Source organism: Archocentrus centrarchus, chromosome 11 (genome assembly GCF_007364275.1).
Source record: "Archocentrus centrarchus isolate MPI-CPG fArcCen1 chromosome 11, fArcCen1, whole genome shotgun sequence".
Classification (NCBI taxonomy): Eukaryota; Metazoa; Chordata; class Actinopteri; order Cichliformes; family Cichlidae; genus Archocentrus; species Archocentrus centrarchus.
Genome location: NC_044356.1, coordinates 15,261,852 through 15,406,030, shown reverse-complemented (window position 1 = coordinate 15,406,030; position 144,179 = coordinate 15,261,852). Strand labels below are relative to the sequence as shown.

General features: G+C 40.3%; 4 protein-coding genes and 6 non-coding genes across 13 annotated transcripts in view; 6 read left to right on the top strand and 4 right to left on the bottom strand.

Annotated features, from left to right (window-relative positions):
* The first annotated feature begins 35,969 nt into the window (after nt 1-35,969).
* Nucleotides 35,970-36,041, top strand: trnah-gug (transfer RNA histidin (anticodon GUG)). Its single transcript has one exon. It is a non-coding gene; the product is annotated as a tRNA-His (tRNA).
* Nucleotides 36,042-36,645: 604 nt separating this feature from the next.
* Nucleotides 36,646-36,717, top strand: trnah-gug (transfer RNA histidin (anticodon GUG)). The gene has a single exon. It is a non-coding gene; the product is annotated as a tRNA-His (tRNA).
* A 348-nt stretch (nt 36,718-37,065) lies between these two features.
* Nucleotides 37,066-37,137, top strand: trnah-gug (transfer RNA histidin (anticodon GUG)). The gene has a single exon. It is a non-coding gene; the product is annotated as a tRNA-His (tRNA).
* A 974-nt stretch (nt 37,138-38,111) lies between these two features.
* clptm1l (CLPTM1 like) lies at nt 38,112-48,438 on the top strand. The gene is made up of 18 exons (XM_030741057.1): nt 38,112-38,367; nt 39,372-39,592; nt 39,741-39,835; nt 40,087-40,276; nt 40,461-40,654; nt 41,680-41,758; nt 42,000-42,117; nt 42,684-42,778; nt 43,006-43,090; nt 43,668-43,771; nt 43,988-44,053; nt 45,176-45,226; nt 45,309-45,391; nt 45,488-45,522; nt 45,614-45,669; nt 45,822-45,866; nt 46,078-46,193; nt 46,528-48,438. The coding sequence occupies exons 2-18, from the start codon at nt 39,428-39,430 to the stop codon at nt 46,604-46,606; spliced, it is 1,656 nt and encodes a 551-aa protein (XP_030596917.1). The 5' UTR covers nt 38,112-38,367; nt 39,372-39,427; the 3' UTR covers nt 46,607-48,438.
* A 6,491-nt stretch (nt 48,439-54,929) lies between these two features.
* Nucleotides 54,930-57,115, top strand: rplp1 (ribosomal protein lateral stalk subunit P1). The gene is made up of 4 exons (XM_030741138.1): nt 54,930-55,150; nt 56,009-56,083; nt 56,651-56,765; nt 56,983-57,115. Exons 1-4 carry the CDS (start codon nt 55,079-55,081, stop codon nt 57,063-57,065), a joined length of 345 nt encoding a protein of 114 aa, XP_030596998.1. The 5' UTR covers nt 54,930-55,078; the 3' UTR covers nt 57,066-57,115.
* An 834-nt stretch (nt 57,116-57,949) lies between these two features.
* Nucleotides 57,950-58,022, top strand: trnav-cac (transfer RNA valine (anticodon CAC)). The gene has a single exon. It is a non-coding gene; the product is annotated as a tRNA-Val (tRNA).
* Nucleotides 58,023-59,172: 1,150 nt separating this feature from the next.
* On the bottom strand, nt 59,173-114,305 carry LOC115788192 (focal adhesion kinase 1-like). Of its 4 annotated transcripts, none has more exons than XM_030741134.1 (36): nt 114,074-114,305; nt 107,224-107,250; nt 98,546-98,790; nt 97,480-97,649; nt 96,046-96,133; nt 95,740-95,819; nt 95,295-95,357; nt 91,087-91,141; nt 86,544-86,684; nt 86,176-86,253; nt 85,936-86,043; nt 85,633-85,750; nt 84,145-84,175; nt 82,726-82,790; nt 79,678-79,695; nt 76,764-76,820; nt 75,814-75,834; nt 74,246-74,343; nt 73,987-74,071; nt 73,786-73,886; nt 73,498-73,613; nt 72,737-72,837; nt 72,251-72,340; nt 71,892-72,096; nt 71,352-71,463; nt 71,140-71,214; nt 69,399-69,512; nt 68,496-68,591; nt 65,157-65,219; nt 64,412-64,460; nt 63,926-64,029; nt 63,448-63,456; nt 62,456-62,611; nt 62,218-62,298; nt 61,032-61,117; nt 59,173-60,906 (listed from the first exon to the last, which is right to left on the bottom strand). In XM_030741134.1, the coding sequence occupies exons 1-36, from the start codon at nt 114,090-114,092 to the stop codon at nt 60,780-60,782; spliced, it is 3,252 nt and encodes a 1,083-aa protein (XP_030596994.1). In that variant the 5' UTR covers nt 114,093-114,305; the 3' UTR covers nt 59,173-60,779. The 4 variants fall into 4 exon arrangements, with proteins under 4 accessions (XP_030596994.1, XP_030596995.1, XP_030596996.1 ...); XM_030741135.1 differs by lacking the exon at nt 114,074-114,305 and adding an exon at nt 113,468-113,487; XM_030741136.1 differs by lacking the exons at nt 79,678-79,695; nt 82,726-82,790; nt 84,145-84,175; ... (10 more) ...; nt 107,224-107,250; nt 114,074-114,305 and adding an exon at nt 76,922-77,087.
* A 15,164-nt stretch (nt 114,306-129,469) lies between these two features.
* On the bottom strand, nt 129,470-129,541 carry trnah-gug (transfer RNA histidin (anticodon GUG)). The gene has a single exon. It is a non-coding gene; the product is annotated as a tRNA-His (tRNA).
* Nucleotides 129,542-130,460: 919 nt separating this feature from the next.
* On the bottom strand, nt 130,461-130,532 carry trnah-gug (transfer RNA histidin (anticodon GUG)). The gene has a single exon. It is a non-coding gene; the product is annotated as a tRNA-His (tRNA).
* A 5,651-nt stretch (nt 130,533-136,183) lies between these two features.
* Nucleotides 136,184-144,179, bottom strand: part of LOC115788247 (kelch-like protein 10) — a 12,188-nt gene continuing 4,192 nt past the window's right edge. Inside the window, 5 exon segments of the mRNA XM_030741207.1 lie at nt 136,184-136,392; nt 136,395-136,542; nt 137,225-137,374; nt 138,652-139,269; nt 140,421-140,901. Of these exon segments, the coding sequence (XP_030597067.1) occupies nt 136,184-136,392; nt 136,395-136,542; nt 137,225-137,374; nt 138,652-139,269; nt 140,421-140,901 (1,606 nt within the window).

Here is a 144,179-nt window from a genome sequence, read left to right as displayed (position 1 = left end):
GCTAGTAATGGGTTGAACCCCCCTTTGCCTTCAGAACTGCTTTAATTCTTCATGGCACAGATTCAGCAAGGTGCTGGAAATGTTCTTCAGAGGTTTCGGTCCATATCGACAAGATAGCATCACACAGTTGCTTCAGATTTGTCAGCTACATATCCCAAAGGTGCTCTATTGATGAGATCTTGTGACTGTGGAAGCCATTAGAGCACAGTAAGCTCGTCATGTTTAAGAAACTTGTTTGCGATGATTTGAGCTTTGTGACTGCAGGAAGCATCCATCAGAAGATGGGTACACTGTGCTAATAGAGGCACAGACATGGTCAGCAACAATACCCAGGTAGGCTGTGGTGGTTAAATGATGCTCAGTTGGTACTAAGGGGCCCAAACTGTGCCAAGGAAATGTCTTCCACACCATTACAACATCACCAGCAGCAGCTTGAACTGCCGACATAAGACAGGATGGTTCCATGGTTTCATGTTGGTTATGTCACATTCAGACCCCACCTTCTGAAAGTTTTCTTGGCTGACAGGAGTGGCACTCGGTGTGATATTCTGCTGCTGTAGCCCATCTGCTTCAAGGGTCAACATGTTTTGCAGTCACAGATGCTCTTCTGCAGACTTCGGTTGTAACAAGTGGTTATTTTAGTTACTGTTGTCTTCCTATTACCTCGAAGCAATCTGGACATTCTCAGTAAGATACTTCCCCCTTTTTTGGACCATCATCTGTAAACCCTAGAGATGGTTGTGTGGGGAAAATGCTAGTAGATCAGTAATTTCTGAAATTATAAGACTTGCCTTATAATTTCAACCATGCCAAAGTCACTTAAATCCCCTTTCTTCCTGGTTCTGATCGCCAGTTTGAACTTCAGCAGGTTCTGTCATGTGATTGGCTGCTGAATGAGCAGTTGACCAGCTGTACACAATGATGTGACCACTGAGTGTAAATGTTGCAGTACATAAAAAAAATGGCCAACCTGATGAAAAAGAGACTCTAAACAGTATTATTGAAAAGTGATAACAAGTGATTGACAATAACACAGCTGGATTTTATTCCATAGTTAATTTTCTAATGACACACCTGCCCATAGACTCCCTTTTTGTGCTTAAGTTTTGTAAAGAAGTCAGCTGGAGCAGGAAACAAAATCCCACCCGAGAGCCTCTGCTGGTGATGTCATCCTCGCTCACCCTTTCTATCTCCTGTCTCTCTATGACTGCTCCTGCATTATTCTGTGAACATTTTTGGCAGGGCCCGCTTGATATTACATTTAGAATGACATCAATCAGGGGGGAAAAAATGAAGTCAAGCCTCATAACTCAGAAGATGAAACCAGTGATTTACTGGCAGTTTTTCTAAAGAAATGTTTTTTGTATTTTATTCTTGTTTAATTATAATTGTTGTTACATCACATGAGTGAGGTTGTTGGAGTTATAGTATAAATTCCATTCTGTTTATTATAAATTATCATATCTTCTGTTTGTATATTTTCTATAAGTTGTTTTATGTGCATATGATACTGTTGTTTTTATGTTTGAAATGGGAACACGTGGTGGTATTTCTTACAAAGGAAGTTGTAGTTACCTGCAGGCTGCTCTCAGCCTGCAGAGAACACATATAGGATACGTGTCTCGTATACGCCATGTTACATGCGCACATGTCACAGTATGCTTACGACCATATATGGTAAGGAAAAAGCCAAGAATGTTGTTTATTACATGCTGTAAACTGCGTTTGGTGTAACCCACGTGATCTTATTGTGAAAATCCGAATAAAAGCGCTGCACAGGAAGCGGTCCTTCGGGACAGATAACTTCCGCTCAGCTGAGAGCTGAGTTCAAGGAACGGATCTCTCCTCCTTGCGCAAGTTCAAAAGAGTTGTGTGTTTGTTCTCTGAGTTTTTAAAATGATCTGAACCTATCAGAGGTACTCACTGCATTTGAGCTTACTGTGTTTGTAACAAGGCCTCCTAGCAATATCACATATTTGGCTGGTTATCACTGACTTCCAAAATAATATGATTGCTTTGAGACGCTCACATCCACCCACCAACGATATAGGGTCATTTGCGGTACCTCGACAAGAGGCCAATTGACAGTGAAGTGTAAACACAGCTCATTTAAAGCATGTGAACAAACAGCCAGGGCTGTCACTTGTCTGGTGAGGGCAGTTTCTAGCTGGTGCAGTACTTATATATTCCCTTTGTGTGTGCCTGATTTGGTAACCAAGTACAGATGATCATTATTTCTTGGTGTTAACTGAGTTTGAGTCATAGTTCAAGCTCTCAGCACTCTTATCTCCCTCTCTGACACGCACTTCACTGAGACTGGGTGAAGTGCGTTCCATGACACAGCGAGGACGACAGCAAATTCACACAAACTCTGCATATCTGATTGGGCGTCCTTTGACAGCAGCCTCTTCAAAGGCGGGGAAGTGATTTGGTGACCAGACAGGCAACACTTTAAATCCCCACAAGCAGAATACACTGTGTGAGTAGTGACTGAGAGGTAATTCACTTTCCTGAAGTGCTCTTCAGCAAAGCACTTCATGGCATAATAAATAAATAAATAATCCAGAGAAGCTCACAGTAGACTGCGGTTACATGCATGTTATCTGAAAGCGTGAGCAAATGTAACTGATAGGTGCGTGAATCTGAAGCACGGGTTCGCACCCTGTGAGAACGGCAGCAGCTCATGATAACAGCACCTCACAATTTTATGAATTGCACAAGAGTTCATGCCTACTGTTGGCTATAGTAACAATGGGTTTTAGTCTTATGGGGTGTCTGTTTTTGCAATAACGATACGTTACAGTGGATGAATAGACAGAGGTAATGAGTGTGTGAAAGAAGGAGGGAGAAAACTGCCAAAGGAAAAAGAGAATGCATGTATGTGTGTCAAAAAGAGAGAGAGAGAGCAAAAAAAAAAAAAGTCTACTTCTCTTGAGCCTTTGGTTGCATTGTATTTGCCAATCTCTGCCTATTTGTGTGTGTGTGTGTGTGTGTGTGTGTGTGTGTGTGTGTGTGTGTGTGTGTGTGTGTGTGTGTGTGTGTGTGTGAGTGTGTAAAGTAAGATATGGCAACAGTGCCATCTAGTGTGTGTGCCGATGTTACTTACTAATGCAAAGTAGCGTCCGCTGTGTTCAGTGGTGGAGAAACACAGAATCACATGTGATAAACATCATGAGCTGGATTCAGACCCTGTGTGCGTGTTATTTTACAGACTTTGTGCCCGCATCTAAGTGAAGAAAGCATTCATTTCAATGTGCTATGCAGATGAATCTGCAAATACTTGAAACCTGCTTAAGATGGGTAATCCATCACAGCGACATTTAATCAGCCCCATTTTTTTTTTTTTTTAACCAAAGTTACATTATCATTGCATGGTACTGCAGCAGTGAGCAGAGCCTAGACTGTATGAAAAGGATGGCCATAGGTAGGCACTATGAGATCACCCATTTGTTGGTGAGCTCTTGTTTTGAAGTTGTGTCCTGAGGCTTTTTAAGACTTGCCATTCACAAAGTAGCCATATACTGAAGCATGCTGCTTTATCCGCTTGTAAGACCTGTAAAGGAGTGATTGAGGTCATATGCAGTCTATTTAGCAAAAACTTAATGCATCAGCTTTCTTGATGCATTAAAGGCTGGTTAAATATCACAATTTGTCTTAAAGGATCCTTTTTTTTTTATTAAATTCTTATTTTGTGATTTTCCTAGCAACTTATGGTGAATCACTAAATTTGATTGATCCGTGGATCATCCATATACAGTACATCCATTTTTTTTCCCCATTTATCCAGTTCAGAGACTATCCCAACATGGGGCAAGAGGTGGGACATCCATGAAAGAGTGAAAGTACTTGGAAAGATGTATCAGGCTGTTTGCCTCAGCACAGTTACTTTAAAAAATACACACCAAAGTGTCTCGCCTTCACTTTTGAGCATATTGATGAATAGTGGTATATAGTGCCCAAATTGCAAGCATTCAAAAGTAATGGGATTATTAAATATTTCTTGTGCAGCTGTGTGCCCAGAGTTGAGAGTTGTCATTTAGAGTGTGATTGAGTTATTTGTTAATATGGGGAGTAAAGAGGTGAACATGCCTGTGAAAAACATAATAGGGTCAAAAAACAGCATAAATGCATTAGAGAGATATGAAAGGCAGATGGTTTGTCAAAATCAGTAGTTGAGTTCATTCCAAGAAAGCATGCGTGTGCTGGCAAATAAGCTGGTTCCTGTGGATGAGCGGAAAATCATTTGCATGGTGAGGAAAAAGCTTTTAAGTCAGGAATGTTCTCCAGGATGTAAGCGTACAAATTTCCAGACTTCACAGCCATAACTTCAGACGATCATCACAAGATCCAAAAAGACTCAAAAACACAAACCAGTTTTCAGTCAACAAAAAAAAAAAAAAAAAAAAAACAGTAGAGTTTTGAAGAAAGTTCTGTGGACTAATAAATAAAAGTCAGTCTTTGGGATCGAAGAAAAAAAGAAAAGGAAGAAAGAAAAAGAAAATGTTCATGACCCAAAATACAGCCTCATCTGTCAAGTGCGGTGGTGTTATGACTTGAGCATTTATGGTCACCAATGGTGCAAATATGGGCTCAGATTCAGGAAAAAAGGCATCAAAGAGGTGGAATATCCAAAACTAGCAAACTAGCAGTCCACTTACTAGAGGCCAGGCTAAAGGCAGAAGGAGGTGAGTGCGCAGTGAAGGCCTATGAGAGTGTCACCAGGTACTAAAAAAGCACTTCAAGCATCAGTGTCATGATTTGCACTCCATAATAAATACAGTAGTTATGGTAACTAATATTTTGACAGTTGTGAGAAATCCTCATTAAAATGCTTATGATCAGCACCTGTTTTATCTGACCAGTGGTCCTGGTATTCCTTTCACCATTAGGCATTCATATGATTATGAATTCTGACGCATCAACTTAGGCCATCTAATGATGCTAAGTATTAATGTGATCCTGGTGTTCTGTCGTTCCTAAGCTTCATATCGGTGATGACTGTTTTTTTATAACATGAAGACACAGCAACGGCACTAAAAAAAGACAAAAGTGGTCACTGACACACTGGAGTTTATAATTGCACTGATCAAGAAACAGTATATCATATAGATCAGCCACCTAGACTACATACTCAGATCTGTTTTGACACCAGTGATCAGAGCATTTCTATTTACTATTATTAAAAGCACACAAAAAATACTGCCTTTTGAGAAGCTGGAGCCAGAGGAATACCTGCCATTTTTAGGTGTAAAATTACCTGAATAACTGACCACTTTGACAATATAAGCATGTGTAAAGAATGAAGCGGTAAGATGAATGAGCAAGAAAAATTAAACTAAAATAGGGAGCAGGGTTGAGCAGGGATAAATAGGCTTTACAAGTGAGAATGCTGAGATTTTGAACATGAATGTAGCAACAAATACCTATTTGCTATGTAAAAGCATAGTGGACAACAGTGTCCTTAAGGAAGAATGTTAGTCACCCACGTTAAAACACAGGTATTCGACCAAGGTACAATACACACACACACACACACACACACATATCCATCCATTGATTTTCTTCCACTTATCTGGGGCCAGGTCATGGGGGCAGACGCCTACTGTAAGCAGAGAAGCCCAGGCCTACCTCTCCTCAGCCACCTCCGCCAGCTCATCCAGAGGATCCCAAGGTATTCCTAGGCCAGTCGAGAGATATAATCTCTCCAGCATGTCCTGGGGTCTCCCTCCTCCCAGTAGGACATGCCCAGAACACCTCACCCAAGAGACACCCAGGAGGCCTGCTAGTCAGATGCCCAAACCACCTCAACAACCTGGAGAAGAAGCAGCTCTACTCTGAGCCCTTCCCAAATGGCGGCACTTCTCAAGGTATTTGCCAGGGTGCTGGAAAGGAGGGTCTGTCTATTACTGAAACGTCAGACTCAAGACGAACAATGCATTTTCATATATATATATATATATATATATATATACATACATGTACATGTATATATATATATATATATATATATATATACATACATATACATACATGTATATATATATATATATATATATATATATATATATATATATATATATATATATATAGGTAGGTGGTGTGGCAACAGCACCAATGGATGTGTTGTACTTTCAATTTACCAGTCAATACGCTCCACCCCTCACCCTGAAACGAGATTCCTAAGGTTTGCTCAGCTCAGACTGAAAGATAGGAGCTCCAGCAAGTAGAGACGCATTTGGTGCTTCCTGGGCGTCTTCCTTTGGAGATTTTCCAGGCATGCAGTGCTAGAATGTGACCACAGAGTAGACTCAGAACTCAATGGAGGGAATGTATTGTGTATCTCAGATAGCCTGGGAGCCCACTGAATTCCCCAAGGGGAAGTGGAAGAGGAAGTGGAAAACACTGCTGGGGAGAAGAACATCCAAAATCACTCCTTGGCCTCCTACAACCACAACTTGAATCCATATTGGATGGATGGATGGATGGATGGATGGAGAAGCTACATCCATGTCACTTCCCTGAAACTGAGTTTAAAAAAAAAAAAAAAAAAAAAACTTCCCTCTGATTGCTGATGCATTTATGTATTTAAAAATGTATCTGCTGATTATTCTTTCCAGTGTCCATTGCTACTTAGAGACAGTATTTAATTAGTCTGGTTGAAGCGTACCCTCCTTTAAAAAAACAACCGTTGACCCCAAGCCTTGTTTTCCCAATGAATGAGCATTTTCGAAGGTTTACTGTGACTCTGGGAGCTGCCCAGTTTAGTCATGCTCTTTTAGCAGCTGAGCAACTGGAGCGCTTGAAGGTCGAGTGCTTGGCCCAGAGGCACTTTAGTAGCAGCTGTGAGGGCAAAGAGTGTTGCTCGTTCACATTCTCCACAAATTTTACAAACAAGTCCAAATGTTTAAGCCACTATGGATTTCTCTTTCCTGTTTATCAGGCTTCCAAAGCCTAGCAAATAAATTTTACTCCTGAAGGTCTTAAATCTGCATTTAATTACTACTAGGGGTAATAATTCTCTCTTTCCCTCATGTAAATTCAGAGAATTTAAATGTGTAATGTACTTAAATCATGCTGAAAAAAATGAAGCAAAAAGTGGAAGTAATGTAGTGATATGATTTGATCTAAAATAGACAAAATATAAGAACTGCTTGTAAAACAAGATGGTTTCTTACATCAATATAGCTTAAGTAGGTAAGCATCCTGTAAAACTGAACGTGTTTGGAGGCGTGTCATCATCAGTCTTTTCCAGATTATTAAACTTCATATTGTATGGTTTGTTTATCATTACCTGAGTATCTAGCCGTCTATTTTTTTTCAGTGATTGTTTCAGGATGTTTGGCATCATTTTTCAACTATGACATCAGGAAATGTCACAGGCTTCGACCTGCATTTTCAATAAATTCAAACGCTCACTTTAGAATTTCTAAAAGGGTCTCTGGTCTGGAAGATAATCCCAGAAATGTTATTAGCTTCCAATACCAGGGTAACACTTTAATAGTGAAATTAAGGATTTTAGTTCATTTTACAATAAAGTAAGGTTAGGTTTGCACTAAGCAAATATTCAAGTGACACCTACTTTTTCTAATCTGTTTCTTATACTATAATAGCTAATTATACAGTCCTGTCAAAGAGTATAACACTAAATATCAACAACTACAACACTTTTGTATTTAGATTTCAAGATTTTGGAAACGTGTCTTAAACACAAATTTACAAGCTCTGTGCATCTCAAGCCATTTTTACACACGTGCTGGAGCCCTGAACCTTTTTAAATATTACATGATGGAGCAGCATTTGCAAATGCAGATGTGCTCCAAGGTCAAACACTCAACGATCATTAGGGCACTGGCTCTTTAGGACCAGCTACCTTCTAAAAAAGTCTGTGTGATGTCCAATAGCACACGTGAGAATAAGGACAAGTACATTTGCAGTAAATTAACAGTGAGGGAGTGCGAGTCTTGTGTGCTGCCTTCTACATGTTCTATCCAGTTTTCTCTCCTAAGGACACAGTAATACTGTACAAGCATCAAGGCTGGTCTGCGAGCTCAGTACATAGTAAGAAAGTCTTTGGCTTTAGCGTTGCTTAATATGGTGGAATGAACTGAATTCTCAGCATTTTTCCCCATTTGCAGAAAACATTTTAAAGCCATTTTTACTGTATTATAAGCCTCAATGCAGAGGCATAATTCTCAAAATGAAAGTACTGAACCATTGCAGGTCACTTGTTGACCTCATATATTTGCAAGTAAACTCACTTACCAATTTGACCATGTTTTTATATTTGTTATTTACTTGATTGCAAGACCAACTTATCCTACTGGGGTTGCATTTTGAAGAGTGTGGCTAAAACAAAATTCAATACATTAATTAATGGAATGCAAAAAAAAAAAGTTATCTTAATGATTAGACAGGATATTGATATTATTAAACTAGTCTTTTGACAACTTTCCTTCATTTCTTTGACTGTTGCAGTTGTTTGCAATTGATCATCTGATGCCAACGCCATCTTTTAATGTGAGCAAGCAAAAACTGTTGTGTGATTTTGTGGTACCAGTTGGACTTAAATTCACAGAACCCATATGGTCCCCACTACTTCTTTTACCCTGGTCTTAGCAGAATCTTAACTGCTTAGTGTAATTTGATTTCTGTTTTCAAAAGCCTCAAAAAAAAGAAGGGTTGTTCTAATTTGCTGATTTCTAAGCTACAGTATGTGTTTACTTGTTAACTCGCAGAATACATGAAATCTAACACTGCCAAAGTGGCTATAAAGTGCCAGACCGTGCAATGGACTATATCCAGTGATGCTTGCATTAATTATCTCCCTTCAAACATTAGTGAGAGGCCAAGATGTATCTTAAGCACATTCATCAATTAAAGAGTACAAAAATATCATCTACTGGTGTTTAAAAATGTCTTTTCAAGATATTGTAAGAAAAGGAAATAAAAATCTGAAAGATGTACACAGAGTTCACACAGGATTACGGCTGCCGGTGTCACTGGTGTGTTTGCTTAGTGGGATTGTGGTTTTTAGGTTTAGAGAAGCCAAATTACAAAAAGATATCCTAGTTATTTTGCACTTCTTAGGACAGACCCCAGCTCAGACTCTTGCATTGAGATCTTTTTCAATGCCTTCACTTACAAAAAATGGTGTTTCGGGTACTGCTGTTATTGGTGTTTTTGAAATATCAACTTATAAATATGCTGATAGCTTTTTCTCTTCAAAATGGATTTAAATTTTCTGCTGTGTGTGTGTGTGTGTGTGTGTGTGTGCGTGTGCATGCGTGCGCGTGTACGTGTTTACGTGTGTGTGTGTGTGTGTGTGTGTGTGTGTGTGTGTGTGTGTGTGCGTGTGTGTGTGTTTCTGAGATGAGAACAGGGTCATCAGCAGTGCTTATGTTTGCCATCCTCCTCCCCACAGACACACAAACACACACATGCTGACTCTCACACACAAACCCATTTTGTCTGCATGGCCTTTTCCCTTCACAACACTGGTTCCCACCAGCAACGTGCCCTGGGCTGATAAACTTTATCAACCGACACACACCTGAGCTTGTAGACAAACACACATCCACACAGATCCACACAGGCATGTTTCTTGCTTTGCTCTCTTGACAAGGCAGACACCTGCTACAACTGTGTGTGGGCATATGCTCAAGTGTGTGTGTGTGTGTGCGCATTAGTGTGGAAACCGTATAAATGATATTAGTGGGCCCGAGGTGACAACAATACACTCCTGGCTTGAGTACACGACACACATCATTGCACATTCACAAACACAAAATCGCGCACACTTAAGAAGCACACAAAAGCTTGAACACACAAATATGGGGAGCACACCTAAAAATAAGAACCCACACGGAGGGAACTCGAATAACATTTGCACACCTCTTTAGAGCTTGTCATTATCACTGCTTTTCCAGAGTGCAAATATGAATTTGTGTGACTGCCTCTGTGTGTGCGTCTGTGCCTGGCTGTTCTTCACTGTGTGTACATACGCGTATGTTCATGTGTATGCGAGTGTGTGAGAACCCATTTGTATGTGGGTTGTGCTACGGCTGTACAGCAGACCTCAGTACTGCTCTTGGGTTAACTTCTATCATCTTTGATCAACCATTTCCTGATCTAAACTAAATTTTATAGCTTTAAAGGGGACTTATTATGCTTTTCTTTGTTTTCCAGTATACTCTTAAAATGCTGAACATCCGTATTTAAGGTGACTAAAGTTTCAAATAACAAGGCTGGCGTATGTTCAAGTGAGATTGATCTAAATGTTCTGTTTCAGACAGCTTTTCTGCTCTTGGCTCTGTGTGATGTCATTTCATGCTCATCTCAGGCATGTAGCTCCAACTGCAGGCACAGAAGCCCCACCCACTGTTCAAAACTTCTGTTTCCCTTCATAGTAAAATGGATATAATTCATTTCAGATTTTTTTCATAAATTTATTAAAAATGAAAGACTGAAATATCCAATTTGCATACCTATTCAGAGCCCTTGCTTACCTTTGGCAGTAACGACAGCCTCATGTTTTCTTGGGAATGATCCTGCAAGCTTGGCACACCTTTCTTTTGGAAGTTTCCCCATTCTTTTTGGCAGAATCATTCGAGCTCAACCAGGTTGTGTGTAGAGTATTGGCTCAAAGCCTTTTTTTTTAGGTATTTCCAGAGATTTTGGGGGGCGGGGGGGTCAGTTCGGACTGTTCGGTCCATGCTTTTGTGTTGCTGATTTGTTTAAATGTTAACCTCCATCCTAGCCAGAGATGGTGAGCAGTCAGGAAAAGGTTTTCACTGAGGATTGTGCTATATTTTTCTGTCTCCTTTGTTCTCTCTGCCTTTGCTTTTCTGCCAACCTCTGTCGCGGAAAGAAATCATCACAGCATGAGCTGCCACCGCCATGTTTGACTGTAGGGATGATATTTATGAGGTGATGCTTCATGAAGCGCCTGGTTTCCTCCACGCATGCTGTTATTATTTGTTTCATCAAAAGAGGAATTTTGCTCCTCATGGTCCAATTTATTAAGTTGTCTTTTAGGCAACTCCCATTTAGCTGTTATGTGACCTTTGGCTTCCATAGAACCACTCTACCAACACCACCACCCTCCGTACTCCAGGTGCAGATCTGCCATGTCTCTTTTCTCCCTTTTGCACTCTTTCTCTCCCTCTATTTTGGGTGTGTGTGAGAATTAGCTCTGCCTCCCTCCTTCTAGAGTAGCCACGACTTTGTCGGGCTCCACCTGGTGCACCTGTGTCACATAAAACAGATTGCTTCCAGACTCAGTACAGTTACATTGCTCAGGCCACTTTGAAACCAGTTATATTGAAATTCACTTCATATATTTACTTTGCCTGTCCTCCTCTGTCATAGGAAACTCACCTGACTTTGAAAATCCTTGCCCACCTTCTGGAGTGAAACACACCTGCTGAAAAAAAAGAAATTAATCTGTGTCAGAGACTGAGGGGATCTGGAAAACTTGAATAACCTTAAGAAAGGCAAACTGAGGAGAGTTCAGTTGTTGACTTGATTCTTTGAAAGTAATTTTTGCAAAATTTTGTCTTATTGTGCTTACCTGAAGTTCTCTAATTGAACCCGTCCAACTTTTCTGAGCATGTCCTGTCAATGAGTCTTTTGGGCCTAGCAATAACATCAGCCAGATCCAGAAAAACTGTTTCTATTTGGGAATGGTGAAGGTTAGCACACTCCAGGGCACTTTAAGTGGTGAATTGTTGCCCAGATACATTAGTAAGTGCCCAGGACTATGCTTGAGACAATAATGTATCTGAATTCTACAGAAACAGAAATGTCTAGGCTTGCTTTCCTGGCAACCTTGAGAGCTTACATAGACCGATGTGTTCTTTTGTTAATAATGTCAAATGAAATAGGTTAGGTACTCTAATCAAGCTACTGAAGAGTCACAAAGAACATAACTCAAATTGTAAGAGGCATAACAAAATGTCTGAAAATGTCTTATGCAGGGTTAAACTGGGCGTCTCAGTCCAGTTAGAATTAGTAAAATCTTTAACCTATTTTTGTCAGTGTTAAGATTTGTGTGCAGATTGCTGGGGAACAAAATTAATTAATTCCACTTTAACATGAGCCTAAAAGTGTGGAAAACTACAAGGGGTCTGAAAACTCTACTGATGTAATGTACATACAATGTGCTATCTGCATCTCCATGACTCAAAGGCACACAACTCTGCTGGATGATCCATCTGTCAACCTACCACTGTGTGCGCACGCAGGAGGAAGTCTGAACATGCGGGTTTGAAAATAGCTCAAAGTTTGAAAAGAAATATCTTTAGGACTTCTATTAATATGCCACATTTAAAAAAGGAGGAGTTTTTTTTTTCTAAAATATATTAAAGCAGCACATTTATAGCTTTTAATGTTCTAAAAGTTTGTTTTAGTTTAGCAGTAAAAGAGGAGGAAACGTGGAGACAAGGTGAAGCTTTTTGTGCTTTCTGAGTCACAGTGCTCATGAAGATTGTTGACTTCAAACTTGTCAAGGGTTGTGTTTTTCTATAGCGTCACTAAGAAAAATGACAAATCATTTTCCTGCAATTGTAAGTGGAACAAATTATGTTTAAAAGAAAATCATCCGCTGATTCTTCGCATCTCTTTTGTCAGTCAGAAACGTTCCAGTCACTCTGGGTTTGTCACTCTGTCAACCTCTCTGTCAGTCACTCTGTCAATGTCAACTAGCCAGCTAGCTCTGCATGAAGGGAAAACCAACATCAATCAAGCTCTGTCAGCAGCGGGAGCCATTACTTTAGAGGGATTATGATATGGGAGATCGTGGGTCTGTGGGCTAACAGACCAAGTGACAAATAAATGTTGAACTTTGGAAAAGTGCCTCCATTAACAGCTCATGCAGCTCATCTAACTGTGCAAATATTTGCAGTCATAAAGCCTGTTGTTTCTGAATCTAAAGTACTCGCACGCAACGAGAATATTAGGAACCTTGAAGGGTTTTTTTTTTTCTGTACACACACACACACACACAGACAGGGTTGTGGCCTTCAGAAAAGCATTAAAGCAGTGTGCGTGTGCATTATGGATTCAAATGTAAAAGAATTTTAAAATCAAGTAGGGATCACCAAGAGTACCCCATTTATTCAGTATGGATGGTTTATTTAAAATCATCTCAGGGGCCCTCATAATACCAGTTTGCAGCACACTCATACACATGTATGCACAAATACACATACATATGCATGTAATAACCTTCCTTTTCACACACAGACACACGTACCTCTTCCTCTACCTTCCCTCACCTCTTCTTGCTCTTCGTGGTACCACAGTGACCCTGACTGGTGGAAAAATAGAAGTGCAGTTCTACGACATCGCTGGCATATAGTGTGTGTGTGCATGTGTGCGTGTAGGCACCTGTGTGTGTGTGTGTGTGTGCGTGTGTGCGTGCGTGTGTGTGTGTGTGTGTGTGTGTGTGTGTGTGTGTGTGTGTGTGTGTGTGTGTGTGTGTGTGTGTGTGCACTGTAATTACTAGAGAAGATAAATCTTGTTAATGAAACAGACGGAAAGAAGAGCACTCTGGAGAGGAGAGAGCAAGAAGAGGAGCGATGAGGGGAGAAAGAGGAAAGAGGAGAGGCAGACAACATGAAAGCAAAAAAGAGAGGAAGAGAAAAAAGGGTGTAAAGAAGAGGATGAAAGAGGAAGATATACGAAATGAAGGAAGAAAGGGAGACAGGTCTGAGGGGGAATAAAGTTAGAGGAAAAAGTTGACTCTTACGTTTTGTTTCATTGCATCATATATCAGTATTGAGGGAGTGACGCAGAGGAACGGAGTAGGAAGACGGGAATGGCAGGTTGGGAGAAAGATTGAGAGAGAATGAGCGCAGACACAAAGAGCAGGAGGAGGAGGAGACAGATGAAGAAAGAAAAACACAACCTGAAGAAGTCACATTTTCTTAAAAATGTGTGTGTGTGTGTGTGTGTGTGTGTGTGTGTGTGTGTGTGTGTGTGTGTGTGTGTGTGTGTGTGTGTGTGTGTGTGTGTGTGTGTGTGTGTGTGTGTGTGTGTGTGTGTGCCAAGTTTAAAGTGCTGAAGTGTAGCCGGTCATGCATATTAACAGAATGTGTTAGGCATCTATTGAAAGGACACTGAGAGAGTGTACAAAGCCTTTCCAGATGCATGAGGTATAACAACCTGTGAGGAGCAGACACGTGGATGTGCAAGTGTTTTGGCGTTTGGAGAATAAAGGGGGTATGAGGAGACAAAAATGTAAGGTATAAAATCTGAAATAGGAGAAACATTGACTTCTTGGTGTGAAAGCATGAGGAAAACTAGCAGGTCAGGCTAGGACAGACTAAGACATAAAAGCAGCCTTGGAGTTTGAAAAAGAGCACCTTGATTCACTTGCTCACACATCCTTGTGTCTGAGTGGTTGCAGTGGGTAGAATGCAATATAATCCATTAGTGCAGTGAATTCAGTAATGACATTATTAATTATACTTATAATTATGTAGTTATGTGTGTTTTGTTATGGTCTCTCTCTGCTCCCCTTTTTGCTCTTCTCTTTATCCTTGTCCCTAACTGATGATGGCAGTTGGCTGCCCCTCCCTAAGCCTGTTTCTGCTGGAGGACTCTTCCTGTCTAAGGGAATTTTTTTCTTCCCGCTGTCACCAAGTGCTTGCTCATAGGAGATCATCCAGTTGTTGGTGTTTTCTCTCCAGTACGAGAGAGTTTTTACCTTGCAATATAAAGCACCTTGAGGTTGCTGTTGTCAGTTGAAGTCAACTGATCTGAATTTTGTTACATATCATTCACATGCATGATCGGCAGAAAAAAAAAAAAAAGCGGAAAGATATGGACAGTGTTTTCAGTTTTAGTGCACAAAAGGGCAAGAGTGTGTGGGTAAAGTGCAAAACTTCATCCAGCCCAGAAACAACCGCTGCTAACACGACATCAGTACTTGCAAGTGTCTGCAAAGACAACACAAAGCTAACAGAGTGATGTTAAAGTTGAGTGTGTGCCATCCCCAGACAAACAGCATTGTAGCATTGTAGCTTCCAATTTTCCCCCATACCTGTCTCAGCAGCAGAATGTGGCCACATTATTTTTCTGTGAAGTGCTGTTTGGTCACTTTTCAGCTTTGTTGTTGGTTTTAAGGTTGATGAGGTTTTGTCTCAGTGTGTTTATATTGTAAACCTGTAATTATGTGGCCCTGCACTTAAAGCAAAAGTAATGTAACAAGAAATGATCTGCAAAGTAACGCTTTTTAAGTAACAACCTGAACACTGGTGAGTTGTAACCATACCTTAATTTCACCTCACAATCTATAGGGCGGCACAGTGGTATAGTGATTAGCATCCATGTAGATGCTGAAAATGACAGCCTTAACACTGCATTTAATCTATTATTAGACTCAATTGGCTTCTCTCAAAATGTAAATGAGCCCACCCACCACTTTAATCACATTCTGCATCTTGTTTTGACATATGGAATAAAAACTGAAGATTTAACAGTATTCTCTGAAAACCCCCCTCATGTGTGATTATTTCTTAACATTTACATTAATGGATTACACAGCAGTGGGGAATAAAATTTTATTACAGTAGAAGTCTTTCTGAAAGTGCTGTAACTAAGTTTAAGGATATAATTCCTCCATTATTATTCTCCTCATTGGCATGTGCTTACACAGTGCAGAGCAGCTACCTAAACTCTACTCCCACAGAGGTCAATTATCTTGTCAATAGTTTTACATCCTCACTGCGTACAACTTTGGATACTGTGGCTGAAAAAGAATATCTCAAATCAGAAGTGCTTGACTCCCTGATATAAATGCACAGCTTAAAGCAGATAGCTGGAGAGGAAATGGCATCTCACTAATTTAGATCTTCATTTAGCCTGGAAACAGAGTTTGTTGCTCTATTTCAAAAAAAAAAAAAAAAAGGCCCTCTGTAAAGCTAAGATCTTACTAGTCATCACTGATTGAAGAAAATAAGAACAACCCCAGGTTTCTTTTGAGCACTGTAGCCAGGCTGACAAGAAGTCTGAGCTCTGTTGAGTTGAGTATTCCTTTCACTTTAACTAGTAGCGACTTCATGAATTTCTTTACAAATAAAATTTTAGCCATTAGAGAAAAAATTATTCATAATCATCTCAAAATCATCTTCATGTTCAGCTACTTTGAATACTACTGACAATTATTTTGAGTCTTTCTCTCCAATTGATCTTTCTAAGTTACCTTCAATACTTACTTCCTCCAAACCATCAACATGTCTATTAGATCTCATTCCTAATAGACTGCTCAAAGAAGTCCTTCCATTAATTGACGCTTCAATTTTAAATGTGATAAATCTACCTTTATTAGTTGTCTGTGTACCACAGGCCTTTAAGGTGGCTGTAATTAAACCAATACTTAAAAAGCCATCACTTGACCCAGATGTCTTAGCTAATTATAGGCCAATCTCCAACTTTCCTTTCATCTAAAAAAATTCTTGATAGAGTAAAACAGCTAACTGATTATCTGCAAAGGAATGGTTTAGTTGAAGAGTTTCAGTCAGGATTCATAACTCATCACAGTACAGAAACAGCATTAGTGAATGTTACAAAATATCTTCTTATGGCCTCTGACAGTGGATTCATCTCTGCCCTTGTCCTGCTAGACCTCAGTGCAGCATTCAGTACTGTTGAATATTCCATAGATATTAAAGGTACTGCGCTGCAGTGGTTTGAATCGTATTTATCTAATATGCTCCAGTTTGTTCATGTAAATGGGGAGTCTTCTTCTCACACTAAGGTTAATTATGGAGTTCCACAGGGTTCTGTGCTAGGCCCAGTTCTATTTATACTATAAATGCTTCCCTTAGGAAGTATTATTAGAAAGCATAGTATACAAGCTAATTCATGTATTCATTACTTCTACGCTGGACTATTGTCAGGTTGTCCTAAAAGTACTGACAGTGACTAGAAAGAGAGAGCATATTTTTCCCATATTTGCTTCTCTTCATTAGTTTTCTGTTAAAGCCAGAATTGAATTTAAAATTTTTCTTCTCACATTCAAGGCCTTGAATAATCAGCCCCCATCTCAATTAAAGACTTCATAGTACCATATCACCCCAGTGGAGCTCTTCGCTCTCAGTCTGCTGGCTTACTTGTGGTTCCTAAGATACTTAAAAGCAGAATGGGAGGCAGAGCCTTCAACTTTCAGGCCCCTTTTCTGTGGAACCAGTTCCCAATTTAGATATTTTTAAGATTAAGCTTAGGACTTACTTTTTTGATCAAGCTTATAGTTTTGATTGGATCAGGTGACCCTGAACCAGCCCTTAGTTATGCTGCAATAGGCCTAGGCTGCTGGTGGGTTCCCATAATGCACTGAGCTTTTATTCTCCTTTCACTCCGTTTATACTGTACACCACTCTGCATTTAATCATTAGTTATTATTAATCTGTGGCTCTCTTCCACAGCATGCCTTTTGTCCTGTCTCCCTCTCCTCATGTCATACCAATCATGGCAGATGACTGCCTCTCCCTGAGCCTGGTTCTGCTTCCTGTTTTCCTTCCCACTGTCACCAAGTGCTTGTTCACAGTGGGTGCACCTTGAGGCGACAGTTTGTTGTGATTTGGTGCTATATAAATAAAACTAAATTGAATTGAATTGAATTGAATTGAATTGAATTGAATTGAATTGAATTGAATTGAATTGAATTGAATTGAATTGAATTGAATTGAATTGAATTGAATTGAATTGAATTGAACTCAACTGTCACCTCACAGCAAGAGGGTTCTAGATTTGACTACATGTCTGACTGGAGCCATTCAGTGCTGAGTTTGCATGTTCTTTCTGTCCCTGTGTGGGTTCTCTTCCTCCTACAATCCAGAGACATGCATATTAGATTAAGTGGTGATTCTAATCTGATGACCTGCCCAGAGTGTTCACCACCTTTCATCACCCTTTGACAGCAGGGATAGGCTCCAGTGGTGAAGAAAATGGATGGCTGGCATATATACATGTAATTTGAATTTAACATGCAAAAGACACTTCTATCATGCAATCCCACCAAAAACTGTAACAACTGTTTTGTTTTATGTACATTAACATTTGTTACTTATATGTTTGAAATAAAGATTTGATACAGATACAGATTCAGATTCAGAACTGCAACAACTGATGTGTACACAAGAGAGTGACGAGAGGGACTTCTTATTACCTATTAGTGGGATGAATTTGTAGGGAAGCCAAGGCAGACAGGTCCACTAAGAAGCAAACAAAGGCTCATGTTGTCCACATCTACGTGTCTGATAGGCAGCCAACTGTGACATTAATTCCTGTTGGTACAGCCTTACAAGCAAAGTTCACCTTTTAAGATTGAAAGTACGCTCTCACTCTCTCTCTCTCTCTCTCTCTCTCTACACACACACACACACACACACACACACACACACACACACACACACACACACACACACACACACACACACACACACACACACACACACACACACAGGCACTGATAGCATGCCCATGTACATCCATACCCTAAGAATACCAACTAGCCATAAGTAAATATACTTATATTGGATTAACTGCTCAGATACATTGGCTTTTCTATTTGTGGGCTTAACAGCAGCATTATGTAATAACAAAAAAATGAATCAATCCATTTTTGCAACTGCAGATAAGTTGATAATGCTTAGATACAAATACAGTACATGACTAACTCCAAATGCATCTCCTATCTACCATCTTAAGATAAGAACATATTGTCTTTTACTGCTAATCTTCTCTATTACGAGGATACAATACAGACCAGTGGTGAATGTAAACCACAAAACACTCAATAACTAATCAAGATTCGCATCAAATCAGTGCATGTATCTGACTATTTTGGGGACACAACAGAATGAGCAGAGAGGGGGAAAAAAAAGAGCTACAGTACCAGACCTGGGCACGCAACAAATCTCTGCTGGTCTGCTGCATGCGGCTGAGTGTGTGCAGGGGCAGCATGGTGTGCAGAAAAGCGTTCAGATAAAAATGTGCATTACGTTTTTGCCATCAAGTAAGCTCAGCCATGGAGACAGCAGAGGTAGAAAAGGGGGTGTTTGGCCTCTCTTACCATTATTTGAAGACGAGGATGCTCCATTCTCCAAGGAAAGGTGTTGTACAATCACATTAAGTGATTTCCCACTGGACCTGTTCTTCCACTTCAGAGGGCTCCACTGATATTTCAAATTGTCATTCCAATTCTCTCATGTCTCTCATGTCATGTAATTCTATCAGTGTGCTTATAGGCCTCCAAAGTGTTGATTTTCAGATGAAACTAGGTGAAGTAAGAAATAAAGTCTAGAAATCCACCACAGCTGATATTTACAGTCACTGTAATGTAATCTAACTACTGTCAGTATAACTTTCTGTTGCCAATTTTATGAGATGCCATCGCTCAAAGAACTTGGGAAAAAAATAAAATACTTGGTGGTGGACAGGTTCCCATACTGAAAAACAGCACAAAATAGAAACTAAGCTAACAAATATTGCATAGTCTTTCACCTAAAACTAGATGACTTGTGGTGTCTGATGCTGAACAGAATGAGAGAAACAAAAAATGCTCTCTGCAGTCCTGTGAAAAGCTAAGTACACCCCATGACTCAGCAGCTTTTACAACCATCTTTAGTAGCAATAGTTTAATCATTTGAAGTACTTATTTTTCTGTATGACTTTTTTAATCTCTCACATCATTGTGGGGGCATTTTGGCCCACTCTTCTTTACAATATTGCTTCAGTTCATTGAGGTTTACAGGCATTTGTTTATGCACAGGTCTCTTAAGATCAGGTTGAGGTCTGGATTGGGCCATTTCATCAACTTGATTCTTTTCTTTTTCAGCCATTCTGTTGAAGATTTGCTGCTAAGCTTGGGATTATTGTGCTGTTGCATGGCCCAATTTGGCCCAAGCTTTAGCTGTCAGAGAGATGTCCTCACATTTTACTCTAGAACATTTTGGTATACAAAGGAGTTCGCGGTCAACTCAATGACTGCAAGGTGCCCAAGTCCTGTGACTGGAAAACAAGCCCAAAATTATCACCTCTCCACCATTGTGGCTGACAGTTGCTATGAGGTGTTTATGCTGATATGCTGTGTTTGGTATTTGCCAAATGTGGTGCTGTCCATTATAGACAAACACCTTCACTTTTTGGTCTTGTCTGTCCAAACATCGTTCCATAAGCCTTGTAATTTGTTCAGATGCACATTGCAATTGGCAGCCCTTCCGAACAAGTCATGCTTATTCAGTCTTTTTCTAATTGTACTGTCATTAACTTTAACATTTAACATGCTAACTGAGGCTGTGATGTAGCTCATGGGTTTGCTGCAGTTTCTCTGAGCATTGCATAGTCTTGGGGTGAATTTGCTGGGACTTCCAAGATACCTGACCAGCAAACTGCCAAAACTTCAGATTTTAAGCAGTAAGTGTATGTATGGAGTTTTACACTGCACATCACAGAGCTCAGTGAAAATTTGCTTTTTCCGCTCACTGTGTGTGGATAATATTACTAATAATCAGTAATATCTCACAAAAGGCTTCAGAACTGGAACTTAGTATACAGCTGACCCATGCTAAAATGGTTCACACAGTCAAAACCTGCCATTATAGCATCATCATGTGGTCAGTTACAATGCCAAGCCAAAAAAAAAGTAAATGCTGTGAGGCTTTCATGCACTCTCACAAGCTTTTTAGACACATACTTTTCAATTGCTCTGCAGGTGATGATGGCCGCATTCATTGTCCCAGTCACTATTGACAGTCAGCCAGCATGCACCAAAGCAAGACCACCACTAAAAGTGATGCAACCATCATGAATATTTCCCTCTTAGCAAACTTTTTTTGGTACATCTTTCATGCAGGCTAGTGCAGTTCCAAATGCTTCACAGATGGCTGACAAAACAATGAACAGGCAGAACTAATGTAAAATTTTGAATTAAATCAAAAAGGCAACAAATCTAAAACACATTTAAAATACCACATATAACAAAACCCAACAGAATAAAGTCCACTATATAAATGCATAAATAATTAAAGTAATTCTCAACTCAATAAATCAAATTTCTTTAAAAAGACAATAATATAAAACAAAATTAAAATATAAAAAATGATCATAAAGCACTGCAAGTAATGCCTATAAAGCATACTTAATCAAAACTCAGACTGAAGAGTTAGAGGCAAGTCAGTCTATTTTTTTTAATGTTCTCTATTCATGGTTTCACAGTCACTATTTACTGCTAAGTCTCATTACTTTCTAAGTGGTGCCAACATTGGGCGATCTAACTAGGCTCCCATTTTTCACCAGTTTGACACTTACTGACAGCAACAAGTATAATATGACAATAAATTTTATATAACAAAGAAATTGGTTTCCATTAGCTGATGTTGTCCGTGAGATTTTCATTGAGTTTAAAGCTTAAAGGTAAATGGATTAGCTTGCCAGTAAGCAGTAATTGCTGAAAGGCACAAAATGGAGCGGTATCCTGACTTAATGTAACTTGTTTGATGCACCCTGAAGTGGATTACATGATTCAAGACAGCCAATTAGGCTATAAAAGTCATGAAACCGGTTGTCATTAAACAGTTCCACCAGCTATACTTTGACGACTATTTCCATAGTCCTTTTTTCATGACTGTCTAGGCTTTGCTGATTACCTGAGATCTGCTCCAGATGAATAGTCTTCAACTGTATGAACATATCCACCGGCCAAATTATCTGGCCCAGCAGAGCTACAGTAGCTGCTGAAAAAAAAAGACAATCAAGGCTGCAACTTTGTAGTCATTTTATAAAGTTTTTACCAATATTTTAACCATACAATGTTTTTAGGTAACAAAAGGTCAAAGTCTGCTGTTATAGGAACAATCACAAAAGAAGGATTTGTAACTTGATTTATCCAACTTGTTCAAGCAGAAGCATACAAAATTGGCAAGTCTGTCATCTAGGCATGTATGGGTTGACTGACCGCATGTACACCCTTAGAAAAGTACTCGCAGGTGTGTGTGTGTGTGTGTGTGTGTGTGTGTGTGTGTGTGTGTGTGTGTGTGTGTGTGTGTGTGTGTGTGTGTGTGTGTGCGCGCGCATGCACCTTGGTAAAATTGAACTGTCATGGCCAGAATGGGCACTTTGATCATTTTATGTTCAGAGAAGAGGAGAGCAGAAGACTGTAGACAAGGTGAGTTGGAAAGAAAAGGAAAGGAGATATGAGAGGAGAGAGGAGTGAGGAGTGAGGAGAGAGGAGAGGAAACAGGAAATAAAGGGTAGGGTAGATGAGATAAATAGATGAGCAAAAAAAGGAAAGGAAAGGAAATGAAATGAAGGGAAACGGAACTGAGAAACAAGGTGGACAAAATGAGGAAAAGAGGATCGGACAAAAGGAAAGGAAAGGAAAGGAAAGGAAAGGAAAGGAAAGGAAAGGAAAGGCAGATCAGAGCAAACCAAAAAAGAGGGAAAGGGAGTAAAATGGACGGAAACAAACAGGCATTCAAATGAAGGAAGAATGAAAGGAGGAAAAAAGAAAAGAAAATACAACAAAAGAAAAAAAGCCAAGTGAAGACAAGGGAGGGAAGAAAGAAACGGAGATGAGCATGAGGAGGGTCGACAGTAAAAGGAGATGCTGATAGAAAGAAGTGATAAGGGATGAAAGCCTTCTTTCACTGGGTGATGAGGATGTACTCACATCACACGCTAGTTACCCAGGATTCATAGCGTGAGATGAGTTCCCAGCATCCCTTTCATCTCTTCAACACCCAGTAGTGGTCTATCAGAAAGGAGCCTGGGGAGACACTCAGCCACAGACAGTTACATGTGGACACACCAAAAACACAAACGTGTGCACACTCACACACTAAGAGATGATCGAATAAAGACACACTTGAGCACATGTCCTTTGCTTCTTCGTTCTACGCGCACACAAGGAAACACTTTAGTCACACACACTTAAACATTTTCCCCAGAATCCTGCAGCTAAATGAAACTGCTGGTGACTATGCTCATACTGACACACACACACACACACAAACGCACACACACATACACACACACAAAGTACATGCAAACAGGCACTACAAAGTGGTCGGCTGTCTCACCGTATCCGTGGTGATCACAGAAGCCACTCATTGGCATGGTGTTTGATCTCTCGGTTGGCATGGAAGTCTGAAAAGTATGTCAGAGTTGTACAAGAGCAGAACAGGAATGCTAAATTGTGAGTGATTTTTAAGAGTTCCAGGACTTGCAGTTTCCCTAATGGCCACTTGAGGCTGACTCTAAAAAGTCATTCAATCTCCATTGAGTCCCATGTTAAAATGCTCAACATTATGCACATTTTTACATGGCCATGCTACTGTACAGCTTGGTCTTTTCTTATCAATACCTACATCTTAAAACTAAGCAGCCTCTGGCAGTCATACACAAAAGGGCACGAATAACGTCTTTTCTCTGGTAAATTTCAAAGAAATACATAAATATGGATTTTCTCATCTTTCTGAAAAGTCTTTGGGGACTAAATGGCATTAGATGCCACTGGAAAAGCTAAAAAATTAAATGGAGTGGTTCTTAAATAGCACTTTTCTACAGAAGCACTCAGAGCACTTTATACAACATGCCTCATTCACACCCATTCAAAGAAGTGTTGTGGGCAGCAGGGATGACACCAGAACTGTTATTTACCTTTCCATACCAAAATTCTGAAAATGCAATGGTACTTTTGTTTGATGGTTTGTTAAGAACTACTATCAGATTAGATACTTATTGGCAGTAGCATTGGTACCAACAGTGCTGTCTTTACATCCTCCAATTGACACACAACTTCACACAAAAATGCTCTGTTTCATAATATTACACTATGATGTATTTTAGATATCATTAGCATCATAGCACAATAGATTTAGAGACATGATACATGACTGTAATTTGATTAATTGATTTGTGTCATGTGGCTTCATAGATTGATATACCTGGGTATCATCTGCATAATGAAAATGCATGCAGTGTTTTCTAAAAATATTGACTGAGGGAAGCCAAGACTTCCACATTGCTGGGAACTCTAATGACTTTAATGAGCAAATTGGAATCTATCAGATAGACATGATTCAAACCAGCGCAGCACAGTTTCTTTCATACCAACGGTGTATTCTAGCCTCTGTGGTAAAACATTGTGGTCAACAGTGTCAAATGGTGCACTGAGGTCTAACGGGACATGCACAGAGATGAGTCCACTGTCAGAGGCCACGGGAAGGTCATTCACAACCATCAGTAGCACCGTTTCTGTTCTTTGGTGAATTCTGAATCCTGACTGAAACTCTTCAAATAGACCACTTCTCTGCAAATGATCAGTTACCTGTTTTAAAACTACTTTTTCAAGAGTTTTTTAAATAAAGAAAACAGTGTCTTCCAGTCTTTGTGCTAAGCAAAGCTGCTGATTAGCTCTCCACTAAAAAGCAAATTGGAACACTTCCCAAACTGTGGGGATATTACTGTAAGAATTAAAGTTTGTTTGCTTGTTTCTCATTCTTCCCTGTCTTGTTTATTCTCTATCTTAACCACCATCTCTCCATCTTTCTAACTATATCACACATATCATTTATATAGCATTTGTCAGGGGATACACTGCCACATTTGCACGGAAAGCAGAAACCAATTTCCTGTTGTGTTAATTTTCTCTGTTTGAGAGGGTACAGATTTCCCTTGTGTTTGTGTCCCAAGTGTGTGTGTGTCTTTGTGGGTGTGCATGTGTGCATGTGCGCGCGCTTTTTTTTTCTTTTTACAGACTGTAACGACACTCATGGCTGCCCCAGCGAGAGAACATCAGATGTCTCACCATCACTTCTCTCCTAGTTCTCTCTCCATGCATCTGTCCCTTCGGCTCACCGTCGTGCCTTCTCTCCATGATCCACCCTTGGTGGTATTGCCATGGCGACCAGAACCATCGCCTCTAAAGTGACACGCATGTTGAGATTAACAGATTGGAAGAGGAAGTAGGGTGAGGGGAGATGGAGACAAACAAGGTGAGGAGTATAAAAGTGAAAAGACGTAAGCAGAAGCCAGAGGATGAAAGAGGTGGAAATGAAGGGGAGACGAGGACACGAAGAATAATCGAACAGTATGCAGGCCAACATTCTGTGGAGTCACATCTGAGCGATTGCTTAGTTGAGCTGAGCCTCTGAATCACTTAGAGCAGCCTCATTGAGAAACAAAAAAAGAGACACGGAAAGCTCAAGAGAAAGAAAAAGAAGGAATTTGTGAGTTTATATCCACCTGTTTGTTGTCAGTGCACTTTTGCACTGTGGCATATACATGTATATTTTAAAACAGCTGCTTTTTGATGTGAAAGTTAACAGAAAGAATGATGTGCACGATGGAAAGCTTTTCTGTGGAACCTGCCTCTGTTTCTTTTTCCTTTTATTTCCAACAGGTGCGGCACTGATGTTTCTTTGCTGCCATCTATTATTACATGCCTTCATCCTACATTAAAGGGGGTCTATTATGCTTATTATAAAGATTAGCCAAACTGCTCATCATGTCAGCTCCATTAAGAACTAGAAAGAACTTGCACAGTTTAAAGGAGACATATTGTCCTCATTTCCGAATCCATACTTTTATTCTTGGACTCCACAAGATTAGCTTTGCATGATTCACAGTTCAAAGTAATCCTTAATTACCTTATACCCCTCAGTTCATCCACTGTATGAAACAAAATATTGTTGCTTCTCTTCCTTTAAGAATATGACCTCTTTAAGCAAAACATCTTCTGATTGGTTGACCCTCACAAATAGAAGGTTTGAGGAGAAGGTGGGTGGGGCTGCTGTGCTCACAGACAGAGTGTTGCCTGAGATGAGCATATTAATAATATCTTTTCTGTATGACAGCAAACAAAGCCAAAAGTAGAAAAAATTGAAATCAAGAGCAGCGAGTTTTTAGCTCAAAGGAATTACTTGCACATTATGTGTAGTTAAAATAATGCATAATTTGAGAGCATCTGAAATAACCGGATGTGCCCTATTGTGAAAAACTGATATCAAGGATACATAATTTCATATCCATAGCCTTATGTCTTTGTGAAGGTGTGTCTTGTAGTCTATTTTAACCAAATAATAAAGCCAAGCATTTGCAGTTTATAGTGTAATCAGACATGATATTTCTGCGATTATAGGCAATACTGCTGAAATGTACATCTAGGTATTTCTAATAATCATGTATAGGCTGCATATAATCAAAAGCTAGAACATAACCAACATAATTTAAGAAATTTTTGTTGTTATTGTATTAACACTGACAATAATTCCAAATTCATCTGAAGATGCACAATAGAAAAATGAGTGTGGAATGTATGATTTTTTGTATTAGTAGAGTTGTCAGATACAATCACATTCAGTCCATATTCATGTCTGTGAGGGTTACATTTCAAACAATATAGAAAGTCAACTGATCTGCTACAGTTTAATATTCTGACATTTTTATGTGAGTCAAGAGAGCTGGCAGCAGATGATGTGATGATGTTGATCTGGATATGCTGATTAATTAATTATTCCACTTTTGCCAAAACCTTTAAACTAGATTGTACAAATATTACTGGCTAATCAGTCATTTTGTTACTGACATTTACATTTCAACTTTTCTGAAGCGTCCCTATGATCTTTAATCATGTGAAAAAGAAAGTACACCATTATTACAGTGCTACATTTAGGGAAAACCAAGCACAGTATATCAGCACACCTCATACCCACAAGCATGGTGGTGGAGGTGTGATGTTTTTGGCTTGTTTTGCAGCTAGAGGACCTGAGCACCTCGTGGTCACTGAGGTCATTGTCAAGCCTGGCACACATTGGGTCATGCAACAGCACAATGATCCCAAGCACAGCAGCAAATCTTCAACAGAATGGCTGAAAAATAAAAAGAAAGGTGTTCCAATGGCCCAGTCAAAGTCCAGACCTCAATCTGATCAAAATGCTGTGGTGGGACCTTAAAAGAGCTGTGCAGAAATGAATCCCCACAAACCTCGATGAACTGAAGCTACTCTGTAAAGACGAGTGGGCCAAAATTCCTCCACAATGATGTGAGAGACTGATAAAGTCATACAGAAAATGATTGCTTTAAGGTGGTTGTTCTAGCTACTGAGTCATGGGATTTACTTAGTTTTTCCACAAGACTTTGTCCATGGTCTCAGTAGGTTTTGACTCCACACATGCTTAAGAGTGGGTAATGACCCAAATTACTATCCTTACTCTCCTCTTTTTACAGGCATCACTGTTATTTCAGGCACTTGAGGACACAACGAGCATGCATAAGGTACACAAAATAAAAGTCTAGGATCAAGGCTTGTATACAGTAAGCTCATGCCCAATAGACTGATTAGGTTAAAGTACATTTATAAAAATTAACAGCCGCATCTTTGTGCACTTCAGGAGAATATAAAACACACTTCTGTACCTGGGACAACTTGTTGACAAAATAGAAGAAGAGTGTTAGAGAGACAGTTGACTGAGGCTTTGAAGAGCTCCTGCTGTTTCGCCTGAAGGTGACTTTGCACTGTGTGTGTGTGTGTGTGTGTGTGTGTGTGTGTGTGTGTGTGTGTGTGTGTGTGTGTGTGTGTGTGTGTGTGTGTGTGTGTGTGTGTGTGTGGCTTATCCACTTGGATCACTACTAGGATAGAAAGCTGACAAGTCAAATGAGGCTATGTCCATCTTTTCATTGGTCTGCTCTCTCTCTCTCTCTCTCTGCCTCTCTCTCTTTCTCAGCTTGTTCTTTCAGCTGTGTGACAGTTAATTGACATATTATCAGCCAATGACCTTGTGTCGCATGCGAATCCCCACCAATTAAAAACTAGGCCATTTCCTTGTCAACTCTGCGTAATGGAAATTCATATGGTCTACAATCTAATTGAGCAAGCACACACGCACATACGCGCACACAGACACACACTCGCACGTATATATACACACTTGCTCAGGCAAACATGCAAGCACACGTAAGCATGCCCGCACACAATTGGTAATTGTGTGAAAATAGATGTTCACCATATATTAAGACCAGCATATCAAGCATGTGTACATCATTTCATCGCCTCAAAGAGCCATAGAACTCTTATAGAGGTCAGTGCACACACGTGCGTGTGTTGTGTGTGTGTGTGTGTGTGTGTGTGTGTGTGTGTGTGTGTGTGTGTGTGTGTGTATCTATCTGTGTATGTGTGCTTAACCTTGGAGGACAGTAGAAGGGCATCCAACTAACTTCTCAAGTCACTCAATCACAAAGAGGTGGCTACAGACCGACAGAACGAATGAGAAGAATGGAGCGAGAGAGCCTGAGAGTGACAGAGATAAAGGACGATACAGAAAGACAGATTGAAAGAGGTTAAAGATTCAGATAGACGGCGAGGGAGTGGGGCAAAGAGGCAGAGATGGCAGAGATGGCAGAAATTAAAGAGAAAAGTGTGGGGGACTGTGGGTGAGTGGCAGGGTTAGAGAATAAGAGAGAAATTTTCAAAGAATATCTGTGTGTTGCTTGGTTACTGGGAAACAATACAGTAGCGAGAGAGAGAAGGAATGGAAGAAGGGAGGAATAATAAAAGACAGGAAACTGTTCCACAAAGGGAAAGATGGGTAAAAAAGTAATGGCTGAAATCAGTAGAAAATTAAGCAAGCAAGACGGTGGCATTTAAAGAAAGCAATGATCTGTTTTTGGTTGTTTTTTTTTTTAAGTATCCATTTCTATCACTTTTTGAGGTCAAGTTGCAGTGGCAAGGTAGCCCTGATATCTCTCTCCACAGCAAGGTTTTCTTGCCCCTCCTGGGGGATCGTGAAGCAATCAAAGGCCAGATGAGATCCATAATCTCTCCCGCATGTTCTGGGTCAAGCTCGAGGTCTCCCACCAGTTGCATGTGTCCAAAAAAACCCTCAAATGCACAGTGCCCAGGAGACATCCCGATCAGATGACTGAGCCACCTCAGCTGGCAGTCTTATTTTTTCAGTCACTGCCCAAAGCACATGGGCATAGCTGAGGGTTGGAACGGAGATCGAGTGGTAAATTGAAAGCTTTGCCTTCCAGCTCAGCTCCTGCTTCACCGTCACGGTTTGATACAACATGCGCATTACTGCTTACACGGTGCCAATCTGCCTATCCATCTCATGCTCCATTTTACCCTCACCTATGAACAAGACCCCAAGATACTTGAACTTGTTTACCTGGGGCAGCAGCTCACTCTTAAACTGCAGGGAGCAATCCACCATTTCAGACAGATGATGAGAAGTTCCTCAGGCTTAAAGGTGCTGACTCTCATCCCAGCCTGCCTTAAGACTCAACTGCAAAATGCCCCCAGGTATTCTCAAAGTTGAGGTCTGCAAGGAGCAAAAAAGGCAATCCAGAGGTCTTCCCTTTGTTCATGAAGATTTGATTGCAAATAGAATTTTTGGCACCAACTAAAAATGACTTTGTAGCGAGAATAAAGGAATTTATTCCACTGTGAATTGGAGTGAATATATGGATGAGCAGCAGGAGTGTTTTATTCATCTGGGCATTTGAAGAGGTCACTGGGCAGCTAAGTGGATCAGTTATGGACTTCCAAAGTTAGTTGCTTGTTAATTTTTTTAAAAAACTGATTTTAAAGCACTGGTTGAAATCATGTGAGAACAAAAAAAAAAATGGCACTACTGACACTATTGGCACCAAATGCAAATCTGGGTTTCCCAAAAAAAAAAAAAAAAAAAAAGCGTTAGACTTGTGTTAATGTAGCACTATCAACCAGCAATACCACACACAGTGTGGCAAACAACAGAGCTGATTCAGACTTTACTGACACAGCTGCTGGTGTGCAAAGAGAGAGGGAGTGCTGAATGATTAAGCAGACTGTAATTTGTGAACATATGAAGGTAGAGAACAGCTAAACAAGTGAAGGTAAGCAGTGTTAAGTCTGTGTTTGTGCTCTTTTTTTTTTTTCTTTTTTTTTTTTACCTAACTTGGAAGGAGCTTGTCTAAGCAAAAAATATGTTGAGGCCCATGCAGATAAATTTAGACCTGGCAGAAACCCTGAAAGTCTGATGGACAGGATGCACACAGTTTCAGTTTTTGGATGTGGATGGTTGAGGGAGGGTCATAGGTCTATAGGCTGGGTACACCGTGCACAGGTTGCCAAACCCCTCACAGGGCTAACACAATCTGAATTATACTCGAAGTTTCCTGTTTAGTTTTGGATTTTTTTTTTGTTAAAAAAAAAAAAAAAAAATCATGTATAGTTTGTCACAATGCAGCCCACCAAGAGTAGCACGGGTCACTATTTCAAGAAGACTGTCACCACTGGCAGAGAGGATATGATTGAGAACAGAAGCATCACTAATGATTTTCAGTCACTGCAGCAGTGCAGATCACTGGTTCATGTGTATTAATGCAGCACTGCTGAGCCACAAAAGATGCATGAAGAAATAAAAGATTTTAATGAGGGAACGCGGTTGGAAAACTGTCTTTGTGTCTGATCTATGAGCTCTCACACAATATTTCCCATATTCTGCCAACCTGTAGCCATTGTACAGAATCTTCAGCTGAAGACAAATTAGCATTTAAATGAGGCAAGTTATTTTCCTTTTACGCCCGCTCTAAATTACTAACGCAATAGCTTTGATTGAGACGAGAGGAGGGAGACTGGTGGCTTTTTTAGTGTTATTGACCCAGAAAAGGTTGAGTGAGCATACTCACTCATTTTCAGCAACACCACTGCATCAAAAACTCACATAGTTACACTTATTCTCAGCTGAGAGCCGCAGCTCAGTGGCCTAGGACCACAACCATCAATGTTTAGCACTGAACAGCTTGACTGATGCAAGCTGTCTTGCCTAAAGGAGCACTCAATGATTTTCAACCTTATCTCTACAATGTACGTGTCACAGGGAGATACGTTAATGCACCTGCACACTTGGCAGGACCCTCTGTGTCTTGTAGGAAGGCTCTGTTCACCTCCCCAAATCGTGCACAGGATGATGCAGTTCTGGGCTAATAAGCAGCAAGAAAACATTATTCTTTTCAAAGTTTAACTTTTAACAATGTGGATGTGACGGGAGGAGAGTATTTTTCAAGAAATGTCCTATGATTAACTTCTCATTTTAAAGCTATTTATTGGGGAGTTCTCTGAGGCCATTATTTGATTTTTCAACATGAATAGAGGATGTTATTTTCTGTCAATAATGCAGCCTGTACAAGAATGCTCTTCATAATATTTTCCAGGGCATACTTGAGAGTCTTGTGATGTCTGAATGAAGCCATAACAAACAAACATATACTCTATATAATGGATGCCTATGTCAGAATGGCATAAAGTCACCACAATAACAGAGATGAGGACAGAAATGCAACATATTCAATTTCTTAAATGACTGATTAAATAAAGAAGCATCCTCTTACACAGAAGTAATATCCAACATGCATTTAAATGCACCTAGACTTACTAACATGCTATGCACAATACAACAACGCTATCTTTGTCATCTTGTTAGACAGCAACGATAATATCAATGCATACCTTCTTTTTCTTGTGCAGTGTTGTGGTGCATATAAAGTCTTTGTGGTGGAGTGCTACATACAGGTATGCGTAAAGCAGAGCAATGCTGATTTTCACCTGTCTCTGAAGCGCCTGCCTGCCTGTTCTAGGATTAGTGTTGCTGTACTCAATACACACCTGCCACTTCACATGTTTGGAGACAACATGAAGTCTCTCTGTTGTGGTGAAATGACCAAATGTTCTGCAAATGCTTGGATCAGGAAAAAAAATAACAGTAGAGTTGCTATATTTCTGGAGTTCTGTATTTATATTAAAAAAAAAGTCAGTTTATTAGAATACAGGGAACAGGTCACGGAGGAGGGGCTCTTCTGACTGGAGAGCAAAAGGGATCTCGTTAATATCCCCCCATGCCTGGCAATTGAAAACGTGTGGACAGGGACACATTCTTTCCATCTGGGAGGTCACTTGGAAATAGACTGCTGAGTAACCTTCTCTCTGCCCCTGACTGGAAGGCTGTCTTTTTCTCTCTCCAGATTTCTTCTGCTCTGCACCCTGACTGTGAAACTCCATAAAGAATGATGGATGCTGATGGAGACACATGGAGTGGTGATTATGGATCATAGCAGAGTATCGAGGAAGGACAGAGATACAGACATACATACGGAAAGAAACCGAAAAAGAGAGAGGGGATTGCGGGCTCAGAATGGTTAATGACACAATTGAATCCTTCTATTTTTTTAAATTATTTATTTATTTTTTGTATGTGGAGCAGTTGCGCCACTAAGTGGTGAAATATTAAACTACTGCCACCAAGGTTACTATAAACTCGTATGATAATGTTCAAATTAAACCTCATAATAATAATAATAATAACAACAACAAATTAATACTTTTTCACCTGAAAAAAACAGTGCACTACATTTTTTATAAATTGTCCATCCATCCAGTTTCTCAACCACTTGTCAAATACTGAAATATTGGGTGATATTATTTTGATGGTCTAGGTTTGAATGCTTATATTACTTTGCCATATTTTGCCTATTGCCATAATGGGATAATGCTCAGCTTCATATAATCTAAAGTTCTGTGCAAAAAAAATGTGCAAAAAAAAAAAAAATGAATTACTCGCAAGTGTTAATGCAATGTGTGACATTAACATAAGTCTTTATATTCATGAATAAAAGTAAGAGGAAAAGTGATTTAAAAGACCCGAGCCTGCAGGTGTGAAACTTCCAGACAGAGTATTTCAGAGTCTGGAGGCCCTGAGAGCAAAAACTCTGTGTGACCGTTAGTCTCAAAGTGAGACGCAGAAACAGTGAGAAGAACCTGCCTGCTCTCTGACTTACAGCGGACAAGAAATTTAGCAATTTAGATAATGTAACTCAGACTTCCTGAGGGAAGAGAACAAGTAGATCACTGGTAGGGGATAGGCTGAAGCCTTTTAATCACATCTGACAAGTAAATGGGTGTGGAATGCATCAGGGGACAGTTCTGCCCTCTCTGTCATATATTTTAAATGGCGCCTGACATACTGTTCCACCCAGAGGCTCAGAAACACACACTAAGTATTTCATTACTTTGGGAAACTTGTTGTAATAGAGATCGCTTCTGTTCAAGCACACTTTTCACGGAGCGCCAGTCAGAAAATAGTGTTGAGTCTCCAAAATAAAACTAACTGATGGAACACCAAATTTTAGACTGCGTGAAAGGCCTGTGCTTCATCTTACAAATTCAAGCAAAAGTCCTGTAATAAAAGTGCAAATTATAGTTTTTCTCAGTCAGTTTGGCACAATTTTCAAATCAGTAAAGCATTTCCTCCCTCACATCAGCTTTTATCATTGTTTTTATGTACACTGCTATTGTTTCTATGCATGCTTCACTACTAAAGCTTGAAGTAGTCTGGCCATTCTCCTCTGACCTCTGACATCAACAAGGTATTTTCACTCAGAAAACTGCTGCTCACTAGATATTTCCCCTTTTTGGACCATTCTCTGTAAACCCTAGAGATGGCTGTGTGGGAAAATTCCAGTAGGTCAGCAGTTTCTGAAACACTCAGACCAACAATTCCAATTTATCCAATTTCAGCAATTTTGTAAAGTTTCAAATATTTATTTAAACCAAATGCCAAAGAAAAACAGTAAAAATGTAACAAACAGCAAGCAGGAAAAGCATATATATATATATATATATATTTAAAACAAAAGTATTTTTTCTTTCCTTTTTCTTCTTGTTCTTCTTAGGGGGCAAAAGTCACTGTAAATCGGTTATATTTTGCAGAAGACTTGCGACACAACATTTCTAAGTTTCATTGGCTTTCTGACTGAGAAATAACTTTAAGATTAAATGGTTAAATAAATACTCAGTTTACAGAAAGGCTAAACTGCAGGCATTGACCTTTTAAACTTCATTGAACAGTAAAGGTCAAATCTTGTGTAGAAGCATTACAACTTTTCAGTGCTTCTAACAGGCTGTTTGAGCAAATGAAAGTAACAGATCTTTCTGGCCGCTAAAATAAAACCTCTCATTAAGGGGAGAGCTGCTGTTAAAGTGTTTGTGCTTGTAACAGTAACTGACTGTGGGTGCATTACTAGAGGTAGCAAGATAGGCAGTAAGAAGGCAGGCCTGTTCCCCCCACTGAGCTTCCAAGTCTGTGCACTCTTTGGGAACAGAGAGCTGGTCCAGACCTCGTGTACAAGAGTAACACTTCACATTTTTAAAGTTTTTTCACCTTCTTCAAATGTAACCCATGTGACAAGCCTAAAGCAAGTGATGCAGTCACTGGTGTACAGAGAGTTCAGCTAAGGAGAGATGAACCAAAGACAGGTGAGGGTCACAGGAAGTCTAATTATATCCAACTGAAGATTTATGAAGTGATGTTCAGCTGGGAAATTTGCCCACAGAGCACTTCCAGAATTCATATATTCCACATACAGTATCCTGATGAGGTTAGAGGGCCTCTCAGACAAATTGTAATCTACTATTGACACAGCAGATACCCCAGGTTAACTGCAGAGGGCCGAGGACTGAGACTGTGGCGCACGCAATGGAGGAAATCTCCAAGCGGCTCAAGGACTCCATAAGTGTACCCAGTCTGAAGTTACATTCAGGACAGCTTGATCATAAGAGAGCCTGACCCATTCATTATTACAGTAAAGGGGTCATGAACCCATTTAGAGACAAACGGGGTAAATTTCAAAGTGGCTGTTGTAGATTTGGATGAAGACAAGAAAGAAAAAACAAATGGCTGCTTCAGAGCACTAAGACTATTTCACAGGTACACTGAAGGCATAAAGAAAAAAAAAACACTTATCGTTGTAATATTTTGCCTGCCTGAGGTGATGTGAGATAAATTGGTGTTAGCTTTTGGATTATTTTGCCCTCAGGCAACCTTCCATGAGCCTGCGCTGGCAAGGTTATTATTTTCACTCTGACTGTTTAATACACAACCTCTGTAAAATTTGTACATGTGGAAAATGTAATTAAAGCAAATGATGCATGCATGAACTCTGTTTTAATGAATGGAAATGCAGAAAAAGATTTCATACACTTTTTAGGAGGTAAATCATTTATTTATGCATGAGAATGAGAAGACAATTACAATGATAAACAGAACCTGGCTCAGTTTTATATCTGTTTCACGTGGGCCAGTTGGGTCAGGGATTTTTGGTAACCACAACAAGAGCAGAGACAGCTGGAAAATATACAGAACATGTCCCTTCATTGTCTCCGGAGAGGAGGCAGCGTCATGGCAGCGCTGTTGTTTGAATCAATCCCTTTATTGTTAGAAATCTTACCAAGTTGGACCAAATTTATCGATCTCAGTTTCACCGACACTAGCTAAGCACAGCTGCAGAGCTTCTACTGGTATATAATCTATTACTTTTACACAAAGGTACAAAATTGTTCACATTTGTTCTTTCGGTGTCCCGAAACCAAATAAACCAGAGTGCAAGGGCAGCACTGAGTTGAAGCTGAATATCAATGCAGATGAAAACAATCCAAGGGCACAGGAGGAAGAGTGCTTGTAAGATGCAGTGGATGAGGACAGAGGAAGGGGACAAGAAGATCAAGACAAAGAAAAGTAATTTCAGATGCAATTCAAGCAACTGTGATAACCCCCCCCCCCCCCCATCTTGTTTGTGGAATGGTAATCGGGAAAACAGTCTCTGCAGATTCTTTGTGGAACAGCAAACTCCTATCTTCTCTAAACAGCAAGCGGCTCTGACAAAACAATGTCATGAAATATAGAAATAGAGATGCTGAAGATTTTGAAGCCATTTTCATTGTGTCCTCCAACACAGCAGGGTGGACATGAAGCATCCAGTCAAACCCTGCAATCCCAGCACAAAAATGTGATGCAGGTGCAGAATTAATCTGTTGGTTATTTTGTTTTTGAAGTGCCGCTGGGATGGGGGGGTAAAAAAAAAAAAAAAAAAAGTTTTTCTGAAGACAAATCTGCTATGTCATTTTTTTTTCCTTAACTGGTCACAGAGACGCCGTGATCGTATAGTGGTTAGTACTCTGCGTTGTGGCCGCAGCAACCCCGGTTCGAATCCGGGTCACGGCAGCTGTCCTTTCCTTCCAAGCACCTTGCTTGTTGTTAATCTTTCGTTAATAATGGGAAAAGAACGAGAGCAATGAGTCCAGTTATTTACTTTCTATTACTGCAGTACAGGAACAGAGGAAATAAAAAATGTGATCCAAATGTTCAAATAGGATGCTGATGCTAATATTCTGAAAGCAGTTTTGGTACAGTTGACTTTATTATTATGGCCATTGGACATGCACTGGAAGAAATGCACAGGTTTCTTGATTCTCAATGAAAACTTTATGGTTTTGATAAGTTTCTGATAAACAACTATTAATTACTTTTCTTTCTTTCTTTCTTTCTTTTTTTTTTTTCGGGGGGGGCATATAACCTTAAATTTGAATCCCCGGTAACATTTCTGAGCAACGTCATGTGTATGCTATGTGTAAGTTTAACTGGCCAAGCCAGTGAGGATTCCTCGTGCCATTCTAAGAATTTTATTAGTCTGCGTCGAAGTGTTTGATGTTGTTTGTTAAAACAATAAAAATCTCCTACATTGGGAATTATTAAGAGCCCATAGCAGTCATCGGATTTTCTTGTTGAGTGATGGTAAGTCGCTGCGTGCTTGGTGTGAAAGCGGCACGCCGTGATCGTATAGTGGTTAGTACTCTGCGTTGTGGCCGCAGCAACCCCGGTTCGAATCCGGGTCACGGCATTTTAATCAGCGCGCCTTTACTGCAAATTATATAAGAAATGATGTGTCAAAATAGCAAAACAAAAAAGAAAAAGGAATGAAATCAAAGATAGAGGCTTCACCGGGCAGTTAAAATCATTAGCTAGTTTAAAATGTACTTGAATGAATGCACTTTTAGAATCCACTGGCGTTATAAGTGAAATGAGTCAGTCCAAAACACTCTTCAAATTGAAATTGCACAGCCCAGCTTAACGTAATTATAATGGACTCCTTGAGACTGGAGGTTACAGATCACAAAACTCATTTCTGATTCTTAATACGGCTCAATACGTCACTCCAGATCGTGCAACCAGGGGGTTCAGAGAGTAGGCCGTGATCGTATAGTGGTTAGTACTCTGCGTTGTGGCCGCAGCAACCCCGGTTCGAATCCGGGTCACGGCATTTCCCGTGGCACGTGCGGATGTTCAAAACAAATCCACGTTTTTGCTATAAATTAAATCGTTGATATTATGCCAGACCAATTTCCGCTTTAGCAGACTATAACGTGACGTTCATTTTAGGTTATAGAGTTTTTTTCCCCCACTGCCTTTGTAAGGAGGCTATTTTTGCAAAGCTCTACACACTTGTAAACATTACCCTGTAAAATGTATGAAAGTCAGTAAAAAAAAAAAAAATGCTCTTGTGTGACCACATGAAACACAAAGAATCGTGAAGAAGCAAAAGTACCAACTATGCACTGACAGTAAGCGCATTATCGGCTAAAAGATAGATTTGAAATCCTAATCTGGAATATACTTAAAACCTCCAAAGCAAAACCAGGTGTTTCTAAAATAAGCTAAATAAATAAATAAATCCCCACTCCAATCTTTTACCTTTTATTTGCTTCTTTTGTTTTGGTGTTCTGTTTTATTGTTCTGTAACGAGTTTTTCAGTGCAAATAAATTTTTTGCTTAGTACTGCAATTCATGGTTTTCATTTGGGCTTTGCCTTTTCCAAATGAAAGCCACTATGTGTATGGAACAACATTTTTCTGTCAGTCAGTTATTAAACACACACATACAGAGACACACTGTCAGGGGCAAAAATGTTTTTCTTCCTTCAGACATTTCTCAGTCACCTGGAATTTCATATCTGACTGTGGAGCAATTAACTGTAGTTACAGATTTGTAAATATTCAATAAATGTGTTATAAAATTCCTGTTTTCCGTGAATGATCAGAATTAAATTAACTGAATACAAATTATGCAAATTATACATAAAAATGTTTTGTGTACAAATGCTTGCTTTGATTTTAAAATAGAAAAGAAAAAGAAAAGGTGAAATACTAATATTTGTTCCCGCTCAAATCCCCTCAATGACGTCAAATCTCGCGTTACCTCTTCCTCAAATCTCGCCCAAAAAACTAATAAGGAAGCGAATGGCGGAAATATAAAGCCACCTCATACTTCCAGTTAGTGATTTCTGGATCTAGCTTTTTCTTTTCTGCTTGAAAGGAGCGCCGAGGTCAGCGTCCAGCAGATGTCTTAAGGTGAAAGCAGTGTGCGGTTCTGAAGAAACGATGCGGTCGAGCTGAGGTTCCTGACAGGGTTTTGTAAAGTGGATGGACGGATGGGCAGCCAGTGATCCAGCTGAGAGCGTCCTGTCATCGACAGTCTGCCAGTTTAAACACCGGTAATGTTTAATGTGTGGATTTTACTTATGTTATGTGCCCCGATATTTGAGACAAAACCGTTCAGGATTCGCATCACTAATGTGAGAAGGCAGCAGATAATCACCACACATAGAAAACACATGCTGATGCGACCATATGGAAAACCTGACAGCAGGTGTCTCATAGTTTGAAGTAGTTAAAGGGCTTCAGCAATCAATTTGGTGCTTTTACGGTGAGTAAAAACAGGTGTGTGTGTTTACTACAACCCGACGAAAAAGGATCAGTCCGTGGGAGATCTGAGTCTCCAATGTGTTAACAATACGTCTATAATTTTCTATAGCGGGGGGCCTCGAGCCTATCCCAGCTGCCATAGGGCGAGAGGCAGGGTACACCCTGCACAGGTCGCCAGTCTGTCGAAGAGCTAACACAGACCGACAACCATTCACACTCACACTTATGAGCAATTTAGAATGACCAATTAACCTAACCACACTAACTGACTGCATGTCATTGGACTGTGGGAGGAAGCCGGAGTACCCGGACAGAGCCTACGCAGACACGGGGGAGAACACGCAAACGCCACACAGAAAGGCTCCGGCCAGATGGTGGATTCGAGCGCAGGACCTTCTTGCTGTGTGGCAGCAGTACTAACCACCGTGCTGCAAGCATTAACGATAATTCTTTTATTTAGGTGTGGCAGCAGGAAAAAACTCAGGCCTAAATTTCACTATCATCACATCACCTACCATTTAATCTATCTTAATCTGAGGGCCCACTTTCATCCTGCTAATGACTGTGTGGTAAAACTGGAAGAGCAAGTTTTGGCAAATGTTCTTGACCTGCTGTAACCCACACTGATTTAAAATACTTGGCAAATAAATTGACTCTTTTTCACAACTTTTTCTTTGTAAGGCCAAGACAAGTCAAGTTATTGCCCAGTGCATTACTGGCATTTAAATAAAGAGTTCCTCATTTAATCTTCACACTTAAATCTAATCCTCCCCGTGTATCGGCTCATTTGCAGACATATGGCCCTGCCGCTCAGATAGCTGAGGGAGACGACGAAACGACGCAAGCATCATGTTTCTGAAAACATCATTCACCACCCTGATCGTGGGAGTGTTTGTGGTCTACGTGCTCCACACCTGCTGGGTGATGTACGGGATCGTCTACACCAAACCCTGCAACAACCCCAAAGGTGCCAACTGCATCATACCCTTCCTGGCTGGGAACCCCAAACTGCAGGTCAGTTATGTGGGTGGATAGTCTCTCTGGTTAGGCTTGATTCTGTTTGTTTTCTTTTTTTCTCTTGTGTGGTTGGCTGTGGTTTGATTAGCAGTTTATGTAAGTTTAAATAATAAGAACACTGGTTACATGTTTGTTTGTTTGTTAGCTGAGTATCTACACCTCACTGCGGCCAAATGCAGAAGGAGGCCATACTCTGATCCACAAAGAGGAGAACTTTGATGTCAGCAGCAAGTTTGAAAGGTTGGTGGATTAAATAGTTGGAAATGAAGAGATTCTGACTCAAGACCTCAAAGTGAAAAGCTATTAAATCAAAATAGACATTGAATAGAATGCATAGCCTCTTGTGGTATGACACAATGTTAATCATATCTCAGATATGTAAAACAGAGGGTTTTCCAAAGGAAATTTTATTGAAGCGTTCTGAGAAACTGAAGTATTTACTTTTTTGTTTTGTTTATTTTCATTTCTTTTCTTCTACATCTTCCCCACAGGACACTCAATGTTTCCCTTCCTAAGAAAACTCGTAATAATGGAACTCTATACGCACTAATATTTGTCCATCAAGCTGCCTATGATCCATGGCACGATCCACGACAGGTCCACTTTGTTGCTCAGCTCACCACATATATGGTCCCTAAACCACCTGAAATCTCTCTGATATCTGGAGAGGCTCAAACACAGGTACCATACTGCAGAAAATCAACACACAAAGTCTTGCTTTTGTTCCTTTTGGTTAACAATTATGTGAAATTCTAGTTTGTTTTGAAAAGGATCCGCACAGTGCAAACATGCAGAGCAGTTTTGCTACGTTTATCAAGCTTTAATTTGATTGCAAAACTCTTCCCCTGTCTGTACGGTCACACAGGGTCAGAAAGAAGGCGGCCAACAGAAGAAACAGCACGACGCACCAGCAAGGGGTGGAGCCAGAGATGGAGCCACCTCTGCGTCAGACCACCCGGTTTCACACTGGCGCTCCCGCCTCACTCTCAACATGGTCAGCGACCACTTTCTGTTCGACAGAGAATACCTCCCAAGTGATGTCCACAGATACCTCAGAGTGTAAGATGGTGGATACACAAACGCATGTTGCACTGTAAGAGAAAATTGATATTCAGGGATGTTAATGTTTTAAGAAGAGGTTTAAAAGACAATCAAGAAGTTGGCATTCTGATCTCAATGGGCAGACAGTTTGGGAGCTCTAAAGTAAGGCCCGGCCTTCGTACTTTAGCGGCCAAGACATCAAGATAACCAGCAGAGCCCCATCCTCAAATCTTCATCATAATCCATGCATAGGACTGTGGCAGCACTGGGTAGTTCCTTCAGTGAGCGACTGCTTCATCCAACATTTGTAAAGAGCGTTATCATAGGTCCTTCCTTCCTGCTGCTGTCAGACTTTACAACCAGCATTGACCCACAGTGGACTATTTATCATTCACTATTCTACTCATTTCACTCAAACTTAACAATAATAATAATAATAAGGTTCATGTGCAGTTAACAGATGCAATAAATGTTCATGTGCAATAATTATTCATTTTACTAAATGTGTGTGTGTGTGTGTGTGTGTGTGTGTATATAATGTTCAGAGATTGTAGAGTGTTTACCTATTTTTCTCTTACATTTTTATATATTTAGTCTTGATTTTTGTACTGAGTGTTCTGTTGTCCCTTTGCTGTTTGCAGCACTGTTAATTTCCCCCAATACGGGGCATAAAGGATTATCTTAAGTAAACACCCTGGCTTGTAAGGGGTTAAAAAGTCCTCTGTGTACTTTGGAGCGGGACCAAATGATGTTTTAGAAGTGATGAGTAAAATTTTAAAATCAGTATGATTTTAGAGTAATGTGTTCATATTTCTTCATGCCAATTAAAATCCAAGCAGTAGCTTTCTGATTCAGCCAGTGTTGGTGAAGTGAGCTCTGATTGATGCCGACATAAAGAGCATTTCAATAGTCGAGGCGAGAAAAAGAAAATGATGCTTTGAGTGGAGCTGTCATACTGTTGTACTGGCTGTACTTGTAACCAATTACAGACTTGTCATTAAGATCAAAGGCTTCATAAAATGTTTTATCTGCATGTGTTCCAGGTTTCAGAATGGGAAGAAGATGGTGTATCTACCTCTGCTGTTTGTTGATCAGCTCAGCAACCGGGTCAAGGACCTCGTGGTAAGTTTTCAATTTTAAATAAATATTATGCAACAGACTGCAACTCCCTGGCAGGTAGACCCAGTGGCAGATTTTCAAATGCAATACTTTTTCTATTATTCATCTTATTTGCTTACTGAACCTGGTTAGAGGACAATGAGTTTATGAGGCCACAATATTAATGTGTTAGTGAATGCATGCTGGAGAAGCTCATTATAGGAAACTGTTTTGAAATGGTGTGTGTGTGTGTGTGTGTGTGTAGGAGATCAACAGTACCACTACAGAGCTTCCTCTGATCATCTCCTACGACTCAATCTCTCTGGGCAGACTTCGATTCTGGATCCACATGCAAGATGCTGTTTACTCTCTGCAGCAGTTGGGTACGTTAATCTCTTGCTTAATTTCACACGTTCACTGCAGCCCTGAAATTTCTGAGAGACCTGATGGCGCTTCCTGTGAGAACGCGAATGTTTGATGCTCGATAAGACATTAAGCAATTTTTATCCTATCAGCTCCCTAGTGCAAAGTGTCAGTGACATACGACTGCATCGATGTGAGAATATTGCAGGTGATGGTGCGGTGTATTTGCAGTCGTCCCCCTACATCCTCTATCCAAGCAGTATTTCTATTAGTGTGAAAGTGTCTCCTGCTGTGTGCTACATGTAAGAAAGGACATCTCTGGGCAATGTCCTGACCCAATTCTGAAAACCGCTTCAGTGACAGTATACACTCAACAGCCACTTGATTAAGTAGACCTTGCTAGTGCTGGGTTGGGCCCTCTTAGGCCTTCAGAGCTGCCTTAATTTCTAAATGGCATAGATTCAGAGATTTTGGTCCATGTTGACATGATGGCCTCACACAGTTTCTGCAGATTTGTTGGCTTTTTATCCATGATGTGAGTGTATAGTGACCAGTAACATGTGTTTGTCTGTATCGGTCTTTGCAGGGTTCACAGAGAAGGATGCTGATGAGATTAAAGGGATTTTTGTGGATACCAACCTGTATTTCCTGGCCCTCACCTTCTTTGTTGCTGCCTTTCATGTGAGTGTGGCTGCAGAGTTTTAGAATGGACTTTTTTTTTTTTTGTCTTTGTTTCATCTTGTTACTTCCATGCTTCTGTGTAAAACAAACACATTTGTGGACTGAGGTGTTTTCTTTAAGACTCGAGGCTTCTGCAAATGACCCCACTGTGTGACTTTAAGGCTTAAGATGTGAAATGTAAGCCTCTAGGCGGACTGCAATGTTCTGAACTCTGAATGCTTTTCCAGCTCCTCTTTGACTTCCTGGCCTTCAAAAATGACATCAGCTTCTGGAAGCAGAAGAAAAGTATGGTGGGAATGTCCAGCAAAGCAGGTTGGTTAACTCCTCAGCACTGTTTCATGTTCACACCAACTCCTTCAAAACCCAGTTTATACAGTGAGGGGGGAAAATGCTGTAAATACTACCATGAATACATTTATGATGAGTAGCTAAATAAACTGCTCCTATTAGACTTTGTAACCGTCAGCCTGTAATATGGTTTTGAAAAATGTGCAGAATAGGTGACTCTACAAGATTTCATATTCTGAATCTGCATGCTGGCCAACAAAATGTCACCTACAGCATTATAAGAGAGAGCACTTGTACGTTAATAGTTTTTGAATAATTTTGGCTCTGTAGTGATGGATCCACAGAGCTGGCACTGTGGGACTTTTGATTTATGAATTTTTAGAGAAGTGCCAGCCAGAAAAACACCGGAGTAAATATAATGTGAAACGATATAACACTGCAAATGTCTCCCAATGTCGGAAAATTAGAAAACAGGCTTTTCTAACATGCTGGATAAAGTGTTATCAAGAGATGTAAACTGAACCAAATGATTGGTCATCAGTGTCACTTTGGGAGAGCCATTTACCGTCTCACATTTTGTGTTGTTATGCCTCTATTTCAGTGCTGTGGCGATGCTTCAGTACCATAGTGATTTTCCTCTATTTGTTTGACGAGCAGACCAGTCTGCTTGTCCTCATACCTGCAGGAATTGGCTCTATGATTGAAGTAAGTACACACACACACACACACACACACACACACACACACACACACATACGAAGCATGAAACATGCATGAAGCGAAATGTATACAAGCATAAATTCATAGTTATTGTGCAAAATAAGACCATTTATTCCCACTTCAGAATGAGTCTAAATGGAATAACTCTTTGGTTAAGGGGTCGGACGCGGTTTATAACGTGTGGTAATGTCGTTTTTGCAGGTCTGGAAAGTGAAAAAGGCCTTTAAGATTCAGGTTTTCTGGAAAGGAGGCAAACCCACATTTGTGGTATGTCTGCATGTGTCTGTGTCTGTAATAATTTTTCTCTTCTGTGCCATGTATCTACCCACTTTATATTTTCTTTTGTTTGTTTTTTTTTCTCTTTCTCTGTGCTACAGTTCTGTGCAAAAATCTTGAACCACCCCTCATTTCTTTATATTTTGTTTCCAAGGAGCAAGATTTTTTTGAGCAATAGTTCCCCAGGCTATCTGAAAGGTCATTGGTTGCTTTTTCACTCATTTTCAGTCCAGACTTTGTAGCTGATCATTTTCACAGGATTTTTGTTTGTTTGTTAAGCCACTTAACACTGACCTTAACATTCATTCAAGCATTAAGAAGGCACCTGACTCAAGGGATGAACCAATATTATGTCTACATATAACTGTCAACTTAAAGAACCACTTTTGAATTCTATCTTTAGGCATTTTGTTACTAACAGCCTGTCAATAAACACATAACTTGTTCCCTTTTTTTTGTTTGTTTGTTTGGCCTTATACACTGTACTTCCATGTATGTTTGCACACGTGTCAGTAAGTCACTGCATCCATTTCCAATTTTCCTGGCTAAATATAAAGAAATGAGGGGTGGCTCAAGACTTTTGTACATATAGTGTTTGTGTTTTTTTTTTTGTTGGTGGTGGTTTTTTTTTTTGTTTTGTTTTTGTTGGTGGTGGGTTTTTTTTGTTTTCCCCTGTGTAAGGAAAGCCCTGGGTAAATCAGTAGAAACTAGTCTTATGCATCATGTACTACAACACCCGACTCAAAATAGTAAATGTACTGATTTTTCTGACTGCTGCACATGGTTTTTTTTTTTTTTTTTTTTTTTTTTTTTTTTAAGCTGCTGGTTTTATTCTCTTATAGTGCTTTCTGCTGTAATGATATCTGTATTGAATTACTACCTTTTGACAAGGCGCAGAGCAGATAATGGAACTTTAGCCACGTTACACAAATACGATAAACACTCATGCAGTGTACATTTGTAATAGAAAACATGATGGGCCTTTTAATAAATTTTAAATGCTAAGTTGGGAAGCTTTAATTTATAATTGTTTGTCAGCATTTTTCCTCCGCAGCACTGACTGTAGCTGTACAGGTTTACGAGTGCTAATGAGTGTTTCTGTCCTGTTTAAAGTTTGGGAAATTAGATGAATCTGAGAGGAGAACGGAAGAATATGATACCCTGGTAAGGCATGACGCAACTAGTTAACAGTTCTTTCTGTGTGATCGGGCAATCTGAGCACATCACTTTCCTTGTGTTTCTGTAGGGCATGAAGTATCTCTCATACCTCCTGTACCCACTGTGTATTGGAGGGGCTGTCTATGCGCTAATATTTTTACGATATAAGAGGTAGGAGTCTGTTAATGGTGTAAGTAGCAATACTGATTCACCCAGTCATTCAGTCATGATCATTACTCATTTTAATTGTGCACCTTTCTGTTTTAGTTGGTACTCATGGTTGATTAACAGCTTGGTGAATGGTAAGCCACTCCATGCTTTATACTCTTAGCACACAGACAAAATGCCTCTGTTAATAGTCACAATAATTTTTTTTTTCCCTTTACTTTATAGGTGTTTATGCATTTGGTTTCCTCTTCATGCTTCCTCAGCTATTTGTCAACTATAAGGTCAGTTTTACTATAAAGATGAAAAGGCCTGTTTGAAGTGAAAATGCTCAGATTACAGTTTGAAAATTTCCACTGCAATTTTAAGTATGTTTACCAGTTTTCATCTCTTAAAGATCCTGCTAACGTATTCAACTCTGTTCTTTATTCAACAGCTGAAATCTGTGGCCCACTTGCCCTGGAAGGCCTTCATGTATAAGGTAAAAACACATTTCCTGTTGACTGTGTAAAAAGTGTCGCAAATGGATGGAGGTCAGATTCAGAAAGCTTTTATTTTGTAAAATGGTAAGGCCTCAGTCATGCAGGCCTAGAGATTGGTTGGCAACCATAGGTCACTAGGGGAAAATGTGTGTTCTGTGAGTGGTTGCAAAGAGGCTGCTGTTCATTGACTTTCATATTTCATATTAACAGGCATTCAACACCTTCATCGACGACGTGTTTGCCTTCATCATCACCATGCCAACGTCTCACAGACTGGCCTGTTTCAGAGATGATGTGGTGTTTCTCATCTACCTTTACCAGAGATGGTATGTGTACACATTTCTTAACCCATTAACACTGAGCCATCACCGCCAATACACCTGTTACCTGCCTTTAACATGGAGCGTATCACCGCTGAAACGTCTGATCAAGCGTACTTTGTATTACTGTAATTACGCAAATGCACAAACTATTCAAATAGTTTCTGAAAGCTGAGAAATTGCGCTTCACACCCAACATAGGATTATTACAGTAAATGTTGCCAGAAGTCCACAAACTGCAGGACATTTGACATATGTCATGTCGGCGACGACACTTTCGGAGTTGAGGGGTAAAAGCATGCACACCTTCAGACTTAACGCTATCTCTTTCCTTCCCCAGGCTCTACCCAGTGGACAAAACGAGAGTAAATGAATATGGAGTGTCTTATGATGAAAAACCAAAAGGGAAGACTCAGTAGACTACAAAGAAAAGATGAGCAGTTGACTCCTGTGATCTGGAATCTGTGGGTACTGTCTTGTTTCCTCAGTGATCAGATCTATGAGCTAAATCTCTGACCCTCTTCAGACTGACCTAACAACTGGCAAAAAATCTACTTGTAATGTAATTGGTGTGAACTGCTTGAAACCTGCTCATGACCTGAGTTTACAACCGTTCAGGCAGACGCTCGAGTCTAACACGGCGGAGCACACACCGACTACAGAAGCTGTTGGTGGCAACTTTGAGCTTTCTCTGCAATTAATTCTGCAATTAAATTTGTTTTTTGTTTGTTTTGGGGTTTTTTTTTTTTTTTTTTTTTTTTTTTTCCTTTTATTTTCCTTTTTTGTTTTGATGGTTTAAAGAGCCAGTCACATTTGTTGTCTGCTGGAACAGCTCCATCCTGTGGTATCACTTTAGGTGCCAGCTTGGCTGTCTACAAATGCTCATTTTTGTTTAGCTAAGCTGCAGTTTAAGCTGGAGCCACCTCATGAGAACCACCATAAATGTTGTATTCTGAGTTTTTTAAATGCACAAAGGGATCTTTTATAATTTTGAAAGATGGTACATTGATGTTTTGAAAAAGTCTGGCTCAGCCTGCTCTGAGAGCTGATAAATGAAGTATATGATGTGCAGAGCGAGAGCGGAGAGCTTTATGCACTAAGACATAATCCAGTTGCTTGTTGTATACCTACCAGATAAGACGGCTGTCAAGTAAAATCAAGATAGCTGTGTGGCAGCAGGGATACAAATACTGTGCTATGACAAAAAAGGGACTTTGGCAAAGATGAAGCATTCTGACAGCTCCATAATATTATTCCAGAAGCTCTCAGAAAAATCAGGCTGTAGTCATAATTATAGCTTCTATGCTTAAGTGGCCACTATCTCTAAAATTGTAAACTGGCATTTATGGTAATTGGAATATAACATGAAAGCTGCAATAAGCAAAGGTAAGCCATACAGAAACTTCCATGAATGCATTGTTAGCTCAGTTAAATATGTTGTTATATGAAATTATCCTAATTATGTTTCAGCATTTCTCACTAACTTAACAATCTGGCCCTTTTTTTTAAAAGTTTGATTTTTTTTGTATAAAATTGTAGCCAGAACATAGACAAAGTTGGCATTGGCCAATTCAGGGACAAAGAATGATCATATTTAATGCTATAGTCACACTGGGGAAAACACTGGCTTGAGATTGCAGCACGACCAAAATTATTGCGACCGTGTGCAATGAACTTGTGATCTTGTTGCCTTTTGAAATGGTTGCTTAACATGGGGACCAGGGTTGCAGTCAGTTGCTGTCTTCAAAGCGATTGTGGTGCATCAGGATGGCAATGATTCGGCAATAATAGTTAGTTTGTGATTGAATGGGGTCAAGTTAGCAATTTACATGTGATAATACAGTGATTCATTTGGATAAGTCTGTGAAAATCACAAATCTTTTACAGTCTACATGCACAAAAGGTTACATTAACTACTTGCATTCAGCATCCCTTAGATGTGTCACAGATGAGTTATGGTCATCGGTGCAGTTTGACCTGTTGGCAGTCTGTCTGCATCTATAAATTAGACGGCAATTATTTGCAAAGCTTCACCAATCTGAGAGTGATTCCAGTCAGTGCAAGTTGGACCGGGATTGTTTGGAGATGGTTTGCCTCCCACCAGGTGACGTGTGCAATCGCCTTGTAATCAAAAATTGCCCACCCAGTGGTTGAGGCCTTTTTATGTCAACTTCTGAGCAACCAGTTGGTCACAACAATTACTTGAAGTCAGTTGGTGAATACAAAAAAAAAAAAAAAAAAAAAAAAAAAAGGGGTGGGGGGGGGGGGGTGCAATCACTGGGCAATGATTGATTGATTTTTTTTTTTTAATTTTTTTAGTTGTTGTGGTGTGTCTGGATGTGTTTTTTTTTTTTTTTTTTGTTTAAACTCTAGTGTGACTGAGCCATAAAGGGGACCTATGATTTTCTATTGCACATGCTGTTACAGCATCAGGTTTCCAGTATTTTTATTTTTTTTTTCTACTTATTGAGATGATGGCAGCTTATAAGTGATATACATATATTATATTACAGCCCATGATAACATTTGCTTCCTAAAGCTCTATATCTGCTTCTGCAAAACTTGCCAGAAAGTGTGCTTGTTAAAGAGGGCAACCTTAAAGAGACAGCAACTAAAATGGTTTGTTTCAGACAGTGGATGGTACTGAAATGTTTAAAGATTAGCAAAATACCAAAATAAAAATGTAAAGCTGGAAGCCGGCATAAGGGTTCCACTTTTAAAGTGAGCATATACTGTAACATCTGAGGGTAGAATCAAGGAAATGGGGAATTTAAAACAAACTGTCAGAAATGCAAATTCTACAAGTGATGCACTTGAACGCATCACTTTTAGAATTCTGCTGAAGTGTGTAATGTTACAAAGTTCCACTTTGTTGCCAGTGACAGGTGAATTTCTGTAGAGGCATACGAGAAAGTTCCGATTTGTTATCGTGGTGAAAATATGAACTGCCTGACACATTCCAGAATCTGTGAAGCTGAATTCTTTGTTTTGCATCTCTGTAAAATGATACTGATTGTTTCATGACCCTGTACCACACTCTGTATCAGTGACGGCCATACTGTCTTTTCCATCCATGTTTGTCTGGGTTTTTTTTTGTTTTTTTTTTAAACATATCCAGGCCAAGAAAATATGTTGGTGCCAAATGTGAGAATGAATGTTAGCACTGTATGTTCACTACAGGTGGTACAGCTGATCTTTACACTGACATTATGGGAGAAACAATAATGGAAATGTTTAAAGAAAGTATTACTACACTGATTGATGCAGTCAGATTTTGATTTGGCATAGTATGATTTTTTTTTAATTTATTTATTTATTTTTTAAAGATTTATTTGAAATGATCTACTTAATTTTCAGATATGATATTAGGTCGGTATACAAAGATTCTGCACAGGAGTTATGTTAAGAGCAGTGAGGATAGATTTGACAGAAATTTGCCTTGAAATGGTTTTACTTGTTTGGGGTTTTTTTGATTGCTATGAAATAAAAGTGACTGACAAAATATGTTGTGTAGTTGACATGTTACTGTCTGTGTAGATTCTCAGTTATCCAGGTCATAGTAGTCTCTGGAGCTTGAAAAAAGGCGACTGGACTTCTTTTTGTTTCTTGAAGACGTTTCACCTCTCATCCGAAAGGCTTCTTCAGTTCTCAACCAAATGGTGGAGAGACCCAGGTATTTAAACCCCTGTGGGCGTAGTCCCCTGGAGGTGGTTATGACCCTCTATTGATCATGTGCTTGAACACATGTGCCCAGGTGTGAAGGGGGCGTGGGTCATATTAATCAGTGGTTTCAGTTGAAACCAACTTAGGACTCCGCTCCATTGTTTCCTGTGGCCTATTGAGGTCACTGGAACAAAGGTGTGAATGGGGGTTGAGACGTCTGGGAAGGGAGCTCAGGACAGCACTGTAAGCGGGGGAAAGTTGGTGACGTAATCCACCTCCTCTGTTCAATGATGGTTGTTCACAGTGGACATAGATGGCTTCTTTCACTCCTCTTTCAAACCATCTGTTTTCCCTGTCCAAAATGTGAACATTGGCATCCTCAAAAGAGTGCCCTTTTTCCTTCAGATGCAGATGTACTGCTGAATCTTGTCCTGTCGAAGTGGCTCTTCTATGTTGTGCCATTCGTTTGTGAAGAGGCTGTTTGGTTTCACCAATGTAGAGGTCCGAGCACTCTTCACTGCACTGAACAGCATACACTACATCGCTGATCTTGTGTTTGGTGGGTTTGTCCTTGGGATGAACCAGTTTTTGTCTTAGGGTGTGACTTGGTTTGAAGTATACTGAGATGTCATGCTTGGAGAAAATTCTTCTGAGTTTCTCTGACAAGCCTGACACATATGGGATGACAATGTTGTTCCTCTTGTCCTTCCCATTCTCTGTAGTTTGTGTTTGGCCTTCATTCCTGTGCATCTTAGCTGATTTGATGAAGGCCCAGTTGGGGTAACCGCATGTTTTGAGGGCTTTCTTAATGTGTGTGTGTTCCTTATGCTTCCCTTCTGCCTTAGAGGGAACACTTTCCGCACGGTGTTGTAGGGTCCTGATCACCCCAAGTTTGTGTTCCAGAGGGTGGTGGGAGTCAAAGAGGAGATACTGGTCTGTGTGTGTGGGCTTCCGGTAAACTTCAATGTTGAGGCTTCCATCTTCCTCGATAAGCACCGCACAGTCCAGGAATGGTAACTTGTTATCTCTGGTGTCCTCCCTGGTAAAACGTATGTATTTATCCACTGAGTTAATGTGACGAGTGAAGGCTTCTACTTCTCGGGTTTTGATTTTGACCCAGGTGTCATCTACATATCTGTACCAGTGGCTAGGTGCCATCCCTTTGAAAGAACCAAGAGCTTTACTTTCCACTTCCTCCATGTAAAGGTTGGCTACAATGGGAGACACTGGGGAGCCCATGGCACATCCATGCTTCTGTCTGTAGAATCCATCATTGTATTTAAAATATGTTGTGGTAAGGCAGAGATCTAAAAGTGCACAAATCTGATCTGGGGTGAAGCTGGTTCTGTTCAGTAAGGAATCGTCTTCCTGTAGTCGTCTTCTGACGGTCTCCACTGCCTCAGTTGTAGGTATGCAAGTGAAAAGTGAAACCACATCAAAGGACACCATGGTTTCATCTGGATCCAGTACAAGATTCTGGACCTTGTTAGTAAAATCTGTAGAGTTTTCAATGTGGTGGGGTGTGATGCCAACAAGCGGTGATAAGATGGTGGCGAGGTGTTTGGAAATGTTGTAGGTGACCGAGTTTATACTGCTGATAATGGGTCGAAGTGGGACTCCTTCTTTGTGGATCTTTGGGAGTCCATAAATGCATGGAGTGGCTTCTCCAGGGTACAGGCGGTAGTAAGTGGGGCGGTCAATGGCTTTTTCCTTTTCAAGTTGTTGCAGGCAGCAAACAACTTTTTTCTTGTAGTTGCTTGTGGGATCACGTCTCAAGACCTCATAAGTATTGTTGTCACTGAGGAGTGTAGTAATTTTGTTGTGGTAATCCGATGAATTCAGCACAACCGTGCACCTCCCCTTGTCGGCTGGCAGTATGGTGATGTTTTGATCCTTGCTTAGGGCTGTGATGGCCTTCTTCTCCTGAATGGTGAGGTTGGATGGAGGAAGTCTTGCACTGGCGAGAGTGGCTGAGACAAAGCCCAGCTCGCACAACACATCAAAGGCAAGGAAAGACAACTACGTAAATTTCAAACTCTGCAAACCAAGAAAAAAGTTGTTTGCTGCCTGCAACAACTTGAAAAGGAAAAAGCCATTGACCGCCCCACTTACTACCGCCTGTACCCTGGAGAAGCCACTCCATGCATTTATGGACTCCCAAAGATCCACAAAGAAGGAGTCCCACTTCGACCCATTATCAGCAGTATAAACTCGGTCACCTACAACATTTCCAAACACCTCGCCACCATCTTATCACCGCTTGTTGGCATCACACCCCACCACATTGAAAACTCTACAGATTTTACTAACAAGGTCCAGAATCTTGTACTGGATCCAGATGAAACCATGGTGTCCTTTGATGTGGTTTCACTTTTCACTTGCATACCTACAACTGAGGCAGTGGAGACCGTCAGAAGACGACTACAGGAAGACGATTCCTTACTGAACAGAACCAGCTTCACCCCAGATCAGATTTGTGCACTTTTAGATCTCTGCCTTACCACAACATATTTTAAATACAATGATGGATTCTACAGACAGAAGCATGGATGTGCCATGGGCTCCCCAGTGTCTCCCATTGTAGCCAACCTTTACATGGAGGAAGTGGAAAGTAAAGCTCTTGGTTCTTTCAAAGGGACGGCACCTAGCCACTGGTACAGATATGTAGATGACACCTGGGTCAAAATCAAAACCCGAGAAGTAGAAGCCTTCACTCGTCACATTAACTCAGTGGATAAATACATACGTTTTACCAGGGAGGACACCAGAGATAACAAGTTACCATTCCTGGACTGTGCGGTGCTTATCGAGGAAGATGGAAGCCTCAACATTGAAGTTTACCGGAAGCCCACACACACAGACCAGTATCTCCTCTTTGACTCCCACCACCCTCTGGAACACAAACTTGGGGTGATCAGGACCCTACAACACCGTGCGGAAAGTGTTCCCTCTAAGGCAGAAGGGAAGCATAAGGAACACACACACATTAAGAAAGCCCTCAAAACATGCGGTTACCCCAACTGGGCCTTCATCAAATCAGCTAAGATGCACAGGAATGAAGGCCAAACACAAACTACAGAGAATAGGAAGGACAAGAGGAACAACATTGTCATCCCATATGTGTCAGGCTTGTCAGAGAAACTCAGAAGAATTTTCTCCAAGCATGACATCTCAGTATACTTCAAACCAAGTCACACCCTAAGACAAAAACTGGTTCATCCCAAGGACAAACCCACCAAACACAAGATCAGCGATGTAGTGTATGCTGTTCAGTGCAGTGAAGAGTGCTCGGACCTCTACATTGGTGAAACCAAACAGCCTCTTCACAAACGAATGGCACAACATAGAAGAGCCACTTCGACAGGACAAGATTCAGCAGTACATCTGCATCTGAAGGAAAAAGGGCACTCTTTGAGGATGCCAATGTCCACATTTTGGACAGGGAAAACAGATGGTTTGAAAGAGGAGTGAAAGAAGCCATCTATGTCCACTGTGAACAACCATCATTGAACAGAGGAGGTGGATTACGTCACCAACTTTCCCCCGCTTACAGTGCTGTCCTGAGCTCCCTTCCCAGACGTCTCAACCCCCATTCACACCTTTGTTCCAGTGACCTCAATAGGCCACAGGAAACAATGGAGCGGAGTCCTAAGTTGGTTTCAACTGAAACCACTGATTAATATGACCCACGCCCCCTTCACACCTGGGCACATGTGTTCAAGCACATGATCAATAGAGGGTCATAACCACCTCCAGGGGACTACGCCCACAGGGGTTTAAATACCTGGGTCTCTCCACCATTTGGTTGAGAACTGAAGAAGCCTTTCGGATGAGAGGTGAAACGTCTTCAAGAAACAAAAAGAAGTCCAGTCGCCTTTTTTCAAGCTCCAGAGACTTGACATGTTACTATTATTCTGTTAAATGAGTGTAGCTGCAAGGGGGGGAAAGAATGGTATAGACTTTGTGCAGTGTCACTTCCAACTAGTATTTGTCCTCAGTCAACTCAGCTGAATTCAGTTTCACTACCCACACCCAGGCCTGATTATTGCCAGACCTGCTGAATCAAGAAATCACTTAAATGGAACCTGTCTGACAAAGTGAAGCAGGCTAAAAGCTGCTTCTGCTATGATCTAAATAAAATCACTGACATCTATCAATATGGAAAGGTTTACAAAGCTGTTACTAAGGTATTTATGACTCCAGTGAACCACGGTGGAAGCCATCATCCACAAATGGAGAGAACTTGAAACAGTGGGCAGCCTTTCCAGGAGTGGCTGGCCTACCTGGATTGCTCCCAAGAACACATCAAGTGGGTTCTTTTGTGACGAAGAAGTCACAGAAAAACCCAAAACAACATCTAAGGACTGCAGGAGTCCCTTGCCTCAGTTAAGGTCAGTATTCATGATTCAAGAATAAGAAAGAAACCACTGCTGACCAAAAAAAAACAAATTTTATAAAAAGAACATTATACGAACAGTCAAACACTGGTGGTAGTGTGGTGGCTGGGGCTGCTTTTTGCTTCAGGACCTGGATGACTTGCTGTGATTGATGGAACCATGAATTCTGCCCTCTACCAAAAAATCCTGAAGGAGAATGGCCGGCTCAAGGGCACTTCAGTCATGCAGCAGGACAATGATCTGAAACACACCAGCAAGTCCACCTCTGAATGGCTCCAAAAATAAATAAAGGTTTTGGAGTGATTAAAACAACTGCATAAAAGTGTTGTGATGTGGAAGAGTCATTCCCAGTTATCACAAATGCTTGATTGCAGTTCTTGCTGCCAAGGGTGACACAACCAGTTAAGTTTAGGGGCAAATATTTTTTCACATAGGGCCAATAAATGAAATCATTATTAAAAAAATGCATTTTGTTTTTACTCGGGTTATTTTTGTCATATATCATCTCTGTAATATTAAAATTCGTTTGATTATCTGAAACGTTTAACAAAAAACAAAAAAATTCACAGTGATGTTTCATCTTATGAGACTGGCGACTACAAAGTGGACGAAAACCTTGCGTACATTTTGTGCGCAGTGACGTCAGAATTACGCAGCCCTGACGTACCGTATATCTCCTGAGCTCCCGCCTTCTCCCCTCCCTTTCCTGCTGTAGAATTTACCGTGTCAGAGGTGCTTGGTTCTTCACCAGAAGCTAAGGCCCGCAATCCGGCGACTAGCACCGTCAAATTTAGGCATCTGACGCTACAAACATTAAATCTAACATCTACAATGGCCTCCGTGTCCGAGCTCGCCTGTATTTACTCCGCTCTGATCCTCCACGACGATGAAGTTACCGTCACCGTAAGTGTCTCAGATTACCCCCGATGTTTCAGTCAAAATGCCTGAATTTTGCTTTCAGGAACGTTTTTCTCTCGGAGCGAATACCCTACAATACAAAACAATGGTATATAAACCTCCACTGATAAACTAGTACATAAACATATCGGGTAAATATGAAGTTTGCCCATGTACCGGCTAAAATGGCGTCATGCTTGTTGCTATCACTAGGCCACGTTTTTGTATCTGCACCGTTCAGTCCTGTGTTGTGATGATTCTACTACCGATGTTTGATCTGTACAGCAGGTGTCTCCGTGTTATAACAGTCACCGTAGCCTCAAACATCTGTTCTGACAGGTCTGGATGTGGTATTCACTGACAGACCGGTGGTAGCTAACGTTAATCTGGTCAAACTCTACAACAGTACACCATGCCTTCATTTTTCTAGTGTTGGTACCACTGGTTAAACTACAGCTTTAACTGTAACAAAATCTTTCATGCAGTGTTTCAGTTCTTATAGCGAGCTGCGTTGACAGGTTGCTGCACAACGCTTAAGAGAAACATGTGGCATCTTTCCGGTTATTAGCTACTTGTAATAGTCTGTTAACTGATAATCCATGTAGTGTTGTGTAAGTCCCAAACACTGTATCAAAAGAGCGTCATCATATTTGAAACACACAAAGTCTTCAGGTGAAAAGATGGGAAAATTTCAGATATTTAATATTTTTAAAATTTCAGACTTTTACTCACTAAAAGTGTTTACTTTGTTACGCTGTAGAACACATCAGTTTGTAGCATTCTGATTATACACATGAAGTATTTCCAGGAGTGGGCAACACTTGAAGTGCATTTTAATAACACTTGCTGTTTGTTTGTCTGCAGGAGGACAAGCTGAATGCTCTGATCAAGGCTGCTGGAGTCACTGTGGAGCCCTTCTGGCCAAGTCTGTTCGCCAAGGTGAGAGAACAATGTGCTTCTGCTTTTGTGCTACGCTGCATCTGTAGAGAGTAGTTATTGAAATCCAGTGAGGGGTGGCGTGTGTTTTGAGACCAAGAATTTGCTAGTTTTCATGCAAACACTGTGTGATCTGAACTACAGTAAAAGTATCCATTTAAGTGGCTGAAAAGCAGAATTATTGATGGCATGTGTAGTAGTGAAAAAGACCTGTCAGATTAGCACTTTGTGTCGACTTCTAAAAATGCTTTTTAAGTCAGTCACTGCTAAGCTGAAACTTTTACTATTATACCTGGTGTAGTAAGTTGCCAGCATGAGCAATCGCACAGTTTTGTATGAATTGTGTTGAGGCAGCAGTGCTGCCACTTTAAGATGAAGTCAAATGAAACACTAGTAGGAAACAAATTAGGAACATACTGAACTACAAAAACATAGTTGACTATGAAGAGTCTTTAGACCTGATAGGTAGGAGTTACAGCCCAGTGATAGTGCTGATGTTGTGCCTTACATATCCCAGATCTCTGGACGTGTGAATGAACTGACTGTGACCTGTGAATTTTATTTTCATAGGCTCTGACCAGCATCGACATCGGCAGTCTGATCTGCAGTGTTGGAGCCGGAGGTGGAGCCCCAGCTGGAGTCGCTGTTGCTGGTGGAACTGCTGCCGCTACTGGTGACGCCCCAGGTAACTTAACATGGGTTTAAACTGAAAGGTTTTGTAGGGGTTAGCATTTATCAATACTAGATTTACAATAACATAACAGTGAATGAATTCAGTTTCGTGACCCGCAGGCTGTACCACTGTTATAGATGTTATGTTATGAGATATCAGATTTTTTAAAGTTTAAATAGCTTGTGTGATCTTCGTCTTTGACGTAACCGTGTCTTGTTTTCCTCTACAGCCAAGGAGGAGGAGAAGAAGGAGGAGAAGAAGGAAGAGTCTGAGGAGTCCGATGACGACATGGGCTTTGGTCTCTTTGATTAAAACAGCTGTTTTTTTTTTCTAAGAAAACACAATAAAAGTACAAAAAATGACTGCTTGTCTATTTTGTTTGTTTCTTTGTGTTTCTCTCATGTAAAGACATTCTGCACTTAAAATTAAATCTGCAACATAGAGTACATGTACATCGCTGTACGTGAGATGAATGTTTTAACACATGCGGCCAAAGGACCGATTAAGCGTGTGCCATGGTGAGCTGTCCATCCACAGGTCACAAGAATCACTGCTGCTGAAGTCTTGGTCAGAATTTAGTGAAACCTGCAAACTAATAGCCCACATTGCACTCAAGGTCACCTTTGTCATTCTCAATGAATTTTAATCGCCAGTTTGTGCAATACAGCCAACCAATGACAAAAAACTTTGTTCTTTCTATACAGAAACAGTAAAATGCAATTATAGATTATTGCCGGTGTCCTGGTCTGATAAACCTTTGGGAAATGGACACCTTACCTTGAAAATGCAGTTTGGCACCTTAGCATGTGGATGTATTACAGATTCTATGAACACGGGCAGCATAAGGAGCCAAAAATTCAAACTGTAGAGATGGCTTTTAATACAATATAAAATGGAGGAAAAAAAAAGTGTGGCACGTGGTGAGTTGAAAAGCGTTCAGCTTGAAAATGCCCGTCTCAACATAAACATTTGAATGCAAGAGGTATTATTTTACTTCAAGTCAAACGTATTTGCGCCTTCCCCACTGTAACTGTCTTTTATTGACAAAAATGCTGAATTTTATTTTGCTAATTGAAGAAACCGGAAGTTCACCTGGGGAAAAAAAAAACACGGATCAGTGATCCTGTTACACAAATCTGTAACATGATTTGTAAATATGATTTTTATAGAAAGTTGTGCCTGGTAGTGTATAGTCAGTTTCCGTAGTGTAGTGGTTATCACGTTCGCCTCACACGCGAAAGGTCCCCGGTTCGAAACCGGGCGGAAACACGTTTTCGTTCATTTTGGTTTCCACCCTCGGTGACGACCGAACGAACAAAAACTGCACGTACTAGAAAACAATTACTCCTCATACTCCCCTGCTACATTTTCTTCACACTGTGTTCACTGTTAACTTGCTAATGACCCATTGTTGGCTCATTCATAGTCCAACGTTAGCTCATTTACGCTAAAATATGGAAGCTTTTTTCCGCCACTGGTTAAAAAAAAAAAAAAAAATCGAACCATCCCAAATGTAGGGTCATTATCAAATTAAGACTTAACTCAAAATTTCATTATATTCTCAAATTCGAGTTATTTTCTCAGACGTTCAAGTTAATAAGTCAGAATTTTTGAGATTACTTGAAATTTAAACTTTACTTTTACTAATGCTTAATAGTTAGGGCTGTATCAGGTGACCCTGAACCCTCCCTTAGTTATGGTGCAATAGGCTCAGGCTGCTGGAGGCTTATGATGCAGTGAGGGTTCACTTCACTCACCCCTTTGACCCCCGTTTATACACCATGTGTTTGCTCATAGGGGTAGTGTGATTGTTGTTGCTTTCTAAAACTGTAGGGGTTTACCTTTCAGTGGGGAAAACAAGCTTCCATACAAACACAACCTGACCAAGAGGGGGGGGGGAAACTGAGCATGAAACGTAAAATGCATAATGTTTAAATAAAAAAAAAGAAAGAAAACAACTCATGCGGAATCAGCCTGCTTTTAAGAGTTCTTAGCCTTTGATACGACTTCCTTAACTAATCAGGGATAACCAGGAGCCAGCTAATCCTAACCTGAGAAGCTGTTGTGTCACAGAAGTGCAAACCTGTCCCTTGACATTTATTCAAAAAGGGAAAAAAAAAAAAAAAGCTTTTCCTGAGATTTCAACAAGTTGTTCCAGTCTGCCCTACTACTGGCCATTACTTGGATTAATAGGATATATTTTTTTTGTATATTGGCACATCGGTGTGCTACCTAAATCAAGAACTGTATTTTGAGCCTTTGGATGCTTTGTGAGCCAAAAGGAGCAAAGGAAAAGTCTCCCACATACAGCTAAAAATATGTAATTTACTATGTATAAAATAAACACTGTTGTCAAACACAAAGTGAAACAAATGACCCCCCCCCCCCCCCAAAAAAAGTCAACAGCCTGAAATGCTTCTTAATAATAACAGTGTTTTATTTGCTTGGTTTAGCAACTGTACAAGTGTCTCCTTCCTGAGAATATTGCTCACCTCAGGGGAGAGGGAACAGCGAGAGAATCAGAGGGAGGAGGGGACAACAAAGGTGAGGGGAAGGATTGATAAAAGAGGGGCAAAGGTTGGGTGGCAAACCAGAAGAAGAGAAAGATTTTTAAAAAGCAAAGAACTACAGTGGAGGGAGGTAGAAAGATGGGGGAGGAAAACAGGATTTGGAATATTTGAAATCATAAACCCACCCATGAATAAGGCCCATACCCTTAGTTTAAAATAAACATTTGTGGTTTACAGATGCAACTAGAGGGCAGGACTCCAACGAAGTTTCAGCCCAGTCAGCGATAAACGAAGACTGAATTCTCTTTCTATTCCCTGAAAATTAGACAAAAAGAATCTGAAACATTGTACACTATTGTTTAGTGTACACAGAGAGGGTACAACCTGACTGATGGCATGGTACAGATAGCTTTAATATACAAACTAGTTGTAGAGGAAAAGCACAAAAACAAAAATTAAGCAGCTGCTAAACCTGCTCTTGTGTTCCACAGTTAAGCAATATCACAGCGTTTTGAATGAAATATAAATTGTTTTAAAGGTACATGCATTCATTTGGCACAGGTTGACCTACTGATCATCATAATTAGCACCTCCACTGTAACTCAAAAACATCCTCCCTGTCCCTTCCACTCTCCCCCCATTCATCTGTCTCCAATATTCATTATTCACTAACAAGTCATGCCTCAGAAATATGTTAAAAATAGAGCTTCTTTGTATATTTAAAATGCAAGTTAACTTAAAAAGTGGCCTGTAGCAGTTTTTAAATTCAAAAAGACCTATAGCTGGTTCTTTAATAATCAAATTTTGATGTCAGCTCTTCATGCCTGAGATAAAGAAGTCCAGAGTAAGAAGAGGATGGGGGGGTGGGGGTGGAGGACAATTGTGGTGCAAATCAATAATTTTTGCTCATACAAAGTTAAAGAAAATGGACAACAATAATAATAATAATAATAATAATAATAATAATATAAAAGCATGTTTAAAGAACATTATGAAACCATCTTCATCCTCATGCAGGCTCTTCAGTTCCAGTTGCTGCCTCCTGCGTTTGTGTCAGTCATGTGCTCTTCTGGCAAATATTGGTGGGTCCATGCACCAAAATACCTGCACAGTCCTTCAAGTGAGCTTCCGAAACCTTTGTTTGAATCTTCAGAGAATAAAAAATGAATATTGAGTGATTTGGGAAGGGGGGTGGGGGGGTCTTGAGGATATGTGATGAGACAGAAAACCGTCTCTCTGGATACAAAAGGCAATAATGCAGCTGAAGTACAAAACACAATATTGACCAAAACATGACTTTTTCCAGAAAGAGGGCGGGGGCGGGGGGGGCTGATTGTTTCAGTCATGTCTGTTGTTCATCAGTTTTCCACGTCAGGCCTTCACCGCAATGTCCACCTGTAGATCCTTCTCAGTTTCTTATTAAATTCCCAAGAACCACCATAATCCTTGCCCCTCTGTCCCTGTCCTGCATTTGGATTCACTGCATCAAAAACTGCCGGGTTGGTTAGATCCCGGGCTAATGTGGGCGGGTCTGGTTGATCATCTTGAGCCGTGATTGGTCGATGACGTCCAGCAGGTTCTTGGCGTCTACTGCGAGAGCGTGAGCTGCCATTAGCATCTGTTTCTTGTAGTCCTTTTGTAAACTGTTAAAACAGAGACAACTGTTAAAAAACATCAGGTCTTGCATAGTATCTATATATATATATATATATATATATATACACATATATAAATAAAAAGGACGTGATGTTGACATGTGTATCCCCACCTGGTCATAACATATTGTTGCGCCAGTTTCATCTTTGCTATCAACTCTGCCAGATCTGAATTGAGCAGCTTCTGGGCCATTTCAATCTATGAGAATACAAAGAAAATGTCAGGATCACATGACAGATGATTTCCAAAAGAAGGACATAAAAGAAAATGAACAGAATACAGTAAAGATCATCAGCAGCTTTTGGTTTACCAAAAGTGACTTGCAGTTTACCTTCATGGGTTGAACAAAAATATTGCATTAAATAGTAAGGATTCACACTTTTTTTTATACTCAAGTATCCAAAAACACTAGACTATAGGATCTATGTGCACTTTTTTCTCTAGAAATTGTAGCTACAATATTACCTTTTAGTACCTGTAGTGAGGTTAACAAATGTGCTTTGTTGTACTACATAAGGAAACTGGTGCTCAAGTTGTCACAGCAAAGAACAGTTGTTCACAACAACATTAATAGTAAATGCTCACAACACACAACATACTGATGAGTTTTTTCCATGACTAGAACCAAGTCTTATTTAATACAAGATAATGTTCATTTACTAAATTATCAGCAGTAGAGCCCAAAAAAAAAAAGGTGGTTAGCAGATGAGTGGGCTATTTCCACGTCTCACTCATCAGGTAAGGTTTAAAAATCCCATGATGGCAATGACAAAAACATTCAGTCTCCACAAACCAACGGCTGACATTATGGTGAATATGTCCATCTTTTATCTACAGTTTATGTGCACAATTCATAGCCAACATCCGAGAATTGTATCCCATAATGCATTGCACTGGATGAAAACTGGCAGATAAGGGAATCGGGAATCAGTATTGGTGTTTGGTAAAATAGCCTTGGTGTAATATCTATTAGGTGTCCCATTAAGTCAAATGGAATTAAACCATGATTATTTTATTATTTATTTATTGTAGACAGCCTCCATTCCCTGCATTTTCTTACTGTACTTTGCAACAAGGAAGATCTGGTGTAAAAACATAATGTTTTGCAAATTAATATGAGCTATAAGAAGAAATTAGGAAATGCCATTAAAAAGACCAAGAACTCTGAAAACAAAAAAAGAAAGAATTTATCCAGTCTTCAATCCATCACTGATCTGTATTACCCTCTCTGTGTTTTTCTCTGGGTCTGTAATTTTAACATGTGTATAAAAAATTATTAATTGGATGAATATTCCTACCTCTCTGTGTGTGCTGGCTGGCAGCACAGGAATCGTCTCATCCACTGTCGCCAACAGAGTCCTCAGAGCCAAACCCACTTCCTATGACAACACACACACACACACACTTAAATTTGTGTTATCAAACTGGCTCTGGTAAGTCTTCATATTTTCTCAGTTTGCAAATTCTGTCATTGTAATGCAAAGCGTAAGGAAATGTAAAGGTCACTTGAAGACCATGCCGTGATGTGAATCCTACCTTGACCATGGGGACGTACTCCTCTGGGGCAGCGGGCTGGATACTGTTCGACATCTCAATCACAGCTTTAACCAGTCCAGTCACATTCTCATACACTTTATCATTGGAACGATCCAAGTTGGCGGTGGGAGGCGGGCTGATCTCTTGAGGCTGCAACTGTACGAGAAGACAAGAGCGTGACTTACTCAAGAAGAGTTCAAAGTGCCCACAGCTCCTTCTTCTGTGATCATCAGGCAAGTGATGGTAATTTCAAACATTCAACTGTAGGTGGCAGTATTTGCAAGCTAAACTAGAGGTAAGCTATTTCTAGCCACATGCATTTGTAGCTACAAATTAGATACTCTGACTTTTCTATAGTGAGTACACAGGGATGTTAGTACAGACTGGTTAAAAGTGACAAACCCAAAGTTCAACCTGCATTAAGTGATTTTAGTACTGATGTCAAACACAGACGCTCTGCACATCTGATGACTGTTTAAATAGTCATTTATACAAATATATGGTTTAAATCAAAAGGTTTTAACAGGTGTTTTGTTTTTCCAATTCAAACTTTGTCAAATATAAGTAATAATTTGATGCAGGTTGTATTATGGACTTCAAAAGGTACTTAATCTAATTGTAATGAAAGGTAATGATGGTAGACAAAAACTCAGATTTGGGGTAGCTGTTTTTGCTGCACCAAACCTTTGAGAAGTTAATTGTTTTAACTTCAATCAAAATAGTGACCATTACAGACAGTGATAATTTCACTACACATCTACTGACCTGCACTATAACATCTATGGCAAATATGACACTTGAGCTTCATTTGTCTTCACCAGAAATATTCATTACACATTTGAAAAGAGAAAAAAAGAAAAAAAAAAGCTTTTTTTTTCCTGTTTTGTCTCTGGTGAAGAAAAATGACTGAATGATTCTGAAAACATGAAAGTGACTGTAACTAGCAGGTCACTAACTCTACAATGATAATAGACACACATAGATCAGCTTACCCTCCACGGCTTGGGGGAGAACGAGGGGAGGGGAAGGAGTGGTGGTTGGGTGGATGGCGGTTTGAAAGGGAAGTGGTTGAAGAAGAACAAAGTGTGCAGGTTGTGAAAAGAAGGGGATGTGTTGGACAGATGGATTTGTAGGTGTATGGATGTGGTGTTGCAGGTCACATAAGGATTAAGAACAAGATGATAGCAGGTTAAAGCGGCAGTGGATGGAAGTTAGTAACAGAGGGGAGAGAGAAGAAGTAAAGGGGGGAGAGAAGAGGGACAGCACATTAGGCCAAAGCCAACCACAAGCAAGGCATGACATGGACCGGCATGCAATCCATCAGCACAACGCCAAAGAATTAAATCAAAGACTATATGTTGATAGGAGCGTGCAAATTACCACAATAAAATACAGATCATCCAGACTTCTATTAAATACATAGGAAAGAAATCCTGTTCCTGATATTGATGATTGTGTGTTCATATGCACCTTGACCCCTTCATTGTAGCTTTCTATGGGGCAGAGACTTGGCAGATTGGGTAGATGAGCTGAAGCTCCGGGGCGGGGCGGCTTCTTGGGAGGTGCAACAGGTTCTGAGGAAGAAAAAAAAAATAAAGAAAATTTAATGTTAGTATCATTGTCAAAAAGCAACACAGCAGGTAGGACAGTAGGACATCTAACTCCACAATATACCAGCACTAAATGTGCTTTTTTTAAAAAAAAAAATACAGTTAATAAGATTATAATATGGGTTAAATTTAAGAAATAAAAGCCTAAACTACACAACAGCATATAAACCAGTTTAAAGTATTTCATACTGACATGTTAATGTGTCAACAATATCATCCCATAATGTATCATTTCTTATATTTTTCTCCACTACAAATGCCAGGATGAAAACACTCTTTAGAAGAAATTTGAATATTTTTAGTGTCTAGTTACGACTAAAGCATGTCAGTATGCTTTCTCTCTCACCTGGTTTCCCAACAGGCTGATAGATTATTTGGCTTATTTGGCTTCCACTCTATGCACAGACAAGAACATACAAAAAGGCTTATGTTAACATGAATTTGTCACAGTATGCCAGATTTTTATTAGACTGTTATTATTAAAACACTCATTAAAAATGACAAACCTTTTATTTAGGCGAATAAATCTCATCCAAAAAAAATAAACATAGCACTTGAAGATCACCAAGTGAAATATGAGAAAGAACGTTCAAAGCTGCCATTGCATACTGAGAATTATCACCAGCAATGTCCTTATTCTGCTACAAATACAGCAGAGATTTCGGCCTCAGCTACAGGATATTATAACCCTTGTTTACAGTTAATGTCCAGTTCTTCTGCCTTTAAAGTTCCCATGTGTGCTCTGTGGTCGGTATGTAGGCAGTGCCCTTCATGGCTCACAGACCGAAATACTTTTCCTCCTCTTTTCCCACTGTCTGCATTTCCTCTCATTTGTCTGAACGCGTTACCTCTCTCTGGTTCCCTTTCTTTAAGCCTTTCTCAGCTTTTTTTTTTTTTTTTTTTTAAATAATAATCTCTCTGCTACCTCTGTGTTACTTTTTTCATAACACCACACGCATTTGTCCAACCATGCTCCACAGCTCAACAAAACCACAAGTGAATCCAGTTTTAAAATCTTCAACAAAATATCAAAGCACACGCGCGCGTGTGTGCGCACACACACACACACACACTCAAACAGAGAGACTGACCGATGTTTGTAGTATGCCGTCCTCCCTGTCGACGCTCCCTCTGCTGTTTCTGGACTCCCCCTTCTGCGAGGAAGACACAGAGACACATATTTTTTTAATATACATACATACACACACACACACACACACACACACACACACACACATACATACAACAGGGCAGCGACAGGATAAAATATGTAACATTTTGACTCAGATTGCAAATTATTAACAGTTTGTGTATAAGTCACAAAAACAAAACAAAGACAGCATACTGAGTTCAGCTGTCACCTGCAGGTTCCAGAAGAGCTGCAAAAACTGCTGCAAAATCATTTCAAATCCTAACCAAGCACCACATTGCAAAAGCAAAACTGATTTAGCAAAATTTACATTTTACCAGTGACCATCATTGTTGTTTTTCCTATCAAAACCTTCAAAAAATTAAAAAAAAAAAACTCATCACCAGCTTATTAAAGAAGAGCAGTCCTGTTGACAAAGAGATAACTACTTGACTGAATTATTCCAGCTTCTTCTCACTTTCTGTTCCAGTACCATTTTAGTGAAGCACGCCATGAAGAGATGCATCCTGGGAGAATATAGGTTGATGAAGTCAGGCGGAGGAATGCAGAGAGTGGAGGCCATCGAAAGAAGGGTGGGGATAAGGACCAAAAGTTTAATAACCGGGGCGATAGAAGATGCAAAAGCTCAAGTCATAGAGAAACTGATGGTGGACAGCACAAAGAAATGCACAGAGAAAGAGACAAAACTTGAGTCAAAGAAGACTGGAGGAGGAGGAGGAGGAGGAAAAGACAGGAGAAAAAGTTTTTCCAGAGGAAGAAAAGCGCCACTGAGCACAGAGACAAAATCCTGGAGAGAAAAGGTCCAACCGCCTCACTGTCCTCTTTTTTTCTCCCTCCCACTCTTTCCATCTCTCTGGATTGCCTCCTGTTTCTCTCCCTCCCTCTCTTTCTGATGGGCGACTCCTCGTTCATTCCTCCCTCACCATGGCGCTTGCCAATCCCACTTCCTTTCTCCCTCCCTCTGTCCTCTCTTAGCTTTTCTTTTTCCTCTTCTTCCACTCTCCTGATGGTCTTATATTCATACATCACAAAGCGTACTTGCAAGTTTTGCCTTGAGTACACCACTCTTACTACTTCTGTAATTTTCCACCACATATTCTGCATTAGTTAACCTGCATATATTTAATCCAGCACTCGTTTTTTCTGCAAGGCAAAAAATTCCACTTGTCTCTTTTAAAGTTACGACAACAGCTTTCACTCGACTCCTCCAGCTGAATGTGTTTCAAGACCGATTTCAGGCAGGAGTAACGGTACACGCAGTCCATGACAGCTGCCGTTTGAGATTAAGGTTCACTCACACTTTAGACCAGAAGTCAACACAACACTGATCGCATGTACTCTGAGTAAGAATGTGTAGCTCACAAGAGACAATTTGACCTACACCTGCAAAAGACAAGGGTTAAAAATAGATTTTCATGTCATTGAAATCTTTTAATCTCCAGAAAATAATGTGATATTCAGCTCACGAGAAACAAGCACACATAGAAGGCGATACTTTTAAAGTAACTTTGTGGAGTTTAATGCAAAAGCTTGAGTTTTAATGTGGAATTTATAACTGTCTCACTGCTATTAATCTGTTGAGATTATCATGCAAAAGGTTTTCAACAGGTTCCTGGCAGGCGTGGAGGGAATATTCATTTAACTAGTCTTCAAATGGGCTTTGTAATATTACCTGCAGACTGACTGACCCTGCAGCAGACACAGCATTAATGAGGATCTCCAACATTAATGATTTTTAAACACTCCCTTCAAAAATTGTTTATATTTGTGACTAAATCATCTGAGCTCTATGGCAAAATTTTGCTGGAGCCATGATATCAGATGAGGTTCAGTCCTGCAGAGATTTGACAAAGCTTTGGATTAACTTAAGAAGTCATCAAATAATGTTTGTGGTAGTTGTGGTTCAGGTGGTACATCCAAGCCTGCCCGCTAATTGCATAAGCTAAAGCATCCTTTGGTAAGACACTGAAGCTCAATTTCTCCCAGCATCAGGCTGGTTGACTTGAATGGCAGCTTCAATTTGTGTGGCAATGAATGAGGTTTAAAGGTGCTACTTAAGTGCAGATCCTTTGCCATTTCTTTGGCTGTTACTTTCCCACGAGCTCCAAAGTCAGGCCCATAAATCTGCTGGGTCTTCAAGGTTTGTGCAGTGAGGTATATAAAGAAAACTCATAGGCAAGAGGGAAAACAACCAAAACAAAACTAAGCTCTGATATCAAAGCCCGTCATATCTGCCTTGAAAGATTTCCTGTTCTATGAAGCAGCAGAACAGGAAATCAAATCAAACGTGGCAATCTGACCAGATCTATCTGTATGACAGGGGATGCACCAACTCCCCAAAACTCATTATTCATGCTTTTTTTTTTTTTGGCTGTTTTTCAGCTCACCAACATTTGGCTCAAAACTGAAAGCAAGCCATCAAGGAAAGCACAGAAACAATCTGACCTGAGGAGAGGAGAAAAACAGAGTTGTTTTGCAAAACCAGTGTTTTGGCTCCTTTTCTGGGGATTTTTCAGTGTCTGATGAGATAAATCAAGCACGCACAACTGAGCCAGTTCAAAGATCTGAGAAAGATATTCAATGGCTCATCTGGCAACAACAATGGACATGAAGAGGTTTTACCAAGTGGAAAAACTCACTGACTCACTCACTTTACATACATCTACATACAGTATTTATTTGCTTTTTGTTAATTCCATTTAACTACAATCATTTTTGCTGGGTTTTTTTTATTATGTTGTGTCTTTTGTTTTCTGTTTTAATGTTTAACAAGAGATTTTGTTTATGACAGCACAGTTAGAGGGAGCTTGGATTCTGGCCATTCCACTGGATAACAAGCAACTTAATGTTCTTGAATCTCACATGGCTTCACTGCTAAAAAATCACACATCTAAATAAGCCGCACATGTTACACATGCCACATAAATAAAACCAGTTTGATTAGCTGCCAGGCTGTCAAAGCAAGAGAGGCCTTGGCACTACAATACAGGTGTGAGTGTGTGTACTTTCAGCTGAACTAAAAGCTGTTTGCGTAAAAGTGAAGTGCAAAAAAAATTAATGGGCAACTGGGGGACTGCTTGCCCCAATTTATTTTTGCTTTGGTTCTATAATCTCTGCTATGGATGTGGCAAGTGCTAAAGTTACACAACTACAAAAATCAGGTTGGTAATAAATAAATACATTAAAAGCACATTAAAGGTTGAAACCAAAGGAGGAAAAAAAATAAAATGAGTAGGTCATATTTAAATGCAGCTGCTGTGAGTTTGTGCATTAGAATTACCATTAAGCTCTCTTCCTTCTCCAGCCACCGCTGGTCAGCCTTCATCTGTTGCTGCTGCATCATCAGCCTCTCCTCCATCAGAGCCTGATCACTGTCCTGTAGAAAGAGAGGGGGGTGGGGGTACTGGGCTTAGGTGTCTATTTATGTATTATGTGTGTTGTGGAGTAATAACTCTTGGTTAATCTTAATCATTAGTTATTATTAATCTCTGGCTCTCTTACACAGCACATCTTTTGTCCTGTCTCCCTCCCCACACCCCAACCAGTGGTGGCAGATGACTGCCCCTCCCTGAGCCTGGTTCTGCCGGACGTTTCTTCCTGTTTAAAGGGAGTTTTTCTTTCCCACCGTCTACTGTTCCTGAAGTCGTGGTTTGTTCAGATGCAACTTTGCAAATCTAAGCTGAGCTGCCATATACAGAGAAGACTCTTTTTCCTGGCAACCCTTTCAAACTATCTTTTTAACTGTACTGTCATGAAGTTCAATATTTAACATGCCTGCACAGAGTCCTGTGAAAACTTTGTTCACATGACCGCTCATAGTTTAAGAAATGTTCAGCAAGCATTTTTATCAAATGCTGTTACATGAATCCTCTGCCCAAAGCATTCTTTGGTCTGTTTGGAAAAGAAACTGTTGAAAAGTTCAAGTGTTTGCACCCCACTACTGTGACATCACCTGCTCAGGTTGCCTAAAATGAAAAGTAAATTAAACACACAGGAAACCTGAGACTCTGTTTTAGGTTCACCTGGCAGCCAAATAAACAACACATGCAGGTCATAAGTGCTATTACTTGCTGAGCTTTTTTTGCAGGCAAAAGCTCAGCAAAAAAAATTCAACCAATGGCCTCAGTTGAGTCTCTGAGACGTTACACAAAGTCATGCTGGAAATGTGTTTGTGTGCGCACACCTCTGTAATTGGGCTCCACGGTGCTGCATGTTCAGGTCTGTGCTGATTCCAGGAATCAGTAGGAGGGTAGCTGCCTCCAACTCCTCCTCCTACACCGCCTTGGGTTGGAGGAGGCTGGAGGAGGACAGATTGAAAGGGGAACAGAGGAACAGACAAAGAAAACAATAAAAATTATTTATGAACAAACAAGCAGTGTAAAATTCTCCCTCTTTTGCAACAGTTGGGTCTAACACAGACCCAACTACCTCTAAAATGGTTGTTGGGACAAAAGATGGCCGAGAAAGACGTAAAAAAGCAATAATGAGAAAACGGTGACTCAAACACATGAAAGACCAAATATTCATATGCAATAAAATAAGAGAAAAATAAGAATATCATCCAACTTTTCCTGCCTGCTAGTCTGCTTTTAAACATCCCCTAGTGCAGTCAGATGATGGCAAAACAAACAGGAGTCTACCAGTGTAAGAATACTAAGTAATCAATAAATATTTGTGAAATGACATTACCAAAGCAAATTAATATTTCATTGATAATCAAAGCATGATATAGCACATGGATTCAAAAACTGTTAAAATCCCTTAAAATGTATTTTAAAACTCAGCCTAGTGTGTAACACATGTACTAATATACAGAAGTTAATCTAAATTGTGATGTTATCAAGTCAGACTTAAATGGCAGTTTGAATTACACACTCCTTATAAGGACGAAAGAGAAGCTCGTTGCCAGGAGCTGAAGAGCGGCTTTGATTTGTTAGTGTGTGTTTGTGTGCGTGTGTGTGTTTGTCCATGAGTGAGCAGCTTTTAGCACTACAGGAAATGCCTGCTGTCTGCTCGGTTTATGAGGAGAAGAATAACTGCAGTCAAAGCCTCTTTCTTTTTTCTCTGTCTTTTTATTCCTCTCTCTGACTCTGACACATGCAGCACGCGCTCAGTGTCTGCCTGACAGTCAGAGTTACTCCAGACTTAACACTGAGTTTAATGGGTTGGCCTTATTATGATGATGACAGTATTCATACCCCTTCTGTTTTTTTTTTCTTTGTTTTTTTTCTAGTATTCCAGTATATAAATTATGGGTTTGTTTTTAAAATGAGTGACTAAATTATTCTCCTGTCTCATTTAATACTTCTCCCCTTTACCCAGATCTTTGCTCCTTCACCGAATTCAGATTTTGTTATGCTGAGTGCCATTCTGCTCAGGCCTGACCAAACATTTGTCTTGGCAGCAACTTTTTTTTTTTTTTTTTAATATCCAACTCAAATTGGAGATGACAGAGTTTTAAAACAAAAGAACTGTGTACCTGCATATAACATGCAGCTGTTTGTTTCAACAGTCTTTTTGTTCTACAGGCTTTCCATATGCTTGGAAAGGGCAAAAATGAAATCCCTAACATTAACAGGAGTTCTGTCATTATTTTAAAAAGGTTTAAGAGAATGAAAGAATCAGTTTGCGTTGGTATGAGTCCTTAACAAGCAGTGGTTTTCATATTAACAGACTGTCATTGGGTTGCACTACATTTGATCTTACAATATTTTATAAATGCTTCCTATCTCTGTAGTGTTTCACAGTGCAGCTGTTAACAACTAAAACCTCTGAAAGTCAGAAGAAGATGCTAATGTGGCCATGGTGAATGAGAGAGCAGCAGTACACAGTTAGATAACGATGTCTGTTTCTGCGTGTGTGTGTGTGTGTGTGTGTGTGTGTGTGTGTGTGTGTGTGTGTGTGTGTGTGTGTGTGTGTGTTACCGGGAAGTGGTTGTGCTGGGGGGTGCTGAACAAGCCTTCACTGGATCGAGGGCTGGGGTAACCTGGTCTGCTAGGCTGGAAACACAGAGGCCATTAGTGTTAGCCGTGGCAAATTCTTGCACACAAACACAGTAAATCATGAAGATGTGGGAGGATAAGAAACAGTGAGTTAAAAAAGGGCTGATCAGGCACAAACAGTCACTGATTCTTACTTTAGGCGGTGCTTCATCAGAACCCCCCGAGTCCCAGGAAACAGTGACATGTCTCCTCATTTCTGTTCGAAGTCTCTCCTCCTTTTGGAGCTTCTCATCATCCAGTATTGTACTTAAGAAATAAAACATTGACAGAGAGAAAATATAACTGAACAGGCCATGTACTACTTCCTCAAAGTCAAAGATGAATAGAAAAATCACAACTAATATTACATACATTTTTAGTATTTACACAGCATTATGAAAGGAAGAAAATTAAAAATGGGGTCAGATTGTGACACCAAAATATCACAGCTAAGGCAAATTATTATAAAACTGCCAGTTTTCTATACCATATTATTAAGGCTTTAATCTCTAGTGGCTTTTTTTCACTTAAAGAACAGGAGTTTATTCACTATTTATCCATTTATTTCAATTATCCAACAATTACAACACTACCACTATACATCAACAACCTGTAACATTACTAGAGCTAGCTTTTAGTACAATTAATATTTGGCATATTAATATTAATTATTTAATTTTTTTTTTTTTTTTTACCTGAGTTGTGTTTTGAGTTCAGTGAATCGCGGTCGCTTGCTCGGGTCATACGACCAGCATTTGGTCATCAAACTGTAGAGGGTGGGTGGACACTGGGGAGGCATCGCCAATCGCTCGCCATTTTCTATTCTGCCAATCACATCGTTGTTTTTCACCCCCTGGAAGGGCTTGATGCCGTACATTAAGATCTCCCACATGCATACACCTACAGGAGCCACAGGCACACTGTTAGACATGTAAAGATCAACTACATAGTGTGGTGAATACAGACACACTTGAAAGAGACAACTACAGAGGGTTAGCAACGTTTCACTGATGACGAGCAGCTGGATCACAAGACAAGCATTACTGTAACTCACCAAACATCCAAACATCACTGGCAGAGGTGAATCTCCTAAAGTTGATAGATTCAGGAGCCATCCACTTAATAGGAAGTTTACCTTTAGAAGCTAAGACACACAAACACGAATGCACAGAATTACCTGCAGATACCAGATCACGACTAAAGTGCAAAATTGTTTTTAACTACATAAAATTCATCATCAGTCTTTCAACAAGAAGACTGCGCATAGTTAGCAGCATGGAGAACAGGTTGAAGAGGTAACTGATGTAACACACTGTCACCAGTAGATGGTGGTAACGTAATGGCAACTAAAAGTTACTCAAACTACAAATATTTACTGATCTCAGGGCTACACTCTCTTTTTTCTCTTTTAATTTTAAGCCCAGGAGCATTCAGTGTACACATCTATAACTGTGGAAATTACAGGGAAACTTTCTCAGGAATATTTAAAATGCATCTGAATGTTCTGTGTTGTACAATCAATCTGACTTTGTTTCATTACCTTTGTAATAAGAGCTGTCCTCCATGTATCGTGACAGACCAAAGTCTCCGAGCATCACACAGTCGACTGCAGAGACTAACACGTTCCGTGCAGCTATATCTCTATTTAAAAAAACAAAACAAAAAACAAACTGAATGCATGACATATGTACAACAGGACAACCATCTGTCAAAGAGCATGCCAGTTATATTGTTAAATATCATGGCTACGTCAGAAAATCTTCATACATATCCATGTGTAGTCAGAACTGCAGGTGGTATATTTATGCAATGTACTACACTACCCTTAAACATTCAGGAATACCCCCCCCCCCCCCCCCCCCCCCCCCCCCCACACACACACACACACACACAAACCCACCCAATGCACACACAGAATCACAATGCAATGCCTCATCTGTGACATATGTGCAGAAGATTATGTAACGCAGCAGCTGTTATCTTTGACGTAAAAATGACGATAATGATTCAGGAGTGCCTGAAATCTCAATTTAATGCTCATTGAGTAAACTACTGACTGTAACAAGACAGGGTGAACATGGGAAGGACTTCAGTGTTTTATGTTGTCATAAAAGCACACATAATATTATGCTTTTATATATTTTAAGATTACATTAGAAACCAAAAGTCCTGCAGCTGAATTTCTAATTGGAAGAGCCATTTTATTTTCATATTCAGCATCATCTGTGTGATCTGATGCCATAGTTTTTCCTCAGTCGGGCTACATCTTTTCTGCGTGCCAGCGTATGTGTGAATGATTACCTGTGTACAAAGCGTTTGCTCTCCAAATAAGCCAGAGCTGTACTGAGCTGATACGCATACAGGATGAGCGTGGCCAGGTCGAGACTGTACTTCCTCACCTGAAGGAACGAACGCAACTATAGAAGGAGAGAGAAAACAAAGGAAGGAAATGACAGAGGCACAGTTAAACACGATGACATGGATTATGCTGAAAATGAACGCTGACGTATCAAGGTTGGGATTTTATGGCCCTTGCCATCTCAAGCTAACTCAAAGAACAGCTTATCCCACACACAGTCTGAAGGATACCTCTCCAAGAGTACAGAGCTCCATGATGATCCACACCGGGTTCTCTGTGATCACTCCGATCAGCTTAACAATGTGAGGATGGTCAAATTGACGCATTGTCACTACAAGGAAAAAAAAAAGCACAATAACTCAGTCAGCATGCATGTGATGCTAATCTGAGACTGTGAGACACATCAGTACACACACAAAGTTGCATCTCACATGCTTCTTGCAGGAACTTTTCTCTAACGCTGTCGGAGGTACAGTTCTTACAGGTCTTGATGGCGACAGCTAGAGGTGCTTTGTCCTGCAAAACAAACCGCACCCAAGACAAGAGTTAGCAGATGATACACTGTAAATATGGTTGAAATAACATGGTAAGAATATTCTACAAGCCTTTTGACCTATAAGCAGCAACAGATTTATTAATGTGTATAAAGAAGTGTGCATGTTCGTGTGTTTTTTTTTTTCTTTTACATACTGGACAGTTGTACACTCCTTGATGTACATCGCCAAACTGACCCTCGCCAATGCAACGGCCCAAGTCTATCCTGTCCCTCTGGATCTCATAGTCCCGCGCTGAGAGGGAGAATGAAAAAAGGAAAGAGAAAAGAATTGCAGAGAAGTAAGACAGGTTCCTGCTGTTTTTCATGTCCTGAACATACCCTATTACATTTGGGACATATTTTGACACCAAGGATGAGGCTTAATTGTGATCATTGTGAAAAACTATGGCCACAATATGCTTCTAAAGGTAGCTTTAAATAATTCCTACCATTCTAGCAGTTAAATATTGCACTTTTAAATAAACCCCATCCATTGGCAGTAGCTGCAGTTTGCAACATACCCCAAAAGAGTATGACATGGGTCAAGCTTTTTCCCCCTCTAACTTGACCAATGATAAAACATGCACTCTGCAACAGAGATCTGCAAACACACCAGCAATATACAGTAAAAACATGCACACCAGAGTCCCAGTATAATGCACTTTTTCCTGTAATGACTGTGCAAAAAGGATGCAAGGAAATCCACAAAACAAGTAGTAAAAAGATTAAGGAAAAAGCCTCGAGGCTTCTATGGACTTAACATTTCTGATATGCACTGAAACTAAACTGCATCTGATGAAGTCGGTGCCTGCAATAGTCTTTTTCTTAAACTTTCACTGACTAAATCCAAAAGGGCTGGAAACAAACCGCTTGTTTTTGCAACTGACATTTTAACTTTGGACATTTATGAGTTATCAACATTTCCGCCTTGTTGAAAAGGTCAGGAAACATTTCTGCAGAGGTGTATTAATGTCAGCTGCCAGCAAACTGCAGTAAGTTCAAGTTCAAAAGGTTTATTGGGTTTGTTCACCATCAGGAACTTATTCCGTACAAGTTTAATTGTCTGTCGGGCTAAAAAAAGAGCTCCGTTGTTTGGATTCAACCAACCCAAGCAAAACCAGTTCAACAGTAACACATTCCATTATGAAAGATTTACTGTAATTAAATCACACTGAAATTCACTTTCAGGAAATTAATAATTGCTTCAAACATAAAACGAACCCACAGAGATGTGAAAGAACCATGACCATAAAACAAGATTAAAAAAAAAAAAAAAAAGAAAAGAAAAAAGGAGTGAAGATATTATAATAGCAGGATGGTGCAAGGAGAGCCAAGCCAAAAAGAAAAACAACACAAATGCTGTTAGGTTGTTACAGAGGTCTGCCTTTACTTTGTGTTCCCAAGTTCTGATCGGCTTATTAGTAACGTACTGAAGCATATTGATTTGTTTATGGATTGGCTCTCGGTCAGCTCCCACACCTGAATTCACCTGTATGAGCTGCGATCTATAAGATAAAAATACCACCGAGTGAAAAAAAAAACAAACTTAACATCACTTTGAGTCTTTTTCTTTTCCAGGTATTAATGATCAAACACAGCTTCCCAACTGCTAATGTTATTCATTATTGGCTTTTAAATGCACTTAAGACACTATGATGAAGAAAGAGCCTGGAAAAGAAAAAAATCATAAGAGCGAATGAGAGCGAGAGAGAGGGAGTTTTACCTTCAACTACTCCATAGCTCACTGTGTTGGCGATGGGAGAAAGAGGAAGAAAGAGAGATGAAGAGAGTGGGAGAGCCAGGCAGCAGCTTTAAGTTTGAAACTAGCTCTCTCACACACACACACACAAAATAATTGGCCAACTTGGCTCATTATCAGATAATTGCCGATACTGCCACAAAATCATTCAAAGATCTAGCTTGCTCTGCTGCCATTTTACAGATTTATTTTATACATACAGCAGCCGGTATGACATGAACACACATACAAAGTCAGGCACAGGATAGGAAAATATGTCTGCTGTAAGTCTGATTAGAGGAAGTCTCAGAAAGGAGACCAAAATAAGCAAAGCAAAGAAAAAAAAAAAGACAAAGAAATACAGGCAGACACACAGAGCCAAGACAGAGACAGATAGAAAAAAGAAAAAAAAGACCGTGGAGGGAAAGGAGAACAGTCCATTTTCAAAGTTGGACGCACAATCAAAACACATAAGTATTCTTAACTGGCCAAAATATCCACATTAAAAATAATGGAACAGAGGGCTAAAGCCACGACTACTCACAGAACTACAGCCAAACAAACCAGCACATTCAGGCTTTTGACAAATGTATGAATGAATCCGACAGATGTGATGTGTCTCCATGACCACATGTATATAGTATACAGCTGCGGCCTCTAGTGTCTCTACTGTTTATAGACGATGAAGGAAACTGGCCAGAATTTGATAGCTGCTGCCTAACCAAACGTGGTTCAGTGCGACTCCTCTGGTTCATCATTCAAGTGTGTTTCTTGGAAGTGATTCCCACCACAGCTCTGCTTATTAGGGAGCTGAATGAAATTAACATTTGTTTTGAGAAAGAGAAATTTATAGCCCGCTTGTGCCAGTGCAACAGAAGCTGAGTTCTTAAGTACAAATGACTTTAGAAAGAGAGAAAACTGAATAATCGACTTACTTGAGGGCATGGTGTAGGTGTCCTCTTCATCAACTATCTCTGCATAGTCATCAGTCTCTGTAACGTAAAAAAAAAAAATAAATAAATTGATAAAAAAGAGCAAGAGATCAAACACATTGTGCACAAATAATGACACGTGTGTACAAAAACTGGTTTACCATCAAGAAAGGGTCCCTGACACACAAACGGCCAAAAAGAAAAACCACCCTGAACTTAAAGCATGAAGCTAACTCAGAGTTTGAACAACTCCAGAGCAGAGAAACACCCACGTAGCTTCTCGCTCGCCCGTTCTCTCTCCCGCTCTCTCTCACACACACACACACACACAAAAAAAACACTTTGCGGATAGCGTCAGCTGAGCATGTGTTGTGAATATCTGTCTGTGTGAGAGCAGCTGGTTTGCAGGGAGGGACTTAGTGTGGTGGAGGAAGAGGAGGAGGAGGAGTTGAAATAAAGTAAAAGAGATGGGATGAAGACAGAAAGCAGAGGCAAATAGAAAATGAAAGACAAAACAGTAAAGAAACTAACTGAAAATGGGTGAGAGGGAAGAAGCAATGAGGGAGAGATGCACAGAAGAGGAAGGAGAAATATTGTGTCTAGCTGTCACGGGAGCAGATGGTAGCATTTAGGATGAAATCTGTGCAGAATGAAACAGATAGAGGCGAGGGCACAGAAGAGAGCCAAGAGGAGGAAGAAGAAGAATAAAAAAAAGACAGGGAAACATGTACCAAGTCTATCCTAACCAGATGGCAGTGTTTAAAATAAAATCAGTGTGCAGACTCAGCTGTTGGAAACAAGAGTCAAACATCTGCTGTCCTGTACGCTCCCCTCATCTCTGCTTGGGATTTATCCGGCTCTGTGGGAAATGTGTTCCTAAATTTAATCAAAAATCCTTTTCTAAAGCCTGTGGCTGGTTTTCTCAAGAAAAGTCTCTGAAGGCAGACTTATAGAGGAGCTACTGGCTAGCTGCTTAGTCATTTTAAATAAGGCAGACTAAATAATACACTGGATGGTTGACACTAAACTGAACTAAAGCGCACTTATGTTTTGGCTACTGTACTGTATTAAAGGGATATCTGTGCAGTTAGCCATTAGCTTGATATAAACCACAGAAACATGGAGAAATGGCTATCCCAGCTCTGTCCAAAGATTTTAAAAAGTCTGACCACTGGCATTTCTAAAGTTTAGACCATTTCATGTTTAATCTTCTTAAACCCTTGGACAGGTTCAGCCTAGCTGTTTCTGTCTGATGGACCAGTCAAAAAAAGAATAGGATGGCAACCTCCTTATGATAGGGGGTTAGGTCAAAAAAAAAAAAAAAAGTGATAGTGTTGATTATTTATTTATTAATTTTTTGCTGTTACCAATTGCAAGTTGGTAACCAATAAGTCACCCAGAGATTGAGCATACAACACCTTAAACTTCTGGGCAACAACTTTTGATTACAATGTGATTACACAGGTCACCTGATGGGAGCCAACCTGTCACGGTCCAACTCAGACCGACTACAATCACTCTCAGATAGTTTGGTTTAAAATATTTGCTGTCTTATTTATAAACGTGCCCGTCTTCGAAGTAACCATTTCAAAGGCAGCGAGATTGCAAGTTCATTGGAAACTGTTGCAGTAATTTTGGTCATGCCACAGTCTCCAACCACAGTTTTCTCTAAAGTGACTGTAGTACAAATGCCATTGTTACTGCTATTATCGGACACTTTTCCCTATTTTTCCAAGATGCTACAAAAAAATGTAAAAGTTTTTAATTTAACAGGCATGTGTTTATTTAACCAATACCATGCATGACTTATATTTCACAAGAGGGGAAATAAATGCTTTTAATAAGCCTCTAAAAATCATCTTCATTTGAGCTGGAATAGCTCTGCTCAGCCTGCTTCTGCAGCTGAAATGTCTTATTAAACTGTTCATAAACAGCATTTTGGCAAAAGTTTGGTTTCATTTAAAAAAAAAAACAAAAAAACCCACTAATTTTAACAGAATATCTGTTTATTTACTTGCTTTGTTTTCTTCGTTTATGTTTCTACTTTCCAGGTTAGTTTTCAGCTTGGCTCCAGGTTCAATATATTCAGTATTTTCTGTAGCTTGCTTAAAGAAATGGTTTGACTTTTTACTGAGAGGGCACTCTGTATCACTCTGCATATTAAACCCAGTGTGGTTTGGGATGTGTTCTACAGAAACAACCATTTCTAAGCTTGACTGGCCTAACTGTGCATTTCTGCTTTCAGTAGAGGGAGTGTGTGTGTGTGTGTGTGTGTGTGTGTGTGTGTGTGTGTGTGTGTGTGTGTGTGTGTGTGTGTGTGTGTGTGTGTGCGCGCGTGCGTGCGTGCGAGAGAGAGAGAGAGAGAGAGAGATAGATCTAGCTGGCCCATTATAGCCAGGAATGCACCCACTCTCGAATCCAGCAAACCTCTCCCTACTCCTCTCTGTGTGTGTGCATGACTTTGCGTATGTGTAGCCGTTTGTGTGTGTGTGGAGAACAACAGAGAGAAACAGCTGCAGAAGTTCCCATCAAGAGAAAACACTACTGAATACACAAATTCTGTTTCTGGTGTTCTTCTAGTAGATTAAAAACAGACAATCACACAAACGCTCGACTTAAAAAGATACAATAATAAAATAGTTGTTACTAACAGACTAGTTAAATCTACAGGTTATTTATTCATGTTTCCTATCCGCTAAATATAAACAACATTCTGAATCATTCTGCATTATTATTGGCTATTTAAGTTGCACAGTATTTTCATAACAAAGCACATATACGAGCACACACACACACACACACACACGCCACCAGCACACAGGCTCTCCTTTCCCAGGAGAGTGCAGTGTTTTGGTGGTGCGGGACAAGAAAGAAGGAACAGAAGAACAAGAGATTATAAACAACAGTATAACTTTACCATCCCCACTAAGATCTTCTGCAGGATCCAGGAGAGCATGCAGGAAACGGGACAGCAGAGAAGGAAGACGGCAAACGGCAGCAAGGAGAGAGAGAGAGAGAAGCAGAAGGCAGAGAGAGAAAAACAGAGAGCGAGAGAGAGAGATTGATTAGAGCATGACATGCCATGAAACAACATGGGTGATGTTGCAAGATCTGCAAAGCCAAACACTTAGTGGGCAGTTAGTTAAAATCCAAAATCTTATGGGTGGGAAAGAATGCAACATTAACATCTCCTATTAATGTTGTGCAGGCTTATGTATAGTTAAAATCCATGAGTGCAATGTTTTGGGTGTCAAGCTGTAAGCATATGAGTCGAGTTAATTACAGTGAGCAGACAGAGGATGCAGCTGTGTTTAATATGCAAATTTCATTGGAGGAATGGATCCAGTGAGCAGGCAGTTACAACCGATCAAGGTTTCTCATATCTCATTTTCCACTGCTTAGAACAAGATAAAACCTCTGTGAGGACCTGGTGACAACTTTTTGCTTTCACCGTTTTTTTGTTCTTTTTTTGAAAAGAAAAAACAAACAAACAAACAAACAAACAATGAGTGGAAAAGGTCTGAATGTATATAAAGGAAATAAAACTTTTAAAAGATTAACATACAAAACACAAGCCGCTGTTGCAAGTTTTACTGAAACACACTAAACTTGTTTATCACATTTGGAAAAGTTTGGGGTGGTTTCAGCTATGAAGCAGCTGCTGTCCAGACTCTCGCACTCATTCTCCGAGCAGCCCTGTTAGCTACTGATGACAGCTGCCAACGCCACAGTTGGAGACACGAGTTCAGCATTATGACCCATTTAGAATATCACACAAGTGACACGTACACAGAACAGAAAAGACTGGATTCTGGTAGATGTGTAGCACCCAATAACAGCTATGACTCCTTCCAGTAGAGCAACACTGATCTGATGCAGGTCAGTGTTGTCAGGTGACTTTAAGATGTAGTTAAAGTCACCTCTCTAATAAAATTAGAAATTTCTGTATGCATCGGTTTGTTCTTCATCACTCTTTGTTATTGTGCTATTTGTCAAAAGTGGAAACACGGGTGACTGAAGCGCTCAATCTAGTGCTCGCTGAATGTCATTTGGATGAAGGGTTGTTGATCATTTCGGGGATCTGTTCCATGTTTCTACTCACTAGCATAAAAGGGAAATGAGGACTGAGTATTAATAACTTTCACATGGATTTCACAAACGAGTTAGCAACTTGACTTGTTGACGCTGTTCAACTCAGCACCATCATCTGCTCAGCTGTGATACTACTCTGCTACATGTGCTACAGACAGTGCTAAGAGTACTAGGGGGAAAAAACATGTGGGAGGGTCCTATGCTGGTTTGATGATGTGATGACAGTATTTCTAAATGGCCCCAAAAATCAGGCAACATATCTCATATACACTCACCAGCAATTTTATTAGGTACAACTGTTGAAATCCTTGTTAATGCAAATGTCTAATGATTACAGGAAGCAGTCATCTCAAACCAGTTTCTTGAACATGACAGTGAGTTCACTGCACTCAAATGGCCTCCACAGTCACCAGATCTCCATTCAATAGATCACCTTTGGGATGTGGTGGAACAGGAGAGTCACACAATAAATGTGCAGCTGACAAATCTGCAGCAACTGTGTGATGCTATGATGTCATTATGGGCCAAAATCTCTGAGGAATGTTTGCAGCACCTTGTTGAATCTGTGCCATGAAGAATTAAAGCAGCTCTCAATGAAAAGAGGGTCCAACCTGGTACTAGCAAGGTGTACCTAACAAAGCGATCAGTGAGTGTACATCTGTGATTGGCCCACATCAGATGATAAATCTTTTGGGCCCCAACACTGATAAAACTAATGAAAAACAAGTCAGTTGTGACCTCACCAGCAAGATGTGCTTACTGGAGTCCTGAAATAATCATTCATTCCATGTGTCATCACATGCTACTCCCACTCACATTAAAATGGGGGGGGGGGGGGGGGGGGGGGGGCAGATAAATAAAACACGATGCAAATTGACACAAAATATCTCTCCTTTAGCCTTTGTAGCTCAAAACTGAATATGCTATCACAATCAATTCTTAATGCATCGAAAACACACACAAGCTTCAGACTTTACAAGACATACTTATCAAAGTCTATTTAAATTTCTTCTACAGTCTTTTTTTAGTGCGCATTGGTGTGGTTATATGAAGCATCACATAACCTGTTATTGTGGTTAAAGCGTGTGTGTTTGTGTAAGACTGAGTCAAAGAAACCAGGCAGTGAAGTCAAAGACAGTTTAGCAAAAATGAGCATATTGTGATGCAGCAGATACTGTACAAAGCACCAAAACTGAGTCAATATTTGGACCCGTTCTAGATTAAATGAATACAATAAATTACTTAAAAAACAACCCACATATTATTACTATAACATTTTAATTAACATTCTTCAGTACTGTGGGTTTTGTAAAGACTGCCTGTGTGTTCTTATGTGAAGTTATTCAGTAAGCAAGATCATCAAACAGGAATTTCACTGTGCCACATCACAATTTTGTGGATATGCTCCTCTACTAACTGTCCAATGAGAGCCGAGGATACCATTGGGAGGCGAATCTGAACAGAAGACAAAGGGGAGGAGGAAACGCCGCGCCTTGGTTGGCTTAGGAGGTGTCGATGTCACTAGATCTTCGGCCAATAGGGCGGGGAAGAGGATGAGAGTGTGAGAGAGAAAATAAGAGTGAATGGATGTGGGAGAGTACAGAGAGATGAGGGGAGAAGATGTAAACAAAAGCAAGCAGGAACAGGGAGGATGAAGGAGAGAAAGGGAGAGGCTGTCCCAACAGAGGAGAAAACAATGAGATGATGATGGAAAAGAAAATGAGGAAAAAAAAAATCCCAGATGTTGAAGGAAATTAAACAGAAAGGAAGACAGCTGGAGCAGAGGAAGTCCTGATGAAGATGAGCAGAAACTGCTCATCTTGTTCCTAAACCACCCTCTTTGTGAGTTAGTGTGCTTGATTTTGTATCTTACCTGAGACAGAGATCGCTCTTACTCCACTTCTGACTGCTTCTAATTTTTTGTCATTATTAGAAACTCTAGAGAAAATGAGCAGACAGCAAATCAGAAAATTACACACACACACAAAAAAATCCCCCACCTCACTAAACTCATCGCTCCTTAACATCAATATCAGCCATTTTTAACATTAAAGCTCAAAAATGGAGAAACAGCGGAAGCTCTTTAAATAGTAAACTAATCCTTACTCTCTCCTTTTGCCGTGGTCTCTTTTTCTGTATCAGCTGAGCTCTACTACTATCTTTTTTTCATCACAGACAGAGAAAAAAGACAGGGTGGGAGAGCAAAGAGAGTGAGCGAATGAGAGAAAGAGGAGGAGACTACCAGAGTGTTTAAAAACCCTAAGTGGAAAATATTTGGCTCCTAAACTTATATCCTTATTTGACCAGAGCCACAGAGAGAGAGGGAGAAAGAGAGATTTGAGTTAAAATGACCAAAAGAGAGATATACTGCTGGAGGTGGAATTTAAACAGCTGACAGATAAACATGAACACGCTAATGTCCCAGCTGCAACAGTTACAGACAAATAAAATGTTGTGGGTATCAGGAAGTTGTGCACCAAAACCCACAAAAGGCTTATTTTTGGGGGAAAAAAAAAAATATTTTGAGTTCACAAACTTTTTAAAGGTCTCCATATTCCCCATAATTCGCCTCAAATTCCCATTAGTTATATAACTTTATATGAATTACAGAGAAAACAGGAAACAAAAAAACAAAACAAAAAACAAAGCCCAAGAAAACAATGGTTCACTGTTGTTGTTTCAGTCTTTAGCATATGGAACCCTTTTTTGAATTCAAGCATTTAATTTGAATGAATTCAAAATTAATTCGGCATCTCCATTTACTGTGAAAATGTAATTTGTGGTTCTTTACAGGAAGCTTCATAATAAAAACACTGATACACTGTTCTATGGAAATGCCCTTCTCTGTGTTTACTTACATAATGTTCAATTCTCTGGAAATTAACTATATGTAGATGTACTGTAGCAGTTTATACTCATATTGAACTGCAAGTCGCTACATTTACATCTTATTTAGTGCTCTAGACCTTTTATTTTCAGAAGAACTCTGACATCAGGGCTCCAAACCACACGTTGACAGAAAAAAGAAAATGCAGTTACTGGTCTTGGAGCATGCCAACTCTTTCCCTTTATGATCAAACATTTTATGTCATTGTCATTTGAACTTCTAAAGATCATTTTGGAGCTGTGAAACTGGTACACTTACAAGTAAAAATCACACTAGCCTCAGAGATGTCACTAACATGTGGACTTACTCCTCTGATGCATAGAGTGTATGCTCTGCTTAACATTTTATAATCATTAATTGAATGACTTTTAATGTAACCATACAAAGAATGAAGTCGGTACTTACTTTGGGATGGAAGGCAGTGCTCTCTCTCCCTCTAGAGGACAAAACCATGGATTTACAATGAATAATGACTCATCATTCACATAAAACATGGCCATATGCACAACACAAAGGATAGTAAACATGATGAGAACAACACAACTAACTGTGTATCACTAAGGACCCATGCAGTAGCTGAGGCTATTGCAATTATAGGAAGTTGCAAAAGTAATGCTACTGACGGCACGTTTAATTTAAATGAGCCTTAAGACAAAGACTCTTCTGCTATATTAGCATACTTTATTCCTTTAAAGTACACTATATTGCCAAAAGTATTCACTCACCCATCCAAATCAATGAATTCAGGTGTTCCAATCACTTCCATGGCCACAGGTGTACAAAACCAAGCACCTTGGCATGCAGCCTGCTTCTACAAACATTTGTGAAAGAATGGGTCGCTCTCAGCTCAGTGAATTCCAGCAGCTCAGCCACATAAAAATCAGAGAGCGGGGTCAGCAGATGCTGAGGTGCACAGTAAACAGAGGTCGGCAACTTTCTGGAGAGTCAATTGCTACAGACTTAGAAACTTCAAGAAAAGTGCATCAAGAGCTTCACAGAATGGATTTTCATGGTCGAGCAGCTGCATCGATGCAGTGGCGTAAAGCATGCCGCTACTGGACTCTGAACAAGCCTGGGTTTGGCGCTTGCCAGGAGAACAGTACTTGTCCGACTACATTGTGCCAAGTGTAAAGTTTGGTGGTGGTGGGGATTATGCTGCAAAAAGTGGACCGACATCATATTAAACTTTATGTATTAAGAATGGGATGTCATTCAAGTTCATATGTGCAAGTAAATATTTTGCAGACAAGTGAATACTTCTGGCAATATAGTGGATATTTACACAGCTATACTGATTTACATAATTACTCTTTGTAATCTGTTAACACATGAGAAAAATCAACAGCTTCTGCTCAGACACAGCAGAAGCTGTTGATTTTTTTCATGTTTATATAATTTTTCAGCCCAGCACCTGCCCCATTTTTTTGTCTGTGGATGTGCGTGCATTCTTCCTTCATCCTATCCTTATAAACTGTAATTTTTGTGTTTTAGTGCACAGAAAAAAATTTTATACCACTAATTTAAGTTTTGAAAGGAAACATTATGATACTCAGGAAATGATTGTTCTCTAATAATATTTAAATATTTGTAAAATATTATGAAGATAAGTTGCAGGACTTTATACTTAATGTTCCGATTCCTGAAGCTGTTCAGGAAAATATAATAATTTAAATACAAAAGGTGAAATTTAACCTCAAATTTTATTCATCCAAAAAAAAAAAAAAAAAAAAAAAAAAAAAAAAGATTTCTACTTCTTCACATAATAACCTTATGTTATATAATATAATGTAATTATTCATAATGTAAACACTGAAAAGAACACAAAAGGGTTCATTTAACTGAATGATTTTCATGAACTGACAGACAGGAGGGATCAGCAGCATCAAATTTTACCTTTCTGAACTCTGATGATGAAGGAGTGAGTTTCCATGGATACGAGTCTACAGTAACCATCAATTAAGTCAGCCAAGTTCTCCGCCATGGTGAGAGACGCTGTCGTAACTGTAAGAGGCTACACACACACACACACACACACACACACACACACACACACACACACACACAGTGGCTTGTTACAGATAGCCCTTACAAAATAAAAAGGGAACTGCATATACGTGAAATTAAGTGGCTAAAATGTCATCTGCTAACAGTCAGGTTTTCCATGGTTTTTCACAGTGACAGACAGTGCAGGGATACCTCAGCAGCTCCGGCTACGTTCAGTTGTAGCATACCCTTCCTGTCCTTTTCCTCCATAGCTGAGTACTGGATGGTCTGGACTTGATTAAAATTTGCTAGATGGGTGGGCTGAGGACAGAGCAACACACAAAAGACATTAAAGTAAAACATGTGAACTACACTAATTAGTTTTCTTTGATCACGAGCTGGAGTGCAATAAAATTAGCTCAGTTTTACATTGTGCATTTGTTAAAAACTCACCGTGGACCCCTTGTCAGTGAGGTAGCTGATTCCTTCCTCTGGCCCAATGGCTAATTCTACCTGGATCACCCAGCTGGACTGTTAAGAGAGAAGATGAGATTAAAGTTAAAAGAGGCAGAGAGGGGAAAAAGGAGAACCCCAAGGTAGGAGAAATGACAGAAAATGCAATTATAGGCAAAGGGAGTGAAAGCTGCCTCGAAGCCCTTCTAGAAGCAAGTCTCATCACTTGTCATTTCTGTCTTATATGTCTGAACTCACTGGATACATGCAAAGCCTGATGCCACCAAAAGGGGTCAACCTAACACAGTAAACCTAAGCTCCCAGAGCACAGCGTGGCACAGTGAACCTGAGCAGCAGAGTAAACCTACCCCAAGGGCACATTTGAAGAACTCCTTGTCAAAGCGGTAAACTGGTGCAAGTATCTCCAAGAACTTCAGGATGCATTGCTCATCGTTGAGGTTGGCTACTTGCTTAAACGTCTGCTGAATCAACTTTCGAAGAGTTTTAGCCTGCATGGAAGAAAAAAAAAAAGTTAGAGAAAAGAAAAGAAGAAAATATTAATTAAAAGAGGGTTTTTTTAAGAATTGCTGCCGAGCTGATAAAGCAGAGAACCTAGAATTGGGAGAAGCAAGTGGAGGAGGCATGGTAGAAGTTGTGTGTACTTCTGTGCATGCATGTGTGGCCACAGAGTCACAGACAATATAAAACATTGATTGACTAATAGTCCACTCAGTTCCAATCAAACTGACCTCAGCGCTCCATTCCCAGCTCTGATCAATATCTTATCAAAGACACATTAACACTGTTAGTCACTCAATTAAACATCAATGAGTCTCCTCATTCATCTACAGTGAACACTGCATTTTACACAGAGTGGATTTTACTGCGGGTTGTGTTAGTCTGCTGGCATTACAGTCACAGCTTCACAAATGAATTTTTTGGATCTTTGATGTCACTGCCACAGAGTGGACAGATGGTAAAGAAAAATCCATCAAGCAGCAGCATTCTGCTACTTAGTTCTCTCTATTCTTTGATACTCCAGGCATAAAGATGAACGACATACACTCACACAAGCATACATGATATTTAGTACTGTCCAGTACACTGGGTGCACAATTTGAAAAATACATTTAAAAGTTTTGTTAAAAGCATGTAATATGCAGACCATCCTTTACTGTGAACAGCTCTGGATATATAGATTAAGATTAAAGATTAGAAGAGGTTTAGGTCACTGTGTGGCAGGCTTTAAAAAAAGAAAAAAAAAAAGCACAAGTTTAAAATAAAAAAATAAATAAATAAAACAGTATAACACACTGGGGCATTCTGCACATTATAACTGAGCAGTTTAATGATTAAGAATTGATCAGATTAGCCGACTTGGACACAAACACTGTCTGATCTCAGGCAGCCTCAATGAGTCAAAAATCATCTCATCACAAGATGTACAGTAGGTGTTACACAGTTTTCTGTACTAGACATTTATAACTTATGGACAGAAATATTCATACAGTGTTTCATATCTATCGTGCTGAGCCGACATCTATTTTTAAATGGTACTGTGATCACTGACTTGTCAATAAAAACAGTTATATAAACTTCACTACAGCAGCATTTACTTATTAAGCCTGAAGGAATCAAGAAACCCACAAATTCTCTCTCTTTCACACACACACAAACACAAACACACACTCCCTGTGTGCGTGTGCTTGGCTCATTTCAGTAGATGTCATTACAAAATCTAGTAGGTGTTCCTCAGGCTCCAGATATGATCACTGTTTTAATTCCTAGAATTCCACCACACAAATGCATATAAACAAACAGGGACATTGTCCGTCCAAAGTGTCCACCCTTCCTGAGAGGAAGTACGGTAAGAGGCTATCACCTCGTCCATCGACACACTGACTATCGCTATAGCAACAGCCTGACCAAATATGACACTAATAACAGCATTTAACCCCCCCCCCCCCCCCCCCCAAGAAAACATTCACAATCAATTCAGTCACACTCGTAAAGACATGATGATTCTTTTCATGCCTGGAAAGTATTACTAATTCACCAAGATTTGCACAAATAAAAAGTTGCTTTATAATGTATTCATCAAGCATGAGCTACTGAATTTTTCTGCATCAGGATAATGTGCAATGTCAGTTTCCTGATCATTCACTGTACTCACTTGGCCTCCACAGTCACCAGATCTCAAGCCAACAGGGGACCTTTGGTACGAAGCTAAATGGAAGAGTCATATCATGGATGTGCAGCTGAAAAATCTGCAGCAACGGTGTGATGCCAATATGGACCAAAATCTCAAATGTTTCCAGTACCTTGTTGAGTCTATGCCACAAAGAATAAAGAGAGTTTTGAAGGCCAAAGGGGGTCCAACCGAGGACTAGCAAGACGTAACAAACACAGTAGCCGTGAGTGTACGTATCTTGTTGGATGGTTATGCCAAAGACCTTAATATTAAGTCATATCTTCACAACAGACAATATACTGATAATGATTACATATTACAACATACAGTTCAAAGAATAATAAGTAGTAATATATTTTTAGGCACACTTTAGAAAATACTTTCAATACTTTCTTAGCTACAATTATATTTTTTCTACTAAACATATTTCAAATATGACTGTAAGTCTCATTTTATTATGCTGACTGTTCATCGTGCCAATAAAGTGTGCGGCAGTATTTCACTAGCTCGGCCTGGTTGATCAACTTTGATCTCCAAATCTCCCAAAGGTCACTTTTCCTAAACCTGCTGCCCAGCCAGTCAATGTGAATGAACAGACTCTGCTCTTTATAACATCAGTCACTGTTTACCACGGCCATCTGCTCTGGGTTTTTCGTGTGTGTGTGTGTGTGTGTGTGTGTGTGTGAGGGAGTAGAGTCCATTGAGGGAGAATAATCTCATTAAATGTCTACCATTCTCTTTCACCAGAGTGAACAACACAAACCTAAATGACAGCTGTGCTCGCGCCCTCTCTATTTCACACATACACTAACGCACATGTACCACATATGAGTGTGCCACAGCTCTTCCTGCATTAAACTGGCAATATATATATCTCATTACTATAATGATCATAGCACACGTATGTATGTCCTCCTAATAGGTGGGCCAATTTGAACAAAACTTTGCATCAACTTTGTCACACATACAGTGATTATTAGTAACTATATGCTTTTGCAAACAGAGAACATCAAATGTGATGTGATTTTGATCAAGTCACCAGAGCTGCAATGATTAGTCAAAAAGGAGCTTAATCTGCAAAAATTTACTTAAAAGACCAACCATGGCAGCCATTTACCAAGCTTAACTGCCAAATATTTTATGTTCCAGTTTTCATGTGTGTGGAATAGATGCCTTTCTTTGTCTTTTATAATAAAAAAAATATTTGTGTAACCCCCATGCCCCACCCCCTCCCCCACTATTTTTCGAAGATTTTATAGTCTAAACGATAAACTGATAAGAATCTGTTTTTTTTCCCCAACAAAATGACTGATCCATTAAAGAGAAAGGAGATTCCTCCCTAAAATCAAAAACACATATTCAAGCATTCTTACAGTAAAAATAAAATTGAAAATATTTATCAAATATCAAATTAGTTGAAGATTCATTTTCTGCTGATTAATTTTTTTCAGCTTTATCGCTCTGAAGTATGTAGTTCTTCCCATTTTGCTATGCATTCATTCAGATGATGTCATCACAGATTATAAACACTATAATAAAATAATCTGTCCAGACATTTATATTCAAGTCAATTTATTGATGTTTGACTGCACATGTGTGTCACTGTGTGCTTATAAAACAGACCTCTTGGGAGTGAATGCTGTGATGCCTGTGAGAGGAGAGGAGAGGAGAGGAGAGGAGAGGAGAGGAGAGGAGAGGAGAAAGCTTGACAGACTTTTTTTTTTTTTTGGGGGGGGGGGGGGGGGGGGGGTGAAGGAGATGCATGTTGACACCTCCCCCCTCCCTCCTTGTTGTTTGAAAGAGAAAGTGGGTTTAAACATGACCTGAGGGTCATGTATACCCACCACATACATACACCAGTATGAACAGACAGCCTCTCTCCCTCTGCAGAGCATCTGTCTGCCCGCCTGCTGACATCAAGACCTTTTCGGGTCACCGGGCCCCTCTCTCTCACACACACACACACACACACACACACACACACACACACACACACACACACACACACACACACACACACACGCACGCCAAGACCCTGCTCATAAACGCGTGCCGTAAATTTATCACTGACGCAGACGCTGCTTAATATGCAAGCACACCCAGTCACCACATACAACCAACCCACCAAAATGTCTTCTCAAATAAAATGAAGAATGTGCTGTGCTTTACTGAACTCATACCTTCCCATTAGGTCAGTAAGTTGACCACTGAATCACTGAGTGGCATATTATCAGTTTTAACTACTGCTGAGTACTTGGTCAATTATATACTGAGAGATCTATAATACCATATCAAGAGTAAAGCTAGCAGAAAAACTACATTCATCATACTAATTGTATGCATGGAGGTTTTTCTAATATTTGCTTTTTTCCTCTTACTTTCCTGCAATAGTCTGACCCTCATCAGCAGCTGGTTTTATTTCAAATGAGATCAGATTAGATTAAACTTTATTAATCCCTTTAAGAAGATTCCTTCAGGGAAATTAAAGATTGAGTCTTGGAATGTTTTACATTTAATCTGCCAGACTGCACAATGTCTGACAAGTAACACATCCAGAAATATCTAACAGAAGAAGGTTCTATACTAGAAAGCTGCCAATAATATTACGCTCCTGGAGCTGAGTGTGGATGGAGCAGGACTTAGTTTGCAAGATTTAAAGTTTTGAGCTTGTTTTGGGAGTCTGTGAACTCAAACTCTCTCCACATGGACATGAAACCCACCTTAACTGAATCCAACAGGTCTTTTGGGAAAAACCGCCTCAAACCAACATCTTTCCTGAAAAGAGAAACAAAGAGAGATATGGGAGGTAAACATCAGAATGTTTATCATGGTGTAATTACTCAGAAGAATGTTAATTGGCAAGTACTTCTGTCTTTATCTGATCTGAGACGCGTTTCTAACCTCTCCTGAGATGCTGCCAAGAACAGCTACAGACAGATACAGTTCAGACAGCCAAGAGAAGACAAGAAACAGAGAGCTATGACTAAGTGCTGACTACAGCGTACTACTCATCTTTTCCTTTAAAGACAGGGTTGGAGAAAAACAGAGAAGGCAGAGAGGGAGAGTTGGAGAGTTGCAGGAAGGAGTACAAAGAGGGTGACCACAGAGACAAAGAGGGATGTGCAGAGCTTTAACAGGAAGCTGGCTAATGACTCATGCTCATCTGGAGAAAACACAAGTGACGAGAGTAAGGGAAAGACTGGAAGCTCACATCATCTTTTTCCTCCCATTTCCCCCAAACACAGGTCAAATGTCAAAACACTATTAGAATAAATGTCTAAAGTCTGAAACATGGATTCAGATGGAACTGAGTTAGTTGTAAATCACACAAAATATTAAAAAAATGAAGCTTTCAGATATTCTCAAACTTCGCCTAACTTCTAAAACCATGTCCATGAAACACAAACTCCTGTGTGTCACCTTTAAAACAGTCCCCTCTCTCCAAATCACAGGCATGTCATCACAAGAGCAACAAGAAATACAGACAGAAATGACATAATCAAGCTGACCTCAGAGAACAAGCCCTGACAAAGGCCCACTGATTAAACAGCACTGCACAGGCTCCCAAACATGACAGCCAACTGCAACCAGCTGACCAGCAATATTTGCAGCTGGTCTTATTAGATGCACTTGGAAAACAAACAGTGTATTTGGAAGGTTTTCAGACCTGTTCTATTTTCCACATTTTTGTTGGGTTTGATTACATCTTGCCAACTGTCTGATAAGGCCACTGTATAGGCCACTGATCAATACATTAATTTGAAATTCAATCAAACAGCAGCAAAGACCAACACAAGCATTCTGCCTTGAAATTCCTGAGCATAAAGGTATCTTCTTTTTATTTTGAGGGGTTCTTTTGCCCATGTGTGATCTAGGCAGAGCACTGGTGGTCCAAACATCTCGTTTGAGAAGGATGAAGGCTTCAGTGCACTTGGGGATTTTCAGTGGTGCAGAAGTTTTCTTCTTCTATCCTTCACCAGATGTGTGTGTTGACACAATCTTGTCTCCACCTTATGGGTTGGTTTTCTAAAATGTGCCATCAACTGTGAAAACCTACAGACAGAGGTGTGCCTTTTCAAATTATTTCAAATACATTCAACTACATGTGGACTCTAATCAAGATGTAGAAGGATTTCAAAGAACACTGATAGAAGATGTCCAAGATCTCAATATGTATCCTTTTTTATCCTTTATAAGGAACACATTTTAAATCAGAGTACAGCATCAAGTCAGTTAAACGTCTGGGATATTGATCTGGTCAGTTAACAGAGGTAGTTTTTAATCAGTTTTTGCAGCTTTGGCATTAATGAAATTAACAACAGCTGCACTAAAGGGGCAACAATGAGACAACCCCCAAAACAAAAATGGTTTTACAGGCGGAGGCAACGTCCCCTCCTTATTTATCTGACTGTTTTTATCACTAGTTTTGCATTTGGCTGGGGTCAGCTTCACTACTGGAAGCATAAGGCAATACCTGACAAGTAGTCTAACTCCTCCAGGATGGTTTTGCCAGGTTTGCTGTGCCTCCCAACACAGTCTCATAAGGACATTCCAGGAGACAGGCAGATCCTCTAGGAGAGCTGGACAGGGCCGTAGAAGGTCCTTAAGCCACCAACAGGACCAGTATCTGCTCCTTTGAGCGAGGAGGACCAGGAGCCCTGCAAAATGACCTCCAGCAGGCCACTGGTGTGAATGTCTCTGACCAAACAATCAGAAACAGACTTCATGAGGGTGGCCTGAGAGCCTGATGGAGCCCGACTGGCATAGCAGAATTGGCAGGACCACCACTGCCGCACTGTGCTTTTCACACATGAGAGCAGGTTCATCCTGAGTACATGTGACAGATGTGAAACGGTCTGGAGAAGCCATGGAAAACATTATTCTGCCTGTAATTTTGTTCAGCATGACCGGTTTTGGTGGTGGGTCAGTGAGGGAGGGAGGGAGGGATGCACAGACCTCGACAGGCTAGGCAACAGCACCATGACTGCCATTAGGTATCGGGATGAAATCCTTGGACCAATTATCAGACATCGACTGTCCCCCACACTCGCCTGACCTAAATCCAATAGAACACCTCTGAGATGTTGTGTTTGAGTCTATCTGCTGTCACCAGGTTGCACCTCAGATTAGTGATGCCCTGGTCCAGATCTGGGAGGAGATCCCCCAGGACATCATTAGGTTGTTTCATTAGGAGCATGCCCCGACGTTGTCAGGCATGCATACATGTGGGGGGGCCATACAAACTACTGAGTACCACTTTGAGCTGCTGGAATGAAATTTTGGCAAAACAGACTAGCCTGGCACATCATCTTTTCACTATGATTTCTGGGGTGTATTTGAATTCACCCCCTCTGCAGCTTGATACTTTTCATTTCTATCTAACAATGTGGAATCCTTTCATTCCTAACACACTAACCAGTCCATATTAGTATAGATATTCAACATGATTTTTTCCCCCATTGAGATCTGATGTGTTTTAATAGTGTTCCATATCACACTAAAACACTTTTTTTTTTTTTTTTGCTGTGACATTGTTATATGCAGACTGATGAAATTCAATTTTAAGATAATTCTGAAACACAAAATGTGTAAAACTTAAAAAGGTCTGAAATGTTTCCAAATGCACTGTGTATGCACAACATTTTTGTGCATACCTTAATTTTAATGTTGGTATAATTTATAGTAATGTTAGGACCTCTGGCTCCCCAGGGGGATAGAGGAGAAATATTAATGACCAGGTGGAAACAGGTGAAGGCACAATTAAGATATTTCAAAGACAATAACTACATAATTTAGAACCATTTACAGAGAAAAACCTGCTTAAAAGGAAAAATAAAGGGTAAAGCTTCAGTGAATTTCTACTTAGGCTTAAATGGTAACAAATTATCAGGCTCTTCAAAGACGCTTCCTGAAAATTATACTTGTAATGTTGCTGCTGGAAAAAGAAAAAGAAGCAGCAGAGGTGAAAAATTCCCCAAATAAAAGGATGTGCAGCTTTTTTTTTTTTTAAGCTGGACAAAAGTCTCTGGCTTTTCTGCCAACAATTCAAAATGGTGGCCAATATGGGCCAACTAGAGCCAACAGCACCATACATTACCCAAAGCACATTACAAATTTTTGGCACTGAATGATCAACAAGGGCCCAACAGGCCCTGATGACCAACTGTCAGCTTCCTGTATCAAAGCCCTAGCAGCTCTTTCCATCTTGCTCTTATGTTGGTTTAAAATATGCATGAGACAACATCTTTTTCCAATCAACAGAGAGGCAGTGAGGGAACGATGGAGACAAAGCAAAGAGAGGAAGAACAGATAAAAATAGAGGAAGTGAACATAGTGGAGAAACAGACACAGAGAATGAAAAGGAGAGACAAAGAGAAAAGACAGCATTCTACTGAGTTAATTGGAGAGCTCGTTAGGCTGATGGGAAGAAAGAAAGATGTCACTGAAAGAGGACAGCTCATTAGAATCAAACCAAGTTGGAGCCAAGCCACATTTAAACTTCAGTTAGTTAATTCTTCAACCATCTTTCAGAGAGCCCACAGTGGGACAACACATCGAGAAAACACAAGTGCAAAACAGAACAGTTGCTGCTGCAGTTTCCTCTTTAATACCAATAAGTCTAACATCTCGAATCCCAGCTAGATAGCAAACATACTAAACAGCAATTTGCAGATGAACAGATTTTAGGAACAGGGAATCTGAACAATTCCTTTGCACAAATCCAAATTTCTAGGAAAAGTCAAGGGAACCTTACTCCAGCAAAAACCTTAATATTGTGTTATTTACTTCTGATCTGTAACCCTGAAAGCTGTTTACAAAAGATGCTTCCAGGAAAAGAAAAGATGAGATTAAGAAGTACTGATGTGCCAGAAAGGTTGGGAGTTCAACTGTGCGCCTGGAACTCTTTGCTTATGAAGATAATACTTACTCCAGTAGTTCATAGTTAGATTTCTTGTCGAGGGCATTTCCTCTCATCTCTTTAAAAAACCTCCTAGAATTGAATCCAGTAGGATGGAGAAAGAGAGAAAGAGTGAGGTAAGACTCATGGAGTGCTAGCTGTTTTTTTTTTTTTTTTTGGCAAAAACAGCTCTTACTTTGCACAATGAATAATAAACACTGACTAATGTTGGCAAGAATTATCAGTAGCTGACGGATAGACCGATTGTTCAACCCAGAAAGAACTGCAATGGTGAAGAAAACAACTCAAACTGTAATTTGTTAGTCCAACAATGGAGAAAAAAGAATGCTTAATACCTGCTTGGACTGGAACCCTTTTATGCTTTGATATTAAAAGAAAAAACAGCCCATCCGCATGTGAAGAAATGGAAACAAAAGCGATGAGTCAGAGGATAGGACTCCAAGCAGGTTTTTACCTAATTTCTAGACAGCCCAGTTTGAGAGCTACATCTTGTTCCACTTGATCCCCTTTTTCTGTCATGTAGTCGTTCTTCACCTGGAAGACAAAAAACACACAAAAGTGCTTATTAAAATATTTATTTCTCAACAAATAAAAAGTTATGTCTCTCATACACACAGACAATCCTACTGACCTAGATTGTCCAAAGACAAACACAGTCTTCTAGTAGTGCCATATGCCTTAGTGCTAGCTGCTGGCAGAAAATGAAATATGTTTGTGTGTCTGGGTGTCTGTGTGCTTGTGCATTTATTTGCATTTGTACCTGGTGGTAGAAGTAGTTGAGAGTCGGTTTGTCTTCTGTAAACTGCTGCACAAAGCCCTTTGGTAGATATCGGATTCTTAACTCATACCTACAGAGGAGAAAAGAAGATGGACGAGTTACTATGTTACACGGCTGTTGGGTTGAATTTTATCTATGTTTAATAGATGGCATAGGCTAATAGCTTCATATTAAATACTTAAGATGTAAAATGTGCCTCTAATCCATTTTGTAAATGAATTAAGGCATAGAACAGTACAGTTAATGTGAAAGCAAAGAAAGGATAAGATTAAGATATCAAGAAGGCCGACAAAAGGTTAAGATGAATAAAAAGATGTGTGCGGGTGAACAGGAGGAGGAGAATCAGCGAGGGACGGCGGGAGATTATAAAAGCAGAAGATGCAAGAATGCAAATGAGACGAGTGCTAGTAAAATCAGTGTCGCAGAAACAGAGAGATATTTGTTGACTTAGTCACACAAAGCAGGCATCTGGTTCTCTCTCTCTCTCTTTATGTTCATTGAGCAAAAAGTCTCCACCTCACAATAGAATCAGCACCAAGTCTGCCGCAATAAAGGTAATGTATACCAGAGCATTAACATCCAAACTACCCAGCCTACACAGCACCACCGTGCACACAAGGACTCATCACAATTCAGCAGATGGGTCGCGCAATTTTTCATGATGCCAGTTGCAATAAATCACTTCTACTTCGGAATACAATACGGCAGACTGCTGAAGCCAGCCGTTTTTTGCAACTACTGACTTTACAAGGCCAAATAAGTCATGTCTAACTGAGGCAGGAAACTGTTTATAAAGCATAATCTCAAAGGTAAAAGGTCCTCCACAAAGGCGCTCAATAAAGACATACAAGCATCTAAAACTCACCTACCTCATAAGGTCCTGACTATAAACTTACTGACTTTAAGTTAGATTAATATAACAAGAAAATAACAAGACACATGGCAGAAAACAATGTCAGAATATCAAATAGGTCAGAAGCCTGTTTAACTACCTTAAAAAAAAAAAAAAAAAAAAAAAAAAAAAAAAAATTATTGAACAATAAGTAAAATGTCATGCTGCTGAAGACAATCCCCAAAACCATCAACTCAGTTTCTGCTGCTTGCCCAGGCTGAGCAGGAAGTAGTCCAACCATAGACACCCAGTCCTCCCCCTCCCCAGACACCTCCCCCAGCATTTCCCAGGGGGACACCAAGGCGTTTCGAAGCCAGCCAAGAGAATTAATCTCTCCAGCAAATCCTGGGTCTGCCCCAGGATCTCCTCTGGGTAGGACATGCCTGAAAACACCTCACCTAAGATGCGTCTAGTCAGATGCCCAAACCATCTCAATGTGCTTTTTTGATGCAGAGATGTAGCGGCTCTACTGAGTCCAATGCTGAATGACCGAGCTTTTCATAACACTTCAAACACACTCTTACCTCCATTCTTCATTTGGACGCGCTTGTTCATATTTCTCTCTGACATGGGACACGCCCAAATCTGGGTGGAGCCAATGCACATGCTCTCTGGACATGCCGTTACTGAGACGCAGGCCAAAACACGAAGTCCAGCGCACTTTGTGGATGTCTAAAATCTTCTGGATGATCCCCTGCAGACAAAGGTGAAATAAGACAAATAAAATGACTGATTGTGCACATATTATTCTTAGTATGTCTATGAAACTAAAATCTGTGCTGTCTTTGGGATTGTACAACACATATGCATCAGTTTGATCTCTCAAATAAAGTAAAAATGCATAGAGAAAAAAAAGCAAAAAAAAAAAAAAGCACCTTGCCTCATTTTATCTCTCTGCTAATGTTTTTCTGACATTTTGGATTAGGTCATCAATTTTTAGTTTATGTCTGCATGAGTTTGTGTAGGAGACTTCAAGAGATTTAACACGACGTTCCCACCCAAACACGTTGACAGACATCAAACACAAATGCACAATAATGCTCACAGAGCCATGTGTGCTGCCATGTAAAACGCTAGGGGGTCTGACCTAGATACTGAAGTAGGGAGGGATGAAAGGAAAGGAGAGGAGATCTGCAGTGATGTCTGACCACTAAAATCTGAGCAGAGCTAGGTAGATTCTACGTCATGGCGGTGACTCTAAAAGCATACTGCTAAGTAAACCTACGCTAGCACATGTAAACATAAATGGTGCCCTGAGGTGACATGCATTAGCCAGCAAAACATTTTCAGTGTGTTGGGCATCTGACAGCCAGGACCTTGAGATGAGGACAAACTGCACACGCACACAAAAAAAAACTTTAAAAGAACTGCTGGGTGAGAGCTGTCACATTTTGGGAGAGTTATGGCACTAAAGATTATCACTGAGAAGATTATAATGTTGAGATCCAATTAAATAAACCTGGCACTGTATATTTTCTTACTCTCAATAAATCCCTTGAGACAAAACTACTATGTGAGGTGAGCTGTTGTGGGTTGCATTTAATCTTTACTTATCCCTAAAATTGAGACACCATACAAAGAGCATCTCACCCTGACATCAGTTGCATCTCCATATCTGATATTGGAAGACCAGCAGCTGTTTTCACAGTTGGTCTCAAAGTGATGGAAGACTTTCAGAACCCTGTCCACAGAGCCGGCCATGGTTCGGTCTGATCCCCCTGCACTCAGCCGCGACTTGGCCCCTCCTAGGAGGGTATGATTCAGGTTGGGGTCCAGGTAGGCTGTCGCCATGGTTTTCCCTGCAGACACTGTCGCTGCTAAGTGTCTGTCATATTCTGTAAAGCAGAAGAGAGAAAAATCAGAGCTTAATAAAATAGGGGGTGGGGGAGAGAATTCTTAAATTGAACGCATCCTGTTATCGTTTTAACAAATCTTTACTATCGCTTCCATAAAAAAAGTTTTTTGTATGTGTTGTAACAGAATAATTATTCTTTCAATGAAATTGTCTACCATTTAGTCCAGTTTCATGCTCCCAATCAGGGGTACTTGCATCACAGTAGTTACTTGTGCAGTAATCAGCCTAATACAGTAAGAACACAAATTTGTGTGAGCCTGATTTTAAGTACACTTGCTGCCCACTTTGTACAGCTGCTCAGTTGCTTGTTAATGCAAATTTCTGATCAGCCAATCACATGGCAACAACTCAATGAATTTAAGCATGTTGACAAGGTCGAGACGCCCTGCTGAAGTTCAAACTGAGCATCAGAATGTGGAAGAAAGGTGATTTAAGTGACTTTGAATGTGGCATGATTGTTGGTGCTGAACAGGCTGGTCTGAGTATTTTTGCTGATCTATTGATTTTCCCACACAAACATCTCTAGGGTTTAAAGTCTGAAAAAGAGAAAATATCCTGTAAGCAGCAGTTTTCTGCATGAAAATACCTTGTTGATGTTAGAGGAGAATGGCCAGACTACTTAAAGTTGATAGGAAGGCAAGGATAACTCAATCACTTGTTACAACTAAGATGTACAGAAGAGCACCTCTGAATGCACAACATGTTGAACCTTAAAAAGCAGATGGGCTACAGCAGCTTACCAAGTGCCACTCCTGGCAGTTAACAGAAAACTGAGGCTACAGTTTACACAGGCTCATCAAAATTGGACAAGAGAAGACTGAAAAAACATTGCCTGGTCTGATGAGTCCCAATTTCTGCTGCAACAATCAAATGGAAAAGTCAGAATCTGGTGTAACCACTGGGAGGCTCGGTTGAATGCCTAGACCGACAGTTTGCAGCAGTAGTTTTGCAACAACAGAGCCATCTGAAACGTGCACACAGCGTACATATTTTAACCCTACACTGCCGGGCGATCGCCGCTGAAGCACCCATTACCTGCCATTACTAGCCGTGAACAGCTGGTTAACACTGAGCGCTGAGGCAGCTGATCAAAGGAACTTTGAATTGCCGTAATTACGCAACAGTTTGTCCTATTGGAAAAATTCAAATGGTTTCTGAAAGCTAAGAAACTGCACTTCACACCCACCATAGGGTTATTACGGTAATTGTTGCTGGCAGTACACGAACGGCAGCACTTTTGAAATACACTGAGTTGATTATGACGTGTTCAGCAGTATAGGGTTAATACTTAACAATAACCTTCATCCATTAGAACATCGTACAGGGACTTATGCACGATGATGATAGTAAATTGGCCTTAGCTATGTTAGCTTTGCCTCCATCTCATCCATTGTTGTGTTGTGTTTTGAGTCACATACAAATTGCGTCAAGAGACTACTGCCCGCCTTGCTATATCAACTCCACCCACATTGAGGTGGTACTCCACTGCAATGGAAACAAAACAAGACCATGGCGAGTCGTGCCGAGTTGAGTCGACCTGCGCTAAGTACTAATGGAAATGCGGCATTAGAACCAACTGAGCATCATTTAGGCGCTACAGGTTACCTTGCTGGCCATGTATATCCCTTTATAACCACAGTGTACCCATCTTCTGAGGGCTGCTTCCAACAGGATAACACGCCATGCCACAAAGCTCAAATGATCTCAAACTGGTTTCTTGAACATGACAATGAGTTCACTGTACTCCAACAGCCTCCACCGTCACCAGATCACAATCCAATAGAGCACCTTTGGGATGTGGTGAAATGGGAGATTCCCATCATGGATGTACAGCCAACAAATCTGCAGCAACTGCGTGATGCTATCATGTCAATATGGACCACAATCTTGTTGAGTCAATACAATGAAAAATTAAGACAGTTCTGAAGGCAAAAGGAGGTCCAACCTGGAACTAGTGTTCAGTGAGTGTATGTTAATTAGAACAATGCTCAGTTTACTACTAGCCAAGACACACAGAGACAAGCACTTTTAGCACCTGAACACAACACGCTCCACCTGTTACTTTAAGAAATGTAGTCTGCTTACAGCCAAAGCAGGGCCATAAATAATATCCATATACACTGATTACTTTGGAAATTATTTTCTAAACTGATGTCAATATATGTATGATCGCTGAAATTTAACAGTGTCCAAAAATTGTCATCTGTACACTTTGTCCAATCAAATGACGATGACTTGTCATTTTTCAGTCAAGTCACTGCTGTTTCACTTTCTCTCTCCTGTTGAACTTTAGATGTGGAACACTTGTAACCTGTTTGTTCCCATTTACTCCTTAGACCTTCCCGTCCTTCGTGATGCAAACTTTGTACTGCAAGTATCTATTCTTCGTGTGTTGTTTTTCCACTGAGATACAATACAATGAACAATAAGATACCAGAGAGAGAAATAAAGAGAGAGTTGCTGTCAAGGTCAAGGCTCATTATGTAAGCACCCGTGCCTATACCACAGAGAAGACAATGGATCGCAGGCCACCATTTTTCCTGAATAAGTCGTCCTGACATAGACACACTTCCTGGAATTTCATATTAACGCCATCTGGAAATGCCTGAGAAGAACTACCTTCTCCGTGTGTGTGTGTGTGTGTGTGTGTGTGTGTGTGTGTGTGTGTGTGTGTGTGTGTGTGTGTGCACTTGTGGCTGTCATCATGGTACTGAGAGAAACATAGCGAGACCGCTCCATTTTTCTGCTTCCCTTTCTTCCTGTGCTCCTCTTCTCCCCATCCATTAAAAAGGAAAATGGATATGTGCTAGCAAGTAATTACACCTGAGAGAGCGTGCACAGACACGCATGCACACACACACACACACACACACACACACACACACACACACATACAGATAACTCAAAGAGAGACTAGAAAGATGTTGAGTGATAAATTACAGTAAGAAAATGTGATCCCAACTTGATCTGCCAGTCCCAAATGATGATGACTTTAACGTCAACAAATCAAAACCCTGTTGAGCTCTCTCTCTCTCTCTCTCTCTCTCACACACACAGCTTTGGCTGTATACCAGTTCAGTTCCCATGGAGTCAGATGTCACACTGTGAGGAGTGGCCTTCATGTTACTTGTGTACATTTCTGAGTGAATGCATAAAGAAGATTTCATTCATACCTCTCTCCCAGCACATGGGGAAGGGGCTACAGCCACTTGTCGCCATGGAAACGCATGTCTCTCCCTCCCTGTGTCTGTCGGCGTCAAGGACAGACAGGCAACCTGCAGCTTCACAACCACGCATCACAAGCAGTGAAGTTCTCGTCCACAGAAGTTAAACAAACACGCTAAGCTCCTGACACAGCTGCAAGAAAACTCTCTCATAATCCAAACACTACTTTACACAAACACACTGTCTCCAAAGAAAATCAGTCTTTCTCTCCAACTTCTGCCTCTCCTGGCAAAAGTAACAGAGGTGAGAGAAGAAATCCTGAAAAATGAATACTTTTTAGTTCACTGAATTTGTCTGCAGTGTGAAAATCCCACAGGAAAACAAATCAATAGGGGAAATGTGCATTTAAAAAAAAAAAAATCCTCTCCAGTTTCTTCTTGTTTAGGCTTCTTATCTTAATCTTTTCCTGTTAACCAAAGCTTCACAACACAAAAATTTCTCCAGCGACATAAAGCTACTTTCATCCACGAGCTTCACTCCTCCTCTTTTTCTGTCCACTCCTCAGCAGCCCCTCTCTGATGAGAACACACTGTTTGTTTTTTGCCCGATTTCTGCCTCATGCCTGCACTCCATAGTTACACAGTTGCCTTGGAAGAGTCAGGAGACTGACGAATTCAGCTTATTTCACTCAGTGAAGTCCCCAAGTTGGCGAGGAGGAAGAAAAAGTTCAAAGCCAAATCCAATTCGAACAGTGCTCATCCAGAGGACCTTCAGTTAGTCAGTGGTCAGAGAGACAATTACTGTGCTCAGTAAGAAACAAACAAAGTTATCTTCTCCTCTTGGAAACAGAAAGTGAGAGAAAAGGTCGAGCAAGAAAAACAAAAGGCGAGAGAGACGGTGGGACCGGGAGAGACACATCCAGCAATTGTTTTAAAGGTGAATATGAAGTAAAGGAGGACAGAGCAGCGCAACTGAAAGAAAGTTGAGTGGGGACTGAGAGAGCTCCAGAGAGAGCTGCTGGAGGAGCAGGAGGAGCTACAAACTATTAATATGCTAATGTTGTCCCCTCTATTCAATAAAACCCTCCCACTTTTGCTCAAGCTGATCTCAGAACAGCTTTCATCTTGAACTAATACTACCAATGCTGAAAAGTCCCTTGTTATTTAAATTTAATAAAAAGAAAAACTATATCTTTATGATCTCCTCCATTAAAAGGGAGAATTAAAATCCATTCTCATATGATCAACTGTTTCTCAAGGACATATATAATTCTATGGACAACATAACCTCACCCATGCAGGACCTGCTCAATCAACCACAAGAACACCCTGAACTCTGTGGGTTTCTTGTATAATAATCGTAACAGCGAAACAACAAAAATGCACATCCTTCTTTCTGACAGAATTTCACAGGCTGAAATATTTTTATGAAAGTAAAAAAAAAAAAATAACTGTGTGCCAACACAGATGCTGTGCTCAGTTTGTAAACTAGCAGCTGCAACCAATATGGCAATCAACCTACTTTCAAATCACAGGGTTTTCAGAAGATCACACTTTATAAAATCCACTCAGCCAGAAAACATACAGAGCTCCCCCAACTGTCAGCAATAGAGTCCCCATACTCAGATCGATCAGGCTGCTTGCTTAGTTCAGCTTTCAGTTTCAACCTTGGCTGAAAAATTAAGTCAGCATTGAGGTGCCAAAAACTGACACTTGAGACTGGCTCTATTAGCCAATAATATCCCACAGACCCCCATATTTAAAGCCCAACTACATAAAAAAAAAAAAAAAAAAAAAAAACATGTTTACAACCAGGTATCACTGTGTTGTTCTTCAGAGCCAATTTCCCCTGTCGTGACAACTGTATTGGGTTTAATTTTCTTTGTAATTTGCCCATGTGGGTCATTTGAAGCCTTTGGTTAGGGGAACTGTGACAGGTATCCTAATCCTCATCTTTGCTAATTCAGGTCACTGAACTGGACCGCTCAACCGTGTTTTTGGTGTCTTTTGGTGTCTTTTGGAGCATTTTTAATTGAATTATCTGTTAAATGAGATGGCCTGATGTGAGGTACAGGTCATCAAGAAGTCCATGCTCTCATTTTGGTGAGCAAAATTCAAATATGTTCTTTAGTATTTAGTTATTTGGCACTAATTATCAGGTATTCTGTGTATGTGAATTGCATCTATATAGCCTTTGGATACAGCTGGCTAACCAAGATTGTGCTCATGTAAATGTGGCCACTTCTAGTTTGACAAAACCAAAAAGCCAGTGGCCAAAGCAGCACAGTGGCTTTTAAAATTCCACAGTGGCTACATGCATCTTTTATATACGATCTATATTCAGAACAGGAGAAAAAAATTCAGTGCACAAAATTGCAAAATTTAACATTATTCTGAACTATTCTGAATGAAATGGAGCAACCTGACTGATTATGCTGTATGAATATTGTGTATTGGCTGGAAAAACAGACTTAAAATTTTAAAAATTATGTATGACCACCTCTCACCTGAAGAACAGAACAGGCCTTTACTGAATACAAAAAACACAAATAAGCTTAAAACCTAAGATTTCCCAACTAAGACCTAAAGCTACTTAACTGAGCAGCAGCCATTTGGGTGCGCATGTGTGTGTGCACGTGCGAGTTTCCTATAATTTGTGGTCCATCTGAGGCACTGGCCATTGTTATGAAAATGGGAGGGTGGGGGTGGACCATTGAAAGCCTTTTGTGAGGGGGCCGGATGTTGCCATGAATGGGAAGAGCTGTTTTGGGCCTGAGCCAAAGTCTCTCTCTCTGTGTTTGTATTGTGTTCTGTGCTTATGAACATGTTTTTTTAAGGACAGGGGGGAAGCAAAGAACCCACTACCTACTGAATGTCAATACAATTTGAAAGCAGCAGGTAAATCTCAAATCTGGACCATCTACTCTGATGTGGTGATCAGTGAACCATGTGTTTGTTTCAATACCTTGAAGGTGAAGAGCTTTCTGAAGCATACCTTTTTTACTGTAAACAGTAAAAAAGGTATGATTCATCTGTTCGTCTGTAATATCATTGCACACAAGACACTGGTGTCATGTTAAAAACATCCCCTCCCTTAATTTTTTCTTACTTCCTCACAGCTGGCAATAAGCATTGTTAAACTATACACCGGAGGGAAGCTCTGAACACGTCACGGTGTTCAACGAATTCAGAAACAAAAAGTAACATCATGTGATAAACGAATTAGTCTGGATGATAAATGGAGAGGATTAAAAGCTAGACAAAGAGCTACTTGTGTAGCTTTGGACATGCAGCATTAATCAGCAATAAGTCCTCAGGTATGGCTGCACAATTAATTGAATTTTAATCTCAATCACGATTTTGGCCTCCCACAATTAAATGAACATGATTGCCTGATATTGAAATTGCGTACAAAAGCAAACCAAGCAAAAGCAAATAAAGAGCTCTTTAAATCCTTGTCTGGCAACCTGTCTGTTTCCTGCACTGCGCAGCTTGGATTTTCCTGAATCTTGTATGTCTGTCAAAAGACAGTTACACAACAATTAACAGACCATCAACACAAATGTTTGGCACTGCAGAAGGTGAAGCACTTGTCCCTTGAAGCAGATTATCTTCAGATTTAGCCCAAGTAATGATAACGAGGAACAAATCATATGCAGAGTACTGCAGAGTTGTGTCTGCACTGCGAAGCAATGCAACTTAACTTATTCAACTGCCAAAAAACACAGCACTAATGACAGTAAAACAAATGCACGAAGGGAAAGAAAAACAATGCAATTATTGTCAACATGAATCTTCCATCAGCTCAGACATCCATAAAAGCATGCTTGTACAGCACGTCAGATTATCCATCCAGCTCACAAAGACGCATTGAAATCATCAATACAGTTGCATCTGGCCAAAGATGTGTGTACAATAAACAAGGTGAGTAATGAAGACTTCATGGAAATGGTGAATATACTGAACAAAAGATTTATTTTGCCTTTGCTCTATTATTATTATTATTATATTTCCACAGTGGCAATACTTGCACTGTATGCAAACATGAGGGGAAATGTAAAGTGATTTCACAGAAGTTGAAAACTTTGCATCAAGTTTTAGTCACATCCATCATGCAGTTACGATGAATGAAGTGGAAGACTTTACATTTTGCTTCTAGGATGTCTTGGATCAGGTGAATAAACACCTTATTTGTCTACAAAGAAATTTCAACTATCAGGAATATAGACAAATTGAAAAGTTGATTCTATTTTGTGTTAAATTTTGGTACAGTTTTTCTGCATTGAATTTATGTGAATAAGGAGGACCAATTTTATTTTGAGGTCACAAATGTGAAAGCAGCGTTACGATTGTGTGATAGTGGAATAGAAACATTTTTGTCACCATGAGAATCACATAATTATGATAAATGATTGGGATCTCAATACTGATCAAAATAATCGTAATAAACCATTTTGGCCTTAATCGTACCGCCCTATCCTCGGGTTTTTGGTGACATATTTGAACTCTGAAATTTTCTGTCTGATATCTGCTGTGTGAATATTCTAATTAGTCACACAGCCCCTCACTCTGTTCCTCACTCCTGCTCACTAATGAGAACAACATGCTGAGACAAGCACAGATAAACAGTCCCGCTCTGTTTTCTGTCTTTTTAAATTGTCTTACACAATCACAAACATGACTCACATAAACACACGATACTAGTTCAGCTTTTCATTACTGACTGTTTATATTAGTGTAAGTCTCACAAAAAACATATACAATCATTTTACTTCTTCACTTTTAGTTTTGATTTATAATTAGGCTTTTTTTTTAATAAAAAAGTGTAAAGACCACAGTTAGGGAAACACAGATGGCCCTTGGCCCTGTTTATTAATTATCTGATTATTTTCTAAATAAAAGGCAATTCAAACCATATGACACAAGAGCTGTATTTAAATCGTATCATATTCAGGTTTAGCTCAGTTTATATTAACACACAAGACACATTTTATTATAATCATATAGTCATTCATTTTTACATTCCCACTGCTATTACTTTTTGGCAATAAAATAATACAGTTTGCTGTATTTGTCATCTTGGATTAAATAACAACAACAACTTGGGGGCAACTTACAGGCAGGACCTTAGGTCAAAATTATTTTATCCAAGAACTATTCCTATGGCAATCAGTGACCTTTATACTTTATATAAAGGCAGCTGAAAATCCTTAATAGGTGTAGTGGGTGTTAGAGGATCAGCTACCTACCTGTGTAGTAGGCAATCCTGGAAATATCTGAAAGACAAGTGGAGAAATAACAGAGTTAGCCAATTTGTTAAATTTTAGGAGAGTTAGCCAAATGAATTATCAAGTCAGTTCAAAAATTAAACACAAGTTTATTAAGTTAATTCCCACAGCAGGTGTCCAAAACTCAATTACGTACAGACTGTGAATTGCACAGTGGCTCTATTGCTCCACAATGTGTCAAGTTAAATAGATTAGAAATCAATCAGTACCCTGTTTTGTAAAAGACACACACACACACAGTTCATGGAGACATTGATAGATTGGTTTTTTTTCCCAATCGATACCCCCTTTGTTAAAAGATTTACCCTCGCTCCTTATAGGCTGAAGCTTCATTGTTTAAACATGTGAAAAACCTTAAGTGGGGAAACACCACAGAACGGGGTTATTGTTCACGGTGATCAGGCAGCTGTGAGACGAGGACATTACAGACTGTGCTTTAACCTTACTGCCTTTGATTGGAGGCTACAATACAACATACAATGGTACTGAAGGCTGCAGCATTTAGCTGATTCTATGTTTGTGGACACAAAAGTGTTCAGGCTGGAAGATGCTTCTCTGAAACTGCCAGTTACCCATAACACCTTTCACAAAGACATTTTTGTGTAGATTCAGAAGACCATAACACTAGCTTCCAAGGGAGCTGGTCATGCTAAAGGTCACACTATTTGTTTTGGGGCTTTTTTAAAACTGTACAGGAGGATATTGAAGCTCTGACTAGAATCAGTCTGTGGTTAACAGGAGAGATACAGACACAGACAGACTAATCAAGCAAAACAAGGCTTCTCAGGCAAATGTTTTTAAAAATTGGTAAAAGCTAAACATAATTAAGCCAGCTCATTCTTCATGCATTACAATACAATTCACTTTGTATGTGACTTGAAAACACATTTAGCACTGTGTTGGTTATTTACATGGAAAACACTGCAGAGTAGCTTAAAAGTAAGAGTATCAGTCCCACTCTTATTACTGACTGACTGATTGATTGTGGTACTCTATAGGTCCCCACACACCCACAGGAAGTCCAGGAGAAGCCTTATGGAAACATGACACTGAGTTATAGCCTTGATAGGGCTGCATGTAGTGGAGGGCAAAAGGATAAGTGCTTTGGAAACCCTGAGCTACACACAAATACGGGGTAAAAACATGCACCCACAGACACACAAGACGAACAGACGGCAGGGGTTGTCAAAGATGACGTAAGCAACGGTTGGAGGAAAACTACACACAAAGAAAGAAATGCCATCAAGGTGACTCATGGTGGAAATGAAGTGTAATATGAAACCAGCATACTGCAGTTTGTGGATGTGTGCATCTACAGTGGTGATGGTTACAAGGAGATACAAATAACTCACTGGTGACCCCCAATACAGTTCTAATTACAAAGTTAACACAGTGAGTTTTGGCAGCTTCCATTAATATTCAGGTTGGAGATTTTCATTATTAGTATTTGCAATAAACGGAGGAGAAAACAAAACATGTTATCGTGGGAAGTGCCAGGCATATCAAATTGTACCATGATATGATAGATAAGGCAATGGTTACTGTTTCCACGGATAATGCAATTCTAGGAAAACTCCTTCCTCTTGACCTGATCTGCACAAAAACCAGAACGCAGTCGACTTTAAGTTGCAGGCACATACATTTCATCTCATCTCCTCACCTGCCAAGTATCATCCTTTGACAATCAAAGACAGTCATTAATATATTATACCATTATAAATAGGTTAACTTAATCCTAGGTGACTAATAGAGACCAGAGTAAATTGATCTAGACCACTTCATGATGGTAGAGTCTGTTTCAAAGTTCCTATAATGACCTCTAGATAGAAACCTATAGGTACCATCTGTCCCCTGGATGCTATCAGCGCGCCACTCTGCCTCCATTTGCTTCTCAATGTCTCTGTAAAGAGCACATTGAAAGTTAAGTGCCATGTAGCCTGAGATCTGTCTACACTCGACACCACGGGAGACAGTGGCCTTTTCAGAGCTAAGAAACAAGGTGAGAGAGCACCTGAAGTGTTGGAACAAAAATTGTCATCTTTACAGAAAAATTAATATCTGAAAAACATTTTGCAGACTCACCTTTCAACCTTCATGCTTCTTTGGCTCTTATATAAAAGCAGCTTCTTTTTTTTTGTCATTCGTTGCACATAATTTAAAGAATTTAAAGTGCACCAAAATAAGAACAGAGTGTGGGTTTTTTCACCACTCAGTGGAAAACAGTGCGGGTGTGCTACTAAGGTTATAATTACACATCAGTCAGGTTCAAACCCCCCCCCCTCACACATACATAAACACACTTGTCTGCTGTTGTCAGTCCCATTAAACACACCTCAAGCTGACACTCATAAGGCTCATAGGTTTTTAAAGGTATATGGATTGCAGTATGTTGTCTCAAGGACTTTGACCTACACAACCTACACTGCCCTCAGAACTCCTAATGCAGACACATTCTGCACATTAGCATATGAATGTGGATCCTCCTTGTCAGTTGGTATTACCGTCCACACTATAAGTCCAAAAACTCCAAAACTACCAGCTCCCACCTTTACAGACAGGCATTTCCAAGCACAGACACACAAACACCATCTACATGTCTTCAAATTGTGGATAACTGCATGTTAACCACAGGGTTTTAAAGAGCTGTAATTAGACTGAACAATCATGAGAGCGTCTGCAAAGCAGTGATGTGTCTGTCTGACTACTGGTCTCAGATCAGTAGTTAAAGTCAAAATTCATAGTTTAAGCGAGGTCAGAGAGCGAGGGGGAGGGTTAGTTGTGTAAACAGGTGCTTGTCCATTTGACAAAAAATAAAAAAATTTAAAAAAAAAATAGGAAAACAAGATGACAATAACCTTCAGGTCAGAAGCCATTTACTATTATGTTTATGAAATTACATTTTAGAACAAAATATTGAATTTTAACATTACTGTTAGAGCTACAGCAGCTCTACTGTGTTTTGCTGTGGGTGCGTGGTGCTGACCTCTCTCCCATTTCAGGTACCGCCTCTGTGTCTGTGGAGGCAGCATTTGGTGCACAACTGACTCCACTCAGCAATGAGCCAGAGGAGTAAAGCTGAGACAAAGAGGAGACCAAAGCCAGTGTGTCTTTGTTAAAGCAGCGTTTGGGCCGTGTGATTGTGGTTTCTCACTGCTATGGACATAGGAGTGCGTGTGTGTGTGTGTGTGTGTGTGTGTGTGTGTGTGTGTGTGTGTGTGTGTGTGTGTGTGTGTGTGTGTCGGGGGGGGGGGGTTGTTATTGATAACAGCATTGTCTCTAAGTTAAGATGTTAATAAAAAGAAAAAAAAAAAAAAAAAAGCCTCTGCTTTGCACCTACAGCCTTCCTGTCTCATTTTATTTGAGGCCAAACAATTCAAAAGTCTGACCAAAACAAGGCATCACACGCGATGTTATGTACACCTACTGAGCTGAAAATCAAATGGTGCTTGAATATGTACAGTGCAACGATCTGGCATATATCATTACTGAACTAACTTCGGGAGAACCTAACAATTACAACTAAAATGTTCTTTCTTAATCATTGTACTGCAAAGTGTATTTGTGTCAAAAGTTCTTGCTTCTGTATGTCTAGAAAGTACAGTAGAATAAGTTAAGTCTCCTTGTGCTCAAAGGAGAGGGGGCAGCAAGGAGAATGCACCTCACAGCAAGAAGGTTCTGGGTTCAGACTTGCTGGTTGGTTTGATCCTTAAGTGTGGAGTTTGCATGTTCACCCCATGCCTACATGAGTTTTCATGTGTGCTCTGGCTTCCTCCCACAGTCCCACAGTGACTCTTGGCTCGCTGGAATAGGCTCCAGGCCACCAGTGGCCCTAGTTGGAAAAGGAGTATAAATAAATAAATAAATGAAGAGATAGATTAAAATGTTGAAAAGACTATCCTGTAGGATTAACAGATGAGTGTTTAAAAAAAAAAAAAAAAAAAAAAAAAAAAAACACTTTCTTCTCCCACAAGAATTAAATATATTAAACTTGAGGAGCACAGTCAGCTGTTTTGCCTCATTGCTTGGTGCCTAATGGTTAACCTTCAAGCTGAGCTGGCAGGTGTCTCCATCTGTGTGTGTGTGTGTGTGTGTGTGTGTGTGTGTGTGTGGTGCTTGAAACTCTCTGGACAATGGGGTGTTACTGGAGCATGCAGTCTTACGATGCAACAACAACGCCTGAGGCACCAATCACACCTGCCAGTTAGACACACGCACACACACACATACAAAAAAAAAAAAAAAAAAAAAAAAAAACATGTTTTGGCCTTTAAAATGCCTTGTGGTAGGTTCTGAGCACAGTTTTGACTTTGACACTGAGATATAGTTGTTTTACATAATGGAGGCACATCTTTATATATGCTGGAACACCAGCTGCTGTCTTTCATAACCCAATTTATTTTCAAATAAATAAATAAATGAGTAAATACACAGACATGCAAAATAGACACGTAAAGGCAAATGTGTTCTAACAGAAACACACATTTTTCCCCTCATGTCATTATTCACATTCAGATAAACATCAAGCAATTATTCCAAGTCAAATGCATTGCACACACACACACACACCAAAATACACGTGCTCAGATGTGGCATACTCAAGATAAACCCTACACACGCAACATAATAAAGGCCACGTAAACGCATGACTGCTCGCCCACATTTATCTGCAAAAGCGCACAGACATTTGCTCAAGTGTGTATCACTCAGGTGCACTGATAAAGCTAACTGGCTTACTGGAGCGGCATGTTAATGTATCACACTAAAACCAGACACGCTATGTATAATTCAAATGAACAGATTTAGGGTGAGTGAACTGGTGAGATAGCTTGAGCTTCAAAATAATCTTAAAATGATGTATTGCATGTGTTATTTAAAAAAAAAAATCCAAACAAATCTGACAATATATCCCAGCTGCATAACTAGTGAAAAACACATGAATAAGGTGAAGATCACACTTTACATTCAATATTGAACGTGCCTTTTATCTGGGGAACTGCTTTACAAGGCTAAAAGCGAGTTCTAATTTCTGATTGGCCAATGAATCCAAGCGCTTTAGTGGCTCTACTTAATGATAATTAGATTGCAGAATTTGTACCAGACCATGCACCAGCATCCTAATATATATAATTAACCACAGATACATCATTAAAACAGAGTTTTAATCCAACATTTAATTTTTCATTATTCAAAGGGTGTCTAGATGAGACAGTGGCCAACTATGGTTTCTGGATGTACTGTATGAAAAAACAAAATAATGATTCTACTGGAAATCACAGGAACTCAACTTCTTTAGTGTTAAAGCAGTTAAAGGAGCAGTGCCTCGCTTGCATGCATCTCCATAAGAACGTGAAGGAGGGAGGCTGTTAAGCAAATTTCCTTCCACTATAAGCACAGACCAACATATTTAACACACACTAAAATATAGATGATCTAACCTAGAAACAAAACGCTGCAGGGGGATTGTTAGTTCACGCCAACATTTGCACACAGTATGTACAAACATGCAAAGAACATTCACACAAATATGCACTAACACCTACACAAAGCCACGTGGCCAGCAGTGGGGACTATGTCGGGACGCACACATTCATTTGAACACAAACCATCAATTTGGCACACATATCCAACACGTACTGACCCCCCCCACCCCACCCACACACACACACACACACACACACACACAGGCAGCGATAACCACCTTAACTGCACATGCACAGTTAAAATTGAAGCCTCCCACATACAAGCAACCAAACACTAAGATGGGTAAAAGGAGAAAATTGTTTAATGGTGTTGAATAGCGTTGCACAAAGATTGCATTCATCATCAACTAATGTGGCATTTATTTCTCAAAAATAATACCTTGAAATAGCTTGTTTTGTTTAAGTCAGTATAAAAAAGAAACTAACGTTATATTTACAACAATATGAACCACAAGAAGCATCAAGATGATCACAGCTGAGTTTCTGAAACCAAACAAATGCTGATAATTTTGTTTAAGATGCAGTTCAAACAATTAATCTGACTAATAAAACTAATTGTTTCAGCTCCACTTTAAGTATGTCATTTAGTGGTGCACTGGTCCTTATATAACACTTTTCTGACACTTTATTTTACACACTGTGTATATCTATCGCAAACACACCAGTGGATTAGTGGGGGACACTTCCACATGCAGACCAGGAGAGTCAGGGATCGAACCACTAACCTTCACACTAGTGCAGGGGTGGGCAATTCCAGGCCCCGAGGGCCGGTGTCCTGCAGGTTTTAGATGTGTCCCTGATCCAACACACCTGAATCAAATGGCTGAATTACCTCCTCAGTATGCAGTCAAGTTCTCCAGAGTCCTGCTAATGACTTCTATGTGTGTTTCAGGTGTGTTGGATCAGGAACACATCTAAAACCTGCAGGACACCGGCCCTCGAGGCCTGGAGTTGCCCACCCCTGCACTAGTGGATGACCTGCTCCATTTCTAGAGCCTAAACCAATAAAACTATCACTAAAGTGTCCTTTACAGCCCCTCCTCAAATTGTCTTTAGCATATTTATTATGATCAACACAAAACTGCACTTATCAACAATATTTTTTAAGTTTATAATAGTCAAAGTAATGACAGGAAGAAACAAAATGCAACTGTAGAAGAGCTAAACCTTTCTGACACACTGTGTGCCTGAATGCACTGCACACACACACACACACTTCAACTTTTTGGGTAATAAACAATCTTAGATGTGGATAACCATGCATGCATATAATGGCTTAACACAGAAGGAACTACCTATATTTTCAAACACCAGAATTATAAAAACCTTACCATGGTATAGTCCTTCCATTTAATATCGAGAAGAGAAGAGAAGAGAAGAGAAGAGAAGAGAAGAGAAGAGAAGAGAAGAGAAGAGAAGAGAAGAGAAGAGAAGAGTCCAATCTTCCTCTAAAGGACAGCTAAATTGGGAAAAGCCAATATCCCCAGCTTCTGTGGTCTTTGGGGTAGCGGTGTGCTAGCCAGCTAACTCTGTAATGATGGATAATGTCGACTTAAGCTTACAGCCTCCGCCGCCCCCCTCTACTCAACACTCACACACAGATACACAGCAAGCAGCACGAGGAGTGGGAGTTGAGTACAGGGAAGAACCAAAGGAGGAAGGGAAAGAGGATCAGTAGGCAGCCTATGGACGTGAAAGGGGGGAGGGAGACGAAAGAGAGAAAAGAAGGAAGGAGGAGGGGATGTGGGTGTCTTTGTCCCCGGGAGAGTGAAGGAGGGGGGAGCGAGGGAGCCAGATGTACAGAAGACAGAGGAGAAGGGAAAGACATGAGAAGAGATGAAAAGAAATGATGTAATAACTGCTAGAAAATATGAACAGAAAAGGAGTAAAATTAGAGAAAGCAGTGGAACAGTACAAAAATATAAAGAAAAAACCTAAAGGAAAAATATATTTGCTAAAGACGCAGCTGAGGATGACATAAGAGGGAAATGAATATGAATGTGTGCATTGTTTTCCCTTTGGCTATTCTACCTCGCTAACACACATGCACCCCTGTGGAGCTACTCCATTAGTCATAATGCAATGTTTTCAACTTAACACCGTCCCACAGAAATCACACTTATATCCATCTTTGGAGCAGAGAAGATGAGACACAGGGACTAGCAGTCAGTTGTTCTACTGACTTTACACATTTAATCCAATTATACTGTAATCAACTTGCATGCAGAGACATAGAGGAGTATAACAGCCCCCTCCTTATCCAAATGGGCTTAAACCAACTGATTACTTCATAAATCAAACTGGCATAATGGTATTTAAAAAAGAGAACAAACACCAGTATGTTAAACTGAATATTAAAGTTTCGAGGTTAAGCGTTGAAAAGCAATGCTTGAGAAAATAAGCACATATTTTTTGGCAGTTTCCTGATCATATAAAATAACTGAAGTCATAGGTCTTTTGTATCCTGACAACACTGATCACGCGTTGCCCTTATGCTCAAAAACATGGAAAAGAAACATGATTCTGTTTATACTTTGATTCAATATGTGTCTGCATAAACCTCTGTTCACATATTTGCTGGCACTCGCAATAAAAGATGTCTAGCTTAGTAACTATGTGCAAGCAGGAACATCAGAAATGAAGCAGAAATCTGGTCCTTGGAACTTCTCTATCTAGTGCCATGAAATCAAAAGGGATGATCACTGATCCTTAATATTAGATTTACTGTGTCACAGTATATTTTCACACGGGACACTCAGCAAAGTCTATGAACCGTAGCAGAGCCTCACACACACACACACACACACACACACACACACACACGCAAGCAAGCAGACAGACAGACAAGATGAGAGTTACTCAGGAGTAAAGCAGATTAATGGGCCACTGGATTAGTAGGCCAAGATGTCACACAAACACACACACACACACACACACACACACACAGAGCCCTGCTCTGACTCTCATTTAGAAGGTACATCTAAGCTCTGTCCGTGCATCTCTCTGCCTTGCTCGTTAAGAGCGTCCCTGCTTCGTGAGGAGGTGTGCTAACATCACCCTCTAGTGGTAATGCAGTTTCAAGTGATGTGTCAAACATACAGATACCAGCCACAACATTAAAATCACCTGACTAATATTGCGTAGGCAGCCTTCATGCTGCCAAAAACCAGATCCTTTAAATCCTGGAAGTTGCGTTGTGGGATCACACTTGCTTTCCAAGAACATCTGTGTCACTTGGAAAACAAATTAAACCATTCCTGAACAATTGTTGCAAGGTAACAAGGTACATTATCCTGCTGAGATAGGTCACTGCCATTGTGGGATACTGTTGCCATAAACAGGAGCATGTGATTGTTTACTTTGACACATTGCATCTATTATACAAATGTCAGCACCTGAGGTCCAGGGCATCACCTTTTTGTTTGCCAGCTAGCACTTTTCTCCATAATGGAACCACCTGCCATCTCTCGCCCAGGTGAACAACACTCACGCAGCCATCCACGTGAAAATAAAGCATGATTCCTCACAGCAGGCCACCTTTTTCACTGCTGCTGCAGTTTCATGTTTTCCAAAAAACAAACCATAACAAAGGTAGCTTGATCTCCAACAGAAAGATAAGCTGACAACAGAGTGGCCTCTAAATCAACAATCACTGTTTGGACAAATGTTTGTGTGAGTGGTGTCACGGGTGTTACAGATACCTGCAAGCTACCAGAGTTTCAAAAAGCCCAGAGTGTTATCTTTCCAGTTCTGTACCTTCAAACTCTAGTATGGAGACCTCTTGTTGTAGGGTGTTTTTACTCTTGGTTCTCAAGACCCTAAAGGAGCCAAACTAAAGAAAGTCTTAAAGACCACGCTACTTACATTGGGGATAAAACATGGTCATTGCTCCTATATGTATAAGTTCAGGCAATCAACTTTTTTTCCCCAATAAATCTCAAGTATGTTATCTGGTGAAGTGAATAAACATTTGGTAAGGTGCGGATAATGGTCAAAGACAGCATGAAAACCCCACAAACATGTAGCCAGTTAACCTGTTGTCCTTCCTTGGATGACTTTTTTTGGAGGTGCTAACCACAGCATAATAGTACACCTCAGAAAACACCAAACCAACCCCAAGTGGTGTCATTGTTATCTGATAAAACAATGGTATTCAGCTAATCTGGGGACTGTGGGTTCAAGTCCCACCTGGGGCGTATAACCTCATGTCTTATTGTGAAGTTTCTAGCAGTTTGATGCAGTTTGTTGGGGTTGCTGTAGCTCAGGAGGTAGACCAATTCATCTACTAATTGGAAGGTTGGTGTTTGAGCCTTGGCTGCTCCAGTCTGCATGCCAAAGGATCCCTGGGCATGACACTGAATCCCAAGCTGCTCTAATTTGAGTTCAGTGGAGTGTGAATGTTAGGTAGAAAGCACTTAGGCACAGAAAAAAAATGGGCTTGTGTGAATGTGCAATGTGCCTTGTTCACCCAAAGTGCTTTGAGCGCTCAAGTAGAGTAGAAAAGCGCTAAATAAGAACCATCTATCTATCCATCCATCCATCCATCCATCCATTATCTTCCACCTATCCAGGGCCAGGTCGTGGGGGCAGCAGCCTACACAGAGAAGCCCAGACCTCTCTCTCGCTAGCCACCTCCTCCACCTCACCTGGGGAGACACCGAGGTGTTCACAGGCAAGCCGAAAGACATAATCTCTCCAGTGTGTCATGGGTCTGCCTTGAGGCCTCCTACCCGGAACACGCCACACCAGAGGCAGTGTGGAGGAGTAGCAGCTCAACACTGAGCCCATCCTGGATGGCTGCACTACTCACCCTATCTCTAAGGGAGAGGCCAGCCACCCTTCAGAGGAAGCTCATTTCCACTGCTTATATCTAGTATCTAATTCTTTCGGTCACTACCCAAAGCTCAGGGACGAGCTGCTGCACCAAGTGCACGAGCTACATAAGAACCATCTGTTGAATCTAAGGCAGGATCCACATGTTGGCATTTCAGGCTTCAACTCTCAAGCCTCCCATTTATTTATTTATGAATGGTGTTGGATATTTTTATCACTCTGATATTGGTATTTTACTATATCATTTATTAGTACCTATATTGATCTGAATTAATGGTCACATTATATATTATTTGTCACCTATATTGTCACTCACACACTGGAACACAAGGTGAGTGGAAAGGACTGAGGCCTGCCCAGCCCAGGGCCATGGGTTTTTTCCACTAGTAGAACTGCACTCATTCATATTTAGAGGCTCACCTTTGTACACAGTGCACTTTTGACACAGTATTGCCAGTGTGAAGGTCAAGTAGCGGGGAGTGTGTGTCCTGAAGGGGGGGGGGGTTGAAGTTCCACCTGAGCTACTGTAATAATGTAAGGGAGTATTGAGATAAGACCAGTTTGGGCAATAAAAGGCATTGGTAAAATTGGGAGGGAGCGCACTTTGTTGCTCTTCCTCTATCCCCTTTGCAGCGGTTCCAATGCACTCACTCCCAGGAGGGCTTTGGCTTTCTTGTACTCTGTTTAACTCTGGACTTCTACTTCTTTCACCCCATTTTACTCACTTTTTTCACTCATTACTTTCTTCCACTCTTTTGTACTTTACTTCTCCCTTCTTACTTTTTAACTTCGCTCACTTACAGTCCTTTCCTCTCCTTCTACTCTTTTTGTTCCTGCATCTTTCTCTGTCTGTGCGTGTCTGTGTATTTCTCAGTCTCAACTATGTTATTGTCTGTGTTTTGTGTAACTAAAATGTCTAATAAACAGCCTGCACTGGAACCTGATAATCCCAGTGATTTATTGGAAACTTTGGATTTAATGGGGTTGGAAATTTCGGCCAAAAGGAACATGGAGACCCTTAAAAATGTTACCAACAATGGGACAGCATCATGTGTATAGAACTAAAGTGTAGATTTGTTGTTTTGCTTTGTTTGTAGTGCATGTACTGAAAAGCTGAGAAAGATTTGACTTTTTATGCTCCAATGCAAGCATCAAACAATCAAATCAGATTTACTCAAATGCTCCAGTGTTACTGCTAGCCAATCAAATCACATTGAAACAAATCCCATGGCTTTGTTTCATTATGATTACAGCTGCAATTGTAATTATAATCCTACCAAAGTTCTTTAAGATTCCAAAAGAAATTTTTAACAGAAGAATCTATTTGCTCTTGAGCCAATCCCATAGGACTTTATCCTATAGAATCGTATAAAAATGAAACTAAGCATAAGTGCATCTTACTCTAAGTTTATCTTGTAGGATTAAGTTGCATAAAAATTTAAAATATACAACTTTAAAAATTAAATACTCATATCAATCTAAAATCCTTAGAATTTTAGATGAATTGCTTAAAAAAAAAAAAAAAAAATTGCAAATGACCTGTAATGACGCACCTGCAGTACCTACATAACCCACTAGGGCTGCATGGCTCACAATTTGGAAATCACTGATCATGTTTTTTCCTCAGTTATATGAACCTCTGGGTCTTTCAAAATTGAAATGATTCTCTACTTAAGGTTAACAGTCAAAACATTTTTTTTTTAATTGTAAATCTTCCAAATTCACCCACATAATCACAGAATGAGAACAGCTTTACTAATAAAGCTTATTTTGTACCCATTTAATGTGTCTATATAGCTGGATTTTATTCTGTAAAAATGATTCCATCTGCAACAAGAAGAAAGAAGTCTTTCCCAGTTTTTGAGCAATGTTACTGCTGATATAATGGCAAAAACATTTTTCCAGACAAAGAGAGAGGGTGAGACACACAGCCTCCAAACAACTCTTCAATGAACCTTTGTTACCGGAGCGCGCCTGCTGGTGACTAATCTCACAGACAGACACATATACATTGACCCACAAGCAGACATTGTGGCATTACACCCACATCTGACCTCAGCAACTCTAGTTTATGGGAGCATGCCAGTCTCTGAGTGTGATGTCATACCTATGGCTTGCATCCAGGTGTTTCACTGCTCATCACTGTGCGTTTCCCCTTGTAATCCATCATGACTGTGGTTTTTTTTGTTGCGTTTTGTGGGTGTATGGGTGCGCAGTGTGTGTGGCTGTGCATGGATCTAGTGAACAAATGAGATCATATGATTGGCCGAACAGACACAGAAGACCGCTTTGGTCCGGTTCTCTCTCTGTGTGGCTTTCACTCCAAGTGAAACTAAAGTTCTTTCTGGGCAGTTTGAACCTGAAAAACAGACATTCAACACTTCGGTATCTGGCCTAAAGCCTGAGATGCATTTCAGTAAATTTTCTGCCACCACGCACACTGACATTAAAGAGTGAAACACTGTATTCACATCTGATTGATTAATGTCATGTTCAAATTCTTTAAATCAGGGTCAGGGTTTCTATATAGTCAGTTACTGCTGGAGCTGTTCTTAATACCATTTTGGGGGATTTCAAAGCTTTGGTGAGAAAAAGAGTCGACAAATAGACATTATACTTTGCTGGCATGCTGGTTGCTGCTGCAAATCTTGAAGTTATTGCATGACCACTGACTGCATCCAGATTTCTGACTCTTAGCATCTTGCTAGTCTAACTGTAACCTGTAAACCTGTCAAAGGCTCCACTGTCCCAATATCTGTGCAGGTAACATTAGTAGTGCCACAGTACGACTAATTTAATAATATTTAATGTTACAGTATAAAGAATAATGTTGAAATACTGTTTATTATTTCATGGGCTGGTTGGAATTGTATTTATGAATCTACAAAAAATGTAATCATTCAGTCACCCCTCTTTCTTGTCTGTTTTTGTGTGTTTCAGCTTTAGGGATGTTGTTGTGCATCTGTCAATATGGAGGGGAAAGCAAAGGGAGAGTCATTTAAAACTAGTAACCACACAACAAGAAATCTGTCTTGTAACACACACGATGAAGTCACTAATTGTTTAAAGCTGTGCGAATCAAATCGAGTGCAGTCTAACCAATCTCTGACACACTTGTATGCTCTTAGTCAAATATCAGACACCACTAACTTGATATTAAAGTTAATGTATATTCATTACAACTAGATCTGTAGGTGTGTGTGTGTCTGTGTGGGGGGGGGGGGGGGGGGGGTTCCTGCATAGAAAACAAATGTTTTGGCCTTCCACCAAAAGAAAATTGCCAGGAATGTGATGCAAATACAGCACTGTGCAAAAGTCTTGAGCCACCCCTCATTTCTTTATATTTTGATTCCAATGAAAGAGGTATTGAGACATAGTTCTTCAGGCTTTCTGAAGCTCGTTTTCTTTGGACATTGGGCACATTTTAATTTATTCTCAGTCCAGTACTTGTATCTGACCATTTTCTCAGAGGAATTTTTTTTTTTTTTTCGTTTGTTATGACACCAACAGTGGACTATTCAAACATAACAAAAGGCATTAACTCAAGGTTCATGCCAATGCTGAGTCTAGACATAACAGACAAGTATGGTTTAATTTACTCAATGTCACATCTGAAGATTAATATTTACATACCCGTCAAATGATCACAAGCTTTTTGGGGACATTCACATTTGCTTTCTAGAAAATTCTCAGAAAATCTGTATGCAAGAATATTTAAAGTTGATATCTCATGTTTTAAATCAAGCAGATTTTTGTTGCCTCTTTTTAGACAGACCCACATTAACTGTTCCCCATGCTTCCAGTCATTCTGGCAATAGAAACTGTTTGCCAGAAACTCATTTGTATTAAGAATGACAGAGATGAGTAAATATTAGTATTGATTTTCTCATGTAACTGTCGGCAAGGATTTGCTTGAACAACGAGGAAGTGCCTTCTGAAGCACATCCTGAGACACCACAGCAATGGACAGCTGGACAAATGAACCCACACAGCAGGAGGTAAGAAAAGCTTACCAACAAGGATAGACCAATGCGAAAATAAGCATCCTGCAAAAGAAGCTGAAAAAATAAATAAAAATTTGTTTCTATCTAGTAGAAAGAAAAAAAAGCCATGATTTCTGCATATCTGCACGAACACAGAAAATGTTCTCTTCTCCACCCAGCTTTCTCCTCCTCCCACAGCTTTTCTCTCCATCTATATGACAAAGCCCAACAATTAGTTCTTTCTCTCTCCCCCTCTGACTCACTGCAGTGTAATTACACTGTCCGCTCAAACACCACACACACACACACACACACACACACACACACACACACACACACACACACACACACACACACAGGGGCAACTGATTCACAATATCTGTGGTTTTTATTGTTATTTTCAACACTTCAGTTACGGCTCAGAGGAAAAATAAAGGAATGTGAGAACAGTTATTAGTTTTTCTCAAGTCATTTTGGTTGAACTCTGCACACGCAGGCACACAAACACGCACACTCATATCTCTACGCCAGAGGGAATCACTGCATTTCAGTTCCATTCATCACTGGCTGACATGCAGCACCAGTGACCTGCATGACCGAAGGTAGCTCGGTCCAAAGTGTGTGTGTGTATGTGTAACCGTCCTTGTGTGTATATGCCCCAAGGAGGGACAAGTCATTAACTATGATGTCATTTCCTGCCATTGTAGCAAGTTTCAGTTGCAGCAAACAAACTACACTTGGCGAGTAGTGCGAACATAGACATACTAAAGCAAATGTATTGAACTGTGATTTTTAGTTCTATCAATGAATCGATTCACTGGCTGGTGAAGTGGATAACACTGATGATCTCTTCATCATGGCACCTGTTAGTGGGTGGGATATACTAGGGAGCAAGTGAACATGTCCTCAAAGTTGATGAGTTAGAAGCACTAAAAATGGTCAAGCATAAGGATTTGAGTGAGTTTGACAAGGGCCAGATTACGATGGCTTGACGACTGGGTCAGAACAGCTCCCAAACTGCAGCTCTTGTGGAGTGTTCCTGGTCTGCAGTGGTCAGTATCTATCAAAAGTGGTCCGAGGAAGGAACAGTGGTGAACCCGTGACAAGGTCATGGGCAGCCAAGGTTCACTGGTACACATGGGGAGCAAAGGTTGGCCCGTGTGGTCCGATCCAACAGACGAGCTACTGAAGCTCAAGCTGCAGAAAAAATTCATGCCTGATAGAAAGGTGTCACAATACACAGTGCATCATAGTTTGCTGTGTATGGGGCTGCATAGCTGCAGACCAGTGCCCATGCTGACTCCTGTACACCACCAAAAGTGCCAAAAATGAGCACATGAACATCAGAACTGGACCACAGAGCAATGGAATAAGGAAGCCTGGTCTGATGAATCACATTTTCTTTTACATCACATGGATTGCCAGGTGTGTACGCGTTGCTTTCCTGGCACCAGGATGCACTATGGGAAGAAGGCAAGCCGGCAGCGGCAGTGTGATGCTTTGGGTAATGTTCTGCTGGGAAACTTTGGGTCCTGCCATTTGTTTGGATGTTAATTTGACACGTATCACCTACCTAAGCATTATTATGGACCATGTACACCATTTGATGGAAACAGTATTCCCTGCTGGTTGTGGCCTCTTTCAGCACCATGCCACAAAGCAAAAATGGTTCAGGAATGGTTTGAGGAGCACAACAATGAGTTTGCGGTGTTGACTTGGCCTCCAAATTCAATCCAAATGAGAATGTGTGGGATGTGCTGAGCAAACAAATGCGATCCATGGAGGCCCCACCTCGCACCTTACAGGACCTCAAAGTTCTGTTGCTAACACCTTGGTGCCAGATACCATAGCACACATATAAGTTTGGTAGCTACATTAGAATGTCCACTAGTCACCAAGTACTGGCTACAAAGTGATACATGGCAAGCAAAATGCTTTATATACAGACAGTGCTAAACAGCTCTAAAATTCAGTCCAGCTGATTTGCAACATAAATCTGTCTACGGTCTTATGCTGTGGTTCCATGTTTAAGTGTTGCCATGTCACAATCTGCCTGCAGGATGTTTTGAGGAAGAGACAAAAGGAATAAGTTTATGTGAGAGCAGTCACTTTCATGCATGAACTCTAGAAAATGTCAGGACAGGACACTGTTAGAAGCTGTCCTCTCTCACATGTAGCACACAGGCAGTCCACTACAGGCACAGTCTCACTACTTGAAATGCCTTTAAAAAAAAAAAAAGTAAGGGCACTGCTTGGGTAGAGCAGGCAGGTGGCAAGGCACAGGGCGACAAATTGCTAGCTGTCAATTCCCTGCATCATTATGCTTAAATGGTTGTCTCCATTTGGGGAGGTATTTGCCTACAGAGAGCCTATGAAGAGGGGTTTTCAATCATCACAAATGTGCTCCCATGCAGTCCTCCAAAATCACAACTGCACATTGTTTGACATGGTTGACTCTGCATCGGTCCAATGCCGACTGGTTGACAAGTGGGTTGGAACAGGGAAGGGAGTGGCAGTGGAGTTCACCAGGAATGAGAGAAGCATGAGAAAAAAAAAAACCCAAAACATCAAAGATCAACACAATACACCATGAAAAGCAGAGAGTGGCTTTTAACACTGTTTTCAAACGTCTTCATGAAGATGTGTTATATATATGTATGTCTCACTCCTGCAAAGGCAGCAAACACACAAACACAAGTCTTCATATGCAGGTGCCCCCCCCCATCTAGTCATTATAATCTTAGCAAGCTCACAATTTTAACCACAAGAATACACACACATTTTCTAAACTTTTAAGGGCTGCAAAGACATTTCGAAATGGCCAGCCCAAGACGATTAGCCACGTTTTCTTGGTAATCTTAATCATCATCAACATAAAGCTACACGCAAACAAGCGCACACAAAGGCTCACACACATAACAACATACACATAAACACTAAAGTCTGAGTGCTGCTGCTTCTTCTGAGAGGAAGAGGGCGTTTTCCTTTGAGGTCCTGAGGGACACAGCATGCTTTAGGATGTACAGTAAGTGCTCTGAGTGTGTGTGTGTACGCTCAGGGGGTGTGGGGTCTGCTTCCTGAATGCAACCAATCCACAAGTAAAGGGAATGGATGTTCTTTTAGCCTCCTGTCCAAACACACACACACACAAACACTCACTGCTTTTCCTTCACAGCTGAAACCACATGCAGGATGCAAGGGAATAAATTCAGTGGAAGACAGAAACTGAATTTATAGATTCAGGATACATACACAAACATATGTTTTCTCCCCCCCTTCCTGAGCTGATTTTGCAAATGGGAATGGTAGATTTGGGCAGGATGTGTGGAAAAGAGCTTAAACCTGCCACAGCTGCATATATTTGTACAGCAGGTACAAAGCAGCCAATCATTGGGAGGGGGAAAAAAAAAAAGGGCCACCCTGTTTGCTAGGAAAACAGCAAACCTTATTCAAAAAAAAAAAAAAAAAAAAAAAAAAAGAGTGAAACTGCAAAGAAACAAGCGCAGTTTTCCCCTCTTTCTCTCAGACATTACTTCATTAAAGTATTATTGATTCCTTGTGACACACACTCTCATTCAGGACCTCTGCATAGCTCAACACGCGCAATGTGCATCTGCAATGACTGCTATCACCAGCCGGAGTCATTATGAGTCACACCACATGCAGCAATTTAAAAGACACGAGACTGCTGGCTTTGTTACCGTCTTGTCTGCAGTTTTCTCCCCATCTATATGTTCTGCCTGTTTAGAATAAAATTAACTTTAGTGCAACACAAAGAAGACACCCAGAACATTTTTAAAAAACTCAATAAATGGCCCCAAAGACAGCACAAACTTGCAGGAAAGGAAAAGACAGTGGAGCTCTCTGCAATGTAGCACACTGCTGCTGTAAGATCTGAGTGTAGTCAAGTGTTTCTATAAATACAGGCCTCCTGCACTGCTCTGCAATTTACACACACAGAAACACACACACACGCACACACACACCACTGCCACGCCTGTATTAGCCTGCTGTAGACCAGGCTGTAGAAGGGCCGAGCCAGAAAAGGTGTAGCTATTTATTGGACTTTGTGAAGTGCTTTCATTCATTTCTGTGCTGACTATCACAAAAATCAGCTGCAGTAGCATTTCAAGAGTAGTCAGAAGTATAAATGCTGAAAGCCTATCTAGAGCGCCATAATCAAGGAATTTCCCAGAGCCAAAGGAAGTTCAGTATGTCAGAAATTTTAAGAAAAACAGCGTTGTTTTCCACTTGTTTTGCATTACTGAGAGTAATGACATGTTTCTTCTTGAGATAATGGATTACATTTTGGTCTTACGGTGCCAAATTAGTAGTCAGCAGCTAGACTATCACCGCATGGCTCAAACAAGCATGACTGGAAAGAATTTTAATGTAATCAAATCAGACAGATTTCACATCTGACCCACTCGTGTGTTATCAGTTGGCCAAATATCCACAAAAACTGATTGTGGTAGATACCGATTTGCAGCTTAAGCCCGTCATTCAAGTGGTTAAGCACTTAGGTCACGGTAAGGAAGCTGAATGAATGCAGCTGGAGTTGAAGTGAATGCAAGCCCAGTGGGTGGATAAGCTACTTGGCAAAGACATCTCATCCACAATCAAACCTGAGGGAGATTTATTTTACAGCAAATAGCATATGTTGTTTTGAACTAAACATGCATTTGACAAAGCTTTAAAACTATCCTGTTGCAGCGCAGGAGGTGGCGCCTGCAGGATGTCGTCCCAGCAACGACTTTTATCTCATCAGAAGAGCTATTATTCACATACCAGGAATGCACAATGTAAATAAGTAATTTTGCCAGTAAGAGAACAAAAATGAGTTTAAAGAATCAAAATGTTCAATAATTAAGAAGTAAACTAACAGTATTTGTAATGTAACAGCAATTTAGAGCCCTGGATCATATTAGTACACAAACCAGAGCTTCAGATTTAGAAATATTAATATGCAGGACTGCACTCTTATTAGTATACTGTTGGTTTAGAGCCTGAATGGCCTAAGGATACTTCAGTTCATTAGCATTTTCTTGCATCTGGAATATGAAGGATTGGCAAGCTCAGCACTGTAGCTCTTTTCACACTTGGGACCACAAAGAACAGATTATGCTGTTTTTGAGGTGATTCTCTTGCATTTGAGAGTTTGTCAAACTTTTTACTGACTGCTTATTTTAATTTTGCTTATGATATAGGGGCAAAATTGGTTTTTACATCAATGCTCTGCACTGGAGATGGCTTTAAAGTGCAAGGAAATATGAATGAACTGTACCTCAAAACAGACACTATTTGGGGCTTAGTTTGAAGGAAAAGCCTGAAACTGTTTATAAAAAATGTCACTGAGTGAAGTAATCAATGAATGGCTGTATATTCCCTCATAGCTCTTGGCCTTCTGCCCTTGATCTACTACATTAGTTTATTGGTTAACATTAAAAAAAAGAGGGAGTGCAGGCATGTCGCATCAGATCATTTATCTTATAAAATAACGCTCATGTGGCCAATAAACATTAAAAAAAAAAAACTGGGCCAATTAGTCTTGTGAATGTCTTTACAATTAAAAGGAGGAAATGAAACACGGACCTTTAAGGTGGAAAGTATGAGAGTTCACTTAAGTTAAAAAAAAAAAAAAAAATATATATATATATATATATACACATCTCAAGGTAAAGCACGAGCCTTGAATCCGTGAGAGTGAGAACAAACAAATCCTTGAAGCAGATGCTGGAGCTAAATAAATGTAGGTTAATCCGGTTCAACTGTTTACCGTAAATTAGACTTCACATTCACTCCATGTGACTGTGGCGACGAGTTTGGTGGCAGTAGGTCACCTTATTCTCCAACTTACCGAAAGGTAAACTACGTCCTAGTTGCGGTGCCGTAAAGCTAAGCTAACTTATCCGGCATTTCCCAAATAATAAGTGAGTAAATTAGTCCAAATATTTGAGGGGGGAAAGGAAAGAGCTAGCACCAGCCAGGACTGAACGGTAAACCAACTGCATCTCCCGGTAAATATCTTTTAGCTGTTGAAATAATCCCCTAAAACACAACATCACTCACGCTGACTTGTTCCAGGTGACGTCCGAGAGGTTTGTGTCGACTTTACCGGCGAGAAAAGCTGCGAACAGTCAGCAAATAATCCGTTAATTTTACTAGTAGAGCTGGGAGTACTTTCAGATAGTGGTTTTTCGCTCCTGCCTGTTTCCCCCTTCTCGCTCCCTCTCGTCGCCTGTTCCTGCTTCCCCTCTTCACATCCAGCATTCCAATATGGCTGCTGCTTGGAGAGGGAGGGAGAGGGAGGAAAAGCCTGCCCTCAGGCACACAAAACAGTAACCAGCAACCCATCAATGAATGGATGTGTGTACTTGAAATGTTAGTGTTTGTAGCAAGTGTTTAGAACATCGTTAACATTTTTTGTTGTAACTTTTAGTAATATTGTAACAAATTCTACTTTAGGATGTCCGGCATTAAAAAAAAAAAAGGGTGAGCACCTCTATTAAAGCAGAAGTTTTGGCAGTTTGCTGGTCTGGAGCATTCAGGTGTGTATTAATACAATGCCAAGCAGGAAAGACATCAGCAACGCTCTAAGAGAAGCAACTATTGCTGGCCATTAATTTGGGAAGGGTTATAAGGTCATTTCCAAACCATTTGAAGTCCATCATTGTACAGTGAGAAATACTGTTCACAAGTGGAAAACATTCAAAACAGCTTCTTCCCAGGACTGAATCTCCCAGCAAATTCATCCCAAAGTCAGACTGTGCAATGCTCAGAGAAACAGCAAAAAAAAAAAAAACCCTAAAGCTACATCTCAGACTTTGCAGGCCTCAGTGAGCAGGTTAAATGTTAAAGTTCATGACAGTACAGTTAGGAAAAGAATGAATAAGTATGGTTTGTTTGGACAGTTTGGCAGCCAAAGCCTCTTCTCTCTGATAAGAACAGCACAATTTTGCAAAGGTGCATCTGAACAAAGCACAAGATTTCTGGAATAATGCCCTTTAGACAGACGAGACCAAAGTGGAGATGTTTGGCCATAAAGCATATCAGCACAAACATCTACTAACTGTCAAGCACGGTGGTGGAGGTGTGATGATTTGGGCTTGTTTTGCAGCCACATGACCTGGACACCTTGCAGTCATTGAATCTACCATGAACTCCTCTTCTAGAGACAATTGTGAGCCCATCTGACTGACAGCTAAAGCTTTTTTGTAAATTGGGTAATGCAACAGGACAATGATCCGAAGCACAGCAAACATCTCCAACAGAATAGCTGAAAAAGAAAAAAACTCAAGGCACTGCAATGACCCAAAGTCCAGACCTCAACCTGATTGGGCAAAATTCCTCCAAAAAGATGTGAGACTGATAAAGTCATGTAGAAAGCAACTGCTTCAAGTTATTGCTGCTAATGACTGACTGTACAAGCAATTGACTCTCTGACAGAAGTCCCACCTACCTGCTGTCCAAACCTTGTGTTTGAGAAGCCAATCACAAAAATGTTAGTTTAAAAGGAGCAGACCTAGAACAGCCTTCAGCTACATACAGAGGATGACATGCTCCGAGGTCAGTATAAGATAAATAACAATTATACTGAGCTGTAAGTTATGCACAGCTATTCCACTATAGTCAAAAAATAAAAAATGTATAGTCAAAAATGAGCATAATAGGTTCCCCTTAAGGTAGCAAATGTCATAATCATTATAAAGAATGACTCTCCAGAGCAATACATGACTCTGTAATAAATTACAATAGAGTCTGTGGTGAGTTTCCCTAAGCAAAAACCACTTTACAGACACCTCAGAACTAACAGGTAACAGTTTCCGTTGTTAAGTAAAGCATCTGTTTGTTTTTTGTTGATTTGACACATCCTTTCTTAATCATTCTTTTGTAAAGGCTTTCTTGATAAAATGCCGTGACCCGGATTCGAACCGGGGTTGCTGCGGCCACAACGCAGAGTACTAACCACTATACGATCACGGCGAGGCGCCAGGTACACATACTAACGAGAAAGAATGCCAGATATACGGTTTCCAAGCAAGTAGTTTGCGACATGAAAAAAAAAATCGTATGGGAATACAAGCAGAATATAAAGCAAACCAATCACTCCTTCATCAATTACCAATATAATAGACATTTGTAAGTTGTTACAAATTTGCAATGAGCTCCACAGGTGATGTGGAGCCGACCAGGGGTTTTTATTCCCCTGGGGATCTGGGCAAAAAGGTTCCCACCTTACCTCTGCAGTAGGTACTGGGTGTTGACTGTACATGTCTCTGATTGGTAAATAATTGAATGTCAGAGCCTGCTGATTTATAAATCAAACCTAAGAACTTTTTGTCCATAGTCTTTTTCATTCATGGCGAAACTTCTTGAAAGGATTGCAGTTTGTAAAGCGTGTGCTCCTTGGTTTTATGTACTGGTTCAACTACAACATCTAGTGGTCACTAGTTTATATTACAGCAGTTTTATATAGAGTTTGAGTTTCCGTACAGTATATTTAGCTTTAATGGATAATTCAAATGTTTTATGTTCTCTGTTTATAGTGACTCCTGGATCAGCATTTCCAGGCACTAATCAGTTATTGTTTCTTTGGTTCTAACCAATAAAGAGAATGTGTAATTGACAGATATAGATATAGATCTAAGATACAAAGTGCACTAAAGTGAGCAGAAACTCTGGGAAGTCCATATTATAGTCTAAAAGGATCTTTACACAGGCCATGTAAGCTGTTGGGAAAGTTCCCTGGTGTGTGAAATGGTTTATTTCTAGAACAACAGGGCAATCAAATGAGTCAGGTAAACAAACTGAGAAGATTATTTCAGCTGTGCTTTGTTGAATGGATATTATTGCTCCGATGAATGCCGTTACTGATTAACAGTGATCTTTGCTTTAAAAGGAGTGCCGTGACCCGGATTCGAACCGGGGTTGCTGCGGCCACAACGCAGAGTACTAACCACTATACGATCACGGCGTGCTACCAGCAAGGGTGCTGATCAAACGCCACCGCAGTGTTCACAGCTTAATCTTGTGCGTGGTTGTTGATTTAAATCCCATGATGATTTGTTGGTTGAGGTTCATTCTCTGTTAATAGTTTTACTTCCATCATCTGACACCTGCTGCGCCGCTTAAGTATTTCCTTCTCTCGCATTGACAAGGTAATAAGACAACTTCAGGGTCAAGAATGCGTCAGTAAATAAAGAATGACAAGTATTTTTTTTTTTAATCATTTGTCACTCTTTGTTATTTTATATCAATCAAACTAAATTAAACTATTAAAAATAAAGTTTTTCTCTGTTTATATTGTAAAGGACGGCTTGCCGTCCACCTGCAGTACCTTGGCGGGCCGCCAAGAGGCCCCCAGACACAAATTTTGAGAATCACCAGACATTGGTCCAGAAATGTAACATTTTCAGCATTTAATACATGTTCCACTTGATTATTTTTGATTATATTCTCATTTATTTGGGAGTAACACTATGTAGTAACTCTTACAATTCAATATTTCAAGACACCATAGGACAGGACAGGTGAGGCACCTGGTGTAGTGTTCTACAGCTGTAGTCCATCTCCTTCAAGGTTTGATTTGTTGTGCATTCAGTGACACTGTTCTGCGTACCTTGGTTGTAACAAGTGGTTATTTGGTACTCTGCGCTTTATTTAGTACTCTGCATTTTACCTGAAAATGTACAGCCTCTTTAAGAGGACCAATAAGAAACAGGATAATGCTTTGTTAAATAAAACGTTAAATTAAATGTTAAATAAATTAAACCATATATATATATATATATATATATATATATATATATATATATATATATATATATATATATATATATATATATATATATCCTGTAAATAAAATTCCATGTTTTGAAGTTTTAGTTTTAGAATCTAATGGCAAATCAACCAAAACATGTCCCACACCTGGAGCTCAGTTATTTGTGTAACTAGCGGAGTGCCTGGGTGCACATTTGAGTTATTTGTTTCTAAAACTATGTTGAACCTACGACTTTACGTACATTATTCACCTGTAACTGAGCAAAGTGATTAAATGTGAGAGTGAAGTGAAGAACATAAAGTCTACTTTCGGATCATCTTCTCCACATGCTGTTTTGTCGCTCACCTCCTTGTATGCCTTCTCTCTCTTTCAGTATTTGCTCTCTCTGCTCTCTTGCTAACCTGGCATCCGAATGTCTTTAGTTAGCAGTGCGCACACTGAACGAATTTGGTGACGGTTATTTTTCAACATTAATGCCATGAACACATTACTGGAATGTGTGTCAAAAGCAGGTGTTAAAGTGAAAGTGTGTCATATTACTTTCTTGAAATATGCAATATGGACTTTAAAGTACCTGCACCGTCACACAGCTTGCAGAAAAAGCAAGAATGATGTGTACATTTACGCACGTGGCACAGTAAAGGTGTGTATAATAGTACATGGATACCTTGTCATGTGATAGTAAATAATGTTTGGTGTCCTTCTACACATTGTACAGTGATGCACACAGATTTCACTTTTATATGATGGAGAATCAGAATCAGAATCAGAATCATACGGTTTTATTGCCATATGGGTGAACAGGTTCACAGCATTAGGAAATTGCTGCGGTACTTCGTGCTTACATAAAAAACAATAAGTATAAAAACTATAAGACAATGTTACAAATATACAAATTACAAATATACAGAGGTATTAGAACTATAACTATAACGCAATATTACAAAATATACAGTGCAGAGAATAATTAAAAGATAAAAGAATGTAAACTATAGTCCAGGAATATGTACATCAGTGCAAACAGACAGATGCATAAACATAGGTTCATCAGCGTTTGTGGAGGGTGGTGGTAACAGTCTTAGGGTTATGGTTCATGAGTCCAACAGCAGAGGGGAAGAAACTGTTCTTATGGCGGGAGTTTCTGGTCCGAATGGACCATAGCCTCCTGCCTGAGGGGAGAGGGTCAAAAAGTCTGTGCCCAGGGTGAGAGTGGCCGGCTGTGATCCGACCTGCACGCCCCAGTGTCCTGGAGGTGTACAGGTCCTGGAGAGATGGGAGGTTGCAGCCAATCACCTTCTCAGCAGAGTGCACAACGCGCTGTAGTCTCTGTTTGTTCCTAGTGGTGGCTCCAGCGTACCACACAGTGATGGAGGAGGTAAGGATGGACTCGATGATGGCAGTATAGAACTGCACCATGGTCCTTACTGGCAAGTTGAATTTCTTCAACTGCCGCAGGAAGTACATCCTCTGCTGGGCCTTTTTGACGACAGAGGTGATGGTGGGCTCCCACTTGAGGTCCTGGGTGATGGTAGTTCCCAGGAAGCGAAATGAGTCCACTGTGGTGATGGGGGTGCCAGTCAGGATGATGGAGTAAGAAAACCCCAAGATACAGGCTGGAACTGGCAGAGAAAAGTTGGACCTGTTCTGAATCCAGTGGCGATACAACCAACACGTGTCAAATTTCAAAAGCTCAGTTTGGAAGTTACAAATGAGACAAATGGTGATTGCAGCTTTGCCAATTGTCGCTTCACTACACACTGTACGAACGGCCGTGATCGTATAGTGGTTAGTTCTCTGCGTTGTGGGCGCAGCGACCCCGGTTAGAATCCGGGTCATGGCAGCAGCTGCGATTTTAAAGCATGATCCTGCGAAGGGAACAGCACTTCCTCACTCCTCACTTGTCACATATGGACAGGGTCCCTCTGCGTCACCCTTGGATGCGCTCGGTACCCTCCTTGCATCATTTATCAACGAGCAGAGTGCCCTCATTGATATAGAGCTCTCTCTGATTGACGACAGGAGAATACAGCGTCCATGTGTGACGAGTAAGGAGTGAGAACGTGTTAGATTGAGAGCAAAGCTCATGGTCCCGTTTGCCGGAAAGACCACCAATAAAAGCCAACTTAGAGCACTTTGTGAATTCCATAAATTTAAGGTTTTCCAATTTGACATTCAGTTTTTGGTGGTTTATTTTTTGGTGTTGAAACCGCGAGTTTCTCCCGAGTAGAGTCCATGCTCTCATTATTGCCCCAAGTTAACAAGAGTGTCAAAATGTCAGAGGTTTCCTGAATGCATCCAAAAGCTTTCTGACCGGCTGCAGGAAGTGTTTTATTTTACACCTGCTCACTGAGAGGTGAAAAAGTTTCACTGTTATTTGCATCACAGTGCAAATCAACAAGCATTAAAACGGGAAAAACGCGATCAGTTAAAGGAAATACAAACTGGACTGTTTTTACTGTTGTTATACATACTTTCTGTAGTTTCCTCCGAAGGGGCACACCGAACCACTGTCTTAATGGGCATACTTAAACTGTAGGGGAAAGTGGGGTGATTTGTGCCAGTGGGGAAGTTGTGTCACCCCCTGTTTCTAGGGAACCATAAAAGAAATTTGTCATGTGACCACACATTTTTGAAGAGTCAGTCATTTTACTCATCCTGTAAAGATGAGAGCCTCATTGCATGAGAAGTAAGCACATTTAACTTCAAAAAAATGTTTTTTGCCATACAAAGTAAAATTTCTATGATCAAGGTTTTTTGATTGTTGTGTCTGGACAGTTATAGACAAGTTTGAAAACATTCTACAAATGTTTTACTGCTTTGGTATGCTACGCTATAAGTCTATACAGCTAGCATTATGTTAGCTAAAAAATGCTGGATGATGCATTTTTTCCAAAAAGTTCGGGTTGGGGTGATTTGTGCCAGAGGGCCTGGGTTAAGTTGTGCCAGTGACACAACTCACCTCCACTATTATTTATTGTAATTGTACACTGTTTTATTTTTTTTTTTAAATCACTAAAACTATGTGACATTCTTCATTTTAGACCAAAAATAGAAATAGATCATAATGCCACAGAATTATAAGAGGAAGACAGGCAGGGGTTCAACCAACTGCTCCACCAATTACCCAGTTCTGCTCATTTTGGACAACCATGAATCTCACATCTCACTGAAGGCAGTGACAACTGCTAAAGAAAATGGTGTTATGCTCACCCTGCCACCACACACAGCTTTCAACCTTTAGACAAAACAGTCTATTACTCAATGAAAACCTACTACAACAGTGCAATGGATGGATGCGCAGGTGATGGATGCTGATTTTTTTCTTCATTTTTTCATTTTGAACTCAACTTTGTTCTGATGTGTTCATAGCGCTAGACCTCGCTTAAGAAAACTGACCTTTGATGTGCTCATGTGGTGCAATAGGGTTGTAGAAAAGTAGCCTTTGATGTTGTAAAATAACTTTAAATAAACCTTAAATGAGTCATTTTGTACTGTATTTGTCTAGCTTTTATAAAGCATTACAGTTTCTGTGATCAAAATATTGTGTTTTACTTCAATAATCAATGGCACAATTTACCCCAATGCATCATCTCCAAATGCACAACTTACCCCGCACCGGGGGCAAGTTGTGCCACAAGACCACTTTTTTTCAGAAAGCTGTATTTCTTAAATACCATATTTCAGATCCAAATTGATTGTTCCCAGGGATGCACCGCATTCTGAAATATATATATATATATATTTTAGTTGGAAGCATTACTATCATGGTCTTGCTTTAAAGTCACTTTAAGTAAAAACTGGCACAACTCACCCCACTCTCCCCTATGCCTATTGCAACATAGAGATGCTGCCTCTTAAAATTGTCGCTCAACAGCTGGTGAGCCATCCGTAGCGGTCCACGGTGGGGGTGGGAGAGAGGGAGAATTCCTTCCACAGAAGAATCCCCTGTAATGCGAGTGATAGTATGGGCTCTCTTACTTGTCTGCAAAGATGTTTTCTGCCCTTAAAATTACTGTAGCATTTATCAGAGATATGCAGTATTAATGTATTTTATCCAAAGGTGCGGACACTTTCTCTTTTGAGCACCACAAAATGGATTGTGGCAGGCAGTCTACTACATTTTAAAATTATACAGTCTATAAATTATTTGTAGAACTGGTGATAGAACATGATGTAATTAGTGTGCTTGTTTTCAGTGGCTGCATCTGTATATTTCTCTTTCGCACAGGAGAAAACATGGTGTAAAATAACACAGTATATGTGTTTCATAATTGACTAAAAATTGTTAAAATTGTCAGACATGTCTGAAAAAGGGTATGAAATCTATCGATATGGTACATCCAAAGTGAAACCCAAAAACTGTTTCCAGAGAGAAGAGCAGCTAAAATATCAGTGAAATGACAGAAAATATGGGAGTATATAAAGACTGAGACCATGAGCACAAACTTCAGCTTTCTTTTATTCTGATTGTGTTTACTTAGCAAAAGAGTTGCTGTTGTCTGCAGAAAGGTTGCGAATAAATCCCACTTTGTCCCACACAAACACTGTTTTTTGTCCCACATTTAGTTTGTTGTGATCTTGTCATCCTATTAGGTGCATGTTGCTCACTTTTTAACATTTATGTGGGTTATTGTTGCAACGGCATTCTCTGGATGAAATGTATGTGTTGGGCATACTCTCCTCACAGAACATGAAACTCTCACAGACTGAAAGTTTTAGAAATATCTAGAAAAAAAAATGTCCAGTTCACCCACAGTTTGATGCACTAAAGATTTATTTCAGTCCTTCATCTGAGACTATCAAGTCTCAGATGGTAACACATAGCAAAACAGACTTTAACAGTGTTAATTGGACTCTGATTCCTCCTGTTCTTCTGGCATTTGCGAAAGTGCCAGGACATCACGTGGCACGGTGTACTCGGCCAAATTGGGAAGTCCGGACACCACGCAACAGCTCAAGCCACGGCGGACAATCCCCATGTCACAGGCTGCGGACCACTCGTTGGTTATAACGTCATAATATTCGACACCGGAAATGGTGGTGAAACCGGTGACGCCCCGGCAACAAAGAGGCGGTTGTTGATAACTTCAATGCCAAAGTTTCTGCGGGGGGTCAACATAGAGGACACATTGTTCCACACGTTGGTGTCTGTGTTATAAACTTCAGCGGTGCGAAGATAATTGGTTCCATCAAAGCCACCGACCTAAAAGTAAATTGATGGGTAAAATGATTAAATGCAATTGAAACCAGTTTCACAGCACCCTTGTAAGAAAGGGCACCTGCTCACAATACTTCTTTAGCTGCTTTTCTCATGTACTCCAGACAGTGACAGGAGAATTAAGTTGCAACATTGCCCAAAGTTGCCTTTTACATGTAGCAGACACCAGGAGATGGATTGCTCTAGGTCTGGTCTCACTACTGGAAATACTGTGATTGGTTTAGGGTGCTGCTTGGATAGAGTTAAAGCAGTTACCTGTGCTATACATACCAACTGCAGTAAGCTATTAAAACAGTGGCATCTATTACAGCTTGTTATTAAGAACAAAGATGAATAAACATGAAGAAAAAGTATTTATACTTTTACTTTTCCGTATAAAAGTTTTTACAACTCTTTTGCCTTTAGGGGGCAGAGAGGGGCACATTTGTCATAAAATGAATAATAAATGCATCAGAAACATGACTGATCAATTCAATTAATTTATAAAATGAGCTTGAATTGCTTCTCTGACGCTGTGGTCAGGAAAGAAATCTGAGAGTTAATAAAAACAAAATTAAGTTAGCAAAATTCTGCGTTAGCCTAACCAGTGTAAAGTCTTGCTTATGAAAGCACATCATAGATCTGATTTGTATGTTATGTGAGTGTCAGCAGTGTTTCATGTACTTACAGCAAAGACATGACCCGCATAGGCAATCACTCCTAGTCCCTTGCGGCGGTTGTCCATGTGGTTTATCATCGTCCACTGGTTTGTCTCGGCGCTGTAAAATTCAGCTGTTGCCAGGCACTCGTTGCCATTATATCCTCCACAAATATAAATCTGAAACCAAAAAAAGGGGGTATTCAGTATTTTCATTGTTATTCATATAAATGAAATAAAAATCAAATTTACAAAATTTGAGTGTCTCTCTGTAATAACATAATCCACACAAATATTTTAGAAATCTCCCAAAAACTTATTGTTATTTAAAAGGCTAATAATAAAATGATTTCACGTTTTTATATCAAAATTTGAGCTGGTATGATGGACTCCTGTGAGAAGTCTGAAATTAATTAAGAGTAACATTCAACCACAAAAGCTCAGGTTCAGGAATGCAAGCAAATAGCTGTAATTTATCATCTTAATCAAAAAATATATAATTATGTGCTTCACTAGTTTTCTTGTTTCTTTTGTAAAACAGTAAATTTGAGAATTCATGAATAACAATAATTATATTTTAGTTTTAAATATTTTGATTAAAGAGCTCGTGCAAACTGGTGGATTAACCATTACAGAAACAGTAAAACATGATTTTGGTAATTACAGTATTGTCAGTTTAGGGCAGCTGACATAAACTTTATATCAGGTGATGGGCTAATAAATTTCCTGGCGTTATGTCACCCTGGAATTCATGTCCAGAAATGCAAAAGATGAGTTTGAGGTCAGTTAGAAATAATGTCTATATTTCACACTGTTTTATTTTTTTAAATGTAGGAAATTGTAACAAATGTTTATGCTACAAGTTTATGTTAAAAATATAAAAATGGGTATTGATTAGTACCAGATTTTCAAGCTTTTAAATCTGAATGAGGGCGTTGTGATTAAAAACTGAATTGGATTAGAAATCTCAAATCTGATATAAGTGAAGCAGGAAGTAGGTCTTATGTTTTTCACTACCTTCTCGCTGTTATAGTTTGTGCATTAAAAAGCTTAACTTTTACACCATCAGCATAACAATGAACACTATGTAGTTTTGTTTTGTTTGTGACTCCTCTTGTACCTCTGGTCACTAGGGAAAAATGTTTATTCCCTGACTGGTTGGCAAGTGATTGCTGGAAGTTGTTGCTAGCATGAATCGGCACAAAGTGGGTGCTGCACAGCAAACCTTCTTGTGGTTGTTTTGGTCACTAGCAGATTGCCACAGGCACCAGGAGTTTCTTTGGAAGATGCTGACTTACCTGCAAATGCTCTCAAACTACTTGCTGTAGTTTGCCAGCAACCACTCAGCACTGCCAGCAAACACTTACTAACCAATTGTGGAATACACATTTGTACCTTACAACTGATGATTGCCATATGGTTGCTGACAGATTTCTAGGTCTGTGTGAATTTCTCACCCGGTTGTTAAGTGTTGTGCAGCTGGCATCGCTCCTCTGTTCATGCATTGGTGCAATAAGAGTCCACTGGTTGGTTTCGGGTTGATAGCGCTCTGCAGTGTTGAGTTGTCCTTCTCCATCATAGCCCCCCATGGCATAGATGCACCCATTTAGCACAGTCACGCTTACATAGCAGCGCCGGACGTGCATTGGTGCCACCTCGTCCCAGGTGCGAGTGGTCAGGTCAAATCTATGCACGGTGCTGAAATGCTCCACTCTGTCGCAGCCACCAATGCAGTAGACATACCCATTGAGGAAGGCAGCTCCATTGAAGGCACGAGGACGCTTGAGATTGTTTGAAATGTTGAGCCAGCGGTCAGCCCGGTAATCATAGGCCTCGATGACATTAGTTGGATCACCGCCACTCCAGCCCCCGATGGCTAGCAGGATGGAATGAGGCAGGCGGGGACGAGCAAGCGGGTCATAGAAGCCAGACTCACCGGGTCTGCTGGATCTAATATCATGTATGGCTCTGGTGGCCTCAACAGCCATGGATCGGCATTCAGAATTGCTGCTCACCAGCTCATTAGACAGCACATTTTGCCTTAGGTACTCTACAGTCATCAGTCTCAGACGAACCTACACATAGAATACAAAATATGACTTAGTAACACTTAATTTTAAGTACCTTATGTTTCAGCAAATTCAAATCTCTTTTGCATGTTTGAGACTATACATGAAAAGCCTAAAAATCTGTCATCATGACAACTGATACAGTATATGGACAAATGCACTAGCCCACCAATGCATTACACCTACAGGAGCTGCTCGGCCATGGAAATCTATACCACAAAGCTCCTGACACATAGTTTTTGCACTGATGTTAATGCCAGAAGAGATTTGTTGACTTTTATTCACTATGCATCTCAGCACTCAGCATCCCTGCTCTAAAGTAGTCTGACACTTCCTAGCTGAGTTGCTGTGGTTCATAAATGCTTGCACTTTGCAAAAATCCCACTTACAATTGATCATGGAATATCTAGGAGGGAAGAAATTTCACAAACGGACTTGTTGAAATGGTGGTGTCCTCCTACAGCACCATGCTCAAATTTGGTGCGTCTTTTAGAACAAACTACTCTTTCACAAATGTTTGCAAAGGCAGACGTCATGGCTAGGTGCTTGGTTTTATACACCTGTAGTGATTTAGAAGTCATGTTTTGTGTTCGTGATACAGAAACACAAAAACAACCAGTAAAGCCCCTCAGGGTTGATATTTCATAGAAAAGGAGGTACCATAATGAACTTTACAAAAACAAGCAAACTTAAAATTTAAATAGTTTTTTTAGTTTTATGTTTGGCTGCTCTTTTCAGCAATTCTAGAGTTGAGGGGAATGCCTGAAACAGGCATTCAGTGCAGCTTAGAAAGAACTAGGGCATAAAGTGGAGAAAGAAATGCTTTAGTATAAAATCACATTACATATACAGGTCTTCCTATTCTGCTTTAACCTGTACATGTGATTCACTCTTGACTGATAAGTTAAGTTGCTTGTTATTTATCGCTTTGCAAGAGAAGACAAACTCATGAGCTTGAAAATAAAGTGCAGCAGAACTCCAGATGTTAAAGCATCCTTAAACCCAGATTGACTTAGATTGACTCAACTTGACTAATGTGGCCTTACTGCATTGATTTTCTTTTTTTTTTTTTTTTTTTAAACAAATGTCTGGATAACACTATCACTAAAATCCTGAAGCACTGAGTCCAATATAAATATAGTAATGGAAGGTAATACCTTAGGCAACAGAGTGGAAATGTGTTGCTCCCGTTCTGCAGGTGCATGGGCGATCCACTTAATCACAGCTTCATACACAGTGTCCTCCTGGACATCGAGGTGATCATTATCAAGGATATCGGCAAGTTCCTCCACAGTGAGGTTTAGGAACTCCTCCTCTGCAACAACCTGCTTAAAGTGGTTGAGGATGTATTGGTAGGCCCTGGCACGCAGTTCGGGGAAAAAGGATATGGTTGTGAACTGCCAGATGCCAACGCAGTTCTCTGGGCAGAGCTGCTCCCCAAGGAAGTCACAGCAGATTTTTACGAGGTCCATTACCTTGAATCGATTGGCTGCTAGCAGAAGTTCTTGTACATTGTCCTTCGTCACGGAAACTGAGCCAGTGTACGCAAAGTCAATGATGAGTTTCATCATGTCAGGAGACAGGCCAGGTATTTTGAAGACCTTCTGGTCTGGGGCGGTCCAGCGTGTGAAGTAAGCCCTGAGGGTAGAGAAGGAGACACAGCAGAGAATTTGAAAAAGCATGAAGACAACAAGACAGTAAATGATGTCATGTACAAGTAGCTTTAAACCACAGCACAGCTATAGACCCAAGGGCACTGTGATCATGAATACTCAAACTGAGGAGTTGCTGAGGCTCAGATATCAGTAACTATGACAGTATTGTAATACTGACCATAATGTCCACACACCAATGACTGATGTGCTATTCTATCAAGGTTGGGATCATTGCAATGGTGAATATGAAGCTGTTGCCAATTGTAGCCCCAAACTATGGCAGAGCCTCTACTGTGCCTGTAGACACTCACTGTTGTACCTCTGGCATTACCTCCCTTGTACATATTGACGATGATTTAAATAAAAAATTTCAAATTCAAATTCATCATTCCATGAAACTTGTTACCACTGATTTTCAGTTCTTGTGTAATTTGGTACACCTCAGCCTTTTCTCCCTGTTTCCCTTCCTTAACAATGGCTTCTTGACAACCACCCTTTATAACCACCATTATAATTCTGATTTCTTACACCTCATAACAGTATACAGTTTTTCAGTACGAATACTTGATGGCTTTGTATTATTGAAAACATGAATGAGAATGAAGACCAAATACAAAGCAAATATTACTGCCACTGCTATTTAAATTTACCATTTTTTTACTGTGAAAAAAGTTTAAATAGCAGTGTTTTGGTGGGTTTTTGTTGGGTAGCTGCCATCCACAATTTAGCACTGCTCCCCATTTCTTCTGTACACTGAATTGTGGGGCCATCGTGTATCAGAAGCAGCTTCAACAGGAAAAATAAAAGTCTGCTATATTTTAAGTGTCATACTGAGTGTATTTTTTTTTTTTTGCACAGCATAAACAAGTATTGTTTTATTTTTAAAATTAGTCTGTTATTACTATTAGTACTTTATAATTCGTCTGCAGAATGGAACAGAATGATTTCTGTGTGAATCAAACTGGATAAGACATTAACTAACTTTAACTTAACTTAAAGTTAACAGTCTGAATTTAGTTCATACAATCACCAAATTCTTCACAGTGTTATTTAAATGGGACATTTACTGAGCTAGTAGCTGGGGCTGTGTGGAGGTAAACATGCAACCTGCATTGCTGGCAAATGAGTTATGAGTTATCTTTTGGGTATATTTGTCAGTTCACTGTTCACATTTTTTTTTTTTTTTTTTTTTTTTTTTTTTAAAGCCTGTCATGTCTGGTAGATCTTGCAAGCAGAACTGTGATCTGAATGCGTTGTTGTGCCAAACATATTTGCTATTTCAAGATGAGCTCTATAGGTTCTCAATAGGCTCTTCTTGTTGATGTTTTAACCCTTTATTTTATTTATCTGAGTTATTTTTCCACATACTATGTAACAGCCAGAGCTGACAGGCTGAAGAAGAGGAAAATAAAGAGAAGAAAAAGGGAGAGAGAAAGGGAGCAAAAAAAAAAGGGGAAAGAGCACAAGTCTATTAATCAGATACTTCATCACTTTAACATATAAAAAAATACTATCAATACTTGCAAAAATAAATTTGTGTGTGAAAAACAAAACTAACAAAGCATGTTACGCACACCAACAATTTTGTTGAGTTGTGATTGAGTGGGCGTTTGTGTCTGTGTCATGTTTGTGTCTGTGTCATGGAACGTACTTACCAATGAGGGCAAAACGCTGCAGCTCCACCCATCAGAAGCCAGAGGCAGGTACGGAAAGCCCCCGGAACCCCAGGCCACCAGCAGCCCACCAAGAGCCAGGAAGACCCCCGGCCACTCAGTCCAAAGACAACCGCACACCTACCCCAGCAGACGGGAGAGGGTGGTCTCAGACGGAGCCCCCCCAGTTGAGGAGCGAGGGCTCCAGGGAACCCAAGGCGATGAGAAGCCAGCCCCCCCCCAGCGGCCAGCCCCCTGCACTGGCCGGCGGCAGGGCTCCCGGGCCCACGGCACCCAAGGACCGCCCGACCCTCCACAGAGCCCCCCCCCACGCCGAAGAAGCCAACGCAGCCCCGCACCGCACCCCCAAGGGGGGCAGGCCAGCACCCACGCCAGAACACCCAGCCCCACCCAGGAACCCCGAGGCACCCCCATCCCAGGGGGGTAGGGGGGAGGAGGCAACCAGCAAGGAGCGGCCAGGAGGCAAGGCACAAGGCCCAGACCCAGGTCCAGCCATACATACAAACACACCCAGACACCCGTGTACACATTTATACACAGATACTCATACATGCCCATACATACTTACCCACACACAGATATGCCATACATACACATTCACTCACCCACCCATACTCACGGAGACGGTGACAAATACACAAAGACACACATTCATCCATAGCTACCCACCCTCTGAAGACGGGGCAAGTGGAAACCACCCCAGGGCCAACAGCGACCCCAGGACGCCACCAGCCCGGTCCCCAAGGAACCACCCGACCCCTACCCCGGGCGAGACGCAAGAAATCGGGGTGTAAGATGACCCATCCACCCCTCCTCCTCCCCAACTTGTAGGTCTATGTGTTAATGTTTGTGAGTGAATGAGGTGTATGGGGTGCAGTTAAAATTGAGGGGACAGTTATGCCACAAGCGCCAACTGTTGGTCGTCAGCGCTTGCCCACACTGCCCCCCCAAAACCCTCCATGTCTAAAGTGCAAATAGAATTTGGAGACAGACAGTGACGAGGATCCGAGTGGGGCCACCTCAGCGGCCCATCTCATCAACCTCTGAGTAACATGCCTGCCCCAAAGGTCCTATGTGTATCAGGTTGTAAGTGTGTATGTGTTGTGAGTTATAATGACTAAAGTGCAATTAAAACGGAGAGGCAAGTGGTGGTGCAGCTCTCCACGTGGCCTCTCCATCCTACATCTGTGAGTGATGTGTATTCTGTGTGTGTGTGTGTGTGTGTTTGTGTATGGGGAGGGGGAGGGGGGGGGGCATATGACCAGGAAGAATCCTGGAAGAAGAGAGCCAGCTGTTCGCTGGCTCAATAGGCACCCCGACCTCCCACACCCCAGCACAGGGCAGGGGGAGGTGAGCCCGGGGCCGCGGTGACAGCATCCCGGAGCACTGCAGCACCCGAGGTTGGCGCCCTCGCCCCCACTGCAGAGGGCGGCCCGCTCCTCCTAGATGCCCATTCACTCAACAATAGACACAAACAGGCGACAGGACATACTGGCCTGGGCATGGAAATGCAGTGCCCAGTCCCCCCCAACCACCCCACCGCGGCCCCATCCCCCACCCCACCCCCCCGCAATGCAGGCCCCCCAGG

Coding starts and splice junctions, on each gene's coding strand:
- rplp1 (XM_030741138.1), top strand. CDS start 55,079: ATGGCCTCCGTGTCCGAGCTCGCCTGTATTTACTCCGCTCTGATCCTC. Junction 55,151..56,008: donor ACGATGAAGTTACCGTCACC/GTAAGTGTCTCA, acceptor GTTTGTCTGCAG/GAGGACAAGCTGAATGCTCT. Junction 56,084..56,650: donor GGCCAAGTCTGTTCGCCAAG/GTGAGAGAACAA, acceptor TTATTTTCATAG/GCTCTGACCAGCATCGACAT.
- clptm1l (XM_030741057.1), top strand. CDS start 39,428: ATGTTTCTGAAAACATCATTCACCACCCTGATCGTGGGAGTGTTTGTG. Junction 43,091..43,667: donor GGGAATGTCCAGCAAAGCAG/GTTGGTTAACTC, acceptor CCTCTATTTCAG/TGCTGTGGCGATGCTTCAGT. Junction 45,670..45,821: donor AGCTATTTGTCAACTATAAG/GTCAGTTTTACT, acceptor TTTATTCAACAG/CTGAAATCTGTGGCCCACTT.
- LOC115788192 (XM_030741134.1), bottom strand. Junction 75,835..76,763: donor CACCTACACCATGCCCTCAA/GTAAGTCGATTA, acceptor TCGCCAACACAG/TGAGCTATGGAGTAGTTGAA. Junction 69,513..71,139: donor CCCAGCACAACCACTTCCCG/GTAACACACACA, acceptor GTCCTCCTCCAG/CCTCCTCCAACCCAAGGCGG.